General features: G+C 40.2%; 3 protein-coding genes and 1 long non-coding RNA gene across 6 annotated transcripts; 3 read left to right on the forward strand and 1 right to left on the reverse strand.

The window, feature by feature from the left end:
• Positions 1–312: 312 nt before the first annotated feature.
• Positions 313–31106, forward strand: ripor1 (RHO family interacting cell polarization regulator 1). Of its 2 annotated transcripts, XM_087843371.1 has the most exons (25): positions 313–629; positions 7267–7390; positions 7700–7852; positions 7940–8018; positions 8105–8128; positions 8278–8331; positions 9101–9250; positions 9452–9515; positions 9712–9755; positions 15124–15249; positions 16363–16511; positions 16687–16804; positions 18082–18198; positions 19102–19206; positions 19664–19818; positions 19930–20551; positions 20943–21075; positions 22358–22479; positions 23031–23166; positions 23589–23738; positions 23815–23973; positions 24881–25077; positions 25326–25409; positions 25560–25650; positions 26204–31106. In XM_087843371.1, the coding sequence occupies exons 1-25, from the start codon at positions 611–613 to the stop codon at positions 26299–26301; spliced, it is 3273 nt and encodes a 1090-aa protein (XP_087699497.1). In that variant the 5' UTR covers positions 313–610; the 3' UTR covers positions 26302–31106. The 2 variants fall into 2 exon arrangements, with proteins under 2 accessions (XP_087699497.1, XP_087699496.1); XM_087843370.1 differs by lacking the exon at positions 18082–18198.
• A 568-nt stretch (positions 31107–31674) lies between these two features.
• On the forward strand, positions 31675–48011 carry ctcf (CCCTC-binding factor (zinc finger protein)). 2 transcript variants are annotated; one of them, XM_006782261.3, is made up of 17 exons: positions 31675–31849; positions 33886–34034; positions 34541–34721; positions 34869–35005; positions 35199–35318; positions 35710–35889; positions 40367–40582; positions 40669–40831; positions 42250–42420; positions 42542–42675; positions 42758–42878; positions 43148–43297; positions 43400–43560; positions 44224–44406; positions 44524–44659; positions 44750–44992; positions 45242–48011. In XM_006782261.3, the coding sequence occupies exons 2-17, from the start codon at positions 34005–34007 to the stop codon at positions 45484–45486; spliced, it is 2571 nt and encodes an 856-aa protein (XP_006782324.2). In that variant the 5' UTR covers positions 31675–31849; positions 33886–34004; the 3' UTR covers positions 45487–48011. The 2 variants fall into 2 exon arrangements, with proteins under 2 accessions (XP_006782324.2, XP_006782325.2); XM_006782262.3 differs by lacking the exon at positions 33886–34034.
• Positions 48012–50864: 2853 nt separating this feature from the next.
• carmil2 (capping protein regulator and myosin 1 linker 2) lies at positions 50865–116017 on the forward strand. The gene is made up of 41 exons (XM_087843372.1): positions 50865–51030; positions 56174–56277; positions 57207–57257; positions 57717–57776; positions 57952–58073; positions 58597–58694; positions 58932–59002; positions 59152–59225; positions 59305–59380; positions 60241–60329; positions 60878–60972; positions 61478–61564; positions 62121–62230; positions 62863–62940; positions 63433–63509; positions 64371–64475; positions 65270–65339; positions 65456–65537; positions 66262–66358; positions 72789–72843; positions 72944–73116; positions 73300–73368; positions 74201–74294; positions 74615–74701; positions 74937–75065; positions 75309–75425; positions 76681–76856; positions 77068–77155; positions 77937–78026; positions 78128–78194; positions 82167–82702; positions 96819–96922; positions 101560–102424; positions 102914–103018; positions 104244–104280; positions 104858–104926; positions 106967–107217; positions 108009–108141; positions 108277–108366; positions 109168–109269; positions 109362–116017. Exons 1-41 carry the CDS (start codon positions 51003–51005, stop codon positions 109925–109927), a joined length of 5577 nt encoding a protein of 1858 aa, XP_087699498.1. The 5' UTR covers positions 50865–51002; the 3' UTR covers positions 109928–116017.
• Positions 87427–88091, reverse strand: LOC102794945 (uncharacterized). The gene is made up of 3 exons (XR_436604.2): positions 87871–88091; positions 87592–87799; positions 87427–87509 (listed from the first exon to the last, which is right to left on the reverse strand). It is a non-coding gene; the product is annotated as an uncharacterized LOC102794945 (long non-coding RNA).
• Positions 116018–121733: the final 5716 nt, after the last annotated feature.

The raw sequence follows: 121733 nt of genomic DNA on the forward strand, positions 1-121733 counted from the left end.
GGAAGAAGATATTATTTTAAGCAACTATTTCACTATGAATGGCAAAAGTGAATATGTTGACACATACATCATGCAATATAGTATTTTTCCAATGAAGTTTACAAGGTCTCAGGCTGAAGTAACAGGTTTTTACTTTGTTTCTAGAATATTTTCAAATATTTGAAATGCAATTTATTAAAAGGGCAAAAATGTGCTGACTATTGAAGAGAAACATGTCCAGCAGGGAGGAGGGGGGGGCAGGAAACACTGATGTCAGCACGGATAAAGCGAAGGGAGGACTGCTTTGCTTTTTCCTGTTTTGTCCCCACTTCTCCTCCCCCTCCTCTTATCACTGAAGTGGAGATGGAAAGAACGGGGATCAGTCAGAGTGCGGACGAAGGATTAACAACTGAGTGAAAATGGGGAAAAATAAAAGCAAACAGACTGACACAGTGTGAACGAGAAAGTGACGGGAAACGGATACCAAAACGAGTGAAGGAGTTGAATAGAAAAGCAAGCGATTAAAAAGTATACCACAGAAGAAGCCACAAAGATAGAGGGCTGAATAGCTGTTTCTGGAGTTGGGTGGACCCTTGACGAGAAAGTGTCGACATCAACCACCGCAGCTACCATGTACAGTGGATATGGAGGTATGGACAAGTGTAATGCCCTCACAGAGACTAGCTTATCTCTCTAATCATTAACTGCTTATGTTTGTCAGAATGAATTCCCAGTTGCACGTTAACAGGCCTGTAACTTATTAGGTGATGGCCAGAGAATTTGACCCCAAAATACCAAATTTAAGTTATTTTTATAGTTCATATTTTTCAAGTCTGTCTACTAACAGTGCTCGCAGTTATGTGTGTGCAAAACAATGAAACTTGTGATTTCCTTCCTCAGTTACAGAGGACAAATTCCACAGTACTCCACTAAAATTTCCACTAAAGTTAAATAGACTTCGTCAGAGTTTATCGATTCAGGTGTGGCTACAAGGGAGTCGAGTACAAACTTTTCTGTGTTGATGTGTCTCTGTCGATGTAGTTTGGAAGAACATTATTGCATTTGTTTAACACAGGCTGATCCTCAGTTGAGCTTCAGATACACTTTTTTTTAAAGATATTTTTGTACATGATGAGGGCCCGCTCTCCTGTTTGAATAACGAATGGCAATAGTTTGAATGGCATTGCTTTTAAACATATTTGAAACATACAAGAGCACATCTGACCTTTTTTTTTTTTTTTTTTTTTACATATCGTCAATTCACAACTTTTTCATTTTAAAGTTTGTTTTTATTGTTATTGTTTATAATGTCTCCTTTTCTCATCAGTGATGAGACTTGATAGTGTGTAACAATAATAAGACTGTTACTCAAGTTTGTGAGGTGTGTTTTGTTTCTGTTATCAGTTTTTCACAGTGACTCGCGGAACATAGTTATGTTATGTTCCTGGTATGTTGTGGGTAGTACATATTAAAAATAGTTTAAGGTAGGACAAGAGAACTTTGCCTCTGATGTGGTGTTTTGTTTTTTTATCTAATAGTCCCCTCTACTTAGATGTATCATCTTATATCCTAAGTGTCCTGCTTTTATTAATAAACAGAGTTCTGTCTTAATTTTTATGTGACTTATTTCAGAATCTAGCTTCTGTTTGAAGCTAGACTCCAGGTAAAAGTGTTGTCATATTAATTTAAGACTGATATTTATTTTCTGACTTTCTGTTTGGATTGAGGTAAAATGATGGTCTGGGTTTAATCCTTTCACAAAGTGAACCACATGTTGGAAGGCAAACTTATTTAATCTGCAACAAGTTTCTGCTCAGTTTTGTTGGTTGGTCACCATAGTGGCAAGTCACATGACAATTGTCTAGTCTTAATGGTTACCTAAGTTGTTTAATGCTAAAGGGGCTTCTGATCTTTGCTAACCTTGGTTTTAACCCATTTTTGAAATGCATGAAAAGTAAATTCAGAAGAAATTCCATTTAAGGAATGTGTGTGTGTATTAGCAGCACTGGTTTGGTGAAAATCCTACTTGTAAAGAGGCCTTGACTGTGGAAGGTATAGGTAGTGTTTGAATTCTTCTTTATGAGGTTTCTGTTTATCTTCAGGATAAACATCAGTCACTACTTTTAACATTGTTGATATCCGTTTCTGTTTGAGCTATGACCACATCTGTTTTAATGAGATTATGTACCTTTCTAAATTTCCTTGAAGAATATGTAGAAAGACTGTTATTTCAAAGAGAAACAAAACAAAAAGGATCAAGGTAAGATTTGTTTCAACCGAGAAGTATCACTATATGAATGAGAAGCATAAAAAATCTTTTTCTTTTTCACTTTGTCCTTTTTGTTATCAGGCCTTCAGTTCATTGTCTCAAACGGGTTCTTTTTCTTTCCTGGAAACAAGCGAACATGGCTGCACTGTAAATGTGTTGGGTTATTCCTGTGACTCAGTAAATCCAGAAACTGCACTAGTCTTTTCCTGACCCTGCCCTTGCAGGATGTACAACACCCCCACCCCCTCCAGTTTCCTTCTCATACAGACAGTAATGTGAGGAAGGAATAGATTTAGCCATGAAAGAAAAATATATGAAGAGTGCACAGGGTGTGGGAGAAGAAACTATGAAATAGTAATGTTGCAAATAGAAGAAACTAGGTTACAATATAAGGCATCAAGTCATTGCTGGAAATGGAGAGCAATGCTTTTCTCATGTCATAGTCAAGCAAAACTGATGCGATTATATTTATAAAAACATGTCAGTTTTTCTTATTTATCTAATCATTAGGAATTTTAAAAGTTATAGTTCTTTCTTTCAGGTGTTTGTTTTGCTTGCTGTCTGGGGGCAGAGACAGAGGAGCAAGTTTGGTGTGTGTGCGCGTGCGTGCGTGCCTTGATAAAATGTGAGAGAGATCTACCAGTTCATGCTGGAGATGCATGAAAGGACCAAGGGACCACTTTCAATAAACACAGCAATTTTTATATATAGTGAGTCAAGAAATGTTATTCAGCAGGAAGTAAAAGATGATCACTCAGTGGAAATTTGCTTAAGTATCCCAAATACTGTGAAAATAACATCTGTCAAGCTTATTAGGCAGGTGATCCTGATATTATTGTGTTGGTCCCCTTTTACTGCAGTATGAGCGACGCTAGCTCGTCCATTGGATCGGACCATTCTTTGCTGCTGATGTGCGTCAGTAAGCCTCGATCACCCATGACCCAGTTGCTGGTTCACCACCATTCCTTCCTTAGATCACGTTTAATAGATAGGCAACTTATTAAAACACATGTAGTCACTACATGTGTTTCGTGGACTAGAAGCACCTCAACGTGTGAAGCCACAGTTGTCACTCAGAAAAACGTGGATTTCCTATTCCAGTTTGGGAACTGGTGCCCCAGGTGGAGGAATCCAAGTATTGGGGGGTTTTGTTTAAGAGTAAGGGGAGAGAGGAGCTGGTCACTGACATTGACAGTGATGCGAATGTTGTACCAGTCTGATATGTACAAGACAGAGCTGCACTGTAATGATATCGTGCTCGAAATAAAGATCACTACACTGGGACTGTGTGATTATGGCCAAAATAATTATGATGATTATTTTGAAAAGGATTGAAATCAGGATTACTTTTTATGATTACTCATTTATTTTTATTTTTAAGTGTCAAAAAATGGTTTTGTTGGCTGATCCTCTATGGCAGACAAGTTGTTCACCTTCGGCTGTGCCAGACATCTGAATTGTGCTCAGTATCGGTCCTTTAACATGGTGTTACACGTCCAGACTAGTCCCGTAAACCTAAAGCTGCATGGTACGGGGAAGAGCAGTGATTGGCAGATACAGTCATGTGGTCAGACACGCAAATGATTTGCATTTGGTTTTACTTTGCATTCTAATGGCAGAGCATGCCTTTTCAATATAATCTCAAATTATGACTCACCATTATGTAGCAGGATTGGGGACTGGTCCAGATATTACTCACTCTCTGTACATGCTTTCACTCAGAATTTTTTTTTGTTTTTATCTCTACATAATAAAAAAGCTCAGGGTTAGATAAGTCCCAGTTTTGGTTTAGCTTGGAGTTTCCAAGCAGTGAATAATAGTGCCCACTTAGGTGTGTGTGTGGGGGGGGGGGGGCATTTTTTCTAGAATGGTCTGGGAGGGAGAGGTCAGACGGCATCAGACAATAGGTGTGGTGTGACAGCCTTCCATTCGCCTCTGTGGTAATCGAGTTTGAGTTTGTGGCACAGGGCCATAGCGCTAGTGTAGATTTGAAACCATGAATGGCAGAGGAGATGGTGTGACTGGAATCTTTTGTTATCATTGGCCAGGACTGCACCACTGTTTGGATCATGTAGGGAACAAACACAGTGTGAAAGACACCCTGTTTGTTAGCTGGACCTGGCCAATGTCTGAATGAGTTAGTAGTTCAACTAAAGCTGATGATTTACTGCAGTGATTTGCTTGTGTCAGTCTAATAATAAAGCTAGAGATTACTTATTGGACAAGATAGGATGTGACAGCGAGAAATGTGCCGATTACCATTGACTTGTTTGAACCTGAAATCGGACTTGGAACACCATCAAGGTTGGTTTTTCTATTTAAATTTATTGGTGTACCATTTGTTTATATAGTAATAGCTCATATGCATATAAATGTACAGAGTCTGTGGTTCTCGGGACTTTGAGTTTTCATTCCAGACATTTTTAGATTTAAAATATAAAGTCATTCCCAAATCTCAACAATGTAAATATGATGAGATGATGTGGAAAGAGCACACTGTTTCTTTAGACTCATGTCTTGACTCTGATTCAATCTGCATAGCTTTTTAAATCAAGTAAAAATGATCCAGTGCTTGAATAAGGATTCAGTCCCTTTTAGTGCATATACTATGTACATGTTGGTAACATTCACTCAACTAGGCTGTTGTTAACTTGTGGTTGTTTCACTTATTATGGTTCTCAGTCTGATGCGCATGCAAATTAAAACAATGTGTGTGATAGTGCTGCACAAACAAAATGAAACCTCTTTAACCTGTCCCAGCTGTCATAAGGCTGAATGCAGGGTGCAACCTAGACTGAGGCCAGTCCATCACAGGGTTGCTAACCAGTGCACTACTGTGCCACCTCAGTGTAGTGGGGTCCCAAGATATGCTGGAAAAACATAGAGGGGTTATTAAACCATTAACCAGGTCCAGTTATCCTGCTTTCACTGCTCAGCTGATTTTTAGTTAGCATTACATGATGTACTCACATACTGAAAGTGTGTGTGCGTATGTGCCTTTGTGCGTGCACGCGTGTGTGTAAACAGCATGAAAGGCCCAGCACTTTTCCAGAAAGGGACATGGACAGCAGAACCTCATTACATTTTAAAGGAGATTTCCATTGGATAAATGCACATGTAATCTAACAATGTTTCACTGACTCCTTACAGAGTATTCAGATATTTACTGTGTAATGCAGACTTTTCTCTGCTGTCAAAGCGTAATGTTATTACTTATCAGACAAAAAGAAGCAAATGTCTGAATGTGATGGAAATGGTATCACTGAGCTTTTCCACTTGGTCTGTTGGTGTGAACTTCTGACAGGCTCAGTTTGTCTATGCCTTTATCTCTCACTCCCCCTCAGCACTCATGTTTTTGTCAGTACTTAAAACTAGGTTAAGTCAACAAAAAGTTGACCATAATGTGTGCATAAATGTGCACTTGCACATTCTCTCTCTCTCTCTCTCTCTCTCTGCCCCCTCTCTCTCTGCCCCCTCTCTATGTGAGTGTATAAAATCGGCTTGAAATTGTTCTTTTTAACCAGAAAAAATATGTTCATGTTTACAGGAAACGATAATATGAAAATTGGAGACCATTAGATCATTAAGGTATTCTTTTTAGTCTCAGGGATGTGGTTAAAATTGACCTTTTCTCCCCAGCCACAAGACTGTGCCCTTTGGACCTGTCTTCCTTTGTTAAATTTCCTGTCAAGAGAAGGAGTTCCATCTGACTTCCTGTTGGATTGTGACATTTCCTGTGATGTGGAAGGAGGGGGTTGGTACTTGCCTTGCAAAGGCCTTTCAGCTGTTTAAAGAAACAGGATGCAGGACACTGCATAGGCCACACTAGGAAAAACTCTGCTGAAAAATTTATCAGCTGACTGTAGCCTCAGTAACACAGCACAGACTTCAAATATCAGTTCAAATGTTGTAGCAACAAAATGGATTCACCGAAAGATAAGAAGGAAGTTGGATAGAAACCTTTACAAGATTTAAGATTTATTTGTTCCCACAGCACAAAATACACAAAGATACAAAAAAAACTTTAATTGCATTTCCGTTAACTTTTACCCACACTGATAAATTGTGTCATTTCATGGCATTCCAATGGTAAAGTCAGAAAAGCCTAAACAATTGGGTTTGTTTTGCCTTTTAGCAGAACCATTCATGCTTCACTAGCAACACAAGCAAGCAATTTATTTATATAGGACTTTCAGACAACTCCCAGCTGAAAACAAAGTGCTGAACACTTGACATGACAAATGAAAAATCATTAATTACATTAAATTAAAAATAAAAATCAGCACATTAGATAAAATGAAAGAAGTAAAATCATAACTACAACACAATACTTTGTGTTTGTAGTTTGTATTTAAAAACACTGCTGCAGCCTGGTCAGTGTTCTGTTTGTGACTTATTTAGTAGGGCGCAAATACACAATAGTGGCAGCAAAGTTTATAATGTTTTACACTTTTCCTACAGTTTAGATTCAGTTTAGATGCCTGCAGTTTACAGTTTAGATTCCTACATCTTGCTTGTTAACCTTGGGTTGGTGGGGCTGCTCTGACTTCCTGGGTTGGGAATCCTAGTTGTGGTAGTGTCACAGATGAAGATTCCAACTTGATCTTGAACACACCTTATGTTGTGGGCCTATTGCTGGCCTGAGTCGAGACCTTTGAATCTTGTTGCTCATCTGGGTTGATTGATGCTAAGTTTATAATTTAAAAGGGAAAATATGAGTGTGTGTGGTTTTTGTTTTTTTTGTTTGTTTTTTAACTGAGCTTACAAAAAATACTTCTATGATTGTTAAACATGTTTTCAGTCAGCACATCTTAGATGGCCGCTGCAGAAAGCAAAGAGCACACATTTGGACAAAATGTTTTACTGTTCTTGATTCGAGAAATACATTTTGCATGCTGCAACAATTTTTGTGGTTTGAACTTACTATTTGCTGTTTGCTTTGGTTTTCATTTTTAAAAGTAGCAGTTTAGTTGTGCTGTGTTGTCAGCAGTGTGCTTTTCTTCCTCTGCTCTAAACAGGGACTCCGTCCCGAACTCTGTCAACGATGTCTCTGTCCATTCGCCCCGTCAGACGCCTTACCTCCAGATCCATCACTAGGAGCCAGAGCTTTACTGGAGTCAATACCCACGACAAACCTTACCGGTATACACATGCATACATACACACAAAAATCCCTCCTAACCATGTGTTTTCTAGTGTAAAATGGCTTGTTTACGTACTATCTTGTACTTATGTGTAATAACTTGTCATAAGGACAAGTGTCTCTTTAATGTGATATATTGATGGTCTGTGACATGCTGAAATTTCAATCATCAATTTGATTGATCATCAGTGTTTGTATATGAGCCGTGAGCTGTACAACGCCCAGGTCTGGTCTTGAGGGATGTTATGGCGATCTCATAACTTTAGGTCAGGACTTCTAATAATGACTTGGTGTTTGTGGTGCTGCAGGAACCTTGTGGTGTTCAGCACTCCTGGTCTCAGCAGGAAGCCCAGCAGAGCAAGCAGATTGTTTACTATGTCGATCAAGGCCAACCCCCCACCGAAGGTTCCTCAACCAGAGCGACTGGATGAAGTGTATGAAGCACTGAAGAAAGGCCTTCAGTGAGTATACACTCAACAAATGCATTTCAGAGAGAGAGAGAGAGAGAGAGAGAGAGAGATTACGAGTGTGTGTGTCTGTGTTCTCAGGTCTTACCTGCAGGTTCATCAGATGGACTTGGAGACACTTACCAGACAGATAAAAGAATCAAAGAGGAACTCTAGACTGGTATGTTGTTACTTTTGGCCCAGCATAAGAATAGATAAAGTGATATAGTTTCAGTTGCTGATGACTTGATATTTTCTGCCTTGCAGGGTTTCCTGTATGAGCTGGACAAGGTGAGCTTCTTTGAATCCTTCAGACAAGCTCATATTAGAAATAAGTCAATTTTAATATTACCATTCTTGTTTTAAAATCCTGTGAAAGCTTAGTTATAAATAGAACAAATGCAAAGAATAAATGTGACTTTCTAATTTCCTTTAATCAGCAAGTAAAGGTGACTGAGAGGTACATTAGAAAACTGGAGTTTCACCTCAGCAAGGTAAGACCAGCGTGATTTCCTGACATGTAAGAGTATAGTTGTGTGATGACTTTTTGTATGACTTGCTAATTACATTGCTCTTTGTGCACAGGATGAACAGATGATTAAAAACAGTTTGATAGAACATATTTTCTACAGCTGTCGTGGCTGTGTTTCTGTTATGATCCTGCATTTGTCATTTTTAAATTCGCATTGTTCATTAGTGTATACTTGATATTGTAACAAACTAGTGATCAGTATACATACATCAATCTATTTTTACTTTGTTATTATGGAGTACTTTTTTGGAATTTAACATGAAAAATGAATTGAAGCAATTTTGAACTAAGGCTGTACGTGTCAAAATGTAGAACAAGTAGAGCGCTGTGACTGCTTTTGGGATACAGTCTATTGCTTGTATACGTGTCATTGTGCACAAGCAAAAGACTGTAGGGTGGTGGTAACTCACTTTCTAGTGGCCACTGTCTGGATTACTAGTTGGATGATGAGGTTTGTTTTTAATGGTGCTTCACCTTCACCAGTGCTTCATCCAAAATAATATAAAGTGGACTAAAATGACGAGCTGCAATGTTAGTACATTTTTACCAACTCAACGTGAAACATTTATTTATTTATTTATTTTGCTGTGGTTACTACACAGAGCTTGTATTAAGCTGTGATGTTTAATCACACAGCTCCCTGTCACTGCTAGACAACCTTACTGTCTAGAACAAGACTGGCTTGTGAATGTGCACTCTCAAGTGAAGTTGCTTTTCCCCTCTACTCTCAGATTGAGGAGTTTTATGAGTCCTACTGCATGCAGAGGAGACTCAGGGATGGAGCCAACAAGATGGTGAAAGCATACACCGCTTCCTCAGGAAGTAAGGAGGCCAAGGAGAGTTTAGCAGAAGCCAGTAAAGGATACAAGGAGTACACAGAGGTAAAAAAAAAAAAAGAAAAAGTACAAAGGCATGCAGTGGAAAAATGTTTTAGATTAAACTGAGGAAAATTGCTAAATGTCTAATTATTCTTGTAGAAGAAAGGAGCAATTGCACGAGCAAGTAGTAATAGTGAGTAGCGCTGTAAGTAAGACTGTACAGAAAAGACTGCCTGAAGGTCTCCATCTTTTCATTCTCTTTAGAACATGTGTGTGTTGGAAAATGACTTGGAGAACCAGCTGGGGAAGTTCCACATAAAGATGAAGGGTAAGAAGTAGAGCTCATGTGGTGATATGATTACACAAAATCTTAAATAGAGGTAGCAACTCAATTATGACATAGGTTATGTGTGTGTTCCTTCTGATATGACCCTTAATTAATTGCAATGTTTTTTGGGGGGGGGTTCACAGTTTGACAAAATGCTAAGTCTGTTTCCACTTGTTCTTTTTTTTTTTTTTTTTAGGTCTGGCAGGATTTGCTAGATTGTGTGCTGGTGACCAATATGAGGTTTGTCTCACCCGCCAAACACTCCGTCTTTTGCTCTGAATTCATGGCAACAATATAAATATGATTAAAACACTAAGAATATGGATGTCATGTTACCAGATATTTAGGCTGTGGTATTAGCTTGTGACTGCACCAGAATCAATGACTGTATCTTTAAGTACCAAAATTCGGATAGTATGTTGTCACCTGAAAAATCAGCATTAAGATATAAGAAGGTAATAATTTGGATGTTGAATTGAAACTCACTCACTTTGAATTCTTTGAACAGATCTGGCTGTTGCTCTTTTATTCATTTTGCTAAATAGGACAGGATTTCCTCCCTTGTTCTGAAAAGCGCAAGACATTGTTTGTATTACATCTTGTGAATCTATTATCTACCATTGGTCATCCAGAAGAGACTTGAAGAGATTTTGGCAAACTTACCGGTCGATCTGCGTTTTTACCCTCCTCATCCATGATGACGAACTTTGGGCAGTGACTGAAAGAACAGGATCGGCTTCTTCAGGCAGCAGAAATTGGCTTTCTCCAAAGGGTGGCTGACCTCTGCTTTAGAGATGGGAGTTCGGCCATCCAGGAAGGGCTCAGAGTAGAGCTGCTACTCCTCCACATCGAAAGGAGCCAGTTAAGGTGGTTCAGCCATCTGACAAGGAGGCCTCCTGGGTGAGGTGTTCCAGGCATGTTCCACTGGGAAGAGGCCCCGGGGAAGACCCAGCAGACCCTGGGGAGATTTCTTTCAGCTGGAGGAGGTGGCCATGGTTTTTCTGCTTAGGCTGCTGCCCCCTGACAGGCCCCAGATAAGCAGAAGAAAATGGACAACTGGTCATCCACCTCAGAGTATCAACTTTCCTATCAAGGGGCAATGCTGTTGTAGCAGCTACACTAGTCGCCATCTTCCACCTGTGGTTTTTCTTCTGCTTGTGGCGTCCTTCTCCTTCATCATGATGTAATGATTAGAGCCCAACCAGCATACAGTGCTTGGAAAAAGTATTTGCCCCCCCCCTTTTTTTTTTTTCTCTCATATTTGTGACTCTTCACACTAATTGTTTCAAATTATAAATGGAAAGGTTCTTCCAAAGCACTTTTCTGAGCTCTCAGAGCTTTCCATACAACATGCCTCATTTATCCATTCACATCCATCCATAGAAACACAATTGAAAAATAATATGAAATAATACAAAATTGAGTTTTTAAATGTTCATTTCATTTAATAAAGGAAATAATCAAAATCTACCTGCCCTGTGTGAAAAAGTTAAAGCCCCCTCATTAAATCATGAATTAACTGTGATTAACCACATTATTTGGAAAGCTGAGTTCAATTTCACTAGCCCCACACCCAAGCCTTACTGCTGCTAGACCTGATAAATCAAGAAATCACTTAAATAGAACCTGTTTGACAAAGTGAAGCAGGCCTGAAGATCTCAAAAAGCAACAACTCATGCCATATTCTAAAGAAACACCAGAGAAACAAAATCACTGACATCTATAAGTCTGGAAATGGTTGCAAAGCCATTTCCAAAGGCTTTAGTAACCATAGTGAGACCAATTAACCACACATGGAGAAAACTTGGAACACTGGTGAACCGTTCCAGGAGCATCCGAGACCACATTAATGACTCATCCGGGAGGTCACAAAAGAACAAAGGGAAACATCTGAAAAACTGCAGGTCTCACTTGTCTCTGTTAAGGTCAGAGTTCATGATTCAACAGTAAGAAAGAAACTGGGGGGAAATGGCATCTATGGGAGAAATCAAGGAGAAAACTACTGCGAACCAAAAAGAACACAAAGGCTCCTTTGCTCATTTGCCAAAACACAACTTAATGATTGACTTGTGGGAAAATATTCTGTGGACTGATGAGACAAAATGGTTTGACTCTGTTACATTTGACATAAAACTAACACATCTTTTGATGAAAAGAACACTACCAACAGTTAAACATGCTGGTGGTGTTTAACTGTTGATGGTCTGGGGCTGCTTTGCTGCTTCAGGACCTGGATTACTTGCTGTAATTGGTGAACTATAAATTCTGCTCTCTAATAACAAATCCTGAAGGAGAATGTCTGGCTTGTCAGTTCATGCCCTGAACCAAAGAGCCTTAAAGTCTGGACCGATTGAGATGCTTTGACATGACCCTTAAACAGGTCATTCATGCTCAGCCACATTGGAGAGCTTCTGAGTCAAAACAGTTCTGCAAAGAAGAGTGGGTCAAAGTTCCTCCATGGTGATGTGAAAGACTCATTGCCAGTTACTAACACTTGTCTGTAACACATGTTATATGTAGTCATTTTTTCTCGTTACTAAGTTTTTGAGTCCTTTTTAAAGTAACATCGCTACTTATTGTTGCCACCCTGCTGGGCAGGCGATGTCAAATTCAAATCAAATTCAAATTTTATTTGTCTCATACACAGTACGATATGCAGTGAAATGCTTAGACAACTGCTCGTGACCTAAAGAAAAAAGAAAAGGCTATGAATAAGATAGGAAATAAATATGAGAATTAAAAAGGGTAAATTTAACTAGGAAGGAATAAAATATAAAAATTAATATAATTATTATAATATAATAATAATAATAATATATAATTAATATAATATAAAAAGTTAAGAATGAGATAACTGTACAACACAAATTAGAATGAAGGGTAAATTTAACTGGGAAAGAATAAGATAAAATATATAAATTAAAGTTCAAAATAAAATAACTGTACAACAAAATACACAATACACAGTATAGAAATATATAAGAATGTATGATGCTGGTGCATCAGCATGATAGACTGCATAGAGTGCACAAATGACAGAATGAAAACTGCTGTATGAATGGGCCATTGTGGCTTGTATTGTAAAGGTGTGCTAAGTATTCACTAAGCAATATTAGTATTTATACAGCAAATTGCTATATAAATAGTAAACCATTTAGACTTATCGCAGTTTTGAGAAGGGTTTGTCCAGTGCCTGTGTGAAAACACGGCTTTAGCTGTTCCCTGTGGAGTTATCTCTAAGTGTACACAGCAGCAAGCAGCAGGTCCTGTGTGATTGTGTGTATGATCAGTTATGAAATTAGAGAGACACTTACTTAGTAACTTAAGCTAGTGAGAAAAATTCTCACCAGTGGTGAATGTTTGAAGGAGTTTTGTTTTCTGTACTGCCCACACAAGTCTGTCTGTCCCATTCTCGTAATCATGATACAGTGGGGCAAAAAAGTATTTAGTCAGCCACCGATTGTGCAAGTTCCCCCACTTAAAATGATGACAGAGGTCAGTAATTTGCACCAGAGGTACACTTCAACTGTGAGAGACAGAATGTGAAAAAAAAAATCCATGAATTCACATGGTAGGATTTGTAAAGAATTTATTCGTAAATCAGGGTGGAAAATAAGTATTTGGTCACCTCAAACAAGGAAAATCCCTGGCTCTCACAGACCTGCAACGTCTTCTGTAAGAAGCTTTTCTGTCCCCCACTCGTTACCTGTATGAATGGCACCTGTTTGACCTCATCATCTGTATAAAAGACACCTGTCCACAGCCTCAACCAGTCAGACTCCAAACTCCGCCATGGCCAAGACCAAAGAGCTTTCGAAGGACACCAGGAAAAGAATTGTAGACCTGCACCAGACTGGGAAGAGTGAATCTACAATAGGCAAGCAGCTTGGTGTGAAAAAATCAACTGTGGGAGCAATCATCAGAAAATGGAAGACATACAAGACCACTGATAATCTCCCTCGATCTGGGGCTCCACGCAAGATCTCATCCCGTGGGGTCAAAATGATCATGAGAACGGTGAGCAAAGATCCCAGAACCACACGGGGGGACCTGGTGAATGACCTGCAGAGAGCTGGGACCAAAGTAACAAAGGTCACCATCAGTAACACACTACAACGGCAGGGAATCAAATCCCGCAGTGCCAGACGTGTTCCGCTGCTGAAGCCAGTGCATGTCCAGGCCCGTCTGAAGTTTGCCAGAGAGCACATGGATGATACAGCAGAGGATTGGGAGAATGTCATGTGGTCAGATGAAACCAAAGTAGAACTTTTTGGTATAAACTCAACTCGTCGTGTTTGGAGGAAGAAGAATACTGAGTTGCATCCCAAGAACACCATACCTACTGTGAAGCATGGGGGTGGAAACATCATGCTATGGGGCTGTTTTTCTGCCAAGGGGACAGGACGACTGATCCGTGTTAAGGACAGAATGAATGGGGCCAAGTATCGTGAGATTTTGAGCCAAAACCTCCTTCCATCAGTGAGAACTTTGAAGATGAAACGAGGCTGGGTCTTCCAACATGACAATGATCCAAAACACACCGCCCGGGCAACAAAGGAGTGGCTCCGTAAGAAGCATTTGAAAGTCCTGGAGTGGCCTAGCCAGTCTCCAGACCTCAACCCCATAGAAAATCTGTGGCGGGAGTTGAAAGTCCGTGTTGCTCGGCGACAGCCCCAAAACATCACTGCTCTTGAGAAGATCTGCATGGAGGAATGGGCCAAAATACCAGCTACTGTGTGTGCAAACCTGGTAAAGACCTATAGTAAACGTTTGACCTCTGTTATTGCCAACAAAGGTTATGTTACAAAGTATTGAGTTGTATTTTTGTTATTGACCAAATACTTATTTTCCACCCTGATTTACGAATAAATTCTTTACAAATCCTACCATGTGAATTCATGGATTTTTTTTTCACATTCTGTCTCTCACAGTTGAAGTGTACCTCTGGTGCAAATTACTGACCTCTGTCATCATTTTAAGTGGGGGAACTTGCACAATCGGTGGCTGACTAAATACTTTTTTGCCCCACTGTATCTGAGGAACACACTGAGGGAATTTATTCAAATGTAATTCGAATCAAGTGATTAGAATATTTACAGTGACCTTAAAAATGAGGGTTTTTTCTTGTCCACAATTCGTTGCAATTAATGTCAAAATTTGTACAAATGATGAAAAATAAAATTTTACATTCAAAAGGTTAAGAGTCCAAATACACTGCAAGTTGTCTGGTTGGTGAAGGCATACAGTGACGTGACAATTCTAACTTTACAGTGTTCATCATATTTTGTTTATAACTGGGTAGTGGGTTTTGGGTTTTTTGTTCTTGTTTTTTTTTTTGTAAAAGTGGCCTTATCACTTGCACATTCATGCTCTAGCCATTGACATTTATAGCTATGTAGTTAAGGTGTGAGTTGTCAATTCTTTTCAACCCTGTCAGATTAATCTGAGCTTTATGAAAATCATCACATGATAATATAAACTGCTCAAACTATCAAGAATTTTGAAGTAGCCAACCGGATTTTCTGTATTTAAAAATTAACTTGGTATTCATCTACTTGTATAACCCTGCGTTTGTGTTTGTTTGTTTTTGCGTATGTGTATGTTTCAGATCTTTATGAAGTATGGTCGGCAGCGGTGGAAGCTCCGGGGTAGAATAGAGATAAATGCTAAACAAGTGTGGGACAGTGAAGAGATTGTATTTCAGCCACTCATCAACGAGTTCCTGTCCGTGAAGGTCTGTCACTCAGTCTTTTTTTTTTTTTTTTTTTTTCTTTAAATTTGTAATTTTATTGATACTCAGTTCTGGTTTGGGTCATTGACTGCTTCATCTTATGTAAAAAGTCATAAAAAAATAATGCATCTAAAAAAAAAAATGAATATTTTTTTGTTACATTTTATTCAAAACTGAAAAAAATCACTTATTACATAAATAAAGTTTTCTTTCTTGTGTTTGTTACCTGTAAAGCAAAATATTTTAGGCTTTTTTTTGTTTACATTTTGACCAATCATAGTTGTAGTTAATGAAAATCAAAAATGCAACATCTAAAATTTTTAGATTATTTCCTAAGACCAATCAGAAAATACTGAAAAGATGTTAATTCATACAATCAATACTTCATTGGGTCACCATTACCACAAATTACTGCATCTGTGCTCTGTGGCATGGGGGCAGTTGACTTTCCCAGAGACACTGTTGAGTGGAGGCTCTTGATGCTCTGACACCAGCCTCAGTTGACTCTTTATAAAGCTGTCCTAAATGTTTCAGTTTTCCTTGACAATACTCTTTCTTTTACACCTTTTCAAAACCATCCTTTTCCTTCTAGTCATTAATTAATATACATCATCCATTAATATACATCGTTACAGCGGCCTTTTTAACCAACAGCAAGTCTTTTTTTTTTTTTTTTTTTTTATCATCATTTGATCATTTCAAAATGAAATGTACTCATTTCAGAAACTGGATCTTTAATTTTCATGAGCTTTAACTCATAGTTATCAAAATGTAAACACAAAAAGCTTGAAATATTTCACTTTACATGTAGTGAATATACAATGTATGAAAGTTTACCTTTTTGAATTCAGTTATCAAAGAATAATACTTTAATATCCTCTGGAACTTCATATTGTCCATTATTATTGGTGAATGTGTGAGTTTTTTTACCCCTCAGCCATAAAAGACACTGTGTGATCCTATTGTGTTATTAATAATAATATATTTTCCCAATGACATCAGCACCTTGACAAACTTGACAGTGCACTATTTTCAGCCTGGATGATTGAAACTGACTTGTTGAAGGCAAAAAAAAAGATGGTATAATGATCAGACAACATTTCTCTGGTTTCCTAGGTGACAGAGCTAAAGAGCTTAGCCAATCACGTGGTGGTGGGAAGTGTTTCCTGTGAAACAAAGGACCTGTTTGCTGCGCTGCCCCAGATGGTTGCTGTGGATATTAATGACCTTGGGACTATTAAGCTAAGCCTTGAGGTGACCTGGAAGTAAGTTTTGTCAGTCATCTTGTGAGTGTACGAAATCATACTGAGCTTCATGAGTGCTGTAGTGTTTGTTCATTTAAAGATATCATTAACAGAGCATAATGTAAATATTATTTGATGTTTATTGAATTTATCTTTTCTCTCTTTCCCATCCTTTATTCCTTTTTACCTCTCTCAGTCCGTTTGATAAAGATGACCAGGGATCGGTTGCAAGCACTGTCAACAAACCACCAAGCATCAATAAGCGAATCTCAGCCATTTTTGACCAGACTCCACCTGACACACCACCTTTACATGTGAGTTTAGCATTCGCTTTAGACTATTAGTTCTTTGAAAGGCTTCAGTCTAACCCTAGAACAATTTGTGTAAAGTTGCTGATTGCTTGTACTTACTACCCATATATTAATGTGTATTATCTTGGCATTCATATACAGATAATTGGAAAACTAACAAAGACTGTTGGTTTTAGCAGGAGGAATAGGCCCACTCACAACAGAAAATAGTTGAAAGGGAAGCTTTACTCTCTGTAAAGTGCTAGAAAACAAAACACAGGAAGTCAAACAAGGCAGAAATTCATTCACAGAGAAAACCAACAAGGAAGAGCCGATAGGAAAATTATTTTTAAACAGGAAGTAAATGAAGGGTTGACACTTTGTTTGAAAAACAAACTCACAGGGAAAAATGGGAAATGTTCAGTCTGTAAACCCAGATGTGTGTGATGAGCTATGTGAACACAACACTGACAGAAAAATGGAGGAAAAGAGAACTAAATGTGGAAGCAGCACTAACATGAGAAAGACTGATGAAATGGAAAATGACAAAAACTATAAACATAACATCTAAATAATAAAGGATAATACCTTTAGGAATAAGGAAAAACTCCCAGACACATACTAAGCAAGAACACTTATCAGTGTGCTCAGGCCTCTACATTGAGGAAACCAAATTGCCACTCCTTTCAAAGTATGGCACAACATAGAAGAGCCACCTCAACAAGACTCAGGTGTGCATCTTTATCCGTGTCCACTATGAACAACCATGAGGGGGTGGCGTCCAACATCAACTATCAGTCACCTACAACATAGTTTTGAGATCCCTTCCCAGTCCTTCCACCCCCACTCGTGTCTTACGTCTGGTGACCTCAATAGGTCACATGATAGCATGGGACAAGGTCTCACAGTGGTTTCACCCAAAACCTCTGGTGGTCATGATCCACGCCTTTTTTCTTTTCTTTTTTTTTTTCCACACCTTGGCTCATGTGATGATGCACATGATTAAACGCCCACTAGGTTTTAAATTCCTGGGATTCTCCACCTCCACCAATCAGATAAAAACAGAGGGGGAGGAGAGAGAGAAAGGAGTCAAACACAGGTTTAAAAAAAAACAATGAGAACGTTTTTTAAAAAAAATAACAGATTAAATCTATTCTATAGATTTAATCCGCCAAATAAAATTAGGAATCTGTAAATGAGAACATTGGGAGTTTTAAAGGACATTCGAGTTTAGCCAGCAGCCCTCAGTATCTAACTGCTCCAATGCCCTTTGTTCCACCTGCTGCCACTTTGATGTCCAGTCTCTGCCTCGGAATCTGACACGGCGGCAGCACTGGCCACTGCTGGACATCTTCAGAGGCACTCTTAGCCAGAGCTGCTCCTGTAGTGACAACTCACCAACAAGGCAGTCCACTGCAGTAAGTCGTGATGAAGTAGACCTCGCGGTGTAGAAACACAGGACCTTCTGGTATATTGATACTTTGGTGTAGAGTAAGCACTAGAATCATAGTCTCCATTTGTGCGCTTATGGCTTCATGGAGCCATGAGAGATGTGTGCAAGGTTTCCTCATTTCCGACAGAGCTGACTGTTAGCCATCATCAGTGCCAGTTTATGATGATGATCTTTAGACTTATAACTCCTTCTAGCCATTTCACACAAGCACTGAAGCCTTTAGTTGTTTACCTCATCAGTATATTTCTCACCCTGCCAGGTAAAGGTCAGAGGTCACCTTTTCTGAAAATCTTGCAATAACTCAAGAATGAAGTCTCCTTATATTTTCAAAGCGATACCATAGAAATATCTACTAAAAGCAGACTCATCTCAGATGAGTTCGAATCTCATTGTCCTTGAACTCAAGGTCAGAAGTTAGACAACAAGGTGACATAGGATTTTGAAATTGAAACGAAGGGTGGATCTACGAGGAGGCTGAGGGGTAGCACTGGCCAGTATTTTCTTGAATATTACACGATAGTTGCATAACTCAAAGTTATTCTCTTTATAAAAAATGCTACAGTGTTACAGAGCTAGACTAAGGATGTTGTACTGATACTGATATTAAAAATGGCAAGCAAATAGAAAAAAGTTCCCATACAGTCACCTCTGAACCTTTGGTTAACAGGATAACATGCTGACTCTCATGTCTTGCCTTCACCTTACTTTTCACTTTAAATATGTGAGTAAAGGAGGTGTGTCACTTTTGCTCAAATAATGTACAACCAGGTGCAGTGACTGCTTAGTTTCCTGCCAGCTTGTTGTAAAAGGTCTCCATTTTTCCCCTTTTTTGCAGTCAAGCCTTTTAAAATGTGCTGATCTCTTTTAGAACATGATCCGCCTACAGGGAGAGTTGGAGAATGGACCAGCATGGTCTAATTCTTCAGAATCTTCTGATGATTCAACCAGCCCACAGCTGCCTGCACATCCAAAGGTAACACACAACAGATATGGAACTCTCATCCATGACATGATAATATTAAGGATTCAATCTGTATCTCTCGTCCTCAGATTCAGAGGGGCTACAGCTGTTTGAACATTACACAGTAACAAAAGTATTATAAATACAAGATCAACTTTGATATGTATTATATGTTTATAGTATGTACAGCAGATCATGTGCATGTGTGCAGTCTTGTAAAAACTAAGTACATCGCATGATTCAGTAGCTTGAGGAGCCGCCGGTACCATGCACAAATGGTTTCTTTAATGAGCTCATCAATCTCTCACATCAGTATGGAGGAATTTTGAACATTTTCTTTGAGGGCTTTGACTTATTTTCTGTTGTAAATTGGAGTCCTCACTCGGTCTACTCTTTATCCTGGTCTGGTTTGCTTACTTTACTGTGTTTACTACTTTAACTCTGTGACTCAGCGTGTCTCTCTTTCCAGGCAGTGGTGGTGACACCAGACATCCAGCCAGTTGGACAAAGGAGTTCCCTCCTTCAGCCTGATGTTTCTTCTTGCTCTGGAAACTGGTCTTCCACAGCTCAAAATGCCAGTCAGGAAGGTATCAACCTACCAAAACAACCAGCGGAGAGCAACAGGTAGATTAAAAAAAGTGTTAATGTTTTGTTTGCACATGAGAACAAAGATGAAATAACATTCTTGTTCCATGGTGAGCTCTATCAACATCTGATATATGAACTATTTTGCAGGCATGAGGAAAAGGGGACAGTCACTGTGATAACAAAGCCTGACGGTGAGGAAGAAGCTGCGGAGAAACACTCCTCTATGGCACCAGTGGATGTGCCGATAATTACCAGCAGTAACTCTACACTGTACTTACGCTCTCTGAGTCACATTAGTGAAAACAGTGCTGATGGGGTTGTGGTGCCTGTCAGTGACTCGGGGGACGTGATGTCTCTGGTCTCTGGAATCTCAATCAATGACATTGAAATGGAGGTGTCCAGCAGAACTCCCGAGTCACCCACTTCTGCTGACACTGACACAGCTGTTGATGTCACTGATCCCCACCCAGTCAGGACGCAACACAATACATCCACCTCTGTGGATACTTTTGCCCCTCTGAGAGCAGGAGCAGACTGTAATGCTGTAGAAAGTGGGGATATGACATATCTAGCTCTGCGGGTGCCAGTGGCGGAGGATATCCCAGCTTCAAGTTCCAACTGCCTGTCTGCTAAGGGCGATGGTCCAGTGGACAGTGGACTAGAGGATGCTTTGGTAGCTGTACTTTCCTCTATAGATGATTATAGAGGACCATTTTCTGAGCTACAACTACTGGAACAAGAGCTGAAACTGCTGCAGGTTACACTGAAGGTGAGAGTAAAGCATAGTGAGAAACAAGAAAACAGGTTAGTAAAGTACATAAAACTGCCTTAAGCTAAAAGTACTTTTAACAAGTCCCCAAGTTTAATTTTCCCTTTTTGAACATTAAGTGGGAATGATTGTATGTATTTATAAATGTTATCACAGCTTTCCCGTGCCATTAATATCAAAATATTATTACTGCAAATATTAGTTTTGCAATTACTATATAAGTTTCAGTGGTTACAGTATCTGGTATGCCTCCCTTGTCTTTACAGACGGCATACATTTGAGCTGAATGATTACAACAACATTATGTGACTATGATTCAAAGAACTCCTGAAAAAACAAAAAACTGAAGTGACTGCGTACAGCCTGACTATGGCTTTGTTTGTGAGTGCAGGGTGGGAGGCACAGCCGGTCACCCAGTGTAGTCAGCCTCACAGTGGAAACAGCTCTTGGCAGCTTTGACTTCCTGAATGGATCAGACTGGGAGGAGGAAGAAGAGGATGGTGATAAGAGGAGTAGACATGGCAGGTCAGTGCTGACAAATGAACTGAAAACCAACCATCCAAGCCTTTGCACACTTCAGTGTAATGACACAGTGAGACATACAGTCTTAATCAGTAAGCAAAGAAAGTATGATCTAAAGGTCATTAAACCTGAATCACAGTAATACCAGACACTGTAAATATGCCTACTTCATTTAACATCTACAAACTCCAGTGTATTGGTGTCCTCTGGGCCATTGTATAATCACTGTAGCACAGCTGTAAGCAGGGTCAAACTAACACATAACCTGACTGAAATAATGCTTAAAAATCATATTTTATTTGCTTTGCCAAAGGTCATTAGCTGAATGGCCTTATCCCACAGTTGTGCCTGTATATAACTGAGCTTAATATAAAGCTAATCTGCAATCCTAAAACAAAAAGCAAACTTGGTGGAACTTCTCGCAACCAGTTGGATTAATCACTGGCAAAAATGAGTTTAAAACAACAATATAAACTCTGGGTTTTTTTTATTTATGGAGTTCATAATGTATTGTACAAAATATAAATGGTTAAGAAAATCCAGAGCAATTTCTGTACCCAAGAGACGAGGCTGGAACAGTACTGAATAGCTCTGTCAGCCAGTCAGATTCATTTACCACTTACTGAACTGAAACTCATCAAAAAGTATTATTCTTCTTGGGAAATTATCAACTGTGTGTCTTCTGCACTGTGCATCAATAGCTTGTCAGTGCACAATTCAAAAGCCAGTGAACTTTTGCACCATAGATGATAACTCCATTATATTGCAGGAACTGAACTAGCAACAGTGTCGTAGTAGTAGCCTTCCATTATTTATTTATTTTAATATAGCAAGGCGCTGCCAAATTGCGTTCTACATAGATTTATTCTCTGCAGTCCAGACACATCTCCCAGTGAAAACCTGAATTGAACTGAAAAGAAAAAGGCCTGATGACATGTTACCTCCACAAGCACAGCATGTGGTATCCTCAGTTCCCAGATGCTTAGTGTTCATAAAAGGAGAGTTGATGCATGACGATGGTAAACTTGATATGTCATCCTTCAAAACCATCAACACACAATAACAGTGTATTATGCTGTCTGTCATACGCCTTTTTTTTCTTTTTTTTACTTCCCTGTTGTATTTGACCAAGTCTGGATTTTAATGTTGAGAGCCTTTTTTCCATGGACAGTACATTTAAACCGTATTGAACTTTATATGGATAAAACAGCGTTAATGGAAATGTTATGTAACACTGGTGTGTGTGTGTGTGTGTGCGTGTGCGTGCGTGTGTGTGTGTGTGTGGGTCTCTGCTGGACAGAGGCTGGGACAGCCCTTCCTCCTCCAACATACCCCTAACCACAAGCTGCACCACTCTAGACTGCTGCTTGGTGGTCCATTTGAGGAACTGCAATGCACAGTTGTTGGTAAGAGATCTGCAACACTATCCTCATGTTATTAGCCAAACTCACATGTAGCTACCTCACATTCTCATGGCACATCGATACCTTAAGTTCACTCTGCTCTCATCTATGGCTGTGGGTAGTGAATAATTAAAAATTTCACCGATGCAAGTCATGGGAATTGGCTTCCTTTGAAAGGTGTCTATGCTCAGCCTTAGAGATGGGCTGAGGAACACAGTCTGCATCATAAGGAGTCAGTTGAGTTGATTCAGGCATGTGACTAGGATGGTTGCTGAACATCTCCTCGGAAAGATGTTTTGGGCATGTCTGACCAGGGGAACTCTGATGAAAACCCAGTCAAGGTTATGTTTACATACAGTAAATACAATTATTTTCTTTTTAAAAATCCATTCAATTGGCATAGTGTTCGATATAATCATAGGTTCAGGATGCCATTGAAAAGTATTATTCACTCACTGATGAGTTAAAGCAGTACCAGCTGTGAGGGCTGTTGTATTGCTAATTGTAATATTTGTCACTTCTTTTACAAGTGTTTTGTTTTGTTTGTTTTTAAGCGCCTGGGCAAGTTTGGTCCTCTGAGGTGTGGAGAGATGTATGCCTTGGACAGACTGCTGAGAGAGGCTCGTGTCCTCGAAATCATCCGACGCGTCACCAAAGAAAACCCACAGAAAATCAGACCAGCCACTGAAGGTAATTTGTGCCGTTTATGTTCATTTCATGTGTGTGGTACTGTTAAACTGTTTGTTTTAAACATCCATAAAGGCATCTATTCAGAATAACTGTATAGACAAGAAAAAGAAGTTGAAGAGGAATTTTCATTAGTGGGAGCATTCCTTCTGGAGCATAAGGATGAAAATGTCTGCTTTTGGCAACTAGTGTAATCATAAACATTTCATGGGTATATGGAAGTAGAGATTCCACTAAATAATAAGTAATTATAGATTTGTGTCATGCAGCCTGTCAGAAGGTAAAACAGACTTTACAAGGCACTGATTCAAAGCAAGCTGCAACGTTATACTATTAATAAATTTCCTGTGTTATGTATGGCACTAACCCCCAGTATCTCGCTTTCCTACCTTGCTTGTAATGGTCTCCTGTTTTCTGTTTGTCAGTTATCCCGGAGCTAGGTCTGTGTCTGGGTGCTGTGTCGCTATGGCAAGAATGTGTGGGACAGGGTAGCATGTACAGCGTCTCTGCTGAAAGGTTCCTGAATACACTGTCGACAATCTACGCTGGTTTACTGCCTGAAAGGGCCGAAGCAGGTAAATCATCATTAGTGGGTATACTGCACACGCTGGTATGTGGAGCATATTAACATCTGTGTTTGTGTGTATGCAGTGTTCTTGTGCCTGGTTGAGCGTGTACTGGATCAGAGGTTACCACGACGAGGAAGCAGCAGGGACAACATGATGGTGACGTTGTTCCAGCTGTGGAGCTACTTTGACTCGAATGCTGTCAGTGATATGGACACACACATCATTGAACTGGCAAAAGAGGGTACACACACACACACACACACACACACACACACACACACACACACTCATTAAATGTTTAAGACCAGATTTACTAATTGTCAGTGCCAGTTCAAAACCTTCTTTTCATTTTAATAAGCATTTACATATTTGATACTGTGTGTGTGTGTGTGTGAGAGAGAGAGAAAGGTACCAGATGCTCTCATTTTCACTTCCAAAGCTGTGAGTATACTGTTAGCACGGCAGGTGTGTGTATGTCTGGTAGCCTACTATTTCCTGCTCTTTCCAGATGTATGTATAAAAATTTATTAAAGTGAACATTTTCATAATTGACAACAAAAATATCTACAATTTTATAACTAAAAGTTTTCATATTTTTATTTTCAATGAAACATTTGCATCTGCACATCCTGCAGGTCAGCTATTACAAACTGAGTTCTGGTTTGTTCCACAGTAGAGATTACAATATCTTAGCCCTCTGAAACCTGTTGATGCTTTATCAGCTACCTCTCTGAATTCCCATGCTGTTTCCAAAGAGGATCACATGTGTAAAAACCTGCATTTGCAATGTTATTTTTGTCATTACATTACTTGATCCATCTTGAAGAATTTTCCACTCGTTTCCGCAATAATCTGCAGTTGTGGCATGAAGCTCTGTTTATTAGATCAGGCCCATGGTGTGCTGGAAGCAACAATCCAGCCAGGCAATTGCCTGATTTATTCCCGCTTTAGTTAAATTCAATGTAGTAGGGCAGTTAGCAGGAGAAAGACTATGTTATGGTCCAAAGGTTTTGGATATATTTCTCATTACAGCTCAGCTGTGTGATGTGTACGAGGTTTCAGGGCTGTAGTGTAAAAATGGCTTAAAAGGAAAAACAAAAGAATAAAACTTGTGCTATTAATAACCTCCAATAACCTTCCTTCAACAGTATGGTTGGTACAGAACCTGGCGTCATCTGACCAGGATGTGATTGTCAATGCTCTACGCCGCCCTGCAGAGTGCAGTCTGAGGAGAGAAGGAATTCATGCCGTGGCCAAATTACTAAAAGATCCTCGGGGCAAAGTGTCTGCCTCTGCCAGCTCTGTACTGAGAAGCCTCGCTGCTCAGGCCAGACAGAGAAAACAGGTGAGGTGTGTGTGTGTGTGTGTGTGTGTGTGAGTGTGTGAGAGATTTTCACTGTTTGTTTGTTTGTTTTCTTCTGTAAAATGGTTACCTGCTAAATTGTCCTAATTGTTTTCTTCCTGAATAGCAAAAGGACCTTTTGATCCTGCTGTATATAGACCTGTGCATGGTGTGTGCTGCAGAAGCCAGTAACAACCCAATAATTGGTGTATCAAAGCCTGGAAACATTTTGTGCATCTTGTCCTTCTCAGGCTTTGGTCAGCTGTCTGGAGCTGCTGGAAGATGAGAATGTGGACAATCGAGTGTGTGGATGCAAAGCTTTAGCTTGTCTCAAGGTACAAAAAAGTGCAGAATTTATGCTATTATCCAAAGCTGCTGTTCTGATTTGATAAAGGTGACATTTAAACACCTGTCTGTATGCACTCTGTTTGGGGTGTATTATACAAAATGCATTTGTCACTGTATTCATTCTGCTCTTATTCCAGGCCAAAGAAAGCATTGATCAGTTGGTGTATCTCTGCCGGGCAGACAAGGAAGAAGTACGAGATGCTGCCAAACAAACACTGCTAGTGCTTGGTAATAATAACCTTCATATTATTTACAATAGAACAGCAAGACTAACTCTTTTCAGACTGTAGTTTGGATTTTATGGTTGCTTGTACTCCATTTCTATTATGTTCATTTTACTCTGACATATTCTAAAATGTAATGATGCACTTCTGTGCAGACTGTCGAGGTTTGGGAATTTCTAATTGGATCCTCACTTACCTGTCTCAGTATTAATAGTATTTGACATAATGGTCACTTAACTGGGAGTAATATTGACCTGCACTATAAAATCAGAACCTTTTTAACATGCCTTGATGCAAATGTTGAGAATAATGCACAAGCAACAGTAACTGTAAGTGTTGTGATCCATTTGTTTTATTCCGTTCATTCATCTATTTGTGGCATTCATCTACAAGTTGATAATTAAGGTAGACATAATGAAATCTATATTTTATTTTCTTCCATTTGTCTTTGATCAGTACAGATGTCTTTGGAGAAAATTAACATATCGATCCAGTCTTTTCCTCCTTTAATTTATTTCTTACATTTTCTTTGCTCTTCCATTCATGTTGTGGAGCAGGTGAGGAAGGGAAGATGGCCCATAGACACGTGGAGACATCTCAGGACAGCATCTCAAGACTTTTTGCACCAGGAAGCATGGCCAGCACAGCTTTTTAACACAACACGCACACAGACGGTTACAGCGGCTGAAAACAAAAATTCAGTGACAACACTGGAGAGTATAATGTCATTTTTGCAATGCTTTGACATGGTGTCACAGGAATATAGGGTTTACTGTCCTCTTCAGCTATGACTGTAGCTAAAAACATAAAGAAAAAGATTGTGTTAAATGCAGTATATATCCTGTCAGAACAAAACTCAAAGGGACAGAAACTCCAACACTGGCTGCAAACAAGAAATGCATCAGACGTTTTAATAATGTAAAATATTCATCTACATCATAAGTCAAAAGCTTTTCAGAGTCACCTTGTTTATAATTATTTTCCTGGGTCCACAAATGCGCAAAATGTTAAATCTTTATACTGTTTACTTACTGCTACTACTATTTCTTTGGATGCTCTAGAAAGCTGTGGTTTTTACCAATGATATTAGTCACTACACTAAGAGTCATATCCCAGTGGGAGTTAGACTTCTGCTATTACATGAAAATGTGTTTTCTTAACGGGTGCTGCTGTCTCTAGCCTAGCTTAAAGGCTGCTTGGACGATCTCCGCACTTGTCACTGTCAAAGTAACTATTTACTGTACTTCTGCTTGCTTGCTACTGAATAGATCTGAAGCAAAGTCCAAATGATTTAAAAAAAAAAAAAAAAAAAAAAATAGGACCACATTATAGACTGCATATGAATGATGGACATGGTGATGTCAGACGCTAAACTTTGGCATTCTTGCCACTGCCATGTTAGCTTTTTGGAGCAGGAAGTTGCTGACTTTATACTACTGAATTCTAAGCTAACACCTAAGCTTGTTTAGCTAGCTGGATTTCTAAACTGCAATGCACAGACAAGTCTGGTAAGTAGTGATAAGTAACAGAATAAGAACATACTAAAATTACATTTACCAACACTGCCACATAGATTTCTCAGGTGGTCTGTAGCACATACTTTATTAGCTCAAATATGGCAGGTTCAGTTTAGTAACTCTACTTGGTGGACGTGGAACTTAAGCAGACATCTATTAGGTATAACTCCCTGTGCCAAGACAAAGTGTCAAAGTGTAATGAACATGTCATGGAGGATGAATGACAACCAGCCCCTCCCCCACTTATAGTTATTGCAAACCTGTTTATTTCTGAAACAAGTCTCTGAACTGGGACATTTTAACAGGGGAATCTATGGGTGGACTCGCCTTTAAGCATCGAGTGAAGATTAGACAAACTACAGCTTGTGGAACGTCTGCAGTGATGGTTACCATTTAGCCTACGTTCTTTAAAAACAAAAAAAGCACATACATAGTGCCCATCAGACACTTTATTATGGTGTTGCTTGTAAATCTGCCTTAATGTTGCATTATTTGCTTACCAGAATTTGACATTTTTACAGATGAAATGCTATAAGAAGCATATTTTTTTTGCAAAGTGTTCTTAGCTAACTGTGAAGCTATTAAAGTATATTTACACGTAAAAGCATGAATTAACATGTCTAAACTGAAGATACTGCTTTTTATCACACGATATTGAAAATGAGCTCTGTCAGTGTCGACGAAGTAAACACAAGGAACACAGACTGACTGAAGAGGTGCAGGATGACTTTACACCTGAACTTTTTACATGGTGTATTCTACATGGCAACACATTCTAATCAAATCTCACCAAAAACAAAGACCAAAGAATGTAACACATGAAAAGCTAATGAACAGAACATACTACAGTTTAAAAAGTAGTGTGTCTGTGGAGTTGGTAGATTAACTAAAGACATTAGCCTTCTCTGAGGCAGAGTTCATCGTATGAGCCAAAACACCAAAGTCCAAAAGCAAACCTTTTTTGCAAATACAAATACTAAAGCAGAAGTCGACATTCCTTCACTGAAGTGGAAAGTCATACTAACTTAAATATGGAAAAAACTTTGGTTTGTTCTTAAAATACACATATTCTTGAATTTAATATGCATTTTTTTGTATTTCATCACAGAAATGACTAGAAGATTATGAATGTAAGGTTATTAAGGGATAGAAAAATGGTGTACAAAAATGCTTCAAAGACCATTTAATTGATTAGCAAAGACAGAGTTATGGAATATATCTTGAGATTTTTATTTTTGAGTGCAAAGGAGTACTTACTGTCACCGTAAGCGGTGCTGCATCACTGTGCATTAAAATAAGATTTTTAGAGGTTAACGCTTGAGGGCCCTCGTGTGTCTCAGGAAATGTTGGATGAGAGCAGCACTTTAGAAAGCAAAGTATGTGATAGTATTATTGGGGGTTTTTTTTGTTATTATTGTTAATGTCATGGGAACTAGTTGGTTGGCTCTTTCAACAGAGCTGAAATAAATAAGCTGCTCAGAATTGCGTAATAAGGCTGATGTGGAGAGGGGCAATCTCGGGTAGTGCAGAGAAAGCAGTGAAATCAGAAACGGACTATTACAAAAATGAAGTGACATCTAAACGTCCACTGTACCGTAGAAAGTGTGGGTCCTGCTATTTATTTTTGACATGTACGCCTCACCTAAACATTACTGCAAACCAAATACACCAACTTGTAGCAGTGACATTCCTTAACATCGGCAGACTTACTTAGCAAGAAACTGAGCCCTACCACCCAAACAACTGCTCGGGAATAGAAACATCCCACCTTTGAACCCGATCCGTACACTCCCCTAGATCGCAATCAGATCTGCGGGGTGTCGTGGGATCCCTACAGAGACTCTGTCCACACCTAAATTAGTTGGAGCTGTTTTGGCAGCTTGAGAAAATGCTACACAATATTAGGCAGACCACTGTAATTGTGGCTGATGGGGATATATATATATATATATATATATATATATATATGAAAATGTTTATTTTCTATCATAATATATGTTATATTAATATAGAGTTTTTAAAAATGACCTTTATTTTTAAAGCACATTAGTTTTTCAACAAACAACAAGGGGGAAAAAAGTGTGTTGTACTTGTGGATCATGCAGGTAATAATAATCTTTGTTTAAATACAGCATGATTCGGACACTGTACTAGGACACAGTCTAAACAAACATGTTGTGTAATGTACAGATGACACATATGACTGAAAATGCCAAAGTGTCCAAGTGACTTCAGTTTCTCACTTTAATGCATTCTTATAATAGTTTTACAGTGACACTGCTGATGCTAATGTCACTATACTGCCTTTTCTCATTTGCTAAGTACCATTACTGGAATTTAACTTGGGGCCTACAGCTGTATATCCCAATCTCATACTGTATGACACTAGTACTGTGGTAAAGCCAGTTGGATTAACATTGACAGATGAGCAGTTATAGCTGTGCTATCAGATGGAAGTCTTGAATTAGACTATCTTTGATCAGAATGTTGCAAGGAAGAGGGCTGTCCCTCTACTGCCATCATGGGGTCATACTTGAGTATGTCTACCTGGTTTTGCAAATTAGATTCCCATCAGCCTCAGCTGTACTCTATACTAAGCAAACTGTAGCATACAGTTACACTAAACTAATTCTGTTAACATTATACAGAATCAAAATGTTGACTTTGTAATTGTGAATGTTTTTGTTAGCAGTTGCGTTTACCTCAGAATGCTGCTGTGCCTTTTGTAGTGCCTCACTGAACCACTAACCTGGCTATAGTGTCTGCAGGCCTGGTATTTTACTTTTATTGCTTTGTGAGCTTTCATTACAAAATGTCTGATTTTTCATTGTTATATCAAACTCAGCAGTTTTAGTCTCACTGATGCTTGATGGCAGTTTTTAACAAGAATACTTTTTTTTCCCTTCTAATGTGTTTCTAGGTTCCTAATGCACTACCTAATGGATTAAGTCCACTTAATCAAATTAATCCAAAGTTGTGAGTCATTGCAATGCATTCAGCGAGCTTTTCTCTCCTGATCGGAGTGGTCCCTTCCAAAATTAGACACAAGTAAAGATCTTAACCCAACTGAACGGCTGTTAGAGATATTGAACCAAAATGTAGAGATCCAGATGCTCATCAAATCAATTTGACGGAGTATTGAAGCTGTTCTAGTTAGATGTATTGACCATGCATGTTACTATTGTTTTCCTTTAATTTGTCACCCATCTGAGGTGAGTTGTGAGGAAAAACCATGATGGATTTAAATGGTAGGGATTTGGGCAAACAGATTTAAAACAACAAAAAAAGATTTAAACTGTGGGACTTTGGTCTATTTTACATTATGAAATATGAGCTGGATGTCACATTTTAGTACTTATAAATTCAGAAAAGAGAGTGTTTTACAGCTGTAGTTATCTTATGCACATCACAGATGCTGAAGGGAGGAAAAAATGAGAAAAAAACAAACAAAAAAAAAAAAAAAAGAAACAACTTGGAATTTCCTTCAAGGCATCCAAAATGATCTTTGGTTTGATTATACAATTTAAGAAGATCACCAGAATGCACTGTCACTGGAATCCTGTTATAGAGCTGATGTCATGCAAGGAATCACTGTATATATCAATGCTACCACTGTATTTAATGTTCTTACTACACTGACTTCTATAGGACAACAGAAATCTACAGGTGTCCCTTTTGCAATCAAGGCATCTCAGTTTTTAAGTGCCTCAATTTTTTTTATAAGAGATATGCAATAAGACAGAAATGAGATACTTTAAGAATGAAGAGAATGTGAAGTGATGAAATCCCACTGTAGGACACACATGTATGCAATTGTTTTTTATCAAGCTTGGGGAATTGTGAAACATTATAAACAAATGTTTTATTTCTAGTGTTCTGAGATGTATTTTCAAACATTCTTGTGTCAAGTATATTGAAAAAAATATTAAAACATTGTAAGGTAGCTTCCTGTGCGAGTGATCTTTAGATGAAGAGCTCTGTGTATCTGAGTGTTAACCCCCCCCCCCCCCCCCACACACACACACACACACACACACAGCCTACAGTAGGATTTTAGCCATAGAACACTTAATTTTGGAAGGTGTGTGTGTATATATATATAAAGCAGGACACAGTTACAGCTCAGATGTGGGTGTATATCTTCAGGATATTCATCCAAGTCATTTCATGTAATAAATGGAAAGCTAAAAGCTTTGCATATCTTTATTTTAGTGTCAGACACAAATAAAAAAAAAAAGTTAATATTTCCCATAATATTAAACAGACTAAAAATATTTCAGTTAAATAACTTTTTCTTTGGTTCTAAATGAGCATGTTTTCATTTGTATGTTTTATTGAAAACGTTAACGCCTCGGGTTTATTCTCTTGTGAATGTCGCATTTCCGAGGGTTGTGAAAGCGTCCGTTTTCCTAACGTTGTGATAAATAGGCTTCACTGTATTCCAACGGGGCGCCCCTCCTGGCCAATCAGTGTGTCTGCAGCAGCTTCGACACCACCCCCCAGCGGCCGCACAGGCGCACTGAGCTTCCAACTGCCATTTTGTGGCAGAAGCTACTCTGCTAAAGCAGGAGAAGGATTAAAACAAACTGCGAAGAAGCCCGCATTTTTTCCTAGTCGGCTAAACTTTGTAGCACAGACTCTGTGCTTTCCGCCGAGTTAAGCAGAAGGAGAAACAGACTAAAAGAGGTAAAGTATCACTACTTTTCACATAAGGGGGGAGTTTGCAGGATCTTTAATCGGCCTCTAGGTGTCACGATGGGGCTCTGGGTCCGGGCAGCTCGTCGGAGAGTGTTTGTCTCCCTCTATCGTTATTGAAAACCCTGTCAAAATATGCTTAAAAACACAAGTTACAATAAATATGTATACATCCCGTTGTATTTCGTACGTATTTGTTAAACTATAGTCGAAGACATGTTGTGAATACTCCGTCGATTTGGTTGGAGAGTTTAGGCCAAGGCGTCCATTTTCTCGCTTCTTTGTTTCCCATTTTTGCTACCTTGACGACATCGAACTGGCGGGTTTAAGTTAGTTAACGTTAGCTTGTTTGCATTAATATAAAGTGTAACCCAGACAATCTTACAAGCACGAAATAATTGTTGCGACATTGGCATCGTTTTGGGTGATCCTGTTCACGTTACTTTGAGCTTTAGCGTGTTGCATAACGTTTAATCAAATCTATATTTGGGGGAAAAGAAGCGAGATAGCTGCTAGCGTTGGTTAGCAGTCACTGTTAACAAAGCTAACAGGATCACGTCGACCTGACAGGCTTGAGGCCCTCTGTACCCAACGCCCTTAATACGTCTGAATGTTTCGAAGCAACGGAGTCTCGAAACGTGACCCTAACTAACGTTTTACTCAGCACTTTCCTGACACATCTGCAATACTGGAACCAAACTCTGATTGTTGTGGCCCCTCGTTGCAAAGTACACACACGGAAACGGCAACGCCGAGGCAAGTGCGGGAGAGTGACAAGGCATTCACAGCAGAACGATCTTTGGCGTTCTCGAAGATCAGATGAGCATTTAGCGTTCTTCCAGCCGTCTTCCATTATGAATGTTGCACCTCTCTCCTTTTTAGCCCATCACGACGTGCTCTGAATTGTCGGGTGTTGTTACACCCGTTGCCAGTTCGTCGCTTATTCTAAGCCCACCTAGAGCCTCATAGCCACAGATATATATTACAGCAGAGAGCTCCCTCTACGACTCGGCTTGGAGAGCTACAAAAATACAGCTATATAAATGCATTGAAAGGGGACGACAACTGACTGCTCCGCTCCGAGTGATTGCTGTTTTGTGGTAAATTTGTTCTGCTGTAAATGGAAGGACGTATGAAGGCCTTTGCCAGAGCCTCTCCAGTTTCCCATATTTAGCAAATAAAGACAAATGTGTCGAATCTCACAAACACATTTCAGGGATTGCCAGTATTCTAAAATCACATTGGGGTTATGGTGTTTGTAAGAGTAGTTACACAGCCACTACTTCATCTCAAGTGTATATATAAATACATACACATCTCTAAATGTGTGGTGTTTTAAGGGTGAAAAAGGTGAATTTTTAGCACAGTATTCAGATCTAAGCACATATCATTTCTTGAGCTACCAATGCAATTTTCTCTGGACTGTGTGGTGTGTAAAATGTCAGCATATTTCAAAGCTGATTGTTAGATCTCACCCTTTGTGTACAGTTAAGGGTTTTGCTCAAATTAAACAATTAGCAGTGATGGTGTCTGTGTTGTTTTGCTTCATTGTTAATAAAGTCTAGTCTTATAGAAGAATGGGGGGGTTAGTGCAGATTTAATGAGTCTGTTAGTACAAATTCAGCCTACCCTGAAACATACTGATTTATTCAGGCTAGTACTGGTAAATAAAAGATTTCAGGGGGGGAAACCAGCAAATGGCAGTAGTCGTATATCGCTGATCCTTTATTCTAAGATATTTTTTTAAACCTCTTTATATCAGATTTCACCATGATGTGTAACACTACATAGTTTTAATGTTGTAGTGTGATCTTGCAGCGGCAGAGAGAAAAATACATGTTGAATGTAGACACTTTAGTGCGAAACTTTTTTCCTTTTTTTTTTTCTTTTTTCATTCATAGTACTCCTTCGGGTCCACAACCCTTTTCCCTGCTTTATGATGCAGTTAAAGTCACTGCTTGTGAATGTGCACGAAATACATAAGCATATAGTGCTGCTGTGTAATATAACCCTCTCCTGTCCTTCAGGTTGGCAGGGACAGTCAGGTAGCAGGCATTTGATCGAGCACAGCTCAGGGCTTTCAGCAGCAAAAAAGGGAGATCTCTGGTACAAGAACCCTGCAGACTGCAGCCTAGTCAGCAAAGTCATGTTTAAGCCATTATCCTTTCTATTCCAGGTAACAGCTGTAGTGTTAAGAAAAAGTTGAGCCTCATAAGTTTCACTTTGTTCCCATTCTGAGAGTACAGCTTGATAGTGGCAGCATGGTGTTTGTTTTACATTTTAATATTATCCAGAATCTTAATATTGTACATATCCGGTTCACTAGTTAATGATGTGAAATATTTGAATAATCTGTTTTTCATATTTTCACAAGTTCTGAAAGTAGATGCTATGCATACAGAAATCATGTTTTTATGTGCAATAATCCTCAGTATCAATAGAAATGGGAGAACGTTAAATCAGAAAAATGTCATGTTTTGAGATGGAAGTTTAGCATGCTGGTGAACAGATGCATGATCAAACTGGAACCGGCTACTGATTAGTTTCTTCTCCTTTGGTTTTTATATGGTCATAGTTTAGTCAACTTCTTGTGTTCAGTTGTAAGACTGTATACTGCTGTCCTAGACGAAATATGGCCCCACACTGCTAGAAAATGTTTCTTTCCACAACACAATATTTCAGTTCCTACCCAGCATGGACGGGAGGCCAACAGATGGTGTAGGGGTTGTGGATGTCCCCACCAAAGAGTTTCCGTCCATCCAAGCTGTTCACAGCCAGGATGCCATGGTGGCGGATCTCCTTCAGCAAGCAGCCGAGGCTGGGGGTGTGGTGGAGGGACAAGCTGGAGTTGTCGTAGAACAAGGTTCTTACTCATTTCATATGTAATTTTACCGTTTAGCTGTAAGTAAAAAAAAAATATATATATAGTATTAATTTGTAATGTAAACAGGGACATTTTGACATTAAAACAGTCAAAGGTTTTATCCAACAGGTCTGTTTTATCCAACAGGTCACGGGGAAGGAATGGCAGCAGCCACTCAATCCCAGCAACAGCTAATGGAAGGAGTTGGTGTGGAAGGTGGCACAGGTGTTGAAATGATGGTTATGGACTCATTGGATCCCACCCTTTTGCAGATGAAGACTGAGGTGAGTTACAGTTACATTATTTTACGTTATTTTTCAGGATTTAATAGTTATTTAAACTTAGAAGAAAAATTAAAATATTATGTTTTGATGTCACTTTAGTTTTAGATATGACATTTATTGAATTTAGAGTACCAAGCATGCCTTCCAGAATATGCATCTTTACCACAGTGCTCATTATTATACACAATTGTAGGTAATAGATGCTGCAGTGGGAGGATCATCAGCTGCGGTGGGTGTGGTCGGAGGGGTACCAGGTGGTGCTCACCAAGCTACGGTGACAACTGTGGATCAAACGCAGATAATCACCCTACAGGTACTTTTTTCCATTTCATATTTGTATTTTTTTCTTTTTTTCTTTGACTTTTATCCATTTGTGGTGTCAACAAAGCCAGTAGACTTTTAATATAGTTTTAATTAAGTTTATGTTTTCTATTTGGTAATGTTGTCTATTAGTTTCAGTAGAGTGCTGGTTACACAGTTGAGCAGGCGACACATATTCCTAAAGCTAATGCAGGCCTGTTTATCCCAAGGCCATTTACTCTTAGCACTTCTCTCAACATTCCCGCCTCTCTCCACTGTTCTATCAGATAAGGCAACCCCCCCCCCCCCCCAATATATATGTGTGTGTGTGTGTGTGTGTGTGTGTGTAAAATCTCACTACTCTGTTGAATCAGAAGGCATGATTTCTGTTGTCCTGTCCTCAGGTGGTGAACATGGAGGAGCAAGCCGCGTTGGGCTTGGGGGAGCTACAGCTGGTTCAGGTGCCTGTTTCAGCCACTACTGTAGAGGCGCTTCAACAGGGCAATTTTGTAGACACTACTGCATTGCCTAAAGATGGAGACCCAGTTATCTGTCACACCCTTCCACTGCCTGAAGGCTTTCAGGTACACAGATGTACAGCTGTAAACTCATGCATGACATTTGAAAATTATATATGTACTTTAGTCAAAGGTTAAATTTTTTTTAGTCGTTTAATGTTAAAAATGATTAGTGTATATTCCTTAGGTCAGGCTCAGAAGCCTTTGTGTAAGAGCTGCTGCAAAGCTTTGGTCTAAATTGAATGTCACATTAATGTAAAGGCCACAGCAGGTCAAACACACCTTGTAAGAACACTTATTTATCACTTGACGTGTCATTTATACAAGCAAGAATTGGGCGAAAGTTTATTTATTTATTTTATTTTTATGTGTTTTTTCACACTAGCCAACCATTGTGACCTTTCTTCACATTCCAAAAATTCAGTTTGTATCTATTTGGTTAGATCATCTGTGCCCATAGGTGATCATTAACTAGGCTGCAGTTTATAAGTTGCTGAGAACAGTCGGCCAGCAACTAGACAAGAAGCTTACCTTACCAACTCGGGAAAACATGGTGCAGAGTCAGCAGAATTACAGCAGTCTCAGATAACCTAAAAATATTGTATCTAATAGTTGTGTTGCAAGAAATGATACTAATCAATATTAAAAATTACTATTGAATCAGATACTTTTTTACCACAGTATCAGTACCAACAGTGTTGTTGCTTACTTGACCCGAAAAACAATTGTTTTAATCTTTTATTGTGACAACCTTAACTATGTGAGATATTTTAAAAGCGACTAACACAAGAGAAAAGTTGAATTTAAAAGGGCAAGGTTAATATTCTCTGATTTTTAGGCACATTAGTATATGTGAGGGGGCAAACTCCTCAAGATGGGTGGTGACCATTGTGGGCATTTAGAAGTCGGCCATCTTGGATACAACTTTTGTTTTTTCAATAGGAAGAGGGCCATGTGACACATCACACTTATTGGTAATGTCACAAGAAAAACAATGGTGTGCTTGGTTTCAACGTAACTTTATTCTTTCATGAGTTATTTACAGGTTTCTGACCACTTATAAACTGTGTTCAATGTGCTGCCCATTGTGTTGGATTGTCAATGCAACCCTCTTCTCCCACTCTTCACACACTGATAGCAACACCACAGGAGAAATGCCAGCACAGGCATCCAGTATCCGTAGTTTCAGGTGCTGCACATCTCGTATCTTCACACCATAGACAATTGCCTTCAGATGACCCCAAAGATAAAAGTCTAAGGGGGTCCGATCAGGAGACCTCGGGGGCCATTCAACTGGCCCACGACGACCAATCCACTTTCCAGGAAAATGTTCATCTAGGAATGCTCGGACCTGGCACCCATAATGTGGTGGTCTTGCTGGAAAAACTCAGGGAACGTGCCAGCTTCAGTGCATAAAGAGGGAAACACATCATTATGTAGCAATTTCAAATATCCAGTGGCCTTGAGGTTTCCATTGATGAAGAATGGACCCACTATCGTTGTACCCCATATACCACACCAAACCATCACTTTTGTTGTTCCAACAGTCTTGGAGGGATCCATCCAATGTGGGTTAGTGTCAGACCAATAGCGGTGGTTTTGTTTGTTAACTTCACCATTCACGTAAAAGTTTGCCTCATCACTGAACAAAATCTTCTGCATGAACTGAGGGTCCTGTTCCAATTTTTGTTTTGCCCATTCTGCAAATTCTGTGCGCCAATCTGGGTCATCCTTGTTGAGATGCTGCAGTAGCTGGAGTTTGTAAGGGAGCCATTTGTGAGTAGCTAATATCCACTGAAGGGATGTTCGACTAATGCCACTCTCCAGTGACATGCGGCGAGCGCTACGCTGTGGGCTCTTGCTGAATGAAGCTAGGACAGCCACTGATGTTTCTTCATTAGTGACAGTTTTCTTGCGTCCACATTTTGGCAAATCCAACACTGAACCAGTTTCACAAAACTTAGCAAGTAGTTTGTTAACTGTAGCATGGGAGATGGGTGGTCTCGTAGGGGGTCTTGCATTGAAATCTGCTGCAATGACCCGGTTACTGCGTTCACCAGATATCAACACAATTTCAATCCGATCCTCACGTGTTAACCTCTTCGACATGCCAATGGCTGTGAACAAAGAGAAACTTGTAAATAACTCATGAAAGAATAAAGTTACGTTGAAACCAAGCACACCATTGTTTTTCTTGTGACATTACCAATAAGTGTGATGTGTCACATGGCCCTCTTCCTATTGAAAAAACAAAAGTTGTATCCAAGATGGCCGACTTCTAAATGCCCACAATGGTCACCACCCATCTTGAGGAGTTTGTCCCCTCACATATACTAATGTGCCACAAACAGGACTTTAGTATCACCAACCATTCCCATGTTATTACGGTGTATCCATATAAATGGCCCACACTGTAGAAAGTTCTAACATATAAAGAACTGAAGTGATCAGTGTCTTTAAAAACAATCAAGTGTCCTCTTCGGGTCTGGGTGTCATTAAACTTCCAGTTTGGGTGATATGACAGTAGGAGCATAAAATTTGAGCTCCTGATCCTTTAGGAAAAAAGAGGTCATAAATGTAAACCTACTTTAACTAGTTGACCACTGAACTCAAGAGATGGTATCACTATGCTGAAAGGAAGGCATACAAGAGTGTCCCACTTCAAGATAAAGGCCCTATTTGTGGGGGAAGAAGACCCTGATGAGAGCCACTTGGGGATGGAGGAACAGGATACTAGCAACTCAACTAATCTTCAAACCATCCTCAAAGAGTTAAGAGACTTCTGCCATGAAAACAGTACTGAACTCCGTGAAATTAAAGGCAAAATTGTAAAAATGAGCAAGGGAATGGACCACACTGAAAAAAGAATTACAGAAGCGGAAGAAAGAATGTTGACACCCATGCTAGCTTGCTGGAAACCAGGTTAATGACCAAGAAGGAAGGTCGAGATGTGAAAGAATTCACAGAATAGAAGAAAACTTGCCCAATGTAGCTGCTTTTGTAGAAAATGCATTGAGGGAGAAGTTGGCTATTTCACACATGGACCTGGGGATGGAGAGCGCTCACCACTGTGTCACTCTGAAGCTGCCATGTGCTGCCCTTCAGTGATCCATAGTGGCCAAGTTTGGCAGCTTCAAGGTAAAGGAAGAAGTTTCAAAATTGTCTGGCAGAAAAAGGGGGTTTGTTTTTCAAGACAGGAAGGTTTTCTTGGAACATGATCATGCACCAGAAGTGCTTAGAGAGAAGAAAGAGAAGTCTTTCAAGAGCTCGACAGGTGGTTTTGCTGTTTTTTTTGGCAGTTTTATTTAAACTTAAGACCCTGCAAGTGGCTAAAGACGAAGAATGTCTTTTCCTGCCAAGTACTAGAGATTAGTTTAGGGCAGTACAGATCACAACCTTGACGGACATGTGTAACTCAGTCTGCACAGCACAGTGGAAGGAGATGGAAATATAAAGTCATATTTCATTACAGGGAGTAATGAGTGACAGAACCTGCTCCACCTTAATGAATCCAACCCCTGGATATAAACATCTCTTAGGACTTGGTTCAGTGTGGTCAGAGAGAAGCAACCCAAGGAACTCTATAGACCGATACACTGGATAATATACGACCCTGAATTCAGCCCAAATAAAACTGATAGTTGATTTAAGAATGATATAGATATAGGTTATAGGATAAAAGACATAGGTTTGGTTAAATAAACAATTTACTTAGTGGGACCACTTTTAAAGTACTTTGAAGATTTGAAAGAACAAGGATTGACAAATCAAGACTTCTATAGATTTTCACAAAAATCCACATTATATGGGAAATGTGTTTAAAAAGAAAGATGTTGAAGCAGATGTGTCAGTTGTTTTTAAAGGTTCTCTTAATGGCATATAAATCAATTCAAGGAATTTGATACATTTCTAAAATATACCAAGGATTACACAAATTGAAAGTGTAAAATCATAAGAGCTATAATGGAAAAATGTGAAAAGGAGGGAAATTTTAAAATGGAACCGGAAACTTAGGAAAACATATCAGTACCAGTGGACTTCCTCTCTGTCCTCGAGAGAGTAACTTTCTCCACAGAGAATTAACTTGCTGGAGATCCTGTGATGAAACAAAATGCAAACCACTTACATATTTTCCTGGCTTTCCCACTGATCCTCCGGTACTGGACATACATTAGCAAGAAATTAGGAAAAAACATTTAACGTAGCAATTCTGTTATCATTTGAAACCTTATACTTTGGTTCCAATCTTCAATTTCTGGAGGGTGATGTAAAGAGGTAGTTGTTGAACGTTCTGCTGGTAAGCACTCACTAAAAAGTGGCTAACTATAGTTTCCCCTTTAACTAAGATGCTGCTCACCTTTCTCTACTGGTTCATTAGTACTTAAGTTTTGGTGGGTTTTTTTGCTTTCATTCTCTGTTTTGTTACTCTGGTTAATAATTTTGCACCAAAAGTGCATTTAACTCAATTGTAGTGCCTGTATGTTCTGAATAAAAACTTGAATAACACCCCCTGACTGAGCAGTTTGTGCCTTTTCATGTTTAGGTAGTTAAGGTTGGTGCTAATGGTGAGGTGGAGACTGTGGAACAGGAGGAGGAAGGAGCAGAAACGCAAGCTGACGAGGAGGAAGATGAAGAGGTGGGTAACCAGCTTCTGGAAGAGGGGGAAGAGGAGCCTGTTCAGCCTCCAAATGACGACCCAAACTGGGCTAAGGACCCAGACTATCAGCCACCATCTGGAGTTGTTAAGAAGATCAAAAAGGTAAGAAAGGTGGTGGGATTGTTATTTTTGTAAATGCAGATTTAAGAGACTTTGCTGTACTGGAACTGAACTTACTGTTTGTCCAGGGTAAAAAAAGTCGTCTGCGTTATGCTGAGGGAGACAAGGATATGGATGTCAGTGTCTATGACTTTGAGGAAGAACAGCAGGAGGGCCTTTTGTCTGAGGTCAATGCTGAAAAAGTGGTCGGCAACATGAAACCACCTAAACCTACCAAGATAAAGAAGAAGGGTAAGTAAAGGGCCTTTTCCATTAGCACCTACTCGGATCAATTTGACACCACTTGAGGCAGTACAACTCTGCTTGAGTTGTACATTAGTGTGCCTGGGGTTGTTTTATCTTTGCAGCCCTAAAGATTGTATAATTTTTAAATCCCTTAATGGGTCGGCTCCATCTTATCTTTCTGATCTCATAACACCTTATGTTATTTCAAGGTCACTGAGATCTGCTGACCAGCTATCCCTCCATGCTCCAAAGACTAGACGTAAGAGCAGAAGGGACTGAGCTTTCTATGCCATAGCTCCTAAATTGTGGAATGAGTTACTTCCCCATGTTATGCCTTAAATCTCAAATTTATTCTGTGGTTTGTATGGTTTGTATGTGTGGTGTATCTCTTAATTTATTGTTTAAACCTTTGTTTCATGTGCTTTTTAAATAAATTTAAATGGGTTTGGAGAATAGCACTGCACCAACCCAGCGTAGCTGCAAAATACTTATAACCACAGAAAGTTGAAATACACAGCATAGGAGGATCAGCTGGCTGTTTAGGCTACTGCAGCCATACACACCAGTACGTTAGTGTGTGAATGAGATAAGATAAAATGACAACAGAAACCATTAATGAAAACTCGAGTGGCAATGTTACCAAACATAACAAGCCAGCAGATACAGCCTAAGGCTAAAAAAACCCAATAATATCTAGGTTCCTGTACACTACTGTACCTTACAGTAATATACAGGAACATGTGACAGAAAACAATTATTAAATCAAAACTAGCTTTACTTAGCAAACCTACCCTACAGCCATGTATTTTTTTTTTTTTGTTTGTTTGTTTTGTGCTGCAGCAATTGTTCACTTCGCTCATGTATTAAACACAGACATGTATGACAACAGGCGTTAAACAAGTCGGCAATTCACTGTTCATTTTGAGATTAGCCACAACTTGTGATTTATATAATTTCTTTAAAAATGATTCCCAAAATCTATATATGTACATGGGTTGATAATCCTGGTACTCTAGGCAATTGATATAGTAAGTCGGTTGCAAGGATCCATCTTTGTTTTGCCAAACAAACTTAAACCTAGTCCAGATTCTGCACATTGACTTAATGTGTTTAGACAGGCTACCAAGACGCTTGGACTGTCTTGTTTATTTGTCTTTGATATAAATCAGCTCTGAACGATCAAAACAAAAGTGATCACACAACAAGAATATGAATAGAGATGTACAGTCAGTCCTAACTTAATGGTTCAGCAGCTGTATTTAACAGTTGAAACTTAATATTGTAAGTTAAGACTGTCTTAGTTAAAGGGGCACGCGCCTTTAACTAAGATGTAGATGCAGCTAGCCCCAAATGCATTGCATTGTTTTGCTATACAAACACTGTTACTGAATATGAAATCTTTCGATGTCTTTGTTGTTTGTTAGGAGTGAAGAAGACATTTCAGTGTGAGTTGTGTAGCTACACATGCCCTCGACGCTCCAACTTGGACAGGCACATGAAGAGCCACACAGATGAGAGACCTCACAAATGTCATTTGTGTGGAAGAGCTTTTAGGACAGTCACTTTGCTAAGAAACCATCTCAACACTCACACCGGTAAACATGAATCTGTGGTGTCATTAAAATGTACAACGTTGTACTGTGCTGATAGTTCAATATTTTTTTTCCAACAAGTATGCAAGGATTGCTTCCATATATCTTACATTTATTAATGCAGGAACTCGTCCACACAAGTGCACAGACTGTGATATGGCTTTCGTGACTAGTGGAGAGCTGGTTCGCCATCGTCGCTACAAGCACACACACGAGAAACCCTTCAAATGCTCCATGTGTGACTATGCCAGTGTGGAGGCAAGTTTATCTATTGTCTGCTTTGTGTTCTTGTTGTTTAAGTGTTTACCAAAATGTAACTTTGTGTGTGACTGTTGTGTAGGTGAGCAAATTAAAGCGTCACATTCGTTCCCACACCGGCGAGCGTCCATTCCAGTGCAGTCTTTGCAGTTACGCTAGCAGAGACACTTACAAGCTGAAGAGACACATGAGGACACACTCAGGTAAAGCCGACTCCTTAACTGCTCCTCTCCTGTGTGTTTAAAGAACTGAAGGACAATGAAGTGTTTTCTTTGGTGCACAGCTTTATTGATTGTTTTCATGTGAAAGAATAATAAATTGCTTCCCAAACTAAATTACTCAAGTTAGAAATGGTACGGACTGCTAGTACCCAGTTACTCCAATATTGGCATATAGGCCTCTTTGAGAAATGAGAAAGAAATGAAAAACAGGAAACTGTAAAACATTGTATGTGCTCAATCATCATTCTTAGGAGAGAAACCCTATGAGTGCTACATCTGCCATGCCCGATTCACCCAGAGTGGAACCATGAAGATGCACATTCTGCAGAAGCACACTGAAAATGTGGCCAAATTCCACTGTCCACACTGTGACACTGTCATTGCACGCAAGAGTGACTTGGGTAAAACACACTGCGTAAACACACAAACACACATGGTACTTTACTTTAACCTGCTGTTTCTGCCACCTAATTTACATTCCTGTCATCTGTGTGCTATCTTAGGTGTCCATCTTCGTAAGCAACACTCATTCATTGAGACCGGAAAGAAATGTCGTTACTGTGACGCAGTTTTCCATGAGCGCTACGCTCTGATCCAGCACCAGAAGTCACATAAGAATGAGAAGAGGTTCAAATGTGACATGTGTGACTACTGCTGTCGCCAGGTCTGTAATACTGATATTGTGTGACAACCAGGTTTTTCATATTTGTAGTAATATTATTGTTTCAGTTTAGTATCAAGTGTGAATCATCTGCTCATGTTTAAAAGTCTGAGAGTGAGTCTGGAAGCTGAAGCCTCTGCAGTTTGATAGTAGCAAACTGTACTGGGACAGTATGGTGTTATGGTGGATAACCACTAAAACTGTTTTTGAGGCGTTACCCCAGCAGGTCAGCATGCATGGACACCGAGAATGAGATGATGTAAGATTTCGTTTTCAGGAATTTCATTATAGGATTTTTTTTTTTTCCAATTCATACCATAGGTGCATGTACAAGGAGGCTGAGGGATCTAGCACCGGCAGCCACCAGTATTCTTGACTTCTCCAGTCATGGTGGACAAAGCTAAGAATCTTAGCACAATGACAATACTAATTTAATACATCAATTAGGATATGAATTACTTTGATCACTGCGCTATCACTATTAACTTGACCATTATCGATCCCTGACGTCATCAGCACAACACTACACAGTGTAAATGAGACCATATGACCATACATTCAGCAGTCTGTCAACTATCTAACTGCTGGCCGTTATTGCATGCATGATATATGAAATAATATTTGCTGCTAACAGTGAAAACTGTGGTTTCATGTTGCTGTGTCCAGGAGCGCCACATGGTCATGCATCGCCGAACCCACACCGGAGAGAAACCATATGCCTGCAGCCAGTGTGAAAAGACCTTCAGACAGAAGCAGCTCCTGGACATGCACTTCAAACGCTACCATGACCCCAACTTTATCCCTGCCACCTTTGTTTGTCCCAAGTGTAACAAGACCTTCACCCGAAGGGTAAGGATACATGTGTTTTTAGCTGTCACACATGAAGTGAAAGCTTAGGGTCAACTCCTAGCCAGCTAGTTACTTGCAAGTCACAACACAGACTGTTTACGGGTGTGTTTCTTTTAGAACACCATGGCTCGCCACGCGGAGAACTGCAGCGGTGAGGTGGAGGATGCTGAGAATGGAGCTACAATCCCAAAGAAAGGAAGAAGAGGAAGAAAGAGGAAGATGAGGAGCAGGAGGGATGATGATGATGACAGTGGTGAGACGTGGACGCTGTTTTGGGGTTTATACAGGGCTGTGTTTTTCTGTAACTATGTTCAACTAGATTGTTTTGTGTGTGTTCATTCAGATGAGGATCATGCCGAGCAGGATGATGATGAGGAAGAGGGTGAGGGTGAGGAAGAGTCATCACTTCTACAGGAAGAGGAGGACCCAGAAAGCATGGAACTGGACCAGGCTCCAGCCGCCATTCCTGTACCAGCCCCCGATGAACCACCAGTCAAGAGGAAACGAGGCCGCCCTCCCAAAAATGCCCCCAAGCCTCCAACACCCAGCAAGCCCGTTAGAGTTGCTACCAAAACAACTGCTTCTGGTGAGCATTAAAATACAAATTTAAAAAAGAAGTAATCTAAAAAGAGTAACCTCTATGAATAGTAAAGTGTCCTGCTCTAGCATTAACGGGCTTTCTTTTTTAACTGTAGTGTCTGTGACAGATTAGAAATGAATGTATGCCATATATGTTAGTGATTAATAACCGTAGAAGACGAGTACTCTAGTAAACGAAGCTGTCGTTTTTGATAGTGCTATGGATAGTAAGACATATGCCTGTTGTGCTTTTTAGCTGCTGCCATCATTCAGGTGGAGGATGAGAGCACTGGGGCAGTGGAGAACATCATAGTGAAGAAGGAGGAAGGCGATGCCTCTGCAGCGACTCCTCTGGAGCAGGGAGTGGCCCTCACTGTGGAGGGGGTGGGGCTTGATGAAGGGGTAGAGACTGTTGAGCTTCCTGTGAACGAAGAAACAGCGGCAGCTTCAGCCAACGGAGATTTGACACCAGAGATGATCCTTAGCATGATGGACCGGTGAACGTAACACAGCAACGCACATGTAGCCGGACTATGACTAAAATTACTGCATACTTCCCCATGGCCTTCATTTCGTGCTTCATCCAATGGCAGCCGTTCTGCTAAAATGGCTTCCGAATGCGACAGCAGGAGCAGTCGTGCACTAAGAGTAGAAGCTGCATGTATGTGTTTAAACACAATGTCTTCACATCCCTGTGTGTCAGCCTGTATGCCCATGTTTCAGGTCTCTGCCACACATCCCTCCGTGACCCTTACTGTACACAGATAATGTCAAAGCTAAAACTGCTCTCTGCTGTTAAATGCTTTTTTCCAGTTTGAATGTCTTTTCAATGGCTCTAAGTGGATTTTGCTAATTATTCCTACCCAAAGCCACATCCTGTGCCAGTCTCTACCCACACACCCTCTCCATGTCTTTAATATGAGAACATTATTTGATGGAACTTTACATTCAAGTATTTTTTTTGTTTTTTAGAAGAAGAACTGTGAGATGTCCTGCTTGCAGTTCTTTACAACTATGCTGATTTTGCAAATTCCAAGCCTGTGTGTGTGTGTGTGTGTGTGTGTGCGTGTGTGCGTGCGCGCAAGTCTGGGTATAAATGTAGCTTTTCCTAACAATGACATTATGGTACTTTCAGATGCCATTTTTGCTTAGTTTTGTGATTTAATTTTTTTTTTTCCTAAAGCCACATGGTCACCATAGTGGTGTTATTAGTCAGCTGTTTGTACACTGAGTTAGCAGAATGAGTCTTCCTGTGAGTAGGCATGGGGTAAGTGTTGACATCAATAGAAGTGAGTGATGATAGTTTTTCAGCCTTCTTGTTAAACCTTGTTGTGAACTGAAACTAGCCCCCAGTCAACTTATGTAAACTAAAACGGAAGAGACGGCTCATAAATGAGTTTGGCCATATCACACACGCAGCCGAAACTTCAACTGTTTCACACATGGGAGATATTTGTCATTCATATGTCACTGAATGTTTCTCCTCCTGTCCACATTTTTGAAGGAAAGGGTAGTACACGTCTCATGAAATCCTGCTGGTTGGAGAAAATGTGGATAATCCTGCTTATACAATGTCGTATTATAGCAGTGGTTTTTGAACACCCCAAGCACTTCAGCTAATCCCAGTTCTTACTGTAACAGTCATTATGCATTTTGTAAATCAGTCGCTCAAACACGTTCTTCACCTACAATAATCAGTGAAAACTAGCTGTGGCGGATGGAGTGCATGTACATACACATTTTAACACCATGTTTTTATTATCTGAACATGTGTTGGGAAAGAGACGGCAAGGTTTGCATGTATTTTTCTAAACCTGAGTGTCCTGAGCGAAGGGCCCTCACCATCATGCTTTCATTCTACAGATTAGCATATATACCCAAACCAACCGAATTGATTTCTGCCACCCCCGACTGTCTCTCGGTTAGCTTGTGTCTGCTGTGATGCATTACAGTTTAATTTTTGATCTTTCTGTAGTTGTCACTGTTTCTCTGCAGTTGGTTGAGTTCAATGCGTAGTGGGGCCAGTTTGACTTCTAGTGGACTGTAAGTTGTTGCTTGAAGACGGGTTTGTATCTAAAAACAGAAGTGACTTGGAACTCATTTGTAGGGACAGAATGACCCTTGTGCAAATGCACTGTTCAACATACTGGATCTTATCTGGCCAAGTTGGTCCCCTGCCTTCGTCATCTCTGAGGGAAAGCTGCATTTAAGCCTCTGCGTTCAGTTCTTCATACATTTCAGTTTCTCCATGTCTGCACACTCACACATTAGCCTTATTTTTGCAGTACATCAGTGGCTTTCAGCTATATGAACACTGTGAAAAGTAACTGCTAATGTAAGCTGTTTTCTGCCATTGCTGCACCATCCTCCACCATCAAATTTTCCAGCTGGTAGTGCAGTGTGCATATCATATTTGAGGTTTTAGCTAAACTGCTTTACACTAAGACTGAACCAACTGAGATATTGGAAAAGCCCCATTGATAGAGCTGTTTGGCAAATTGCTACTTTTGTATTTCCATGTTGTCGTTCTCACTTCCACTCAGTTTCCAGGATTCATCAAGATCCAAGTGTCAACAGATAATATGATTTGATTTCTCTGAAGACAGTTGAATTATGGATTATTACAGCCATAAGGTGACTTTAGCTCTTCTGTAATGTAAATGCCCAGTTGTGTAAAAAATGAATCAGATTTGCACTGTACAGTTGTGGTCAGGCATCTTCCTGTGTAACAAGACAAATGTTCAGTTACCTGATCTGTCATATTCATGTCCTGATGGAATGATTTGAGGTTATATGACTGTTCTGAAATCAGTGCGAGGGTTTGGTTTTTTTGTTGTTGTTATTTGTTTGTTTTGGGGTTGTTTTGTTTTTTAAATTCCATATTGTTTGTTTTTGCAGAAAAATTGAGAAAATTGTTTTAAGATTAAGTGTCCCCATTTTAAGACCAAGAAAACAAATGTTTGTGATGTCATTTTTGAAAATGAGAAATTGTACAGCTGATGAAAATTAAAATCATCTTAATGGGCTTATGACTGCATAATTCTGTTCTTTAACTTAAACATGTAGTTATTCAAAAAGGTGGGATTATAAAATACATTTGTGATCAGTTTACAAACACCAATGGGCATGAATGCCATGGTAATTTGGGTCTTTTATTAATTTCTTTGAACTTTTTGGTTTGCTTTTTGTTTTTTACAAGGTAGAATGATTACATATTCGATAATGACTTCAGAAAATGAGAATTAGGTGCACAAGTGAATAATTATTTAGTATTTTATCTGTACATGGTCAAAATCTGCACATCCTCTTCTTTCGGCTGCTTCCTTTAGCGTTCACCACAGCAGCTCTTGTGCCTCCATCTCACACTATCCCTAACATCTTTGCTCTGTCAAACCAGCCCTGTGCGTGTCCTCCTTCACTACACCCATGAACCTTATCTGTGCTCTTGCTTTTTTTCCATCCTACTCTACAGCCAGTGTCTTCAATGCTCATGTCAAAATTGTCTCAGCCTTGCAGCTCTTACTTTGTCTCCAAAGCACTCAACGTTAGCTTTCCATCCGATATACTTGTATATCCTCTCCATAGCAGTCACACACTCAGCACCTCAAGTCCAGGCTGTTGTTTGTTTGTTTTTTTGTTTTCCAAACTATAGATCACAATGTCACCTGTGAACATCTTAGCAGACAGAAACTGCCAAATGTCATCTGTCAACCTGTCCATCATCACTCCATGAAGAAGGAGCTCAAAGTAGATTCCTGATGTAACCTCAACCCATCTGTCCCTTCTACCTCAACACTGCCTTTCTGTCCTCACACTGTACCTGTTCTGTGCCACCCTCACATACTTCTCTGCCACATCTGACTTCCTCACAAAGCTTTCTCGAGACCCAGAAATACACAGTGCGTCTCTTTCCGACCACCTTTTTATTTATCCATCAACACTGTCGTTCTCTCGCTTTTATTTATTCATCAGCTTCTCAAAGTACTCCTTCCATCTTCTCAACACTCTCTCACCCCCAGGTTGTAATATTTCGGTCTCAATTTTTAATCATTGTAATCCTTTCCAGCTCGATCTCTCTACCCAGCCAATGGGTACAAGTCCTTTTTTCCTGCCTTATTTCCTTCCTCACCCTCAACCGATCTCGGCAGATGGCTGCACCTTCCTGAGCCTGGTTTTACTGGAGGCTTCTTCCTGTTAAAAGGAAGTTTTTCCTTCTCACTGTTGCCAAAGCACTTTCTCATAGGCAGTGGTCTGATTATTGGGGTTTCTCTGTTTTATTGTACTGTCTGTAGCCTACAATATAAAGTGCTTTGAGGCAACTTTTTTTTGTGATTTCAATAAAATTGAATTGAACACTGTGGCGGGGGCGTGGTTTGCTGGCCTGCTGCAGAGGAGGGGTGACATAGTGAGCTCTCTGGGCAGCACGGAGGCGGGGAGGCAACAGGTGTACGGGACTGCGTTAATGAGGGAGATGGGGCAGAGGATGCTGGCAGAGAGACGGAGTGGCTGCGTCCGAGGCGGGTGCCAAAAAACCGCAGATTATTTTCAATATAAAAAGACACTAAGCATAACCCGTGTGTGTGTGGGTCCTGTGTCACAAACACCAGGCAATCCACCTTTACTGCTCCATAGGTATCAGGAGAAGAAATGGTAGCTGGTGCTGCTAATCAAATGCACTTGATTAATTGATCATCAGCAAGTGGAAAAAATAAGGCCAGAAGTTTTGGCCGTTTGCTGCTCTGGTGCATTCAGTTCTCCCAGTAAATTCACCACAAGGTTATACCATACATACTTGTTTTGCAGCCACCTGGCTTACACAGCTTGCAGTCATTCAGTTGACCTCCTCTATATGCCAAAGTATTCCAGAGTCAAGCATGACAACATCTGTCTGACTGCTATTAATTATTTAATATTGTCAGCCTATCCCAGCTACTATAAGGCACGAGGCAGTGTACACCCTGCACAGGTCACCAGTTAAAAGGGACCTGTCCAGGGTAACACATAGAGACAGACAACCATTCACACCTATGAAGGTAACTAACCCCACTAACTGCATGTCTTTGGACTGTGGGAGGAAGCCGGAGTACCCAGAGAGAACCTACACAAACATGGGGAGAACATGTAAACTCCACACAGAAAGACCCTGGCCAGGTGCTGGAATTGACCTTGCTGTGAGGCAAACGTGCAAATCCTCCTGGAGCACTTTATACAGAAAAATTCAGTTTAATTCTATGTATTTATACAAATCAAAGTAACAGTTGCCTTAAGGCGATGTACAAAACTGTAAACTGATCAAAGCAGTTCTGCCTTAACTAAATGTAGATAAAACAGTTTGAATGTGCACTTTGGTTCCCCCTGGTGGTTAGAGATAACTACTAATGAAAAACATTTATAATTGATTCCATCATAATAAAAGTAAAAGTCATTAAACCCTTATTATGCGTTCATAAATATTATTTCTTTTATTTATCCTCTGACGTTCAACATTTGATTAGTTCCTAAACTTTGCACAACTTTGTAAAACTGCAGGTTTCCTGCAGTGTGGGGGTTAGCTTCAGTTCCTTCCTGCTTAGTCTTCTCTGTGTTCACAGTGTTATTGACTCACAACATGGAACAGGATGTGAGTATCTACGTTCACAAGCAGAGGGTGCATGCAAGCAGAGCAAGAAAGGTGACGTGTGTGCATGCATGCAGGGTGGAAAGAGAAAGAGGGTTATATGCAGATGTGCTCTGAAAAAGAAATCTTATGGTGGTTTCATGTGTGTACCTTCACACCTTTAGTATCTCCACGCTACATTTTCTTGTTTTACTATCTCCTCTGCTCCCTACTCCTGACTCAGTGCAGTTGGATTTGTACACACTGTTTTATTAGATTAAAATCCGTCTTCTTTTTGTAAATTTGGCGGTATGGACATGCATCTTTCCTTTCGTTATTTCTCTAAGGAGCAGTACAAGATCACAGATTAATTTTTTGTGCATCTTCATATCAATTTCATCGTTGTATTGAAGTCCACAGAATGGAGGCTGTTCCCCAGAACCTGCAAGGTAAGCTGAGCCATTTTCAGCAGCAAAGTTAATGCGCTTTGATATTTCCGATTCTTTGAACATAGGATGATAGCATTGAAACACCTTAAAAGTTTTTACATGTATTTCAACTCAGTTTAAGCTGACCTAGTTAAAGCAAATGCAATCTAATTCAGGGGCTCCAAATGTTACCATACTGGGTAAAAATGGGTGCTTAGCAACAAAATGTGAGACTTTCTGTCACAGAGATCATCTTACATGTATTTATTTTTGTCTAAAACTTCAAACATGCAGTTTTAATGATGTAAGATTATTTATAAAGATGTAAATAATCTGTGCTTTGGTGATACTAGCCATACAACTTTTTACTGGACTAAATCCTGACTTCATAAAAAACATCTGGTCTATACAGCTAAGTTAGGCTTTTCTTTTTCATTGAAACAAACTGTTTATGCCTAAAGGTCAGCTTCTCCTACTTAGTTACCGTCTGTGTTTCCACTTTAACAGTCAGTGACACCAACTGACAAAAAGAAGGAAACGTGACTCAGTGTGTGGTTTGTTAGCAGTGTTATGAACTGAATAAAGACAGTCCGATACCAGGACTCTCTGAAATTATTACTCTGTTAGTGCGCCGATTAATTTCTAAAGAAGGGTGGGTGCACAGCTGACCTTCAACATGCAGCGTTCTGCAGAAATTCAGTGTAATCTGAGCACATGATAGGTATGGTATGTAACATGTCCCTGAATTCAGCACAGCAGTCAGTTGCACTCTGACTGTCAGTATTTCCATGCCATAGACCTTGCCGGTGCCAAAAAAGCCTCTGAATAACAGTGAATCTGGCACTTGTTTGGTGAGGTGACTCCGAGAAATTTCTGTGCCATCTTAAAACTCTAAGCTACCTGAACTTCATTAGAAATGATCACCTAGTCATGTATAATCAGGGTTAGTGTTGGAACTACTAGGGCTCACTTCTGTAAAACATCAAACCCTGATTATACAGCTATTGCATGATAACAGTTTGAATGTTATCTCACAGATGTTTTACTGTCTCTGTGGGGGACGTACCTAATTTCTGTCCTTCAGCAACTTCTGAGCCTCAGGTTCATTTTATATCTGCTGCCCTTTAGATAGATTATTAAAAAACTAATATCACACGCTTTGTAGATGCCGTTCAGGTATGTTTTTATCAGCTTTTATTATTCATCATTGTCTTCGCTCTGTATCTGATTACTTGTAGGAAATTTAAAATGCTACTATTTGGCCACTCAACACCTGATCAATGTGTCCATCTCCTTTCAGTAGCTTACCGTTGCCCACGTCACCTATTTTCAAACTTGTCAGCCTCACCTACAGAGCAGTGTACTGTTGGTCTCTGAGGTCTCCTGAGGATCAAGAATCAAGAGTTTTATTGTCATACACACCATGTGTGAGTTTTATAATATAAATCTGTAATTTTGTATATGAAAAGAATGAGTGAGTGGACTCTGGAGTCTTTCCCTTCTTATACAGGTACATACACAAACCAGATGTTATTGTAACTGCTGATTTTAACTCTGTTTGATTTATTGGGGAATTTGTAAAAGTAAGATATCTACAAAGACCCCTCAAATATATCTACTATATTGAGTTTAACTGAAAGTCATGCACGCTGAAAGTCGTTACAAATACATTTCCTTTCTGTGCTAAAGTTACAGGGCAAGTTTCCATTATTTCAGTTTGCCTCAAACCGCAAAAAAGAGGTTGCTGGGCAGTTTCAGATCTTGCACTACTTTTGCTTCTTTGAAAACTCAATTTCACAAGTTTACCAAACTCTTAGCATTTCACAAATCACTAAACTATCACTATGTAATTCCCTACACTAAAGTCAGAACTCCTGCCTGTTCGTTTTTAAAATGGGCTGGAAATAAGAACCACATGGGTAAATAAACAGAGTTTACAAAGGATGGATGTCTTCATGCCTCACAAAGTAGGTGGTGTTTATAGGTGGTGTTTAAAGCCTGGTAATACGACTGTTTAACACGATGACAACAATGAACCAGCTCAGGTGCTGTAGCTCAGGTGGTAGAGCAGATCAGCTACTAACCAGAAGGTTGGCAGTTCGATCCCAGGCTCCAGTCTGCTTGTCAAATATCTGGGCAAGATACTAACCCCAGGTTGCTCTCTGATGCATCCATCAGAGTGTGACTGTGTGTTAATGTTAACACCCATTCACACAGTTTAGTGGTTGGGTGAATGAATTAGCTGTATAAAGCGCTTTGAGTGCTCAGAGTAGAAAAGCGCTATATAAGAACCAGTCCATTTACCATTCTTAAACCTTCCATTGCACGTGTTGTCACTTACCCTTCAGTCCAACACTGAGGATGCTTTGGAATTTTCCCAGGGCCGCCCTTTGTCGGCCAGTTGTGCCAGTTGTAACTCCTAATAACAAAATTTCTAGGTGCAGTGAAGATGCTGGTGGTGTACAGTGTGGAGGATCTGTGGATCTCAGTTTAGGTTTTTGCAGAAATGGTCCTGTTTGCCTAGTGTCATCTACACTATATTGCCAAAAGTATTCACTCACCCACCCAAATCACTGAATTCAGGTCTTCCAATCACTTTCGTGGCCACAGGTGTATAAAATCGAGTACCTAGGCATGCACCGCTCGCTCTCAGGAGCTCCATGAATTCCAGCGTGGGACCGTGATAGGATGTTACCTGTGCAACAAGTCCAGTGATTAAATTTCCTTGCTACTGAATCAGAGGTGGCAAAAGCACAGACATTATGTACTTAAGTCGAAGTACAGATACTAGTGTTAAAAAAAATACTCCAGTAAAAGTTGAAGTACTGATTCAACTTCTTTACTCAAGTAAAAGTGAAAAAAGTACAGGCTCTGACATGTACACAAAGTAAGAAAGTAAAAAGTAGCTCTTTGGAAGATGTTTCTACCAACTGAGTAGTCCTTCCCTTTAAATCGAACCTCTCTTCTTCCTCTCCTGTCCTGATTTTCTTATCTTTTTCCATCTCTGAGTGAAGTTGGCTCTCTTTCTTTTTTCTGCCTGTCAAATATAGCAGCTGGACCTTTAGCTAGGAACACACTGTGCAAATAACTGCACACAAACAGTTTGTGTGTTTGCTGATGGTTGTTGAACTGATAAAATGTGCATTTGAAATTACCTGCACCTTTAAAATATGACTCCTTTATGCTCCCTGCTCCTCTTTTGTAGCACTAACTAGATGCTGAAGTACTGCTACCACAATTTAAATATCAACAAAAACAAAAATAGCCATCGCACTTTAACCGCTGACGTTTTGCCTCATCCATCTCTTTCTATGTGACATGTCCTGGTGAATAATACATGAACAGGACTGGTTTTCATGTGTTGCTGTTTAGGCTCAAATTGGTTTGATGTTTAGACGCTCACAGTGAAGTGAAATAATAACTCACCTTAAATATGTTAAAATTAATACTTTTTTTTTTTTTTTAAATTAAGTAATAAACCTGTTTTGAAAATGTAAGAAGAAAGTACATATACTTGTTCAAAATGTAGTGAGTAAAAGTAAAAAGTAGTCAGAAAGAAAACTACTCAAGTAAAGTACAGATACCTAAAAATTCTACTTAAGTACAGTAACAAAGTATTTGTACTTTGTTACTTCCCACCTCTGTACTAAATATTCCACAGTCAGCTGTTAGTGGCATTATAACAAAGTGGAAGTAACTGGAACGACAGCAACTTAGTCATGTAGTGGTCGGCCACGTAAGATCACAGAGCAGTCCCTTAGTTTCAGTGTTGGGAACTCTTAATGCTTCAGCATACCAAGTCACTTTGGACAATTTCAGGCTTCCAAATTTGTGGGAACAGTTTGGGGATGATCCGTTCCTCTTCCAACATGACTGCACACCATTGCACAATGCAAGGTCCATAAAGACATGGATGAGAGAGTTTGGTGTGGAGGAAACCTACTGGTCTGTCCTCACAAATGTGCTCCTTAAAGAATGGTTATAAATAAACACTCCTAAACTATGGAAAGCCTTCCCAGAAGAATGGAAGCTGTTATAGCTGCAAAGAGTGGGCCGACATCATATTAAACCCTATGGATTAAAGAATGGGATGTGACTCAAGTTTATAGTTAGGTCCATATATATTTGGACACAAGTTTACATATTCACATATTTAAATAATAGTTATACAATGGATATCATGTGTAGACTCTCAGCTTTCATTTGGGGGTATCTGCATTAAAATTGGATGAAAGGTTTAGGAGGGACCAAGGTAATTGGACAATTGATTCAAAGGCTTTTTCGTGGGCAGGTGTGGGCAATTCCATCATTATGTCATTATTAATTAAGCATATAAAAGCCTGGAGTTGATCTGAGGTGTGGTACTTGCATATGGAAGATTTTACTGTGAACAGACAACATGCAGTCACAGGAGCTCTCCATGCATGTGAAACAAGTCACCCTTAAGCTGTGAAAACAGAAAAAAAAAAATCTGACAAAGAACAGCTCATGATCCAAAGCAAACCACATCATAAACACAGCGGAGGCAGTGTGATGGTTTGGGGTGTATGTCTGCCAGTCCCACTAGGACACTAGTGTTTATTAATGATGTGACACAGGACAGAAGCAGCCGAATGAATTCTGAGGTGTTCTGAGACAAGCTGTCTGCTCAAATCCAGATACATGGAGTCGAACTGATGGGCATCGTTTCATAATACAAATTGACAATGACCCAAAATATGCAGCCAAAGCAACCCAGGAATTTATTAAAGCAAAGAAGTGGAATATCCTTGAATGGCCAAGTCAGTCACCCGATCTTAACCGAACTGAGCATTTCACTTGTTGAAGGCTAAACTTTGGATAGAAAGGCCCAGAAACAAACAGTAACTGAAGCCTCTGCAGTAAAGGCTGGCAGAGCATTAAAAAGGAGGAAACCCAGCACCTGGTGATATGAGTTCATGAGTTCAAGCCTCAGGACTGGGTTTTCACCCACGAATTAGAAATAAACACTTTATTTTCAGTTATTTGGATGGACAACTATCCAGTCCTCCACAGAAGTGAAAACCTTGTTAGCCTTGTTTAAGGTGCTGCAGAAACAGGCACTTAATATTCAAACTGTGAAGATGTCCTTAAAAGTATGATAGCAATAGTGATGGTCTGTCTTTGTGTGTAATCCTGTGAGCAGATCAGATATCAGAGCTGCTGAAGCCTCACAGAGTCTGTCTGGTGACGCCTGTTATTTTGAACAACTCCAGTCTGACAACTGGAAGGTCAACCAACAGGTTTATGGTGAGTATCATTGGTAAAAGCCAATACCTTTGGTCTAATGTCTGTTTCACTATGACTGCTTTAACTAAATCTGAAGCAGATGGTGCTCTTACAGCATCAGCCTCATTACTACTTGTCTGCTAACAGTTTGTTTGCACACAGAAAACACGTTTATGTGGGCACCAGGGCCGCTCTGGCATCGGCATATACACAAATCTGCCAGGAGGGGGCACTAAAAGATCTGTTTTTACACTGCGTGTGATTTAGGGTTAGACAAATATTTTTTATCAAGAGTCAGGATCACTTACAGTTTACTTTCTTGTGGATTAAAGTAAAAATAAATAAATAATAATAATAATGTTTTTAAAGTACTTTTATATTTTGTTGATTTATTTAAGGTGGATCAATGTATTCAAATAAGTTTTATTGTCCATCATTGATTAAATAAAAAAATGGTAAAAATACATATACAGAAAAATACAGATTTTTAAGAACATATATTTATGGAATGATTAATTAATGATTAATGATTGACGCAAAATCAGAGTAAATAAACTGTTGTAAAAGTAATTTGGGCAACATTATTTTGTACCTATTTTGCACAAGAAGCTAAACTTTAGGTCATCCTGACATGTGACCAAATTTCATATGGTAACTTGTTTCCTGTGTAAGCAGAGTGGTAATAATGAGGATGACGCTCTTTGAGCACTAGCTGTCCATCTGAGAATTGCATTCGGCTGCTGCAACACTGACATATGGCACGGTTGCAGGAGCAGCATATCACTTGTGGACCTCAGTGCTACTGTAGTTTGGAGGTCAATGTAAAGGACCAAAATTGCATAACAAGACCTGACAAAATGACACTGTTCCTCTGAAGCTGCAGGCATTGGTCTGTCAGTTTGATATCTAATAGCTTTTCTCTTTGTTTTTATGATGTCTGTTTCTCTTAGGTACTGAGTCTATGGAGAGGTTACGTGGTTATAAACAAGCAACCTATCAGGGTAAATTACAACGTCTCTTTTAAACCAAACTAGCTTAACTTAAACATTGTGTGATGAGGTTTGAAATTTTTCCTTACTGGTTCTTACTTGATAAATTACCATTGTGAGTTATGAGCCTTATGGATTATCCTCTCTGACTAGGACACTGTTTCTGGAGAGAGATAGAGCTGAACGTGCCAAACATTTTCTTTTTATATGTATGTGCATAAATGCCCCGATGCATCGGGTGGTTGGGCCTATGTGCACGGATTCATTCTCACTGTGCATAGAATAAAGCAGTGTAGGACTGGGCGGATATGGCTTGCAGTGTAAAAGCACTGCATCAGTATCAGGCCATTTAACACTGCAGTGAAAGGACGGATTCGGCTGCATGTGTGTGTGTGTGTGTGTGTGTGTGTGTGTGTGTGTGTGTGTGTGTGTGTGTGTGTATTCACACTCATGCCTTTCTCTCATGCACAGGTGGAGAGCACCTTTAGCTACCTGGAGATTTGCGCCATTAATATTCACAGTCACATGAAGGTACACCATTTATCAGTGCCATGCCTATTTCAATATATAACCTGTTTTTACATTACATTTTTATATGCACTTATGCATATATAAAACACACATTAAGACAATATTTGATTCTATAAAAAAGACTCTAGTTGTTATATGCGGAGAGTAACACACGTATGGTACTAATGTGTTGCAGATTGTGTTGGAGACAGACAGACAGACTCTGTATTTCAGTGTGTTACACACTGAAGATCTTGAAGCCATGATCAGTCACATGACCGCCTCATTGAAGAGGATCTTTCCTGATTCTTCACCAGGGTGGGTCCGTCTTGCAGTGGGCTCGTACCAGTCTCAAAGCCAATGGCTTCTCAAATCACAGAAAACATTATATGCTTATTATATACAGTGTGTGTTTTTAAAGATACTCCCCAAGTTTACATACAGTTTGATGAATATAGGAAACAATCATAGACTATATATAAAAGACGTAGCCACTACAATGTCATCAGCTGGTTTCCAAAGGCCTGTTGTTGCACAGTCAATGTGAGCTTGTTCACCTTTGGGACCTTAGCTTTTTGAAATCAGATCTCACACATGGTAGATCTGTCCAACTTTACTAGGCTTTCAGGACAATAAACATGACTAGAAATTCTAAAAGCAACACAATTATATATATATTTAGTAAGACCTTAAGGCCAAAATACTTTGAGGTGTTTAATGAGGGAATAGATCAAGTGAGTCAAGACCTGAATTTCTGAGCTCCCAGTCAATAGACTCTTGGTCTGTCTGCAGAGTATTGCAGTTTCATGGGGTACATTTCATATTTTCCTTTAATCCTCAGAAAGCTGTTGAAGACAATTCCACCCGATCTCAAGGACAGACTCCTCACACTGATTGGTGCGATAGAGGAGCAGATGAACAGTCAGCCTGGCTACTGTGGTGTGTTTCATTTCCCAGTTTTAGATAATTTGTAGTTGGGATATCACTTACTAACATGTAAACATTTATAAATGTGTTGTACATACTGTGATAAAGCTAAAGACCATTTCAGTTGATCATAAACACCTTATGATTCAAACATTAGTAACACTAACTACATGATCACCGAATGTTTTGCATTTCAGAAAAACAAATGAATTTAAAACTCAAACTAATGTATCTTAGTATTGTTCCCAGGAGGATTCTCTGATACCTATGCTGCTTTGTGTGATTTCAATGAGATGCCGTTTAGAGAAGAGATTCAGTGGGTATGTTAATGTTGCAACAACATAAAATCTAGTTATGCCATCTGCACCAAACTTTAGATGACTCACATTTGAAATAAATTCTAAAATTTTAAATCAATTTTAGCACTTTTTATACAAAAATTATAATTAATGTCAAACTGGTTATGCAGGATGTTGACAACATCTACTACATCCACAACTGGAGACAATTCAACCTGCAGGACTTCAGCCACTTAGACAGCAGGTGAGATACAGCATTATGATGGCTAATCCAGTCATACTTTACCGCTGTTACATCCTTTCTTTGTCTCCTTTCCTCACAGGGACCTAGCATTGGCAGTAGCGGCTTTGTCCTTTAACCAGTGGTTTACAAAGATTTACTGCAAAGATCTCAAACTGGTACACTATGATTTTTATTTATTTATGTTTGAGTGTTTGAAAGAGTTACCTAAAGGTTTGCACACTTGAATCCAGCTTTTTCTCAAAATGACGACTATTATGCTCATAAATAAACTAAGTGGTCATTTAATAATAGGAACAAAATATATGTTAGATCCAACACAACTGTCACAGAGCAAGACTACGGTGCTGGAGATGTTATCAAACTGTGGAATCTATATGGAAATAATTATTTGCTTTATTGTTTTGACTGTTATTTGCTTGTGACCCCATCAGTTAATAAGCTGATCAGATAATAATCTTCTTCTCCTTAGCTCTCATTTCAGGTGACATTCTCGTGTAAATTAATTTATTATGAATAATATTTAAAAACTATTAGAAAAGCATATTTTAAAAAAAGATTGATTTCTCTTGAGGGTTTTGGATCACAATCATTCATAAGTTGTTATGTTCGGGTGGCCGGTGCGTGGCGTGGATCTAAATGGAGACACTCGAAGACATGAGTGGGTTTAAACAAGAAGCGAGCTGATTTATTGAGGCTGGTAAAGAGTACAGCGCTGGGGTCTGTAACTTGAGGCAACTGTTGTCGTGATTTGGTGCGACATGAATGAAATTGAATTGAACTGAAATTTTGCTCTTTTCCATTCTTGATATCACTCCAGACCAAATTATTTCTAAGACCAAATACACAATGACAAAATAACTTGGGTTAAAAAAAATCCCCACCAGGACTTTATAAAAACCTCTCCCAGCTCCTGGATTCACGGCAGGCTTATTGTGCATGTGTTTATGGGCCACTGCTAATGCAAAAAAGAAAGTTGGAAACACCACTCTGCACGTTTCTTGTTTCGTTCTTTCAGTCAGTGGATATCCAGCAGCAGCTGACATACCTGCTGTCAAGATCTCCCAGTCTGGAGGAGCTCTCGCTGGAGGCCAGTGGACTGAAGCTGTGAGTTTCTGTGTCCACATACAGACGGGTCAAAAATAAATGAAAAAACAGAAAGTGTCTCAGAAAGATGTGGGGTCATTATGGAGCCCAGGTGCTCTATTGATGAATGCATTATTATCATACAGAAGAAACCACTAACACCAGGAGAGAACACTGAGAGGACCATTAGTTTCAAACCATACCAGCAGAATGCTCCCCACAGCTCAACAGAGCTCCTCACTGCACGTTTGAGCATTTAACCACGACTTTAACAAAATCTGAGACTCTTGTCTCAGGACCCCTCCTTCTTGTGACAACATAGACCTTTGTTACTCTGGCTGAGTGTTTGCACTCGTCACAGGCCAAGCAGATGCCTCCTTTATGTTACTGCGGTGACTCAAGATCCAAACATCTTAATTGTATAAAAATTTGCACAATATCATGTATTTCAGGAAAATATATGTACTCAGGAAGAAATATTTTTACTTGTTAAACTAGGCAGACTTTAAATTACTTTGATTTACAGTGTAGCTTACAGGTATTGAGACTGACAATAATCTTCTTTACAGGGACTTTGCAGTCAAAATGGCTGCTGCCCTCAAAGAGCATGCCTCGTCTAGCCTGCAATCTATCAACCTCTCTGGCAATCCAATTGAAGACAAAGGTGAGCTTTTTAGATTTGACACCTGATTCATGTATGTGGTTGTAACTAAGATGTGAATAGGGGAAAGGCGTCTACTGCTGCAAATCATAATAACTGGTTTGTAGTTGTATGCCTTCACCAAACAGCTGCAGTTTAGATTCATGTCTGTGCTCTCAGACAGTAATATGTATATAGTGAAAAGTTTTATTAAAGGTATGAAGTGATTGGCAAACAAATTTGATTCTAGTAGAACATAAAAGCCTGCCTGAGAAAAGGCAAGCATCACCAGCACAGACACATCATAAAATGCAGGTAGTAATCATAGATACAGAATAAAATGACTAAAAATAAGAATATTTTTGTTATAAAAAGTGTCAAGTCAGTGAATGAGAATATACAAATCGCAGCAGAGTTGAATTATTATTAATGTCATTGCCTCTACCTGTGCTTTTCTGCAAAATATGTCCCTTTGAAAGACACTATTTTAACTCACAGTTGTGTTAATGTTTTGTGTTTTCACTGCAAGGTGTAATAGCGCTAAGTCAGAATTTGGAGAATCTGGAGAAAGGACTCAAGCGCCTCTCCCTGTCCAGGGTATCGATGACTGCCAGAGGTACAAACACTATAAACTGTAGAAATAACGTGCTGTTTTCATCAGTTTTATAAGGAGCAAAATGAAGACAGAATCGAGTAAATATGAAGAGGAGGTGAACACTCAGGACTTTTACAGTCTGAAATCATATATTGAATGCCAGAAAGAAACCATTCAGTAGAACATTTTAGTTGCTTAATGTGCTGCTTAAAAGTCACTCGACCAAAAGGTAATGTTGTTCCTGATGTCCTTGCACTTCAAAATAAAAGCACTTCCTGTCAACACTGTGCATTGTACCACTAAATAATTATAATTAGTGTGTTAAAACACACCTCTTAGATACAAATTCTAACAAATGCTGAGTATAGTATGATCATATTTTTGTACAGTACATCCAGGTATATCAGTTTTGCAGATTCCTCTTTTGCTCTTCTTTGAATGAATATGAAATGAATAAAAGGAGGATTCCTTCGGATATTTTGCCTGCCACCATAAACGTGTTTCACACCATCTTTGCTGTTACATCCTTACCCCATTCAAAATAATCATTATTTGTGGTTTGATTGGTTTTTTCCAGGTCTCGGCTGTCTGAGTCAGGTGTTGTCCTCCAGTCAAAGGTTCTCAACATCTCTGACCCACCTCGATCTGTCTGGTAACACCAGTAGCCTGGTTACTGAGGAAGCCACGGTACACTCTGCTTTATGTGTTTTCACATGATATGGATTGAAGACAAATGATGCAACGAATACTCTTACAGTACTTGCAGTACACGTACTTTTAACATCCAGAAGTGGTGCCGACTATTATCCTGACCTTGCTTGCAACCAGCTTCACTGGTTTGTTGAAACATTTCAGCTTGTGGTCTTCACAAGGGTAATCATCACCGAAGGCCACAAGGTCCAATATGTTGCTCATGCAACAAAGTATTTCTATGTACAACAAAGGTTGCTGGACTTGTAACGTGTTGTCCAAGCACCGTGAAAGTAAGTGAAGGTTTGCCAGAAACAGAAACTCTGTTTCAAGACATACGCTGATAGTTTTCCATCCTGGATAAGAATGTAGACATGTACAGAGCCTAAACGTTTTCTCCAGTAGAGTCCAAATAATGGATTCTGATTTCAGTCAAGCAAGTGTTATGTTTATCAAAATATCCTAGAAATATTCTGGAAATGATTTTCTTGATTACATTCCTAAGTTAATGCTGGCCTGTTAGGATGGTGATTGTGTCTCTCCTTGTCATCATTTCAGCTGCCTAGTCTCTGAAAGAAACCATGTCTACATAACTCAGACTTTATGATGCATCTGTGTGTGTCTTGCAGTTTCTCTTCAAGTTCTTGTCCAGTACAAACTCTCTGTCTTATCTGGACCTCAGTGATACCAGCTGCCCTCTGGACACAGTCAGTGACATACTGTTTTTATAACTGTGGACTTCTTTCCATCATCTCATTGATTTCTCATTGATTGATATTTGGAAGAATCAGAGGCCATGGTTGGATCTCAACAAAATGGATAAAACAATAAAACAAACCAAAATCAATGACCTCACAGCTTGTGCCCAAGACCAATCTGTATTACATTACATCTATGTTAATATTTATGTTTTATCCACTCATATATCCAGTTTGATAGCCTCCCCAGGTCGCCAGTCTGATGCAGGGCTAACACATAGAGACAATTATTATTATCATCATCATTATTATTATTATTATTATTATTATTATTATTATTATTATTATTATTGTTGTTGTTGTTGTTGTTGTTATTGTATTTGTTCTTGGATGCACAGTATCAAAACAGTGGTTTGAAACAATTGCTTCAGATGCTTGTATTTTACTTGCTTGTCTTTCTGTAGATAACCTTCGCTCACTTTAACCTTTCTTTTCATGCAGTTATTTGTGTCGCTGTCTGCTGGATGTTGTTACAAACTGGTGCACCTTAACCTGGCCAGGAATCCTTTCAGCCACAGGTCAGCTCCACTGTCCATATCTGTAAACTCGTTGGACTTCAGTTTCTTAGTTGCTTTGAAATGCAGCAGCTTTTGAAAACCAGCAGAGGGCATCCCAAGCCTATGGAGTCATACCAGGATCAACCAGTCCACAAGTTTACTTAAACAACATTAATGAACAAATTAAATATGAATATTCACCACAGTACTGCAGTACCTCAGGTTACAGTCTGAGAACATAGTAGCATGAAGTGTTCAGAAGGAGCTTTGACAGCATGTGCACAAACTGGCTTATACCATAAACAAGTGGCTTTTACAACATATCACCTGATGTTGTTGAGAGTTGTTAAAGTTGTTAATACCTTTAAATGTGAAACGCCTTTCACCATAGAAAAAAAAGAGCAATTCCAGAATTAGTAGTTAATTTAGGCGTCAACCTAAATAAATAAATCAGTAAAAAAAAAAGATGTCTCATAATTTCTTTCATCCAACTGGTGTTTTTATAACAATATGCTTGGTGCTGTGTTTGACACAATCTTGTTACAAATTCTTAGGAACTTGAAAAATGATATTTAATATTTTCCATATACACAATATATTGTGTATATGGAATTGTGTATATATTAAGCCATTGTGTATATATTAAGCCATTAAAAAGATATCATATTAAACTGTCATCAGCTGATAAATTCATAGATTAATTCACTGATAGATTCAGAGATCGAGAGGTATCTACTAAGTCATCTATTAATTGAAAGGTTGAATATGTGAACCTGATCCAGACACCCTGCTGTCTTCATGAATGTTTATGTGACTAATACAAGAAATCTCTTTCTTTCTCTCTCTCTCCCTCTGTGCATGCACGTGTGTGCACGTGTATAGAAAGGTGCAGGAGGTCACGAGGAGCATTCAAGAGTTCTTTAGTCAGAGCTGTGAGCTGAAATATGTTGGGCTGTCTGCAACCAAACTACCTCCACAAGCTCTCAGGTGTGTCCACACACTGTTACATTATAATTTGACACGAAAGCTCACTGTTGGCCGTGGGAACTGTTAAGTGGCTGAAAAAGTCTGGCTAAAAATGTAGTTAATTAATCAATGAAGCCCTGAAATGGGAATTAAAATGCATGTTTTTGTACTTTTATATTCTAAATCAGTCACACGCAGTTAGTTGAGACGTTTTTTTGTACAGCCATATCTCACCACCGCTACACCTTAGGCACTTTTCACACCGCTTTTCAGAGTAATGCTAATGACCACAAAATTTCTTTGTGGGTTTTATTTTCATCAATGTATTTTATCAGTGCTTTGCCATTGACCTTTCATTTTTGTGAATCATTACGTAACTCAATAAAAACCTGGGTGTTAGCTGTGCTTAATAACGTCAGACAGCAGGGGAAAAAACGTGACAGTTGATGTTAGTCAGCGCTGGCAACCTTAGTTGTATTTAATATGACAGCATTTTTGACTTGGTTAGAATAAAGATGAATAAAAATATAGTTTTTCCACCTCTCTTATCACAATCACTATTGTACGTACTAACTGTGAAGCATCCCATGTATCAGTAAGAGATGTTTTGAAGCGCTTTAGGTTCATATGTGTGAAAGTTCTTGTCAAACTATATCTTTTTAGGAAATACTAGGTTAAAAAAACAACCATTGCTTACCTTCAGAGTACTACTGTCCACACTGCCAGCACATATTGTACTTTCTAAAAAACAATTACAAATACTGACAAACTAGGAGTCTGTGGTTAATGAATCTATTGATATGTTTTGCAACTAGGTTATTACTGCAGGGTCTGGCAACCAACAAACGACTGTTTGGGCTGGAGTTAGACCTAAGCAGCTGCGAGGTACACACTCACATACCCTCATGCAGAAAGAATAGCTTTTTTCATTTATGATGAATGGTAGCATCCACAGTAGGTACATGTTTTAGACCAATAAATATGTGTTTGTTTATGTGTAGCTACGTTCAGCAGGAGCTCAGGTGATACAGGAACACATCTCTGAAGCCACAGCCATCAGAAGTCTGGATATCTCTGACAACAGTATGCAAAACAACTTTCTTACACACAAATCCAATTATGCCATATAAAACCTGCAAAACTCATTTCAGTACATTGAAGTTCAGGCTCACAGTTCCCGCTCTAACTCATCCCAAAGGAGTTCTAACTCAGGCCAGTCAAATTCTTCCACACCAAACTGCCTCATCCATGTCTTTATGGACTCTGCTTTGTGCACTGCTGTGCAGTTGTAGTGCAACAGGAAGGGGCTATCCCCAAACTGTTCCCACAAAGTTGAGAGGATGAAATCCAAAATGTCTTGGTATGCTGAAGCATTAAGAATTCCTTTGACTCCAGAGAACACGTCCACTGCTGAGTCCACTAGCAACACTTTGACAGGCTTGGATGCAGCTGCACGGCCATGGAAACCAACTCCATGAAGCTCTTGATGCACTTTATCAGCTAATCTGACTGCCACATAAAGTCTGTTGTGACTGACTCAACCCAAAGTTGGTGACTTCTGTGTATGACAGTGTATCTCTGAGTTCTTTGCCTAATTTTGTCAAGTGCTAATTTTCAAAGTCAAATTATTTTTCCTCTCCAGAGTTAGGTGAGAAGATTGATAGCACCCTCATAACTATAACCTTAATATGATCAACAACAATTTGACAGTTAGCTTTTTTTCACTAGATGAATAATAAGAGAATTATTAAAATACACCAGGAAGAATAAATGCTTCCACCACTTTTCCCTTGCTCTCTGACTGTAGGTTTTGAGAATGACATGGTGACCCTGGTTCTGTCAGTCGGTCGATGTCAGTCTCTTCGACATCTTGCTCTTGGGAGAAACTTTGCCATGAAATCCAGGTATGATGAAAAAGATTAAGAGGTCGCCTTACTCTACCACCACATTGTCTACTGACATCAGTTTATCACACTGACCCTTCACAATGTTTAAAATGCTTGCATATAGCAAATACAACTGATTATCTCATTTGAATGTTCATTAAAAGTAAGTGGTTATACATAATAGTAGAGTTCACTGTGTGCAGCAGGTCATCAGAATAGAAACATAAAAATTATGGCCATCACTTTTATAGAATAAGATTGTCAATGATGCCAACTGAAATGCAGATGTTCACAGTTATATGCAGGGGTGCACATCAGTGGTCCACATTCACTGTCAAAATAAAAGACGCGCACCAGATAAGACGTTGCAACGCGCGTTTGCGTACATATAAAAGGCACTGTTTTTGTCTGCTAGAGTGGGATTTTCACGGCATATTCTGCACCACATCTCTGTGCGTTCATCATTTTTTTGAAGCCAGCTCACCTCCTGCAACCACTTTTGCGGTTCGGACAAACCTTCTGACATTTCTTTGTAGGTGGAGGAACACCAAAGTAATTGCTTAAAGGAGCTTCTTCGACATCTTTAGTGATTCTAAACAAATGTCTGTCCTCCTCCAGAAAATCTTATGTACGCAAATGCGTGTTGCAACTTCTTATCTGGTGCGCGTCTTTTATTTTGACAGCGAATGCGCACCTGCGGACCACTTATGTGCACCCCTGGTTATGTTTTTTTTTTTCTCAAAGATATTTTTATTGATTTAAAGCAACAAAGAAAAACAGATACACACAGAATCGTTAAACAACAGACAAGTAAGTTTCACAGTGACTGTTTGAACTGAAATGTTAGAATACAGAGTAATGACACACTCACATGTCTTGTAATTGCTTACATCAGTTTACCTCCTAACCATACCACTTAGAACCCCTATCCCTCAGGCCAGGTAGGAAAAAAAATAAATAAAACAAAATAAAACAAAAAAATAAAAAATAAAAAATAAACAAAGCAAAGAGAAAGAAATAACAAACAAGAGAAACAACAGAAACAAAAAACAAAACAAAAAACACACACACATGAAAATAAAAAATACAAAAAAACCATTGCAAATACAACAACAACAAAAATAAGACAAACACACATAACTAGAAAAAATAAATAAATAAAATAAAATAACAACATTTTATAAAAAAAAAGAAGAAGAAGAAGAAGAAGAAGGGGGGAGGACTTACTGAGTTATGCTGGAAGTCAGGTTCGCAACCTGGAGGCTGGAAAAGTATTTCAGGAATTGCCCCCACACCTTGTAAAACTTACCGCTGTTATTACTAATCGCATATCGGATCTTTTCAAGGCTCAGATAGTACATAAGGTCCCTCAGCCATTGCGTCCGGGTGGGCAAAGGGGCAGCCCTCCATCTTAGTAGGATTGCACGCCTAGCTACAAGGGAGGGGAAGGACAGCATGCAACGCTGTGACGAGGTCAACCGTGCATCAGCCTCTCCAGTGGTGCCAAAAAGCGCAACTAATGGGTTAGCATCCATATGGTGTCCAAGAATTAGGGACAAGGTTTGAAATACATCTATCCAGAATCCTTCAAGGCTAGGGCACGTCCAGAACATATGGATAAGGGAAGCTTCCGCACTCCCACACTTATCACAAGTGGGGTCCACATTCGGATACATACGAGATAGTTTGACTTTGGACAGATGAAACTTATGCACGACCTTAAATTGTAAAAGACAGTGTCGTGCACATAGGGATGTGGAGTTAACTAACTTGAGTATTAAGTCCCAAGTATCCATAGACAATGACTGATTTAAATCTTGTTCCCAGGCCGTTTTAATCCGATCTATCGAAGAACCGTTCATGCTCACCAGCCTGTCATAGATAAGAGAGATAAACCCTTTACGTGTTGGAACTATGGTAAGGAGCATGTCCCCTGGGCTTGCAGCTGGTGCAACTGGGAAGTTTGGAATCTGAGATTGGAGGAAATGTCTGGTCTGCAGATATCTGAAAACATGTGTATGTGGGAGATTGAACTTTTCAGAAAGCTGAGCAAAAGATGCAAAGATATTGTCAGAAAACAGATCATTGAAACATGTAATGCCCCTGTCACGCCAATCTCGAAATATAGGATCAGATAATGATGGCTGAAAAAAGGGGTTAGAAAAAATTGGACTCAGAAGGGAGAAGCCTGTAAATCGAAAATGCTTCCCCATCTGAGCCCACACCCTCACTGTGTGCCAGACAACTGGATTATCAATTGTCTTGGGGGAAGGGGGAGTGAAGAACCAATCAGGGCCAGGACAGAAGAGCCTGTAGTTGAGTCCAACTCCATGTGCACCCAGGACGGGCAATTACCTTTGTTTTGGAAGTACAGCCAAGAAATAATGTAGCGCATATTTGCTGCCCAAAAGTAATACCGAAAGTTAGGCAGTGCCAAGCCTCCACGACTTTTGGGTTTTTGGAGTTGAGCCTTGTTCAATCGAGGGCGTTTACCTCTCCATATAAGAGGAGATAATTGAGTCCAATGAATCAAAGAAGGATTTGGGGATAAATACTGGTAACAATTGGAAGAGATACAAAAATTTAGGAAGTATATTCATTTTGATTGAGTTGATTCTTCCCACCAAAGAGGTGGAGAGAGGGGACCACTGTGCCAGATGGTTCGCTTTGAAGAGACAATTGTGCTTTCTTGTAATTATTACACCTAGATATGTAAATTGATTTCCTGCCATTCTAAAGGGGAGGGTAGTATAGTCATACACTGATGCATCTCCATCCACAGGAAACAACTCACTTTTGTATAGGTTGAGCTTGTATCCTGAAAACTGGCCAAATTGGCGAAGTATGGATAGCAACGTAGGTATAGATATTTTGGGGTTTGAGATAAAGATTAAGAGATCATCTGCATACAAGGATACTTTGTGTTCAACACCCTTCCTCCATATCCCATCGATCTCCCCACAGCTGCGGAGTGCAATGGCAAGTGGCTCTATAGCCAGGTTGAAAAGGAGAGGGCTTAAGGGGCATCCCTGACGGGTTCCTCGTTGGAGGTTGAAAGGCTGTGACTATATGGAATTAGTAAAACTGAGGCGTTAGGACACATATACAATAACCTTATCCATGAAATAAAGTTTGATCCAAAATTGAATTTATCTAGAACTGTGAATAAATATTTCCATTTGACCCGATCAAATGCCTTCTCCGCATCTAAGGAAAGAATGCACTCAGGACTCTGACCGGAAGGGGTGTATAATATATCCAATAGACGGCGGATATTGGAATAAGAGTAACAATTCTTAATGAAGCCTGTTTGATCTTCGGATATAACTGAGGGCAAAATATTTTCCAGTCTACGTGCCAAAACTTTGGCCAAAATTTTAGCATCGACATTTAATAGAGAAATTGGCCTGTAGGATGAGCATTCCACAGGATCCTTACCTTTCTTTGGGACAAGAGCAATACTTGCCTCGTAAAAAGATGGCGGAAGTTTACCACACTTCCATGAGTCGGAGAGGGTTAGATGTAGTTGGGGTAAAAGCAAGGGTGAAAATGCTTTGAAAAATTCTACGGGAAAGCCATCAGGACCAGGGGATTTTCCAGACTGCAGTGAAGAAATGGCTGCACCCAGCTCTTCTGGCATGATGGGTTCATCTAATCTGTTTTTACTATCAAAGGAAAGCATAGGTACATTCAAAGTACTTTAGAAGTTATCCATTAAAGTGCTTTCCTGCAGGAATTCAGAGGTGTAAAGTTGGGAGTAAAAAGTCCTAAACGTATCGTTAATTTTGGAAGGGTCCGAAGTGATTTTACCATTAGCCATTCTAATCTTTGTGATATGTTGTTTCGCCTGGAAGCCCCTTAACTGGCTGGCAAGCATCCTACCCGATTTCTCGCCATGAATATAAAACAAACTCTTACTCTTCAGGAGCTGACGTTCAATTGAGTGTGTTGAGAGGAGATCGAATTTAGTCTGAAGCTCCATGCGCTTATTGTATAGATCTGGGCTTTTTACCTTAGCATAGAGCAGGTCTACTTCTTTGATTCGGTTGACTAAATCGAGTCGTTTGATACGGGCCTTTTTCTTCATATTAGCAGTATAGGAAATAACTTGTCTCCTGAGAAAGGCTTTTACTGTATCCCAAACTATTAAACTAGAAGTTCCTCCCGTGGCATTTATTTTAAGAAACAAGGTTATTTGTTTTTTCATGAATTCCAAGAAGTTTACATCTGCCAGGAGAGTCGAATTAAAACGCCAGTGTCGTCTGGGTTGAGGGATGTCTGGGAAACTCATTGATAGCACAACAGGGGCGTGGTCTGATATTACTATGGTCTGGTATTCACAGGATTGGACCCATGGGGTCAGCTGATTATGAATAAGAAAATAATCGATCCTAGAATAAGTGTGGTGTACCTGTGAAAAAAAAGAGTACCCTCTTCTGTGGGGGTGTAAGCAGCGCCAAACATCAGAGACACCACAGTTAGATAAAAAGGATTGAATGAAAAGAGCAGATTTACTGACAGCGCAGGGATTCGGGGAGGATCGGTCTAACACAGGGTCCAGCCAGCAGTTGAGGTCACCACCAAGTATGAGAGAGTATGAGCTCAGATCAGGCAGCAATGAGAAAGCACGCTGGAAGAAATCTACATTATCAATATTGGGCGCATATATGTTGGCCAACACTACTTTTGTATTGTAAAGCTTACTCGAAACAAAAATGTACCAGCCATTCGTATCAGAAATTACATTATGTTTGTCAAAGGGAATATTTTGGTCAATTAAAATAGAAACGCCTCTGGCCTTAGCCTGAAAGGTGGAATGAAAATGCTGCCCTGCCCATCGGGACAAAAGACGAGAGTTATCCGAATCACAGAGGTATGTTTCTTGTAGAAAGACAACAGCTGCCTTAAACTGCTTTATGTGTGAGAGCACCTTCCTTCTTTTCACAGGGTGGTTTAAGCCTTTGACATTCCAGCTTACAAAGTTTAAGCGACTACCCATAGTCCTGCACTAAAAATGTAGGAAAACAAGTGCAGCTGAAAACAGAGTACAAAAAAGAAGACAAATAAGAGACTGAAACAGAGAGTAGAATGGTTCCTGGATCCCCCAATTTGACAAAACAACATACAACTACCCCGGCTCTGAAAGGTATACGGTGGGCTCTGTCAATCTCCGGGCGGGTCGGGAGCCTCTCCTTCCCGAAAACCTCACAGAGCAAATCTGCAAAAAATTCTGTGGGACGCCCACCTTCAGCGCCCTCCTTGAGTCCCAGGATACGCAGGTTTTGGCGCCTACTTCGGCTTTCTAAGTCCATAACTTTAGCCAGAGGTTTAGTGTTAGATTCGCTGAGGTTGGAACAAACGTTCTCAAGGTCTCTAACCCGCTGGCTTAAGTCATCCGCTGCTAGCTCTAAAGATCCGAGCCGCTGACCATGATCTTCTACCGCAGAGCGGACTTCGTCAAACTTCGACTCCAGTAGGCCAAAAGATGTTTTGAAATCGCTGGCCAGTGCCTCCCTATGCTGCTCCAGAAGGGAGGAGATGGCCGCCATGTTCAGCTTAGGTGCGTCGTCCTCCTTTTCTGCCGCTTTAGTGCGTTTTGAGGCCATGTTAGAACGAGCAAAAACCAATTTCGGAACCCGTAAAATATAATATACGCAGTTCAAAGGTTTTGTTGTGAATTGGCAGGTTTAGGAGTGGAAAAAGGTAGAAAAGTTAGCGGAGCAGTCTTCTCCTCTTCCTACGACATCCCCCTAGCGACCGGAAGTCCTGGTTATATGTTTTTAAACTGAGTAACTGAATTAAATTAAACAGCATTTGCATGATATAAAATTTGTATCGCACACAAAGTATAGTAATAGTAATGTAAAAAAAACAGAAACGGCAACATCAGCAACTGTAAAGCTGCACTTTCAGAATCTGTAACATCATTGCTCAGTATTAATGCAGCAAACTGATGCATGATTTGGACAATATGGTAACATCATTTCTGTGGTAGAACATTTAGTTTAAAAGATGAACACAAACTTGACCTTTGAAACACATAGGTCAGAATATTTCCAGGTCAAACACACATTTGACCTATTTATCAAAATCCAAGCCATAATAATCTGCATTTATGTTCCTGCCTCTAGCTATATTGGTCCTAGATTCATAAGCTGAGTTTCTCTTTTCCATAGACACCAGGTGTTGTTACAAGGTACACAAAGAACTGTCACTTTCTGCCACCCGTTTGGCTCAACCCACAAAACGTGCCACTGCTAATTAAATCTTTCAGATCAGCACACAACACACAAATAGCACACGACTATTTCAAAGTCGGTGCTATTTGTAAACTAGTCAGCCTGTAGTTTAAAGAATGTAAATCAGTAAATGTATTTTCTCCTTGTTCTTAAGTTTTTTCTCTTCTTTCTCCCTTCATTTCATGTCTGCCTACTTTGCTATCGACCAGAGCACTCACTGATGTTCTTCAACGTATAGCTCAGCTAATCCAGGATGAAGAGTGTGTGAGTGAAACCTTCAGTGTACTTTAATGTAATTCAGTAGTCCTGCAATGGATGTCCAGCCTGTCAGATGTGACCCTGAAATTGAAATCTGTGTTTGCAGCCCTTGCAGTCTTTATCAGTGTCTGACTCCAAGCTGAAGACTGGGATGCACATTCTGCTGAGTGCTTTGGGTGGTCATGCTGCTCTGGTTGAACTTGACATTAGTGGAAACTTTATTGGAGATACAGGAGCTAAAATGCTGTCCAAAGCCCTGATGAGTAATACCAGCCTTAGGTGCACATGTAAACACACACACACTCTCTCTCTCTTTTAAGAATGTTTGTAATTAATAAATGTTCTAATCCAAACAGCTAATTAGTGAATTAAAGATCATCCTTTCAGAGGCAGAGAAAGTATGAAATATCAGTGGAAGACAGAGCTATATTTCCTCAAACTGACTGATCTCTCTTTTTTAAGGACTTTAACATGGGACAGAAACAGTGTGACTGCTAGAGGTTTCCAGGATGTAGCAGATGCCTTGGAGAGGTCATGGACACACACACACACACACACACACACACACACACACACACACACACACACACACACACACACACACACACACACACACAGGCAAAGCTATAAGGACACCAAAAGACAACCAACATTAAGACTTTGTTAATTAAAATACTTTTTGCACTTGTTAAATAACAGCGTCCAGGTAAATGTCAAAAAACGCTTTGATCAGAAAAAATGTTTTGAGATTCCTTTGAGACACTGGCTGCTTTTTCACTCGTGTTTAGTCCAGTCCTTATAGCTGACAAATTTCAAAGGAATGTTTTGCGTGTTCACTTGTTTATTTGATTCCTAAGCTGCTTAAGACTGATCTATGGGTCTTTCAAACATAAAAATGGCACCTAACCCAAGGAATGAACCAGTAACATGTCTACATATAATAGACAACTTAGCAAAGAACCATTTAAATCATATATTTATGCAACAGAACAAAAAGCAGCCGATATCCACAAAAGAGCTTTGTAATGTCCTTCAAGATGCTTTGAGAACTATTCCTGAAGGCTATTTAGAAAAATTATATGAGAGAATGTAGGCTGTGTTGAAGAATAAAGGTGGTCATATCATAGAAAGGTATTTGCAAGTCCCAATAAATTGCTGCACCTAGTTCCCATTTTCCTATTAAATATTTTTAAAAGAAAGACAGACTCAATATGGGCGACTGTGCAGTAGTCAGCTCTGGTACTTCATAGCAAGAAGGTCCTGGGTTTGAATCCAGGCTGATGCTCTGTGTGGAGTTTGCATGTTCTCCCTGTGCACAGTTGAACAGATCCATAATTTGATGTTAGGTTTCTTTGTTATGCAGGAACTTCACTCTGCAGCACATGTCTCTTCCCCTTGCCGATATCACACCGAGTTACCGTAGCAACCCTGACAGAACAAAAGAGGCCCTGCACAAGGTCAGTGTGTTTAGCAGGTTGTTATTTAAGATTGTATGTGTTTTATGTGTTTAGGGCAAGGGTGAATTTATTTTTACATCATAGTTGAAGTTCATGTTTTCTCTTGTTTTCTATTGCTGAAAATGTGTTTTTTGGACATCAGAGAACTGAGACAGCAAATGCAGACAGCATACACATCTAACAGATTCATTGTACTCTATGTAGCGATACAGTCCAAATTTATATTATATATATTGTAATATATATTAATTGTTGTTTGGAAAGGCTTCTTCTTTTTCCGGACGTCAGCTGTGTGTCTTTGTTTGTGTGTGTGTGTTCAGATTCAGCAGCATTTAGACAGAAACAACCAGAGACAGTCTGACAGCATAGAACTTCGACAAGTCTTTAGAACTCAACAGTCTGAAAAGGTAAACCAGTAAAAATACAAGATATTAATTTATGTAACTACAACATAATTTATTCAACTAGTAAATTTATATAACTAGTAATAGTTGCTGCTCAACCACAAATGATTTTCCTTACAAATGTGGCTTGTTTTAAGGGGAATTAAACAGGCTTCACAGCTTAATTACCAAGAAACATTGTTACAACAAAGAAATAATTGACCAAATGAAAACATGTGTATGTTGTCCACCGTTTTAGCTCATCCATGGAATGTGTCGCCAGTTAGAGAGCAGCCTTCAACGTTTAAGCCACTGTTGCATTCAAGAGGACCAAGCTGATGTCCTCAAAGCACACGAGGTGCTGCAACATGCCAGGGACTCTTTAAAGGTACATGCTTCAAAGTTAATTTTGGATATTTAAGCATATTTAAGTATGTTTTGATTGTTTTCCTGCTACCTTTGCAAATACAGGGGGACAGAATATAAGATACAAAAAAACTCTTTTAAATGAAGTAAATGCTTTTTGAATGAAGTCAAGCATTAGCCTGTAACAATATCCTCACTAAAGTGACCAGGGATTGTAAATGATGCTGTATGCCACCTAATATTTCTTTTGGTATTATTTGTGTAGCTGCTGCCGTCGCTATATGAGGTAGGCAGGAAGTGCGCCTCCGATGGAGACTTTGTGAACAGCATTCTTACTGACACGGCTACTGCACTGACCAATGAGTTCACTAGGAGCATACAGGTAAACGTTGAGAAAGCACTCACTGTGTGCACACGCATACACACACACGTTCAAGAAATATGAGGATCCATGTCCAACTTCAACTTCAGCAACAACAACAAGCACACACAGGTAGCCCAAATCAAGCATGAATAAATTCTTGAAAAAAGGCTTCGCTTGCAAATAACTTGGGGCTTCTTCATCTACAGAACACAGTGTAGTTCAAAGGGGCAAAATAGAGTAGAGCCATGTAGTCTGAGCAATCAAAAATTGAATTTATTTTGGAATGGACGCTGTTTTTTCAGCTAGCTACATAATTTGTCTACTAAAGTTTTAAAAATAAGCAAAAAAAATTGCTGTTTTAACCCTTTTCTTAAAGTTGTCTATATTATTTCCAATTAAGTTCAGGGTGTTAATGACGTTTGAAAATTCTGTCTTTAATTTTAAAAAAAACTCATACATGTATTTCTGTGTATATATTTTAAAAATAAAAATAAAATAAAATAAAATAAATTAGACAAAAAAGTGTGCAAAAAGCGATCAGAAATGAAAATTCTGTAACATAATACCATGTTTGAACTATTACTGTAAGTTCTTAAGGCTATTTGGGAGTTTAGTCTGAAGCCATTTGAAGCAGTAACATTTGAAGCAATTTTTCATCACACCTCACATTTCTCTCAGATGATGGTGGTTAATTGACTTTGCGAGATTTGCAATGACCCCACTTGTCACAACATGCAACCTTGTTAGTGTGAACATCATCAACAACAGGAGCTCTCTTGGGTGACGGTGGTGAAGATGTGATGCGCAGTGATGGGTCCCCCTTTGTGAATTCAAAGGATCAGGCTAACGTCTGCCTGGAAGCTCTTTTGTTTCAGTGGCTTTTGGACACCGAGTAGTTTACAGTCAGGGTGTTAAATGCATTGACAACACCAAGCGTTACAGTTTTGAGTTTTATGCCGGATGTGACATGTATGTGACAACGATATTTGACAAATGTCATCTATATCAAACTGTTTCAGAAACGTTGCCAGACTAGGTTATATGTGACATGTTATTTAACGATTAGAATTGTTGAATGGGTTTAAATTTACCTTTGGTAAGAGAGAGCTGGGGTTTTAAAATTAGTTAGCTGCCCAGGTGTGCTGCCATTTTGGAAATGATGTGATGGGTGCTTGCCAGGTCAAGCTTGGTCTTGAGGGAAGATTGTTTAATGCTGTTTTGTCTTCAGATGCCCAGTCTTGTCCTTACTGAAGTCCTAGTCTCTGTGTTCCAGGAGCTGTCTCAAGGCCTGATGAGACACGCTGATGCTTTGTACCCACGGGTGGTCCAGCGGTCTAGTGTGTGTGAGTGTCTTTCAGAGTGTGTCTCCAAAAGACGCACACAGACACACATATTCATAAGAAGCACTCTGGTGGAGAGCACAGGGCACATCATCAACAACAGACTGCAGTAAGGACATTTCCACAGAGCAGTGGTTGATATTTAGTTAATGTTAGATGTTAGACAGAACAAATAACATAAACTGTAAAAGACACAATCTGGTTAGGTAGAGTTTACCCTGCAGACATTTTTGACTGTAAATCTCTGGCACAGTCATTGCATCTCTTATACCATGTCCTCATAAATGAAGTTCCTTATTTCCTCTGTTGTGTTATTAAAGTGAACTGAAGAAAACACTGACTGTCACTCTGGCTGAAAGCATTGTGCAGCAGGTGCTACAGGATCTAAAAGTGGCACAGGACAAAATAGTAAGTGTGTGTGTGTGTGTGTGTGTGTGTGTGTGTGTGTGTGTGTGTGTGTGTGTGTGTGTGTGTGTGTGTGTGTGTGTGTGAATACTACACACTCCCAATCAGCCAAACCATTGAAACCAGGTAAAATAATGAAGGTCATCTTGTTACAGTACATGTTCTGCTGGGAAACCTAGAGTACCTTTATTCATAAAGATGTTGCTTTAACACAGTGGTTCCCAAACTTTTTTTACTAGGCCCCCCTTTGTTTTACAAGAAAATCTTTGCGGACAGTACCTTGGCACCGCCGTCGTGCAGGTGAAGCCAAAGGCAAGATATGCGTCATCATATTTTCTAGTCTTTGGCTTGGAAGGAAGTTGGTTTGGAAGCATATTTGGCGATGCTTCATCTCCTGCTATGCGTTTGTGTTGGAGCCCCATCAAAAACCTGTCCATCATGCTAGCAGTGTCCAAGCATTATTTTTTTAATATCCATACTGCGCCCCCCTCTGAGCTCTATAAGCCTCGACATCCACGGACCCCACTCTGTGATTTTACTTGTCCTACCACTTCATTGGCTCTGAGAGTTTAGAAGTCTATTCTGGAAGTATGGTGACATTTCACACAATGCATCTAATTCAGTGCTTAATCCTAATAGCAGTGTATATGACATAAGTAATAGCAATATAATTAATTTTATCTTCAATAGAATGAGAAAACCTTCTTAAGCATTGTACTGCACTGTATGCAAATATCTTTGGTATATGCAATCATGGGGACAATTGTTTTCTTGTATTATTCAGGATTGTCTTATAAAAGAAAATACATGCAATACCCAGAGACTCAACATCCCAGAACTCAAAGTGGTTGAGAGTGACTTCCCAACTGATGATGTTAGTAACACACACCTATCTATCCATCCACTCTTTTTTTTAATCTAATTGTTTAATTTTCCGATTTTTTCTAATATTTTATTCTATTCTCTCCATCACAGTACAGTCCAGCAATTTGGAGAAATAGTTTTTACTCTAAGAGCCTGAGACCCGCCTGTTCAATTAAAAGTAAGTAAAAACTATTGCGTAATCCAGTCTCTGAATCTGGATTCTGCTCACTTCAACTCAATTCAAGTGTACATGTGGAGGTACTGCAAGAACCATCAAAAGAATCCAAATCTAATTTAGGGTCATTTGTACTCACCTGTTTTAACTTCTATATGTGTCCAGTCACTCACTGCTGTTTCCCAACAGGTAGAGCAAAAACAGTTATTCTAACCACAATTCAAAATAAAATACATTTTTTACAGTGTAAAAAATCATATTAAATGTAGATAAAAAAAAAAAAAAAATTAGTGTCTTTACATGATCTGGTTTTGCTCAAATCATAGTCTACTTTCTGTAATCTCATGCAGTCTTCTTATATTCTGTTTCAGTATAATCAGAATGTCTACTATCAATTATTATCATATATAGAGAGCACTGTGCAAAAGTCCTGACTACCCACTCATTTTATAACATTTCATTAGAAAAAAGGGATATAGGTGCAGTGATTTATTGAAGCCTACATGGAAATACAATTTATGGGGGGAAAAAAAGACAACAAGCTTGAAAGTCAGTTACTGGTATGATAGTTACCAGTATGAATTACTGGTATCACCTTTATTCTTCAACCCAGCCTGAACTCTGCAGCAGCTTTCTTGTAATTTCTTAAGTAGTCTTCAGGAATAGTTCTCTAAGCACCTTGAAGGACATTACAAAGCTCTTCACTGGATGGTGGCTTCCTTTTGTTCCATTCTCTATCAAGATGAACACACATTGCTTCAATAACGCTGAGGTCGGGGCTCTGGGGAGGCCCATCCATGACTGATGCTGTTCCACTGTGGCCTTTTTCTAAGTATGGGTTTATTGCAGTGACAGTGTGTTTGGAATCATTGTTTTGCAGAAGTCGCATCCCAATCTGATGCTTTACAGATAGTATTATCTACTTTTCAAGATTCCCAACACCAGAGTTTGAGGCTCAAACGTAGCCCTAAACCCTGACCTCCTCCAAACATGCTGATGACTATTTGAAATAAAACTTTCCATTTGGATTCATCACTCCATAAGACCTGTTGCCACTGATTTTCATTGCAGTTCTTCCTTCCTCTGAAAATGGTTAGGTACAAAGACTGGACTGAAATTGAGTGAAAAAAACACAGCCAATGTCCAAACTTTCAGAAAGCCTGGACGACCTGTGTTCAAACCACAAGCAAAATATAAAAACATTAGCAGAGTACTATATATACAGTGCCTGCTGATAAGCTCCCCAATGTGTGTAGCTTTGCTCTCAGGTCCTCCCAGTTTTCTTTATTTAGGTTCAAACCCCCTGCAGCTTCCTGCTGAAAAACTAATCAAAGGGAGAAAATCCTTAAGGCCTAGGGCACTTCCCGAACTGCAAACAACAGAGGGTCTAAACAGCGATCCCAATTGCATCCGTTCTGGTGAATGGACTTACAAATCAGAGACTCTAACATTTTATTCAGCGCTACACCAACCTGCCAGTCTGAGGGTGGTAGACGCTGTTCCGAACAGATTTAATGGGCAGTACTTCAGACTGACCATTAATGGTAACGGGCACTTTCAGGAAGGCTGGCTGGTTCAGGATGCCCCGTGGTTTGCCCAGAGTCAGTGTCAGACAACTTTGCATTACCACTAAGCCCAGCACAGACATCGCAATTCTTTACTGGTTATGAATGCACCCCTGCACACTTCCCCTTCAATCTGTTCCCAAAATTAAGAGGTGCGTCCACAGCCTTCAGTCTATGTTTTGCCCCTGTATTTAATTTCCACAGGCACTATAGGATATTTATGAGTGTCCCCAATTAAACACCTAATCTTCACACACTCCGATTACTGCAATGCCCCCGGGTGAACCAGGGTTTAGTGGACCAGAGTACACCATATCTGGGCATATACTGACACACTGTACGTCTCTCCTGGTCTAAGGAAGGGCCTGGTAACATGGAACGCTTTTTGCACCACCATCAGTGGGCACTCTCAGTGTCCCGGCCACCGACACCTCCAGCACCCCCTGGAGGTGCATCTAATTTATGTGATGACTACTTCCAAGCACTTTGCAACCTGTTCTCTATTGTGTGCCTTTTCACTTGTTTCTTATTTATTCCTGCTGTTTTACTATTTATATCTAATTCCTGCACAACTGGTCTGGAGCATCCACACTTTCATTGTACATGTACAATGACAATAAAGGGCTATTCTATTCTATTCTATTCTATTCTATTCTGATGGTATCACGGCCATATTCTGTATAAGGGTAATCTGGTGACAAACTGCCCAGTATTACATCTGAGCTCATGTACATGTACCCTTCCATCATATCATGCTGTATTCGTCATATATCCTGTGCCATGCTGAACTATTCTGGCAGACATGCAGCACTGTTTGGTTAATTGGAGCATAGCCTGTTTACTTTCACACCAGTGACTCTTACCACAGGAGAGATCAGATGGAGAGAAGATGGAGGAGAGGACGATTTGCATTCTTGAATTTATTTATCTATGCAGCAGGGACAACACATATTAAAATTGCTGTGTTTAAATAAAACACGACTGATACCATAGAATATTAATAACCACTAATTTGCAGACCTTGTCCCTGGTTAGATTTTTAAGACACAACATAACGATACAAATACAGAAACCAGTAGAGTAGCCAACACAAAAATTATAGAACAACATCAACCAATGCAGATGCAAACTTCAAAGAACAACAATTAAGAAGGACAGTAGACTCATTTCAGTGGTCACAGATTTCCCTTTGTTTAAGTCATAATTTTGCCTTTGGATTAAAAACTATAAAATCAGTCAATGTTTTCATTTCTGGTGGTAGAATGCTTCAAATCTGTGGACCTTTCACTGTAAAAGAGGCCCAACCAAATCTTTTCTTTACATTTAGGTGTTTTATAATTACCATTATCAGTTACTCTTGTTGGAAACTAAATGATGAGGGAAGAAAGTAGAAAACAGTGGGGTGAGTTAGGATATTTCAGCTCACAATGACACAATCCATTGTCCTGTAGCTTGATAGTTTTGAAAGTAATAAAATCTGACACACACAAAGATAAGAGAACATCCAGACTGTCTGTGTGATTTTGTGAATGTCTCACATGCGTAAGAAAGAATTAAAAGATTTTATGAATAAATTATTTGTTTTCGTTCTTAGCAAGAGCTATGAACTCCATGTATACAATAGGGTTAAAGCTGTATTAAGGTGTGGGACTTTTACTGTAATATACAGTTAGTGACCTACCAGCCAATCACATAACAGTATTCCTTGTTGCTGTATTAATTTTTTCCCCACCTTACTGTATGTCAGTATGTTAGAAGCACTCGCCTGTCAATATAGTCCATCATAGGATAATCATCAACCGTATTTCTTACCTGTTGGCTGGTGCCAGAATCATCCCGTGGAGGAGCGGTGGCCATCTTCAACCAAAATGCTCGTTTTTAATTTTTAAGAAACACGTCCTGTCAATCATTAGTCTCCGCCCCCCCCCCCCCCCCCCCCATACACGCACCCAACACAAAATCAGGGTAAAAAGTTAAAAAAAAAAAAAAAAAAAAAAGACCTGCAAATGAAAAAAGGATTTGAAAACTGAAACTGAAAAAAATTTATTTGAAGCAGGCAAAAAATTAAAGCTGCAGGAAAAAAAAATGCATGAAAGCAACCGATTCAAAATAAAATAATTCAATTTTTTAAAACTTTTTTCCCCATTTTTTTAAGTAGCAAAAGTTATAATTTCAGTTTCAAATCACTTTTTCGACTGAATAAAACTTTTGAGTGTTTTTTGGTTTTTTTGTTTTTTTTTCTCAATGCTTTCCATGAAGAGTGCTGCTTAGATATTCCCATGCACACACAGTACATTCCAGCAAATGCTTGTTTATCCCGTGGACTGGGGACCCAGTCTTTTTAGCCTTTTCTCTTTCATCATCTCATTTTGAATGTCGTTTTTCATCACTTGCTTTATTTCATTCTCAGGTCTCCTGGATGCAGACTGGGAGCAGCAGATCAGGGACAGAGGAGCAGAGAGAGAGTGGGGAGGAGGTGCTGGAGAGAAAGACGGAGGAGGAAGGTGTGGCCTGCCTTGGTTACCAACAGCAACATCACTGTCACTCACAGCCTCAAGCCCCACCCTTTCCCCTTCTACTTCCCCGTCCCCCTCCCCCCCAGGACAGAGGGGGAGTAGGCGGAGGGAGGGGGAGGTGGTAGCAGCGGATGCTGCAGAAGCAGTATCAGGAGCGAGAGGAGCATCGTTCATTCCTCTTCCCAGTCTCCCCCTCTTTTACTCCTCCGCTCAAGCTCCAACGGAGGAGGCAGCTGGCTGCGGAGGCTTACACAGGCGAGAGGCTCCCTTCCCTGGCTGCTGCCTCAGCCCGGGCCCCTTCCCCAGATCTGGATACACTGTTTCTCCCATGGAGCCTCTACCCACCCAGGGACAGACTCTAAGGCACTACACTGCCTCCCGACCAAGGCCACGACGCACACATACGCAGCCCCCTTCCTCCAGGCCTCAGGTAAGAACACACATGCCAAAGACAGCGCAGACAAACACGCACACACATACTGTGAGGATGCATACAGAGTCATACATATAGAAGAATTTCAATGCAGAACTGACCCTTTTTTATTTACACATAGGCTGCGTACAGTGCATGGGCTCTATGAGGGCCTAGAATGTATGGTCATAAATTACAGCCACAGTAGAAAATAACCGTAACAGGATGCAGGAGCAGAAAGGTGAGAATTAGCAGGAAAGAAGGAGGATAGAGAGAAGGAGGGGGAATCTGTCTATCTATGTAGCTAGCTATCTGTCTGTCTGTCTGGCTGTCTAGCGCTTATGCTTGTAATTTCTGTCCTGGTGTAGTAATAATGGTAGCCATCTTTATCTTTGCATTCTCTCCCCCCACGTAGTTGTGCACAGTGTGTGTGGGAGAACAGGCACATAGGTTTTGGGAGTGGTGTTCCCTGGGTTGTTCCCAATGCTCTCTCTCTCTCTCTCTCTCTCTCTCTGTCACTCGCTGTGTGTGTGTGTGGGTGTGTGTGTGTGTGTGTGTGTGTGTGTGTGTGTGTGTGTGTGTTTTGGGAATGCTTTCACCAAGTCAATTATTCATGTTTTCACATTAGTGGGGGTCTCTTTCTCTGTTACTAAGTGCAAAGAAAAGGGGGATTCTCTTCATCTGGTGTGACCTTATTTGTATGAATTGTGTCTTCTTTTGTTCTTTTTTTTTTTACTTTATACGAAGCTGCACATGGGCTGTTTTGTAGATATTATTGAAAAATGGTGGGTTTTTTGTTTTGTTTTTTTACAATATTATTGGTTTTGTAAAGCCATTTTAACTCTGCATTGCAGCTCTAAACAATGTTAGAGATTATTTCAAGGAGAAAAAAATGCAACTGGTCCAACACGTGTGGATTGGAAATCTCCAGCAATTTAGGCTACGTCCACAGGTACACGGGTATTTTTGAAAAAGGAGATTTTGGATCATGTGGATGCCATGTTTGCCAGTTATTTTGGTAGCTTGGACTCTTGATGAGTCAGTGATTTATAGTAGTTAGTCATTTGCAGAAAAATGATATAGCAAACATCACAAATACACTGGATCTGTTTTTAATCACTCGAATGTCTTCTAGTTTTTCAAAATGGGATTGCTCTTGTATTATCTTAAGAATAAACAACAGAATTGCATTTTTTGCATTTTCAATAATTAATCTGTTATTTATTTAGTACCAATTCACATCACAGAAAATTTAACATAGTACGGTCAAGACAACAGCATTAAACAGAGAAATCCAATGATGCTCTGTGAGGAAGCAGGTGGCAACTCGAGAGAGGGCAGCTACAGAGAGGATGAAGCACAAACTACAGTGTACACATGCATGAGGTAGGGGAGAGATGTGTAGTGCATCTTGGGAGAGCTTTAGGTCTAACTGAGGGGTTACTGGAGGTATCCCTGTTTTTTATCAAAAATTTACAAACCGAGGTTGTCTGTCTCCCAAACCAAACGGAGGCTTTGGGAAACAAACAGGAAGGAAAGGAAAGGAAAGGAAGGAGGAAATCTGAAGGCCCTATCTCCTTTTCTACTTTTGCAAAGCTAGAAACAACAAGCAAGGCTGCACTCTGAGAGCAAAGTGCTCTATTGTGATAATGTGGTACTATGAGCTCTTTAATGTATGATGGAGCTTGGTCATTAAGAGCTTAGTATGTGAGGAGAAGGATTTTGAATTCTTATTTTTACAGGAAGTTAATGTAGACTGTGACATGTTCTGTTAGTACTCTCACTGCAGCATTTTGGATGGTCTCTGTTCAGAGACGTATAGCGCATCCTAGTTATAAAAATGAAATAATTTAGCCTAAAAACACAAAGTATTTTTAGCATCATTCTGTGACAGAATACTTCTTATTTTGACAATATTGCTGTTGACAGATAGTAGTCCTGGAGGCCGTCCTTTATGTCCGAGTAAGTGAAAACCCCCCCAAAACTGTATACTTCCCCAGGCTAGATGCCCAGGTGATGCCATATAAAATAAAATATATTCTCATTGTGGCCCCGTTTGGGCCATTTTTTTTGTTTTTGTCTTAATTCACACATCAAAAATTAAAGGTCACCAAAATGTTGTGATCAGATAGCTCAAAATGGCGTTAAAGCTGAAAGTTTTTAAACTTTTCCCTCCAACCAGGCTGAACCGATTTAATCTGGCACTGTAAAAACAAAACTACAGTAATGCTACAAAGTAAGCCTTGATTTTTCGTTTCAATCCAGTCACAATGAGAACAGTTAGGGCAGCAAGTGTGTCAAAAACATTATGTCCAGATCTGAGAATTTTTTTGTTTTGTTGTTGTTCACTGTCCATATAACTCTCCCCATTTCTTTTGTTTATTAGTCAGGTTTTTAAAGTAATTTTTTAATAGTAACATAATTAATCACTAATTTGCCTTCACTCTCCAAAGTAACTTTTACTGACATTGTACTTAAACTGTTTTGTCAGTTGTTTGTTTTGTGTTAGTAGAAGATCTGGTTTTTCCCAGATCTTTTACACCTGGATAATGAATCCTGTTGTCTGTATGTTTAGTAATTTATTTCTAATTCTTTAATTTGCACACATTAACACAATAATAAAAGATAAATCAGTTAGCTAGTATTTATTTTGAAAACGTAGCACATGCTATTTAACTAATTCATTCAGATGAATTTCAACTGATTCCAGTGAATTGCCTGAAATTTACAGTCTGAGATTAAATAGAAAAAGACTTTTTGAATAACAAAAAGAGTCTTCTTCCAGCTATATGAAGTAAAAAGCTCTCCTGCTATGCAGTGTACCATATGCCAGTTTGCTAAGAGGTGGCAAAAATGTAGGCTAGTATAACTAACATCTGAAAAGTTAGCAAAAATAAAAAACATAAAAATCTATCTTTCTATCTATATATATGCGTGTGTTTGTGTGTATGAAGCCGCATACCTGACGATGTTTCAAGATTACCTGAAACATCCTGGTCCAGTCAAGCCTAAAGGTTATAGTTATATCTTACAACTATAACCTTTACCAAACGTTTTAAGCCTAATCTTTAAAGTAGAGAGCATGTCTTTGTCTTGATTCCCAACCAGGAGCTGGTTCAACAGAATAGGTTCTGATAGCTCTGCCTCCCATTCTTGTTCTGGAAAGTGTAGGAACCACAAGCCTGTATTCTCAGTGTTAGGAGAAGACTTTTGAGTTCCTTCTCCTCACATACCTGCAATATGTTTGTGGACCATAACAACTATAACAGGTGGACCTAACGTCTGAAAAGCAAAGACAAAAAGTGGAAGTGCCCAAAACCTGTGGGAAAATGGTAATTGACTCCCTTATGTTGTAACCACAGTGAACACTTTCTTGATAAGCTTGATGCTCCATTCATTATGACCCAAAACTAGCAGTTAAGTGCATTTTGTAAGTTATTCTATTCTAAGTCAGTCAAAATATGTTGTCTTTCAAGATGGGCTCTTTACAATCTCTATCTGTCTCTTTGGAATTGATTTTACCCAGTGACTGTCAGCAAGCTTGAGAAGCCATTTGTCAATCAATTAGGGAACAAGCATTTTTCCCTAGTGACCGCAGGTTGCCAGGGAGTCACCAACCAGTCTCTAGGCCTGTGGAACTGAGGCCTAAGGTTTTGTATTTGAGGGGCCTCTCTGCTGTTGATGCTAATATCATTCCCAGAATGCAACGCTGTCCACAGTATATTATGGTATTTTATAGAAAAGAGTAAATATTGCCCAGTACACACTGTTTACTGTAATATCAGTATAATTTTAATGGGAAACGATGTGCTGCTATTCGGTTTGACTGTTTTCTTACAGGAATTTGTTTTTTGTATTCTGTCAGACAGCTTTTGTAGCTCATCTTGAGCCTGTGGGGATAGGCTTGGCTATTTACAGATACAGGACATGCATTTGATATTATATTGTCTTTCTTGCCTTTGACAAATTTTATATTTGTGGCAGCACGTATAGTAAAGTATTTTTATTTTAGGATTATGATTTTGATACACCATCTGCCTCAGAATAATGAACTGATGCCGTTAGTAAAAGAAAAGGTATTTTTGTTGCATAACAAAATCTCTTTGTGCAGCTAGAAGCATCTGTCTTACACAGGTTCTCAATATCATCATGCTCAAGTGATTCAGCATAAAACACTTATTAAACCATGAAGAAGTGACACAGTTCCAAAGTCTATTCAGGAGCCAAAATGAGGTCCTGTGTACTATAACCATTATTGACAGCATTATTGCTGCTTACACCCTAGATCCCCATCATCCATGATGGCCCTAAAGTCAGTCCTTGAAGGCAAATATCTGGGGGTTAAAACCAGGTCCTACCAGTTTTTACTACCAATGTCCTACTAGTTTGTTTGTCTTGGAGACAAATTGCATCAATGCAAGTACTGTCTCCATAACAATGGGAGTTATTAAGTTATTTTTATGAAGATAATTGTTAAGTAAGAATGATAACAGATGGCTAGGACACAAGGCATAGAAGGATCTGGCACATGGAAGACCTCCCACTGTATGTATATTGGTAGCAGAGAGGTAGAAGCATGTCAGTTGATCCAGAAATGTCACAACACGGCTGTAGGCCGATAGCAAAACTGGACTCAAATGCAGAGAACCACAGCAGAGATGGCAAGAATTGTTTACAGTGTTTATTGAAAAAGCAGAGACTAGTACGTGGCAAAGTGAGACGTGGATTAGACAGGAGCATGGCGTGGGTGGCGTAGTAGTGTGGCCGTGGGTCAATAAGGGAAAACTGGGAATTTACAGGATCAACTGAAGCAAAGCGGGCACGTCTGAGAAAAAAGGGGAAGTGTGCTAGGATGATGGTGGAGTGAAGGATGCTTGGAGAAGGTGAATATTACTGGTATAGCTTACTTGTAGCCAGGGTGGAGTTTGGCTTTAAGGAAAAGGCGGCGAGAATCCAGGTGAGTAATGGTAAAGGCTGACCTGAGTTCCACTGCATTTGAGATGGTGAGAGATGGCTGGAGGGCAGGCATGTGAAGTTCAGAGAACGTTCCGGAATGGAGAGGTTTTCCAAGAAGAACTGGAGCTGAAGGAAACTGGCATGGAAGGTCCAGGTGAACTGTGGCACAGGAAAACAAGGTAAACAAAAAACAAGAGACAAGAGCATGGAACTTGGAGCAGATTACCAACTTGAGGTAGTTGACGAAGTGGCGGTGAAGGAGAGTCTGTGTGGAGCTTAAATCCTCAACCTGAGGACCAGCTCCAGGTGTGCGGGACTACAGGAGAGATGATGGCTCCATCCAGGGGTGGAGACCAAGGAAACTCAGAAGCCTCATGGAATTTTCCAGCCATTCCCCCAGATCATGACAAGGAAGGTGGCAAAGTGATTTAGGACAAGAGTGGTACCTTTGGAAAATCTGTATTATCATATTATTATTGTCAGATGCATATTATCCACTGAAATGCACCTATCAAATAAAGCAAGGAGGGAATTTGGAGGTAAAAAAGAGCCCACTCAAGAGGTTTGGAATAAACTGTGTATAAACGAGAGAGAGAGAGAGAGAGAGAGAGAGAGAGAGAGAGAGAGAGCTTTTGTGGCAGTGTACCATGAGAGTACCATGCTAGCAGGGAGTACAATGAGACAGGTGGCTTAAAAGAAGTGGCAACAAATGAAAGAAAGGATCATTATTTTTCTCCGGCTGATAAGAAAAAATGGATAGAGATAAATGATACTTTTGTCCAGGAAAACCTTCCTTTGTAATGGCTTTGGTACGCTTATATATTATTCCAGGCATAATTGTAGGCTCACAATTTCGATTTAGTTTGTAGTTTGGGCATCGTTTGGTGAATACAGCTAACACGTTGACAGCTCAGCCTTTTTTCTACTTGACCTTAAGCATTTTTGAAATTCAGTCCATAAAAGGTTTTCCTTTTAATAATGTGTCCATTGTTGAGTGCGGGTGAGAGTTGCTGTGTGAATGTATGTGAGAATAGGTTAATGGGATGTAGTTGGAAACGCACTTTGAGTGCTCAGTAAGATTAGAAGCATGAAATATAAGTACAAGTCTGTTTATTTATGCACAGACTTCTCCATAATCTACATTTCCACACATAATTATCACTAAGAGATTCACATGAACAGTTTTGCTCTAGAGCGTGTGGCACGAAAATAGCTTTGCTGTTGTTTACAATGAATGCTGTTATTATGTAGGTGCAGTGTTGGGAAGCATAGGGGCTGTAAGGGCAACCTACTTTGACCTCACTTTAAATTTTTATAAAAATAATAAACTATGATGAAGTGGTGTCCATTCATGCGGTCACAGTTTCACAGATAAACTTTGTCCACCATAGATTTAATTATTAAATCTATATACTGGGACACCATTATAGGGTGCACAGCAACCTACTTTTAACCATATGTACATGGTGCACTCATAGACAAATGTAATCACAATTAAAAAGAGCAAACAATACATGCTTTAAACTGTATAATGTACATAGAAGAAGATAAGTTTTAGAAATGGGTATAAGTGGGTTATTGAACTCACCACATCTTACCCTTATAAACGACCTTGAATGCTGTGTTATCAAGGACATAGTTCTTGTCTGATAGTGCTCTTAGTTAACACACATGTGCTCTTTTTTTTGCTCCTGACTGATAGCTCCATATTCAGTATCCTTAGTCCAGTATAGCCACTATCCCTCTTCTAACAAGTCCAAACCATCTCAGCTGTGCCTTTGTCTCCAAACCTGCTCAACCTGAGCTGTCTTTCTGATGTACTCATTTGTAATCCCGTCTCCTGGTCACTCCCAATGAAAACTTAAGCATCTTCACCTTTGCCCCCTCCAGATATGCCTGCTGTGTTTTTGTTAGTGCCACTGCCTCCGAACAATATATCATAGCATGTGAACATTACCTTTCACTCTTGCTGCTATCTTTCTCTCACAAATCGCCCCTGACACTTGTCTCCGCTCACGCTACCCTGCCTGCACTCTCTTCTTCACTTCTCCTGTCCACGGTCCGTTGCTTGTCCAGTTGTTTAAACTCATTCACCTTCACTACCTTCATTACTCCTACTACTTGTATCTTCATGTGCAAAGCTGACCTCCAGTGATAGGATTACAGCTAAAAACTAGCCCGAGGTGTTCCAAAAGTTAAAAAAAAACAATCACTTCTTAGGTCAGATGATCCTAGCTGTTCCTAGGTAACTGTTCCTCATTGCAATAGGAAAGTGGACATTATATGTTTGAGCCTAACAGCTGTGAAGAGGAAGGGAAGTTAGCAAACTCTGCTTTAAATAAAAAAACGACAGTTTTTATTTCCACTCTTTCTTTATTCTCCCCGTAAATAGGGTCAAGGTCACACCAAATGCCAAAGTCAGTAAAAACCACACATTTTTGTAGATTGTTTTCAAACTTCACAACAATACACTTTGGGGGACACGAGTACCCATGTTGGTTAATCATTTGACTTTCATCTTCATTGTTAATGCCCAAAGTCAAAGTTGTCCTTGAAAAACCATATTGAGTAATATATCATATGAAAGGGCATGGCGAGAGCTGTATTACACACTTTTTATTTTTTCAATGTGACTCCCTATAACATCACAATAATGCCATAAAGTCTGACAAAATCACACATTCAACTTCACCTACAATTAGGGAGTACACGACAACGAACAGAGCGAGATCCAGAGTGTATATACACAGAAGGTTATTTAAGGATAATGGACACACCTGGGGAACACAGCTGAACAGAATTATAATTAGAAAAACTGAACATCACACACATGAGACAAGAGACTATCAAAAGAAAACAAGAAGTAACACACACTGAGACTCAGTTTAAGACATGAACTTGACACTGAGACATGGAGACGTGACAGACTGGGCAGAACAGAGGGATGAACACAGGGACAGGACTACAGACGTGTTAATTAGACCAGACAGGGAACATAGACAGAGACAGAACACAGAGAGACATGACAGATATGGGGATATGACTGGAGACAGAAAGGATAATACAACATGAGGGCACTCACATAATAACATCAAGAAATCTAAATTAGAAATAGAAATAATGAAAACTCAGCGGCGCTGGGAAAAACAGAGCTCAAGATTAACCAATACAGAAAACTAATGAAAATCCCTTAATTTCAAAACAAAGAATCACAAGACAAGAACAAACTCAAACTACTGAGTCAAAGACCAAGACCCAGGACCATGACAGTATCTTAAATCTTGAGTTTTTACAGACCAAACCAGAGATTTCAGCCTGTTCTGCTCCAGTCATATAGATAAAGATAATAAAAAACACCATTTTAGTACGTAATGCTTCAAGGTCTTAGGTTGAACATAATAAAACATTAAAGTTTTGTTATGTCCCTTTACCGCTGAAGAGAGTTGGACTCTCTAAGTGCTCTCGGTGACTTCCATATTTATTTGTATTATAGACTAATTTATTTTCATATGACTTATTTATCTTACTTGCCATAGAGTTTATACCTTTTGTCCAAATTTTATGCCATTTTTTAAATTATGTTTACTTTTCTTTTTGATTCTGGACTATTTTATTATTATTATTTATTATTTATTTATTATTACATGTTTCAGATCATCAAAGAAATGTAAATATTTGACAAAGACAACATAAGGAAACACAAAATGCAGTTTCTAAATGAAGGTGAAATAGGACCTGCCTGACAAAGTGGAGTAGACCAAAAGATCCTCAAAAGTCAGACTTGATGCTGCGATTGAAGGAAATTCAGCAAATGAGAAACAAAGGAATGGTCAGTGTCATGACTCCACCATAAGAAAGAGATGGAAAAAAATGGCCTGCATGCCACAGTTCTAATAGTAAAACCACTGCTGAGCAAAATGAACATATAGCGTTGCCTCAGTCTCACCAGAAAACATCTTTATGATCTCTAAGACTTTTGGGAAAATACTCTCGCAAGACAAAAGTTAAACTTTTTGGAAGGTGTGTGTCCCGTTACATCTGGCGTAAAAGTAACAGCATTTCAGAAAAGGAACATCATACCAACAGTAAAATATGGTGATGGTAGTGTGATGGTCTGGGGCTGTTTTGCTGCCTCAGGACCTCAGGAGGTTCATGACCTCAAGCAAAAACGCACTTGGGTTCTGCACCAGGATCTGCAGCATCCAAAACACACCAGCCAGTCCACTGCTGAATGGCTTAAGACAAACAAAATGAAGACTGAGAGAGGACTATTCAAAGTCTTGATCTGAATCTGATTGAGATGCTGTGGCATGAACTTAAGCAGGTGTTTCATGGACAAAAACCTTCCAGGGTGGCCAAATTACAACAATTCTGCAAAGATGAGTGGGTCAAAATTTCTCCACAGCGCTGTAAATGACTCATTGCCAGTTATCACAAACGCTTGCAGTTCTTGCTGTTAAGGGCGGCCCAACCCAGCACTTTTTCACACAGGTTTGTACGTTTGGATTTTTTTTCCTGTAATAATAAACACCTTAATTTAGAAACTACGTATTGTGTTTACTTGTGTTATCTTTTTCTAATACATCTGAGTAGGTACTAGGGCTGCCACAAACTATTATTTTGATAATCGACTAGTCACCGATTAATTTTGCGATTAGTCGACTAATCAGATCATGCATCCACTGGACATAAAACTTACAGCTTATTGTACCAGCATGCATCTGCTCTTATATAACTATCATTAGCTTACAGCTTTAAGTGTTTAAGGTATGTGCTAACTGAAAATAAAGACAAGATGATAGTTTATTAAATTTAAATGAAATTTGCAGATTGTTTCGGTGAAGTTTAATAAACTCATTGTTATCTAAAATATAACGGGACACCGGAGTATATTCTCGAGCATCTCACACTTCTGATAATCAGTTGTGTGCTTGATGTTTATTCAGCTGTGTAAAAACTACAACTTTAATCTCAGCCAAACCGATTTACTCAGGAACAAATAAAATACTGAAAAAAGCCAAACAATAACATTTTTAAGTTATCTAAGTGACTTATATATGTTTAACCTGAGTAGCGAAAGACCGCAGTGGGTTTGAAAACGATTTGCCGGGAGTCCGGTGTTCTCACGGGCTCTAGTGAGCCTTGAACCCCGGCTAGCTATCGAGCTAGTGGGTAACAGATGTCTCCAAAAACATCGGAGCGCTTTTGAAAATATGTGGTGTCTTGATAAACTGAGCAGATATTTGAGGTTTACACAGCTACATTCTTGCCTGAAAATATGTTAAACGTTTATTTTGTGACCCAGAAAGAAAAATAAGAGTAATATTAAAACTAACTAGCTGCCGCCATTGTTGGAAACTGAGCAGGGCCGCACTATGAATTCTGGGATAGGTTGGGCCACGAATAATACACGAAGGGCGCATTTGTCGGCCGCATTTGTCGGCATGCGGCCGCATTTGTCGGAGTCTTCGAATTTGGACAGTCTTCGCCGTGTTGCTGTAACGTAATCGGGCTACAAATGCTGCCACAGGAGGATGCGGTTCCTGAATTTGGACACAGCTACTATACCAGACACTGCTTCTTCTTCTTCGGGGTTTAATGGCAGCTGGCATCCTTGTACATGCAGTGCTGCCATCTTCTGTTTCAGTACGTTATTACACTCTTAAATCCTACTAATCCTGCGTCTTTTGGGATCTTACAAAGCTTCAAACGATGCGTCGACTATTAAATTAGTTGTCGACGATTTTGATAGTCGACGTAATCGTGACTAGTCGACTAATCGTGGCAGCCTTAGTAGGTACTAATGGAAAAGAGGCTAAAAGCGCCCTCTGCTTCCAGATTTCATTGGAACAGGACTGTTGGAGACCCTTACCAAAGTCCCTGATGAAACAACAATTAAAATTTGCAAATTCCAGGAATCTTTGCAACCATTTTTGGGGGGATGAGAATGTCTTCCATTCATCTCTCTCTTTGATGTGGACCACTATGTGCTCTGGAGATCCAGCCTGTAAAGATGGTGGTTCTTGTAGCAGCTCAAAAGCAGAAGAAAAAAATGTCAAAGGGTAGCTGCTTTATGGTTATCTGATTCAAATCTCTGAAATCTGTATAGTGACGGAGGGTCTCGGCCTTGTTCTCCACAAAGAAGAGTCCAACTTCAAGGGGAAGACAATAGATGGATTATTCCTGCTGCCAAGGAGTCATAAATGTAATTCTGGAACAGAATTACATTTGGAACAGTGAATAGGTCAAGAGTCTGAAACTTGACCCTAGGAGACACTTCACCTGTGGGAGAAGGAGATTGTAGACACATGTCATGGGAGTGGAGACTTGATTACTTTTTGGGAAGCCCAGTGAATTAGGAGAATGGTTTTAGCCAAGTACCAACTGAGTCTCAAAAGCATCAAAAATATGCAAACATACATACTCAATGTGATTGCTGGAGAGGATTAGGCATACATGAATCCGTCGCTTCCAGGAAGCCACCTCTGGCAGGCGAATTGATAGTATTTATCCAACTCACTGGATTTTAGCTGTTGGGATAGATTTCTCAAGCTGTTTTGTGGGAGGAGGTGGAGGCATGCAAAGCTGGAGGGGAGGGGGCAAAGACAAATGAGCAGAAACTGGTTTACCATTACATGTCCATGCTCTTTTTGGGTGGGGGTGTGCCACCCCACGTTCTCCCTCTGGACACACCCCTGCACTACATTAAGCTACTATTAGCCAAAATGCTACTTTTCAGCTTTGTTGTTAGGCAGTGAATTATGCTTCGATTGTAACAGTGTAGCTTATAGGTCTAAAAAACTTTCATTGAAATCCAGCTGCTTTTCTGTTGTACTCGTGCAGCATAACTAATGGGAGTGTATTTTTTATAAGGTACTGTAATCCTTTGCTATGTGCTGCCACATGTACAATGTACAGAAAGAACAATGTTAAATTAAATTTTCAACATGGAAGGGATTAGAAAAAGACTTTGTTTTAACACTGCTGCAATCCTACTATTGTAAGTATTTTTTGTGCAGAGTGGGCTTGACCTAGTTAGAATTTGAGCTGTCCTGAAGTGCAGCTTGTTATTGCACAGTTCACAGCAAATGTAAGAACGGTCTATTTCAAAACTCAACAGAATAGCTGAAATGTGTGAAGTGAATAGTCATGTTAGATTACAATAGGAATGCACAGTGATTCCATAGTTGTATTTTAATCAAGACTACATGAACTGCACTAAAGTTAGAATATATGGGAAATTAAAAGAATGCATTTCAAGACTGTTGAATAGGATGAGGAACTTACAGCAGTGTGCTAATTTACTGAATGTTTCTTTAAGACAGTACTTTCATTTCATACAACATGGTAGGATTTCCCTTTATAATCCTTATAATTACAGTAACAATATCAAAGTAGGAGGAACAGAAGCTCTTTGCAAAATTATACTCTTTTACTTAAGAAAGAAATTAATGCAGTTAAAAGGTGAATAAAAAGAGAAAAAAGGGACTAGGACATGATATGAATTCAGGGACCTACACACAGGAAAAGAAAAGTAGCAATACGGGACCTATAATTGACATGGGATGTCAATGAAATTTAGTGACTAATAGCAATGACAAAGGAGTTTGGTTGATACTGAGTTTAATTTAACTCAATTTTGAGTCGATGTTTTGATACGACATCTATCAGAGAAAAGAAAACCATTGATTGAATATGACAGTGTGGTAAATACAGTACATGGTCACCTACATGACAATGCACAATGAACAAATCTCTTACATGTGGCTCACAGTGAACAGCATTTCTCAGTCTGGCTCCATCATACTCCAGATAAATTCACTTCACCCTTTAGCTAGACTTTGAAACAAACAGGTGATGATCTGATTGGTTTATGGGAAAACTGAAGATTTTAAAAAATAATTTAAAGAGCAGAATAACCCTTGATTGTCAAACTGCATGTACAGTGAAATTGTGGGAATTGGGCAGTGTTTCCAGAAGCACAACAATACCGGGTTGATGCGTGGAGCGAACGGAAGAAGTGTTTAATACGCTGCCCTCGAATTGGCGCCTATCAGATATTACAGTGATAAGAACACTTGATCTTAGCCAAAAGGCTGACAACTGATAAAAGCTGCAAAAGTATACAAAAAGAGATACATTCGATGTTCATTGTTTCCAGTGTTTGTTTGTTTGGGGTTCTTTTTGTCATTTAATTCAAAATGTAAGCTTTTATATGGTCTATATTAATTCCACAGAAAGTCAGCACTGTTGACAGATGGCAATCCCTGCTGGAAGTCAGTATGTCCATAAAGCTTGTCAGCAGATGGGAGCATGAAGTGGTCTAAATATCCTGGTAGATAGTTGTGTTGATTTTGGATATAAAAACAGTACTGACCAACCACCACCAACACCAGCAGACAACATGGCACTCCAAATCATCGTAGGCTTTGGAAATGTTACACTGAACTTAAAACCTCTTGGATTCAGTGCCTCTCTACTCGTATTCCACACTCTAGCAGCATGATTTCTAAGTCAAACCCAGGTAAAGATGCTTCTCATGTTGCCTATGGTTCAGGAGTGGCCTGATACTTGGATTGTAAAAGTTGTAACCCCTTTCCTAAAGACATCTGTGCATAGATGTTCTTGATGCTCTGACAGCAGCCTCAGTCCACTACTTGTGAAGCTCTCCCACACACACTCACATCAATACTAATGTTCAATTTAGAGTCACAACCCAGTGACCCACAGTCACCTAGAGGGTTTCCAGGGAAGTGATAACATGCAAACTGCACAGAGGAATGCCCCAGCTAACGTGAAGGTTTGAAAGAGGAGGCAACTGTGCTAAGCCCGCTCGCTGTCCGCTCCACCCCAGGCTCTGTGTGTCTGCATTTAGTGGTCAGATGGAGGCAGTGTACAGATTATGTGCAACAACCAGTCTGTGGAAAGTCCACATGAAAGATACAGCTTGACTTTCCTAGTATTTGTTAGCTTACTTCATTTCTAACAGAAAATGTGTTTGTTTGTTTTTTAGCTAACACATTATTGATGTGCCACTAGGTGGCAACAAAAATTATCCTTTTTTTTACAAGGCTTCAAATCCCTGGTGTCTGTCTGACAGTGAGGAGAATGAAAATGCAAGCACAGCTACACACAATGCATGGTTTGCATACTGTACATTATATTGTATTGCTTACAGGAGGCGGTGTCAAAGGTGGAGAATGAAGCTAGTGAGGAGATGGGCAGAGTGGATGAAGGAGTGGAGGAGTTCTTCACCAAAAAAATCATCCCTGACTATGCACTGTGAGTTGACCTAACACACACACACACATGCACAAGAAATGCATTACTCTTCACCAATTATTAACTTGAACTTAAATTTGAACTACTTAATTTTCAGCAGTATATCGTATACTGTCAAATTTAGTATTGCTGAAAAATTTGTTTAAATTCTGTTTTACGGTCAACAATGTTAATTTGGCTATTACCAAAATGCAGTGCTCAACTGGAGTTATGATGATGATGATCAGGATAAATGAGTAGAGATCAAAGAAAGTCAACCAGATGAAATACACAATTATGCTACAAGATTTTTAAGAAAAAATGTAGTTATTCCTCGAGCCAAAACTAATTTTTTGAAACTCTCTGTTATATTTAGATCATCTTTTAAGTGTAACAAACTGCTTTATGCAATTAGAGAACTAGCTACTATTCGTAATAAAAAAAATTTTTAAAGTCCATTTACACAGTTTTGAATTATTGTAAATATTGTAAGAGGGCAATGCTGTGACCTGTTTTTGATTCGTCTGTATTGTGCCTCAATGTTATTGATATTTGCATGCTGATATTTTTACAATTGTAAAACCTTACTGTGGATGTAAGAGCCAAATCATGTGGACATCTTTGCATCTGCTTTATTGTGTAATGTTTTATTAGATTATACTTGATGACTTGGACCCCAGGAAGACTAGCAACCACTACTGTGGCTTCCTTATATATAATTAAATACATAAATAAATACATTGACCTGAGTCAGATACAAACATACAACCATGCATATACACACAACATTTCACACACACAGTATTTGTACATGAATACCAGACACCACATGTGATGACTGAGGTGTACACACAGTTTTCTGGAGCTGAATGAAAGGATAAGGAGGAGATTAAATAAAAGTTATTATGACAACCTGAGGTTATTAGCTTTATGACAGTTTTCCTTATTGTGTTGTTTTTTCAGTCAACAAATTTCAACAAGAAAATTAGTATTAAACAGACTGTAAACGGAATTTCAAAAATTTAAATTCTCCAAATCTTTAAATTCTCTATATTGACTTCCTAGGTAATATATTCCTAAGACATATAGCTGGCTTACAGGTACAGATGATCAGTGACCATATAAATGTTATAAGCTGCACACTAACAGCTCTTTAGTCTGCATGAAGTGCTGCTCCTTGAGCTTGGACTAATGCTGCCAACGTTGTTTGTTTCCCTATTACTCACGCTAGGCACCCACTGCACACAGTATTGTCATAACATCACAAAGTTGAATGTTTTTAAAACTGTTTTCAGGACTATACCTTCCATGATCCCCTCTACTTCACAATATCATCAAACTATGTTTTTTGCAATTGTTTTGATTAGATCATTGGTATTTAAATTCTAGAGACAATAAGTGTGAGGACAACCTGTCAGAAAAGAGAAAAGAGGAAAAAACTCCCTTTGAATCCCAAGTCAGGGAACTATGGCTGTTTATTTTTCATCCTTTGATAATCTCAAACCTGACTCAGTAGACATTTTGTTCTACTACAGAGATTACATATAATTACAATGTTGTAACATAGAAAATATTCATCTGACTCCCATACGAACACTATGGGCAGTAATGACGAAGTCATAGTGTAAGCACACATGATTAGAATTCAATGACAGGCATCTCTCCCTTGGACCATTTTGATCCCTAGTTGAGCACATTTCATCCAACATCCATACTTTTGATGACATTGTCTTAACCCAGTCATGAGGATTGTATCAGATCTCATTCAGATATATTTTTTGAAATGAAACTCGTGTAACTGGCAGGTGCAAAGAGAAATATGTGACCTAACAAAGTAAAACAGGAAGTAACTTTCTAAACATATTCTCAGAAACTTGACACAAAGGAACACTAAGGAGGCAAGGAAAACAAATCAATTTAGTTCACTTTGATTTCTAAAGCACCAAATCCTAATAACAGTGGCCTCAAGGCGCTTTGTATTGTAAAGTAAAGACCCTAGAATAATAAAGAGAAACCCCAGCAAACGGAGGCGCCATTATGAGCAAGTAATGGCGGGAAGGAAAAACTCCCTTTCAACAGGAAGGAACCTCCAGCAGACCCAGGCTCAGGGAGGGCAACCATCTGGCATTACCAGATAAGGTTAGGTTTAAGGGTATGCTTGGCTTTATTGGGTTTATTTTACATTTTGAGAGAATCAAATTAAGTCTAATAATAGATTAAATGTTGTGTTGAGGCTGTCATTTTTAGGTCTACATGGTATTGAAATCCCCCACAATAATTATTTTATAGATGAGCACTAAATGAAATAAAAAGTCTAAGGGATCAGAAGGAAGGAAACTCTGTTATATTCAGAGAGTTTCACACCGCCCCCTCGGCCTGTGCTTCGAGGTTTCTGATGGTTAGAATGACCCAGGGGTGTTGATTCATTTAAATTAACATAATCATCCTGCTTTAACCAGGTTTCTGTAAGGCAGAGTAAATCGGTGTGTTGATCCATTATTTATTCAAGACAGAGACATAATGTTTAATAATCCACATTTCACTGTTTTACTTTTTGGTGCAGTTGTTGATAATATTGTTCTTCCTTCGTGATATTTTAATGTTTTTTGCAAATTTTTGGTTTGTTTTTGGTGGTCTGGGAGCAGACACAGTCTCTAAGGAGATGGAGTTTTGGAAAGAAAACAACACAATCAACTCAGATCATGACATCTGGGGCTTTCAACTGTATTTCACTGTCTTTGTTTTTTAATATAACTGGTGTGGGGCAATGGCATGACAGGTTATGTAAAGGGCGAGTCCCCCATCCGTATACAGGGATGGTGGTGCTCTTTCTTCAGCCATCCACTGACTGCTGGTCAATAACCTTTATCTTCATAGCAGATTCTTTTTTTAGTGTTTTTAATTACTGTTCACAGACAGCTGACATTTCTTTCTGATGTCCAGCGTCCTTTTGCTGAAGTGGTTGTAATGAGGCTGTGTTCTTCACAGCTGTTAAATGGGATGTCATGACTACAGGTTTGTGCTTTGGTAATATACGGACTATTCAAGGTATCCCCGATTCCTATCCCCGCTACCATAGGGCGAAAGGCAGGGCACACCCTGGACAGGTCGGCAGTCTGTCGCAGGCCTAACACATAGAGACAGACAACCATTCGCACTCACATTCACACCTATGGGCAGTTCAGAATTACCAATTAATCTGACCCCACTAACTGCAAGTCTCTGGACCGTGTGATTGACGTTGTACTTTAAACTGTAAACAGTAAAACTTTGTTGTTTTCACTGTAGAGGATGTGCACATATTAAGGGTGTAACTATTACACTGTGTAATGTGCATTGTTACCACATACAAAACTCAAGCTCTGAGTTTACATGCTACCTTAACTACTGTATATGCCACAACTACTGTAACTATCATTATTAGTAGTAGTAGTATTATATGTCCGCCTCTCCAGGGGATACTTGGAGTATGGTTGCTGTAGTAACAATAGACATTTTTGGTCAGAAACATATTTTCAGTGCTTCTCATTCATCTTGGGAAGTCCCGTGCTTGTGTATTTTACAGCATAACTGCGGGTTTATGGTTCGTGGTTCAGGGTCATATGATCCAGCCCCAACTATAAGCTTAATGTTAAAGAAGAGAGGGTGTCTGAAACCAAAGATGTTACCACTGTACAGGAGTCTGAGGATGAGGTCTATAATAGGACTGGGTCCTTAGTGCTTAGTTTTGATGAAGGATTTCAAATTCTATTCTGGATGTAGAGATAATAATATGGGGATAATATGGATTTATGGATAATAATATGGGGTAAAATACAACTGTTTTGCAAATTTCTGTCAGTACTCTCACTAAAGCATTTTGAACACCAGTAAATCAGATTGACCCAGCTTGATTCCTGACCACTCCGTATGTGCGATTTACATTTGAATTATTACTCAGGCTTAATGTAAACATCCGTGATTGAAAAAATCGACTCTTCCAGTAAATGTAAGAATCAGCCGTTTCATGGTTGAATTAAGACCATATAAGAGCCATTACACCAGAATTGCCACGTCAGAACAGCAGTTTGTAGCATTTTTAGCTTTTACACAGTAGACAGGAAAGTAGGAAGAGAGCAACGTGGAATAATGTGGAGATAATATGGAGGGCATGATCTGGGATGGACTCAAACCCAGGCTTCTGCAACCTTTTAGTTGAGCATTAGCGGCACCAGGTCAGAACAGCTCTGTTGCTGTGTTGACAAAAACATGTTATGTTGGTGTAGCAGGTGTGAACTTCAAACAAATGTCTTTCCCTTTGGTGTTAGCATCCTTCATTTTCTCTATACTAAGCTAACTCTCCCTAAGTAAAGACAAAACTACATACACCTGACCGGGCTCATATCCACTCAGGACCAGAAGCATGATTGGACTAATATATGTATTTATTTAACCAACGGGTGAAGCAAATTTTACGTATATTACATAGAAGTCCAGGCGTAGCTTCCAGGTTTTTTGTCAATCTGTCAGTCATTTAGGAGCTGTTTTTGCCCTGTGTGATGTTTGCATGCATGTTAGCTGTGTGCCTGAGCTCAGCATGTCTTTGGTCCTGTACCAGTAGTTGTAGTACTGAATGTCTCTTCTTGTCTGTTGCTCTTTCTGCTGTTTTCCTGCTGCAGAAAAGGCCAGTGGGAGGAGTCAAACCCTGCCCAAGCCACTCCCCCAGAGTCAAGCTCCACCCCCTCAGTCTCAACCCCCTTGTCCTCTACGTCTGACATTATCACCTCCTCTACCACCACTCTCACTTCACCCTATGCATCCACTGACATGTCCTTCACATCCACTGATGTTCCACCCCTCTCTACCTCCATTCCATCCACCTTTTCTTCCATCACCACCACCACCACACTTCCCACCAAAAATATCAAGAAAAAGTTTGGTGACTTCTTCGCCTTCAAGAGGGCTCGAGTTGCCCGAGCCACCAAGGCAAGTGGGGGAGAGGGAGGAGGAGGAGAAGGGGTGAAGGTCAAAAGGACCTCCATTGCAGACCTCATTCGACCCCTCCGTGAGGCCAAAGAAAGGGAGAGGGAGAGGGAGAGGGACAAGGAGAGAGAGAAGGAGAGAGGGGCAAGGTCAGTGGAGGATGCTAACATTTCTAATGATGCCACCACCACAGAAGGAATCTCCGCCACCAGCCAACATCTTGCAGGCGATGTGCGGGAAAAGAGATCGCCTGCCCAGACGTTAACCATGATGATGCCACCCAGTGAGACCACTCCCTTGTATCCCACCATCACAACAAGCCCTGATCTCACGACTACTGTACTTTCCAATCTGGAGGAAGAGGCAGCTCCTGTCTTGCCAGCTCGCATGCCCAGTCCTGTGGTCACTCGCACTCTGACTGAGCAGGACAAGCAGCTGGTAGGGACTCCATATGGAGAGAGGAGACTAAAAGTGACCAAGAGGGCACTGAGAGAGGGAAAGAGCCAAAGTCTCATACTGTTGACGGGATTAGAGACTGATGACAAGGATACACCCACTAAGGTCAGTCTTGTGATACCTGTAACATCATAATAACAGTAAATTATGAGATGAATCTCTATGGGAACCAAGGTTTCTAAAAAAGCTAATGTCAGAGACAAGCCTTTATTTTGAATTTCTCTTGTTTTAAGTCTAATTTTAGCATATTAAGGTAGAACCTTTCCCTGTTCTTTGACCTGCTCCCAGTTTATATTGTAAGTGTTACTATTTGTTGTTGATACAGAGTAAACACTTCCTCAAAGGTCAACCTGTTGTTATGATAAATTTACCACATTATCACTTTCGTCGCCTGGATATGACCAGTACAACAACACAGTCGCGTCTTTGCTGTGCTTGTGTGTTAACACAGTGATGCCCATTCTCATAAAACATCTACTCTATTCTCAATCTTTATATTGACAGTTTTCAAATAATACCAACGGAACCAAGCCAGTGCCTGTGAGTGTGAGAGGGAACAGTTATTGTTCTAAGTGTTTCTGTACTGTCTTTCAGAAACATGCTTCGGAGAGCACATCTAGTTTTGAGCAGAAGCTTCAGGTGATGTTGCACAGAATGGGCGTGGCCAAAACTCCACCTGCTGAAACCAAGATGAGCCAGGTAAATGGGGGAGTGCGCATGTGTGTGTAAACATATTAATCTGAACATTGTTTGCCTTAAATATTTTATATGCAGGACTATCGCACCGCTTTCATTTTTTATCTTTTTAAATTGTGAGAAACACACTCCTCACACATTCTCCCACATCCCATTTTGAAAGTTTGCCAGAAAACAAAATTGATTCAATCTCATTAATGAGTGATTGATTAAGAAAATGGATGATAGGTTGGAATGTCTTAAGAAAAACCACATATCTCAATTTTTCCATATTTATTGAGTCTACTCTCATTAAATGTACATTACAGATGAGTGTGGAAACGTCACAGTTTTTACCCCTGAGCCATAACAGGCTGACTGAGTATTGTCACCATCCTACCAGGCAGCCAGGCAGGCAGTGTCCCAGTATTTTTGTAATTAAATAGTAAATCATCATAGTTTTATGATTCAAAGAAATATGTAGATCTAAAATTACCTTTAACTTAACAAACATTTCCACTCCTCTGTAGTAGGCTAGTGCTATTAATAGGAATAGAAAGCAGCAGTAATGGCAGTTTTCACACTGACACTGAGAAAATGCCTTCCTACTCTATCTGAACACCCAAAGTGCTTTACACAGCTTGTCTCATTTACACCACAAGCACTTTTTCCTGTGCACTTTCTAACATTCACACACACTTACACTCTGATGGATGCATCAGAGACCAACCGGGGTTAGTATCTTGCCCAAGGATATTTGGCATGTAGACTGGAGCAGATGGGGACCTTCTGATTAGTAGGTGACCTGTGTTCTTCTGCCCTAATATGTTTATGTGGATAATCTGGTTCAAAAATGCTGGAAAATATAGAGCAAAAAGCACCAAATTCCAGCCCATACCTGTGCACTTTGAAAACCAGTAACTTGGTCAGTTTTCATCGTATGACGTTAAATTATAACTTTGTTTTAAAGAGTACAATAAAGTTACTACAATGAAAAACAGGTTTAAACTTTTTTAAGTTTTCACTGCTTTTATTGGAATGACCCAAACCAGCAAAATAGACAAAAATGGTTGGAAGAGAAAACAAAGGTGAACAGTAAAATCCCAACGACCTCATATTTATCTTATTTATTTATTTATTTAACCTTCATTTAACCAGGAGGGCTTTGAAATTCAAATCTCCTTTTCAAGCAAGATCTGGCTACACAAAAATACATAAAACAAAAATAAGACTAATTCCTCTTTTACAGAATAAAGATGAAGAGCTGAGAAAGGCCAACTCTGATGGTAAGTGTTTTTGCATAAGTGTGTTTGTGTGTGTGGTTGTCAGTGTGCAAGTCAGTGTTGTTTGCAGTGTAATGCCCTTTAAGTTCACTATGTAAAGGCCAGTCCATTTGTCATTTATAACTTACCATCCACTTTCCCTCCCACTGTAGCCAAAGTGCTTGCTCACAGGGGGTCATATAAGTGTTGGGTGTTTCTCTGTATGTATTATTTTAAGGTCTACCTTACAATACAAAGCATCTTGAAACAACTGTTGGTGTGATTTGGCGCTATATAAATAAAATTGAATTGAACTCAAATTGAACTATTCTGATTAAGTAACACACTTCCAACCTTTTTAGTGTACATGGTTATAAATCAAATTTAGTTTAATTCTTTAACAGAACATTTGAGTCTATACTTAGTGTTTCATATAGTTTTATAAATATTGATTTTTTCCATCACTCTTCTTATTTTGTTTGAGTCATCACTACTAATCCTTGTTTTAAGATCTGCCATCTAGAGCTGTGTGATAAGCTGTAGGATTCACATATTATTCGTAATATTCACTGTCTTCTACTCTCCTGTCACTGTCCCTCAGGTGCTATTCTTGACAAACCTGAACCACCTCCCACATACATGAAGCCCAGGACTATGTCCACTTCATCAGGTATCAATATTTCTTTGCTCATGTCTACATATAAATTATAATCTCAATCTATAGCTTGGCAGAGCCAGTTCAGCAAAAAAAAAACCCACACGGTATTGCTTAAAGGTGGGAATCACCATACAACTCACGATACGATATTATCACAATACTTAACGCACGATACGATATTATTGCAATTTTTTAAAATATTTTGCGATATTCAAATTCTGTACATAAAGGTAAATTTTATCAATATTAATTTTTATCTAATATCAAAGTCTCACACTCAGTCTTTCTCTCATTTCAGTCAGTTTTATTGTTGACAAACTGAACGGTTTGTATTACAGTCTAGTCCAACTTAACTGAATTCAACCATCTGGTACAATTATATCTATTCTAAACTATGCAGTTTATGAAAACTATGCAGCCCATTCAGCAACTGAAGAATTTGAAAGTAAATTAAAACAAAATATAATTTTACATTAAATAAAAGATTTTTAAACTTAATTAAAATAAAACATGTCTTAAATGAAAATAAGTAAACTGTCATGTTTATTGCTGCCAAAAAAAAAGTTAAACACATTTGGACAGTGAAGGATTCTTGCTCAGAAAAAGGATCAACATGCTCTGAAGTCAGTCAGAGCATGTTCCAGTCCACGAAAACTTTTTTTGTAACAAAATATCGATTTCTGCTGTCCCTGTATCGATACATTATTAGCAAACAAAATATCACAATACTACACAGTATCGATTTTTTCCCCCACCTCTAGTATTGCTGTGTGGGACAATGCACCAGCATGAAGAAGTCAGTGATGATCGACCAGTTTTCACGTGTTTTGTAAAAAATTGAAATATGGATCTGTAACACTTGTCAGCTGTTACAGGACCCCAGCACACAGTCAGACATGCACAACCGATGAGGTGAACTTGTGCCTGTGCCACACCCTTTGCAGAAAAGGTGTGCAGCAGCACTGCTTCAGGATGTCGAGCTGCATAATCCACTGGAAGCAATATCCGCTTGCACAGGGAATTCTGTCCCAGAATTAAGGGATGTGTCGGGTGGAAGATAACTGCAGCCGTAACTTTATGCATTTGCCACTGTACCTCATTTCTAGCGGTCTATGTCCCCATGCACACATCTGACCTCTATGAATATTGCCTCCAACAACACTCCCGGCTGAACCAGGTTTTGGTGGACTGAGGTCTGCGTGTAGCCCGAGTCCACCATAGCCTGCCGTGTACCCCCTTGGCATCTTACCAGAACTCTGTACATGAGTCAGCTGCTCACGCTGTGCGGCTGCCTGCTCCTGGTGCATTTGAGCCAGGACGTGCATCTGCTGCACGGGCTATGGGTCTAACATCATGTGTTGGGATGTTGGGTGCCACTGTAACACTGTTCAGCTGTTACAGGGACCCAGCACGTGCTAGGGTTAGGGTTAGGGATGTGCACAAACGATGTGACTCAAGTGTCCTTATTTACAGAGTGAACTTGTTTACACAGTTTGTTTTTTCAGACTGTTGTGTGGTTCCAGCTGTCCCGCTACCCATCCCAGCGTCAGCTCGTACCTCCCCTCCACAGGTGCCGGCGTGCTACTGAAATAATAGAGGCAGGATTAAACAATCATTGTCAGCTCTGTCTGCCAGCCTCCCCTGGCACAGCCTCTGAACCCACTGCGCCACCTCTCCCCTGTAGCCGAGCCACAGACCACACCCAGCCTCAGCATCATATGTATTTAAAGGAACAACTTTACAATGCTTTATAATAAAGTTTAACATAGTCTGGATATCATGTTGTAATGTACTATATGTAAACAGCAAAGTTTAGTCTTTGGAGGTTTTAGTTTTGATGGACATGGGACACTGGACAGTGAGTGACATCATAAACATGTCTTCTGTAGTGTAACCAGTCTGATGTATCTAGGCCTGTGATATGAGAACACAGGAAGTTCTGTACTAGAATGTCATGCTTTCTGTGTATAATCTACATCCTTTTAAACATCTGTCCAAACTATGGGCACTAACTGGGAACACTTGCAATGTCCCTTTCACCCTGGTTCCCAGCTGATCCCAGGCATCCGATCAGATCTCTGCACCCCGTTCGACCAGATCCTCTCCTTCCTCCAAAGCCCACCCTCCCAGAGCGTCCTATTGGCCCCCTGCCACCCAAACCTGCCATCTCAGCCAGACCTCCTCTCTCCACCCTGGCTGCTGCAGGAGGAGCTCGTCCCTCTTCTGCTCCTCCTTCCAGCAGCCCAGTGGAGCTGCTGGAAGGAGGAAAACATGATGGCAGGCCAGAGGAGACTACAAGACAGGTAATATATTTCATTTTATTGTTGGCAATAAGATCATTCAGAAGGTGAGACTGTATACAAAGCTATTATTGTTTGATTATATATTAGGTAACTAAGTAGGGCTGGGCGATATGAGAAAAATATAATATCACTATAGACATCACGATGTCTAAATAACCCCCCAAAACAAATGTTATTGTCAACCATATAGTGGTATATGGTTGAATTGGTATACTCATTCAAACTGACAATTCAGTTGTTTTTTTAAAAAGGGGTTCTTTTGTGATTATGATATAAAAATTGTGAAATAAAAAATGTGATCACCTCAAATTACAGAAACATAAGCCTAGACAGTGACTCTAAAAACGACTGACCAAGAACAGTCGCAGGTGTCACAGCTGGTTCATTTAAGGTTTTCTTTGGCGTGTGGGGAGAGGCTGACATGCAGAGTTTAAAACACTCTTCTTTATGCAGTGGATGACTTTTCAGCTGGTGAAATAAATTTGTGGTACTGCTTTTGCCATAGTTTTATGGCAGGTTTTGCAAATTACTGCGTTTTGTTCGACATCTTTGATAGCTGCATCTAGGTGATGATTCACATTCTTGTTGTTCTGTTAAGAGGAAAAACACCTTTTTGTCTGATCATATTTGACATTCTGAAAATGAAGGACTGCATTTAAAAATAGCTGTTGATGCAGTGCTTTTGTTAAACCCTTGAATTAGACCTTCTTGACTGATTCACTGATTTCAAATCAATGGTGGCATACAGAGAAAAAATTGTGTCAATGAACATCTGGTGATTACGTTCCTAGAATGGAAGCGAGGACGGTTTCCAGGGTGGAACATCGAACGTGTCCTCTAGAAAGGAGCTTCCTTCAGTCCCACCTCTCTGGAGAAGTCCCGGTACACAGGATCGCGCTGAAAAAGCACAATCAGTGACAGAGGGTATGTCTTACCTGTCTTATTAAAAGAAATTTAACCAGAATTGTGGTGGTTCTGATACAACTTTCAATGCGTTTTAAAGAGAAATCAGCTCTGGAATCCAAGTCAGTGTAAATAAATGATTGTGTGTATTTTCAGAGAGTCTTCCTAAGCCGCGTCAACACATGAAGCCTCCTCCGCAGCGTAGAGCTGTGTCTGTCCATGAGGATGCCTTTGCCATGACACAAGGTGAGGCTTTACACCAGTGTTTGATGAAACTCTGAAAAAATAATGCTAGCAACAGCAAATCCCACAACTGGTTAAATGAAAAATATTCAAATAAGTGTGATTAAAATAAAAAAAAGATTATAAGAGTAAATTCCTGACATGACATCCATTGTATGGACTGAAAAAGGACCTGTGCTTTGATTTCAGGAGTAGTAATAAGTAGTTGTGTAGTATTGACACACACTGCATTTTTCACAACAAACATACGAATTTTATACTGCATACTAGAGCCCTGCACTGGACTATGTTTTTAAATCCCACTCCCACAATGTTTGTGTCCAATCCTGCCTGAATGAGTTACCAGACAACGGAAAAATACTCGGTCAACTTTACTGTCACGACACAACATTAATGTGTCTACTAGAACCTCTCTGGCCACAGTGTAAATGTCCGAGTCAACAACTTTCAGTTTATCACCCCCAGTGAGTGTTCATGGCCAGAGACACAATTCATAGTAACCTCTCAGGCTGATGTTACTTTGTGTGTCTTGTTTGATGTGGGCCTGACATTTAGAGTTTCAGTGTCCGGCTCCTCCAGTCCGCATGTCAGAGATACTGAACTGTGAGTTGCCCCAATGTATCCAGAGTGTGTGTGTGATTGTTAGACAGGCTTAGAAAAGAGTCCATGTATGAATGGCTTTGAGTAAAATGTTTCATCCATTCGTCACCGTGAGGTTAAGTGTGGTATTCTCCCACAACTCTCCTGGAGAAAGGCATAATTGATGATTGACTCTTTATTAAACCTCATACCCTTCTTTTTCAGAGCTGAAGGCAGTGTTACAGAGGTCACCCATCCGTTTCCGAGGCAACAGAAGTGATCTGCCATCCTGCACTGAAGATCCATCCAGTGGAGAAGGACAGAGAGGTCTTCATAAGTCATGCTCATAATTTAGCCTTTTTGGCCTATCCTTTTCCTTCTTTGTTTTACTTATTAATCTATATCATTCATCTTCACAGCCAGTGACATGGGAAGGGAGACGGATAAAGATAAGAAGGGCATTCCCCAGAAGGAGGAGCTGCAGGAAAGACGAGGAAGAATGGGATGTGGAAGCACAGCAGCCGAAACCAAGCACCCCCATCAAGGAAAGGGTGAAAGCCCAGGCTCAGGGTGTCCCTCCTTTACAGCTCAAGCTCTACATGAAGCAGATGCAACCCAGTTTTCCAGCCATGCATTTGACAAAGCTTTACCCACCCAAGAGAGGCTTCCACCACAGACCCGAACACTGGAAAAGTCTCCAGTGATGCCCCCACCCAAAAATAGCACTAGCACAGCCCCAGCATTGCCCCAAACTCTAGATAAATTACTAGTCTCCCCAGCACCTCGAGAAAAGACCCTCAGCACAATCCCAGTCACGTCTGGATATTCAGACGTCCCCCAAGTAAGTCCTACATCGAACAAGAAGAAGGTCCCCAGCCCGGTGGATCTGAGAAACAGCACACCAGAGAAAGAGACCATCTCTAAACATCACACAGTGAAGGCAGAGGCAGCAGACCAAAGAACTGAGCCCCCTCTGTCTGAATAGCATCCACAGACTGACTTACCTAAGCAGAAAACACATTTAGGAGGGAGAGGTCTGAGACATCACTGCGATCTGGAACTGAGGGCGTATCTGAGAGTAGTGTGAGTGTTTTAGTGCAGCAGATAAGTAGAAAATCACAGTCACTAGACCTTTGTTTGTTTGTTCTTGTGGAGCCATTAATTTGAAAAATCCCATTAACCACTTGAATTTTAAAATTGGTCCCAACGTGGCTGCCCACTGGTAAATTTCAGAATTTTTATTTTGACATTTAAAACACTGAACAGCACTTTGTGGGAAATTTCAAGAGGGCAGTAAAGCTGCAATTTCTACACAATCGTAGTATTAAACAGATGATATTGATAATAAATGTCACCCGGCCGGCGGACACATTAACATAAGCTGTTTAAGCTTGTTTATTGGCAATAACCTGCCATCCTTTATCATATCAGATCAAGTATAACCAGCTGTTTTGTTAATGCAGCACTTTCTTCTTAGAATAATATATAATCTTGCTCTAGATATTGGCAGTTAACCATGTCACACAGCGATCAGGCCTTTTAATTGTTTTTCTAAATAAAGTATTTTTTGTAAATAAATCAAGATGTCAGCCTGTATCTCTGAATGAACTAAAAGCTTATGTGGACCTCACAGGGCAGACTGTAAACCTGTGATTTTGTAGAATATGATGCATCACTGTAGATTAAACAATATAGTCTTTAAAAAAAAACCTGCTCAACCCTAAACATGTGCGGCGGTAATACTGATCCATGTCACACTGATGGGGAACATTTTTCTGAAAAATCATTAGATAAAATTTTTTTTTTACAAATTTAGTGCCATGAAAGAGAGCAGAGGTGAAGAAGTCAAGCAACAGCGAGAAGCTGTTTTAATCTAATTCTGTTTGCCTTCTTAAAAGTAGGCTTTATTTATTTATTTATTTATTATTACTTTTTCATTTAGATTTTTTTGGAGGGGTGGTAGGGCTACAGTTCGCTTGCCTTTCTGTAAAAGTCACTATAAGCCAGCGAGTGGTTAACACGTTCACTTTACACGTGAAAGATCCCCAAACCCAGCTTCTGGGAGTACTCCTAGTGCTGGTTGCATCAGCAGGGGCATCTGGCATGAACCTGGTGCCATATCAAACATATGAATCCATCTGTTGTGCCAACCACTTAATAAAGCAGCTCAAAAAAAGGAAACAGCTAAAAGTATCTTTACATAAGTTACAAAGAGAATGACTTCAAACTTCAAAGATTAACTTTTACATGGTCAAACATGCGTGGTTTGATAATAAGTTGTCCTCGTCTCTAAATGTAACGTTTCCCACCAGAGTCAGCATTTTGAAATTTCAAATGGCTAATGGGATTCCTCAAGCGTAATCATAAATGAGTATATCTGCACATTTTGGTATTTGTATCCAATTATGAATGATTTTTCTTGCACTATTGTACTCTCCTGTAGAATCGCTCTCATGTCCGGAGTGTTCTCGTTAAACGTGTGAGAACCACAGGTATGATACACCCAGATGGTACGGACTCCCTGCGTGCTAGCTTCTGTATAGTTGGTGCATTTATTCTGTGGGGTGAATTTTTGATTTATATTAGTTATATATACAGTGGAAGCACATGAATTACATTGCTGGCTTGTTATTGCAGTCTGTGCAAATTTACCCCAAAGATTAAATGTACTGACCGCTAGCTGTAGCTAGCTGGGCACATGTTCACCAACCATGTGTCTGCTGAGTGTATCAGTGTGTTGACAGCTCATCCTCTCATATGATGTCAGAAATGATCATGCACTTCATCCTGTTATTTTGCTGCAGACTCATTATTTTTGAATCACATCCATCTTTGCATTGAACAATATGTGTCACCTATAAAATTCATTTCCATCAACCTGCACACATCGTTAAGAGTCTGAAATGAGCTTCATCAGCTACGGGACTGAAATCTTTTTCATGCACTTTCCACAAAAACATTAAATTTGTTAACAAGACATTTCTGAGCGTACCACAACACCACACTTGGTTTGATTACACCATGTCAGGCGCATTAATAACAACTACTTAAAATTGTTATGATTTCAAAGTGAATTACAAACTCCATGCTGATAGCAGATGTCTTTTTACTTTGCCTTTTTGTCACCTTCTACAAGATGACTAGGTTTCTGGAAACTACATTTGTACTTCATATCTAATTGTGACTAAGGTTATTTAGAGACATTATTTACATCATATTACTTGGTCACACTGTGAATTCTGAGTCCAGGCAACCTCTTTTGGATTATGCCAAGGGGATAAGTAATTAGTCACTAATACTACCGAACTTCTGCTGATTAAGATCTCATATTGCATATCCTTTTTTTGGAAGTTGAGGGAGATGCCTCATTAGAGGCCTCCACCATGAAGCAGGATTTGGGGTTAGTGAGGTAGGTTTAATCTGTGGGTTTGCATTGTGCCATAGTGGTCCCTTCCTCACTGGGGTACATCAGCATGTTAACTTCTGCAAGCCTAACATGCTCGTTCGTTATGTTCAAGAAAAGATATCAAGACTATAAAACATTGTTTTCATATTTGTTCTTTGCTTATTTTCCTAACGACCACAGAAAGAGTAAGGTCTCATGCAGCATAAGAATAAATTTGAGCAGCATGTTTACATAAAAAGCAATTGTATAGTCAGATCTACACGTGCCTTAATGAAGAGGCAGTGATACTCATGACGAAGGCAGCATATTAAGTCAGAGTTTCCCTTCAGAAGCAGTTTTTTAGTTTGCATTATATTTTCAAAATCCTCATATTTTTTTCTGGTTGTAGTTTGCTTGACATATGTATGCAACTCTATATACGGTTGTTGATTTTTGGTCATCAGTGCAAACACCACTTTTGCTATAAACCTGTGAATAGGGTTCATTTGCTGAGTTGATCTATATGACAATACTTAATGTGATCCTTATTGTTAAGCTTAGTTTCAGTTACAGTTAGGCTAGGGTTGGAGGCCTCGGAGCCACCAGAGTGATTGGATCTGTGTGCAATCAGCTTGTGGTCAAGCCTTTCAAATGGTGTCTTTGAAGATGGGCACCAGGTCTGTAACCATGTGTAGTGAGTTACATCTTCAAAGTGGCTTTGGTCCATTAAGACAGTGATAAAAGGGCAATAAGATAAAAGTCAGACTATAATCAGCTGGGGTCAAGTTAGCATTTACATGCAGTTCGTTTGTAATAATATGGCAATTACCTGTTATAAACTGGCAGAAATTGCAAATCTGTTTGCTAAGTGTTGCAAATTTCAGTGAAGTAGTGGAATACCAAATGCAAGGATGGACTAGCCACTTGCAGCACAGGCATAATACATGATGACGTGAGGTGCGGCCCACCTTAAAGAGTCAGCTTGATAAGCAGTTCATGGATTGTGCAGAATCCATACACAGCAGGTCCGACTCTCAGCCACAGACTCGATCAGAGTAAATAAATGTGGCAAATGTACAATTTATACATTTAGGAACAAACAAAGATGCAGCTATTTTGTTTTAGCAATGATCAGAATTTTAGTAAGAGCGGTGCAAATTTGCTGCTCAAAAGTGAGGCAGCAAGTAATGTATTATCAAATATAACACAGTGTAAAAGCAGGTTTGGCTCTTGTGTTTCTCTCTGAAAACAGAGAAAGAAACAGAGAAATAAAGGGGGACTATAGAAGAACCAATAGGATTGTTTTAAAAGTGAGCTCTTCTGATAGAACTGTGTGTGTGGGCCCTGAGGACCAACACTCAGGGGCGTGCAGGGTTTAGCTAGAAAAGCTGGTTTATTACAAACTATTTAAACCTGAAATCTATGCATAGCAGCGCAAATGTGTGATGTAAAGAGCACAAAACATATTTTATTGTCAGATCCTGATCCATCTGTGTTAATGAAGATACTGTTTCTGTGTCACTCTCTGGGTTTTTCTGCAGACTTGGTTAAATTCTAGGTTCTTATTAAAGTCAGTATTATGTATTGTAACATTTATACATGAATCTATGTAATAGCACCTGTCAAGCAAAGTGTGCACGCTGCAGAGAAACAAAATGTTTTCATTGTATACTGGTCTCTGTGTAAAAATGTGACTAAAGCACTGGAATGCAGGAACATGTGGGGCTTGGCTCTTGATGCTCAGAATGACACAGGATCTACAGGACAGAGCCAACGTTCTGGCTCTTGGCTCGCAGCTTTAAGCTGATCCTGTGCTGATTGTGTACTTGTTCTGCTAACATCTCCCCAAACAAATGAGCACTCATAGCAGCAGCTATCACACAAAAATCAGGCATGTTGTTCTGGCATTAAATTCAACACAAGTTGCAGTAAAATGCGGGCCATAAACCTGACTAAATCAGGTTTGTGTGATTCGTTAGATTATATTTCCACTTGGTGAAGCAGACAAGTTGTGTTCATCATCATCTGACTGACTGTAACCTGTGTCAGTTTGTCTGCATTTAGAAATTAGATCAGGGTTATTTGGAAACCTTTTACTATTTGAGTGTGACGACAGTCATTGCAAGTCTGGAGACAGGTTGACTCCCAACAGGCGACCTGTGCCTTGTGACTAAGAGAAGGGTGCTGTATGTTCAACTTCAAAGCAACTACTTTCAAATGGTTGCTGGCAGCAAAAACAAAAAACAGTGCTGTCTCTCAGCAACTGTGTTTTTCTGCTCGCAAAAAGGCCATCCTGTTTTTATTCTAGTCTGACTCAGGCTTAAGCCCAACTACAAGGAAAAGGTACTTTGGGTATGTCTAAATTGTTTTGTATGTTTGTGTATTTTATTAGATTTCATTTCTAAGTAAGCACAAGAAGTGAATCCTTTACAACTGAAATGGAGGGTCTGGAGGTGAAAATGGCCTCGTCTATTCCTATTGCTTTTCCCTTTTCCATGCAGTGCACAACACAGCATGTAACATCTCTGCAGGACCTCAGTAGTGCCCAGTGAAAACTGCTTGGCATTGTGCAATGTTGCTATGAACTCCAAACTTTAATTCTTTGATTTCGTCCTCCAAAAGTCAAGAACGATACGAGTTGGATTTCCTCATAAACTAAAAGTGTTCAGGTTTGTTCAAAATCAAATGCATAAAACAGAAATACTTTTCTTTTGCAGTGTTCACATACAACTGTCATGCCCAGGTTCTTTTCATTTGTCATATGTCGGTTCAGCCTTATCTTTAGTTTGGACACGTAAGGATAGCTGAAATTCTTCTTTAACAACATTCGATCAGGAGTACAGCACAAGACCTTTTAGTCAAGTAGAAGTAAAATTAAAAATTAACCTCTTGAGATCCATCGGGTGGTTGGTGCTACTATATTTAGAACTTTGGATTAAGTTCACTGTTTGTACCCAAATGGAATAGAACAACAGTAAGTTTATACATTTACAAGAGATTTGAAAGTTAGTATCTTCCCGTTTCTGAAACTATGTTTGTGTTCCATTTGGCTAAAATACCACCTAATGCTGACCCTATGAGGTTTACTGGTGAGCTGACCTGAGCTGTTCAGAGTTTGGCATCATACGTTGAATTGTATTGATTTTTTAAAAAGAAATTTTGGTTGTACAAGTATCTCCAAACAGGTGGAAAAAAGCATTCACATTTATATGCACTGAAAATTATTACAAGTATTTATTTTAGTCTCTCATTTAAAATTTTTCTTTTTGCCTTGTTTTCACATTAAGCCTTTTTATAATCTCCAGCTGAATACATGGGACACTAAAGCTCTGCTCACTCATTTTTGTGGGATCACATGAATATATTATATTCGTATATCCATTCAATCACTCCTTTAGCTAAATAATTTTCTCCAGAGTCACTAGATTAAAAACAAAACTATATAATCAGAGGAAAATGTTGTGTTTCTCTCAGGGTGGTTGTGGTGAATGGTGTGTGTGTTTTATAAGAGCAGACCTCAGTTCACCTCCCTGTGATGTCTGACCCGAGCCTTCCTCTTATCCTGGAGGAGAGTTTATTTTCTACCTTCATTGTTATTTTTGCCTTGCACGCACAGAATATGTACAAAACTACAACACAAAGTTATAAACAGAGTGTGAACCTATACTTGTTAAGATTATTAAAAAGTTAACTGACTTGTGTGATAATTTTGTACTTTGTAAAACTTTGACTCAGTTGTTTGTTGTCATCGGCCCCTGTGAAGATTTTGTGCTCATTTTTTGTCTTTTCTCTTTCAAACCTTTCTCTTCCTGTTAAAAGGGAGTTTTTCCTCTACACTGTTGCTCAGAGCCTCATCGGATTGTTGAGGTTCTCCCTCTTAATATTCTAAGGTCTTTGCCTTACAATATAAAATGCCTTAAAACAGCTGTTGAAGCAAACTGGCACTATATAAATAAAACTGATTAACAGTGAATTAGGAAAAAGCTTAGAAAAGGCTGAGTTGCCCATTAAAAGGTTTAACAGGCAAAGAGAACAAAAAGCTGCATCACAATCTCAGGAAGTAAAGTTTGAACAACATTTAATGGTGTCCCAATGTCTTTAAAGATTCAACTACACTATAGAATAAAAGTTAAGGTTTCCCATGGGAGAAAACGGTCTTGAAATAAAGGAGCAATCACACTCCTGCAAGAATTGTTAGATAATAATTTAAAAAGATGCCAAATGTGTTCATTTTCATCTCCCCGATTTTCTTTCTTGGATTCTGCTAGAGAAGGTTTGCATTGTTCACAGTAACTGTTATCTCACCAGTGTCAGGCGTTGTGGAGTGGAGGCGAGGAAGAAGGAACCCAAACGCAGGACTCGCAGGTAGGTGAAGCTGGGTGATTTATTGATGATGGAGTGAACACACAGAACAGAGGAAGGACATGGCTGGCTGGACGACTGACTGAACGAATGAACGAAGGACGGACTGACCGGCTGGCTGACCGAACACTGGCGGAAACAACAACATAACCTAAACATCATCAATGACACGACAAAGAACGAGTAGAAACAGAAGACTTAAATACACAGACTGATGAGGATGATAATGAGAGACCGGTGAGTACACAGCTGAACATAATCTGGCTAATGGCACGAGACGAGGTGACAGGAACAAACAGGAAATGAAACAGGAAGTGGCAAAATAAACTGAACATGAACAAAACGGAAAGCACTGGGTCACCGACCCAGGAACCCTGACAGTACCCCCCCCTCCAAAGGCCGGCACCCGACGGCCAAAAGAAAGAAAAACCAGAACAGGGCGGGCGGAGGGGGCCCAGGACGGAGTCCAAAACAGAAACAGTCCAGGTGGGCGGCCGCGTGGCCGGCGGCCGAGACGAGACAGGTCAGGTGGGCGGCCGCGTGGCCGGCGGCCGAGACGAGACAGGTCAGGTGGGCGGCCGCGAGGAGACAGTTCAGGTGGGCGGCCGCGAGGAAGACGGCGGCGGCCGCTGAGCTGGTCCGGTGGGCGGCCGCGAGGAAGGCGGCGGCGGCCGCTGAGCTGGTCGGCGGCGGCGGCCGCTGAGCTGGTCCGGTGGGCGGCCGCGAGGAAGGCGGCGGCGGCCGCTGAGCAGGTCCGGTGGGCGGCCGCGAGGAAGGCGGCGGCGGCCGCTGAGCAGGTCCGGTGGGCGGCCGCGAGGAAGGCGGCGGCGGCCGCTGAGCAGGTCCGGTGGGCGGCCGCGAGGAAGGCGGCGGCGGCCGCTGAGCAGGTCCGGTGGGCGGCCGCGCCGGCGATGACGTCCAGAACGTGGCTGGGGCGACGGTGCGGCAGCCGCAGGACCAGGCGAAGCAGAGGCTGGCGACGCGGCAGCCGCCGGACCAGGCGAAGCTGAAGCTGGCGACAAGGCTGAGGCCGGACCAGGCGAAGCAGACGCTGAAGCTGAAGCTGAGGCCGGCCCAGGCGAAGCAGACGCTGAAGCTGAGTCTGAGGCCGGCCCAGGCGAAGCAGACGCTGAAGCTGAGTCTGAGGCCGGCCCAGGCGACGCAGACGCTGAAGCTGAGTCTGAGGCCGGCCCAGGCGAAGCAGATGCTGACGCTGAGGCTGGACCAGGTGACGGCACGGGAGCCGGGGGTGACGGAGCCACAGCTTTAGGGCCAGCGGGCGCGGAAGCCCCTGGCTGGAGACAGGCAGGGCCAGCGGGCGCGGAAGCCCCAGCGGGCGCGGAGGCCCCTGGCTGGAGACAGGCCGGGCCAGCGGGCGCGGAGGCCCCTGGCTGGAGACAGGCCGGGCCAGCGGGCGCGGAGGCCCCTGGCTGGAGACAGGCCGGGCCAGCGGGCGCGGAGGCCCCTGGCTGGAGACAGGCCGGGCCAGCGGGCGCGGAGGCCCCTGGCTGGAGACAGGCCGGGCCAGCGGGCGCGGAGGCCCCTGGCTGGAGACAGGCCGGGCCAGCGGGCGCGGAGGCCCCTGGCTGGAGACAGGCCGGGCCGACTGGAGTGGAAGCTGAACAGCAGGTGAGGGAACTGACTGGAGTGGAAGCTGAACAGCAGGTGAGGGAACTGACTGGAGTGGAAGCTGAACAGCAGGTGAGGGAACTGACTGGAGTGGAAGCTGAACAGCAGGTGAGGGAACTGACTGGAGTGGAAGCTGAACAGCAGGTGAGGGAACTGACTGGAGTGGAAGCTGAACAGCAGGTGAGGGAACTGACTGGAGTGGGGAAGCTAAGGGATGAACAGAGGTTGGCGATGCTAATGGCTGAGCTAATGACAGAGTTACCGAGGGGGATAAGATTGCGGCCTGGGCTAATAAGGCTGGTGCCTGAGCAGGGGAAACTTCAGCTAGCCTAACCAGGGACAGTGCGAGGGCGTGAAAGGTTGGATCAGGAGGTGGATGAAGAGGTGAAGTAGTAGGTGGGCCGGTTAGCTCTTCCAAGCCTCCAGGGAGGTCAGGCTGGGTTGAGGCTGCCCTCAGCCTGGGCGCTGGGACAGGCACGGGAGGTGGCTGGACACCAGTCACCCCCACCCGGGAAACAAGAGTGGATGTGGAGGTAGACTGCGTCGCAGCTGCCTTCCTCCTGGGAGCTGGCACCGGTGTGGGAGCTGGTACTGGTGTGGGTGTAGGCCAGGCCCTAGTCATCTGAGGTGATGAAATGGCTGAGGAGGAAGGCCGAATTTGGGCTGCCGTGCTGGTGGGAAATGGCTGAGTGACGGGTGTGGAAATAGTGACCGAGTGTGTGCTACTGGCAGGTTTATCAGAGTTCTGTCTGTTTCTTCTGCCACCACGATTTACAGTCTTTGCGGGAGCACAGCAGAAAAAAATCTTCCCAGTCTACATCATCCAGGAGGGAAACTCCCCATGAATCGGAGATGAGTCCCTTAGTTAATCTGGGTGAAGTGTCAAATGAGGAGGGTGGAAAACAATTACCGGAACTCACCACCGGGAGTTGTTGACAATAGTCCGTGTTATGGCGGCGTGTGCGCCGCTTTCTCCGGGAAGAGGAAGCGGCCGGGGTAAACAGCTGAGCCTCTGGCGCGGTAGCCTCCATTGAGCCGAGGTAGGAGGCGTAGCCGCGGTGCCGTGGCGAAGGTGGAGGTCCGGCGAATGAGGCGGCGGGAGTGTGAACGAGGCGCGGAGCGGCGAGAGAGGGAGCGGCCGAAACGCGGCATGAACCGTCCGCTCTCCGCGGCAAATGCTCCGGGGCAGGTGAGGCAGCAGGTGGGGGAACGCGGCGTCTCCGAGGCCCGCCCAGAGCCAGGCGAGTCCCCTCGAAGACGTGCTCTCTCTCCGCGAAGAGCCGCTGTTTACCCCTGACCATCTCTGCCCAACGGGAAAGCGCTGCCACCTGCCGCTCGTTGAGGTCCGGGTCCGCTGGGTCCCAATCGTGTCTTCGTGGCACGGGTCGTGTCATTCTGTCAGGCGTTGTGGAGTGGAGGCGAGGAAGAAGGAACCCAAACGCAGGACTCGCAGGTAGGTGAAGCTGGGTGATTTATTGATGATGGAGTGAACACACAGAACAGAGGAAGGACATGGCTGGCTGGACGACTGACTGAACGAATGAACGAAGGACGGACGGACTGACGGACTGACCGGCTGGCTGACCGAACACTGGCGGAAACAACAACATAACCTAAACATCATCAATGACACGACAAAGAACGAGTAGAAACAGAAGACTTAAATACACAGACTGATGAGGATGATAATGAGAGACCGGTGAGTACACAGCTGAACATAATCTGGCTAATGGCACGAGACGAGGTGACAGGAACAAACAGGAAATGAAACAGGAAGTGGCAAAATAAACTGAACATGAACAAAACGGAAAGCACTGGGTCACCGACCCAGGAACCCTGACAACCAGCAATAATCTTACCTGATTTAAAACTGGACAATCTTCCCTTCAGTGTAGTCTTCTTGTGTTCTAAACACTTGCACTTGTTCAGTGCAGACCAGAGCAGACCAGCCAACATCAGTGGAGTCTCATGTCCAAACCTAAAGGCAGTTCAGGAGCATTGTTCTTCTCTTATATCGAAAGTTGGCGGCCCGGATGTCGAACCATAAAGACGTCACACGTGTGATATTGCAATTAACACTCTCAAACGTGAACAACATACCATTGTGTCGGGTCAGTCTTTACAGTTAGTCACTTTTATTAAATTTCAGCTGCTTGAATAAAATAATTTGCCAAATATATGTATATTATCTTACTTTTAGATGAAAGATAAGTAGAGATCTAGAACAAAGAGCAACTGAGCAAAAAAAAATAAAATAGCAGGAGTACAGAAGCTGCTCAGAGCTGCACAAGATGACTGTTAACTGTTTAGATAATAACACAAGAGGTTAGCTACTAATGTGTTATCAGGCCACCATTCGGCCATCGTGAATATTTCTGCGACTAAATCTTCTGTTGTTCCTCGTAAAGATTGTCTCACTCCATGAATTAAACTCTCCATCTTCTCTGATCTGGCTGCCTGGTCACTGGGCCCCATTGCCCCACCTTCTAATTTAATCTTGTGTCTTTTGCTCAGTTGCCAGCCTGCCCGTTTCCCCATGCTCATTGTTCCAAGTTTTCCTATGTTTTCTTTGGATAATAAACTCGTCAAATTATATTCTAGCACCCATGCATCTGATTATCTGCTGTCTTGGCAATACAAGGGAAGCTAGGGACAAAACACAGAGACAAGCCTAAGACTGACTGGACACGAAAGGGAAATAACAGCATCAAACCAAGGAACTAATAACCAGACAGATAAATGACAAAACTCAGAAGCAATGGGAAATAATACTATTCTCAAGACTAAATAACAGAGAACTAGAACCTACAAATCACATCAAAAACCTAAAAATAAATCATGAACCTACAAAATTCTTAACACTGTGTCCACTCCCCATGAACCATAACAAAACTTGTAACATCAAGTTAAAACTGAGGGTTGTCTTCTAATTTATGCATAGTATAAAAACTTCACCAAAGGTTTGAGCTCTCAATTGAGAAAGATTCAAGATTCAAAAAGAGATGTGTCTAAAGACCACAGAATAAATGCAATAACACTAGTGAATGACTTAGCTGGTGATTAATTGTAGTCTCAAAGAAGATGATAAGCTAAGGACAACCTGGAGAAAGATTATGCAGACTGGAGGTGTTTCTTTTTCTTTTGAGATTAAACTAGAGTTCGTTGGCCATAAAGATGCTGCTTATGTTCAGAGAAAGAAGGGTGAGGTGTACAACCCAAAGAACATTGTCCCCACAGCAAAGCACAGTGGTGGAGGTATTATTCGTTGGGCTGCATCAGTTCATCTGGAACTGGGAATCTTATGAAGGCAGAAGGGCTAATGAAGAAAGAAAGATGTGTGAAGATTTGAAAAAACACCTCAAGCAGTCAGCAACAAAACTGGTTCTGGCCAGCATGATGAAAACTTAAAACATGC

The sequence above is a fragment of the Neolamprologus brichardi genome, chromosome 7 (assembly GCF_056152115.1).
Source record: "Neolamprologus brichardi isolate AB-2024 chromosome 7, ASM5615211v1, whole genome shotgun sequence".
In the NCBI taxonomy this organism is placed as follows: Eukaryota; Metazoa; Chordata; class Actinopteri; order Cichliformes; family Cichlidae; genus Neolamprologus; species Neolamprologus brichardi.

What these genes read in the sequence shown, in the direction of transcription:
- carmil2 (XM_087843372.1), top strand. Translation starts at nt 51,003, where the DNA reads ATGGAGGCTGTTCCCCAGAACCTGCAAG. An exon ending in TTCAGCCACTTAGACAGCAG is followed by an intron (nt 59,226 to 59,304) that starts GTGAGATACAGC and finishes CTTTCCTCACAG; the next exon opens with GGACCTAGCATTGGCAGTAG. An exon ending in CAATCCAATTGAAGACAAAG is followed by an intron (nt 60,973 to 61,477) that starts GTGAGCTTTTTA and finishes TTTCACTGCAAG; the next exon opens with GTGTAATAGCGCTAAGTCAG.
- ripor1 (XM_087843371.1), top strand. An exon ending in ACCCACGACAAACCTTACCG is followed by an intron (nt 7,391 to 7,699) that starts GTATACACATGC and finishes GTGGTGCTGCAG; the next exon opens with GAACCTTGTGGTGTTCAGCA. An exon ending in TCCTGTATGAGCTGGACAAG is followed by an intron (nt 8,129 to 8,277) that starts GTGAGCTTCTTT and finishes TCCTTTAATCAG; the next exon opens with CAAGTAAAGGTGACTGAGAG.
- ctcf (XM_006782261.3), top strand. Translation starts at nt 34,005, where the DNA reads ATGTTTAAGCCATTATCCTTTCTATTCCAG. An exon ending in TGGAGTTGTCGTAGAACAAG is followed by an intron (nt 34,722 to 34,868) that starts GTTCTTACTCAT and finishes TTTATCCAACAG; the next exon opens with GTCACGGGGAAGGAATGGCA. An exon ending in CACTGCCTGAAGGCTTTCAG is followed by an intron (nt 35,890 to 40,366) that starts GTACACAGATGT and finishes TTTCATGTTTAG; the next exon opens with GTAGTTAAGGTTGGTGCTAA.